General features: G+C 41.9%; 11 protein-coding genes and 2 long non-coding RNA genes across 16 annotated transcripts; 3 read left to right on the plus strand and 10 right to left on the minus strand.

Moving 5' to 3' along the window:
• Nucleotides 1-5,265: 5,265 nt before the first annotated feature.
• LOC5503859 (ADP-ribosyl cyclase/cyclic ADP-ribose hydrolase) lies at nt 5,266-18,149 on the minus strand. The gene is made up of 8 exons (XM_048732960.1): nt 17,722-18,149; nt 14,075-14,166; nt 13,581-13,713; nt 12,999-13,093; nt 12,417-12,515; nt 7,727-7,813; nt 7,264-7,344; nt 5,266-5,530 (listed from the first exon to the last, which is right to left on the minus strand). The coding sequence occupies exons 1-8, from the start codon at nt 18,019-18,021 to the stop codon at nt 5,416-5,418; spliced, it is 1,002 nt and encodes a 333-aa protein (XP_048588917.1). The 5' UTR covers nt 18,022-18,149; the 3' UTR covers nt 5,266-5,415.
• Nucleotides 18,150-24,218: 6,069 nt separating this feature from the next.
• Nucleotides 24,219-30,086, minus strand: LOC5503858 (excitatory amino acid transporter). The gene is made up of 7 exons (XM_032372092.2): nt 29,519-30,086; nt 27,709-27,751; nt 26,829-27,163; nt 25,952-26,185; nt 25,397-25,591; nt 24,995-25,129; nt 24,219-24,712 (listed from the first exon to the last, which is right to left on the minus strand). The coding sequence occupies exons 1-7, from the start codon at nt 29,998-30,000 to the stop codon at nt 24,538-24,540; spliced, it is 1,599 nt and encodes a 532-aa protein (XP_032227983.2). The 5' UTR covers nt 30,001-30,086; the 3' UTR covers nt 24,219-24,537.
• Nucleotides 30,087-46,269: 16,183 nt separating this feature from the next.
• On the minus strand, nt 46,270-50,830 carry LOC5513770. The gene has a single exon (XM_048732351.1). It carries the CDS (start codon nt 49,888-49,890, stop codon nt 46,270-46,272), a length of 3,621 nt encoding a protein of 1,206 aa, XP_048588308.1. The 5' UTR covers nt 49,891-50,830.
• Nucleotides 50,831-51,295: 465 nt separating this feature from the next.
• LOC5503862 (26S proteasome non-ATPase regulatory subunit 1) lies at nt 51,296-64,058 on the plus strand. The gene is made up of 26 exons (XM_048732594.1): nt 51,296-51,446; nt 51,786-51,829; nt 52,158-52,231; nt 52,364-52,427; nt 52,630-52,735; nt 53,079-53,218; nt 53,292-53,354; nt 53,488-53,565; nt 54,010-54,075; nt 54,247-54,315; nt 54,655-54,818; nt 55,397-55,466; nt 56,052-56,278; nt 56,784-56,862; nt 57,178-57,600; nt 58,989-59,144; nt 59,369-59,605; nt 59,932-60,094; nt 60,330-60,499; nt 61,016-61,108; nt 61,524-61,607; nt 61,803-61,835; nt 61,987-62,154; nt 62,393-62,443; nt 63,535-63,610; nt 63,725-64,058. Exons 1-26 carry the CDS (start codon nt 51,422-51,424, stop codon nt 63,808-63,810), a joined length of 3,009 nt encoding a protein of 1,002 aa, XP_048588551.1. The 5' UTR covers nt 51,296-51,421; the 3' UTR covers nt 63,811-64,058.
• Nucleotides 64,059-64,239: 181 nt separating this feature from the next.
• Nucleotides 64,240-71,205, minus strand: LOC116611664 (chordin-like protein 1). Of its 2 annotated transcripts, XM_048732595.1 has the most exons (14): nt 70,952-71,205; nt 69,721-69,806; nt 69,444-69,565; nt 69,112-69,205; nt 68,673-68,815; nt 68,391-68,484; nt 68,091-68,120; nt 67,866-67,907; nt 67,290-67,384; nt 67,025-67,100; nt 66,419-66,588; nt 65,665-65,761; nt 65,229-65,540; nt 64,240-64,736 (listed from the first exon to the last, which is right to left on the minus strand). In XM_048732595.1, the coding sequence occupies exons 1-14, from the start codon at nt 70,960-70,962 to the stop codon at nt 64,588-64,590; spliced, it is 1,521 nt and encodes a 506-aa protein (XP_048588552.1). In that variant the 5' UTR covers nt 70,963-71,205; the 3' UTR covers nt 64,240-64,587. The 2 variants fall into 2 exon arrangements, with proteins under 2 accessions (XP_048588552.1, XP_032227977.1); XM_032372086.2 differs by lacking the exon at nt 67,866-67,907 and having other exon boundaries at nt 70,952-71,187.
• A 536-nt stretch (nt 71,206-71,741) lies between these two features.
• LOC125572270 lies at nt 71,742-76,899 on the plus strand. Its single transcript, XR_007313727.1, has 2 exons — nt 71,742-71,882; nt 76,351-76,899. It is a non-coding gene; the product is annotated as an uncharacterized LOC125572270 (long non-coding RNA).
• On the minus strand, nt 72,029-84,971 carry LOC5503856 (arylsulfatase B). Its single transcript, XM_001624759.3, has 7 exons — nt 84,221-84,971; nt 84,050-84,136; nt 83,437-83,648; nt 78,876-79,087; nt 73,931-74,151; nt 73,023-73,279; nt 72,029-72,694 (listed from the first exon to the last, which is right to left on the minus strand). Exons 1-7 carry the CDS (start codon nt 84,480-84,482, stop codon nt 72,479-72,481), a joined length of 1,467 nt encoding a protein of 488 aa, XP_001624809.1. The 5' UTR covers nt 84,483-84,971; the 3' UTR covers nt 72,029-72,478.
• Nucleotides 84,972-85,915: 944 nt separating this feature from the next.
• Nucleotides 85,916-87,067, minus strand: LOC5503866 (QRFP-like peptide receptor). Its single transcript, XM_001624760.3, has one exon. The coding sequence runs from the start codon at nt 87,065-87,067 to the stop codon at nt 85,916-85,918; it is 1,152 nt and encodes a 383-aa protein (XP_001624810.2).
• A 15-nt stretch (nt 87,068-87,082) lies between these two features.
• Nucleotides 87,083-89,090, minus strand: LOC5496126 (QRFP-like peptide receptor). The gene has a single exon (XM_001617885.3). The coding sequence runs from the start codon at nt 89,076-89,078 to the stop codon at nt 87,930-87,932; it is 1,149 nt and encodes a 382-aa protein (XP_001617935.1). The 5' UTR covers nt 89,079-89,090; the 3' UTR covers nt 87,083-87,929.
• Nucleotides 89,091-89,940: 850 nt separating this feature from the next.
• Nucleotides 89,941-90,708, minus strand: LOC5503865 (substance-K receptor). Its single transcript, XM_048732352.1, has one exon. The coding sequence runs from the start codon at nt 90,706-90,708 to the stop codon at nt 89,941-89,943; it is 768 nt and encodes a 255-aa protein (XP_048588309.1).
• Nucleotides 90,709-94,047: 3,339 nt separating this feature from the next.
• Nucleotides 94,048-112,626, minus strand: LOC116611665. Of its 3 annotated transcripts, none has more exons than XM_048732592.1 (23): nt 112,461-112,626; nt 112,251-112,316; nt 111,884-111,937; nt 111,718-111,813; nt 111,482-111,583; nt 109,709-109,764; nt 109,340-109,373; nt 109,205-109,260; nt 106,164-106,239; nt 106,057-106,084; nt 105,793-105,896; nt 105,295-105,351; nt 105,136-105,219; nt 104,696-104,779; nt 103,762-103,861; nt 103,480-103,613; nt 103,016-103,130; nt 102,550-102,630; nt 99,742-99,799; nt 99,302-99,524; nt 95,577-99,084; nt 95,086-95,225; nt 94,048-94,886 (listed from the first exon to the last, which is right to left on the minus strand). In XM_048732592.1, exons 2-23 carry the CDS (start codon nt 112,305-112,307, stop codon nt 94,311-94,313), a joined length of 5,823 nt encoding a protein of 1,940 aa, XP_048588549.1. In that variant the 5' UTR covers nt 112,308-112,316; nt 112,461-112,626; the 3' UTR covers nt 94,048-94,310. The 3 variants fall into 3 exon arrangements, with proteins under 3 accessions (XP_048588549.1, XP_048588548.1, XP_048588550.1); XM_048732591.1 differs by having other exon boundaries at nt 112,251-112,321; XM_048732593.1 differs by lacking the exons at nt 103,480-103,613; nt 103,762-103,861; nt 104,696-104,779; ... (11 more) ...; nt 112,251-112,316; nt 112,461-112,626 and adding an exon at nt 103,401-103,447.
• Nucleotides 112,627-112,842: 216 nt separating this feature from the next.
• On the plus strand, nt 112,843-120,924 carry LOC5503852 (translationally-controlled tumor protein homolog). The gene is made up of 4 exons (XM_001624752.2): nt 112,843-112,995; nt 113,487-113,554; nt 116,772-117,218; nt 120,768-120,924. The coding sequence occupies exons 1-4, from the start codon at nt 112,968-112,970 to the stop codon at nt 120,768-120,770; spliced, it is 546 nt and encodes a 181-aa protein (XP_001624802.2). The 5' UTR covers nt 112,843-112,967; the 3' UTR covers nt 120,771-120,924.
• LOC125572269 lies at nt 119,199-120,245 on the minus strand. Its single transcript, XR_007313726.1, has 3 exons — nt 120,043-120,245; nt 119,812-119,910; nt 119,199-119,284 (listed from the first exon to the last, which is right to left on the minus strand). It is a non-coding gene; the product is annotated as an uncharacterized LOC125572269 (long non-coding RNA).
• Nucleotides 120,925-121,896: the final 972 nt, after the last annotated feature.

Here is a 121,896-nt window from a genome sequence, read left to right on the forward strand (position 1 = left end):
TGGTTATTGTCCTCCCCATTAATGCGCGGGTTGGGGTATCCTTGCAAGAGTGTTGTACAGCATATTCGCTCGGAAATATCGGTGCTTGGGGCCTTCGGGTTCTTTACAGCCTTCCGTAAAAGCCTTGTGCTGCCATACCGATTGGGTAATCCGTATGTATGGTTTCCGTTTTGTTCTTCAGACCGGGTTCGATCCCAGGCCAATGGGCCTTTTTTTTTAGTTCGTTTTTTTTTCTTTGTGCTGGACCCCCTTAATCCTGATAGGTTTTGCGCAAAAATAATAATAAAAGTGAGTTTGCAAAATAAGCTTGCTAGATTTATTGATTATATGTATTCAATTTGTTCCTAGGAAGTTAACAAAAAACACAAAGCAAAGAGTTTGAGGAAGTAAACAAGTATGTGAACTTTAATGTTCTATTTGAAGGGGTGCATTTTGTACAGGGAAGCATACATAGAATGCTTAACTGGTGGAGAGGGAAGAGGTAAAAGTTTATTGAGCATAATTTCAACAATAGCAGGGGGAAGAGAGGGGCACTCTCTTCATACAATATTGCAGTTGTTACCTATTATTAAATAAGTTTGTAACATGTCTTTGTTTATTGAGCAAGGTCTATTTCTGAGACAAGCAAACTCAAGTAAGGCTGTCTAAATAACAGGTGAGTGTTAAAAGAAAAACAATTATCTGATTAGAAAACTACTGTAGATTCCTTTGCACCAAAATAAGAACAAACTTCATTTTGTTTGTTATTTATGAGGAACGAGATGAGCTCTACAAAGCCATAAAGAAATATGTATTTCTCATCTAAATTATACAAGTAAATAATAATATTAAAAAAGAACTACTGTAAGTAATTAGAGGGGTTTTCATTAACCCGTGAAACAAAGTGTGATAGTTAAACGGTAATAGTTAGTAAAACACAAAAAAGTACAATAGAATCAGATCACCACAAAGTGTAATACACTAAAGCGTAGTTCACGGGTTAATGAAGGTTTTGACATTTCAACCTTACATCCACATGAAAGTAATGCCTAATATCGAGTGCCCTACAGTAAGTGTTTTGCAGTCAAGTTGTTTTCTGTTAGTAGGTAAAAAAATAAAGACTGCAAAAAAAACATCTTTTGTACTAGTTGCTTGAATTGACCCTTGGCTATTTTTAGCTGAATTCCCCTCCCCCTCTAAAAAAGAAAATAATAATAATAATAGAACAAAACTAAAAAGAAAACAAACACAACAGAGACCCCCACCAACAATTTTGATTTTTTTTACTTTCCTTTAAAAGGGGAGTGTCATGGTTAAGAGATTTGCAATAGCTCTAGAGCCCTGACACAATGAACTTCAGTGAAATTCTAATACTGACTTATGAGCTTTTGGTACATGTGGGAGACTTTAAACAAAACAAAAAAAATAACCACAAACTGTCAATTAACATAGTTTTCGATATAATATTGCATATTATTTAATAAGGTATTCACAGCTTTTAAAACGTTCAACTGTTTGTTGACACTTAAAAGCCTACAATAATCACTGACTCCAGACATGCGCAGTACTATGTTGCTGCCCCTTTAAAGTAAAATACAGCTTTACTTAGTCAGCGTAGACAAAATTGCGGATTTTGTCAATATTCTAATATGAATATGTCAATATTCTCCCCCCTTACGTCTTTATTTCTATTTATTTTATGATTTTTACATGATACCAAAACAGCGTCTTTTTTCTTCGCTAATTTGATGTCATGTACACAATAAAAGAGATGCGCCCGTGCGCATGGCGAGTCCCCAAGGGACCCAAGACGCCCAAATAGACCTCTATTTTTTGTCATCCACAATCTCGGCGAGCTGTGCGTGGCGTAACCGTATTACAGGCCTGGGATCCTGGTTATTGTCCTCCCAATTAATGCGCGGGTTGGGGTAACCTTGCAAGAGTGTTGTACAGCATATTCGCTCGGAAATATCGGTGCTTGGGGCCTTCGGGTTCTTTACAGCCTTCCGTAAAAGCCTTGTGCTGCCATACCGATTGGGTAATCCGTATGTATGGTTTCCGTTTTGTTCTTCAGACCGGGTTCGATCCCAGGCCAATGGGCTTTTTTTTTTTAGTTCGTTTTTTTTTCTTTGTGCTGGACCCCCTTAATCCTGATAGGTTTTGCGCAAAAATAAAAAAAAAAGTGAGTTTGCAAAATAAGCTTGCTAGATTTATTGATTATATGTATTCAATTTGTTCCTAGGAAGTTAACAAAAAACACAAAGCAAAGAGTTTGAGGAAGTAAACAAGTATGTGAACTTTAATGTTCTATTTGAAGGGGCGCATTTTGTACAGGGAAGCATACATAGAATGCTTAACTGGTGGAGAGCGAAGAGGTAAAAGTTTATTGAGCATAATTTCAACAATAGCAGGGGGAAGGGAGGGGCACTCTCTTCATACAATATTGCAGTTGTTACCTATTATTAAATAAGTTTGTAAGATATATTTGTTTATTAAGCAAGGTCTATTTCTGAGACGAGGCTAGGTCTATCTACCTGGGGACGAGGCTAGGTCTATCTACATGGGGACGACGATAGGTCTATCTACATTGGGACGAGGCTAGGTTTATCTACCTGGGGACGAGGCTATGTCTATCTACATGGGGACTACGATAGGTCTATCTACATTGGGACGAGGCTAGGTTTATCTACCTGGGGACGAGGCTAGGTCTATCTTCCTGGGGACGAGGCTAGGTCTATCAACTTGGGAACGAGGCTAGGTCTATCCACCTTGGGAACGAGACTAGGTCTGTCTACCTGGGGACGAGGCTAGGTCTATCTACATGGGGACGACGATAGGTCTATCTACATTGGAACGAGGCTAGGGTTTATCTACCTGGGGACGAGGCTAGGTCTATCTTCCTGGGGACGAGGCTAGGTCTATCAACTTGGGAACGAGGCTAGCTCTATCCACCTTGGGAACGAGGCTAGGTCTGTCTACCTGGGGACGAGGCTAGGTTTATCTACTTGGAAACGAGGCTAGGTCTGTCTACCTGGGGACGAGGCTAGGTTTGTCTACCTGGGGACAAATCTAGGTCTATCTACCTGGGGACGAGGCTAGGTCTGTTGTAAAATGTCTAAAACTGAGTCTGAGCGCTATCTCACTGTACTTATGATGCCTTGTATTGGTACAATAGGCGTTAAATGGCGCCGTTTTTAATGAAAATCAAAGAGAAATTCAATTTTTCAATAAACCAAATTTCTTGACTGTCCACAAAAACAGGGAAGCCTCTATACGTGCTTGCCGTGGATTATTCGGCCCTTTGAGTGAAGCTATGTTTTATGACACGGGTGATTATGTTGGCTGTTTCGGAAGGGAGAGACACTACCGTTCTGTTCCCTCTCCGTTCCTTTAGTACATCTGTTCATAAGATCCGAAAATAAATTATTTTATTTCGTTCACACTGATCTGTCATCGCAGGAATACAATCCATCCATCGCCATGCATTCTCTGGGTCAACCAAGCGCTCAGTCAAGAAGCGAAGATGTTGGAGGAGAAAACCACCAGACACTTGGTCAAAATGTTGACCAACCAGAGGACAGATACACAGAGATATACAGGACACTATCCCATACAAGGAACGGCTAAGTAAATTGAACCTGCTACCACTATCCTACTGGCATGAGATGAAGGACATCTTTTATTACAAATGCCGTGAAGACTTTTACAATTTCAACATAGAATCGTTTGTCAAATCTAAGTCAACTAGACTAACCCACCACAGTTCTGCACTCGATCTCTCTGTTCCTAAATGTCGCACTAAACTTTTTCAATCAAGCTACTTCAATCGTATCCCTAAACTGTGGAATAATCTATCTACGTCTACTCGCTCTGCTAGCTCACTTAACCAGTTTAAATCCTGTTTAACCCGCCACTACTTATCTGCGTTTACTAACAGCTACGACACAGATAACACTAACACCTGGAAATCCATTTGCCCCAAGTGCCCCTCTTCCCGCAACCTTACTGTCTCTTCTGCTTCGTAACTGCTGCTACTAATGTCAATTTTATCACAATTTTATATTATTATTGTTACAAACCATATATTGTACATAGTTGTTAATATTTTACCTATCAATATCCTTATTTTATATAATTGCTCACATCATAGTTTAGTTAAATAGTTTTAGATTTAGATTCGATTAGTTATTAATTATAGATATATCTTAGTCGAAAGGGTGCACTTTATGTGGAGCCAAGCTCTGCTGTGTACGATTTAATCTTTTTTTTTAACGGTGAAAGTTTGTAAATAAATAAATAATAAAAGAGAAGGGAGTGGCTCTGGACCACGTGACTACAAGGAGGCATTGCATGAAAACGTGGCGGAGTACCAAGACCTAGATGCCGCAAGGTTTGGTTCGCACTACGCGCATCTCACTACAAGAAATACGGCCTGATCTGGGAGCAAGTCTTGGTTCGCACTACGCGCATATTGCTACAAGTAATACGGCCTGATCTGAGAGTAAGTCTTGGTTCGCACTACGCGCATCTCACTACAAGTGATACGGCCTGATCTGGGAGCAAGCCTTGGTTCGCACTACGCGCATCTTGCTACCGGTAATACGGCTTGATCAGACAGCAACTCTCTACATATGCCATCTAATTGAATTGATAATGGAAGTTTATGATCAATGGTCCCCTAAAAAATAAATTTTCAATAACTGTTATAATGGAGATTATTGAGGTAATGTTGATGATCTATAAGATGATGAGCTATGTTTTTTTTGTAACTTTTACTACGAATATAAAATGAGCAAACTTAGAAAAGGTAGGGCAGTCATCGTAGGCAGCTTGAGATTTTAGCCCAAGCACAACTACAGGCCCGTACCCTGAATTTTTCTTGGGGGGTGCGAAATCCGAAAAAGTGGACCTAATTTTTCTGAGGGGGGGGGGGGGGGAGTGAGTTCTCTGATAAAAATCTTACCACCCCCGAAAAAACAAAAAGGGATTTCTTTATGCCTTTGCAGTATCTCCACGGGACGTTTTGTCGGATTTGGCTACATACCTGAGTGATCTAGCTTATGCTTTATAGTTTTCTACAAATCGCACGTCTATTGAGAACCAAAAGTGGACCTTCGGCCTTTGTGTGTGTGTGTGGGGGGGGATGCGTTCGCACCCCCTACACCCCTCCCCTCCCTGGGTACGGGCCTGAACAACCTGGTGAACTGTGGTACACAAAGCGCATAAAAGGCACATACGCCTATTTCAATAGACGTTGTCAGTACGGATGGGGGGAGGGGAGGGGGGTGAAAAAGTGGCCATTTACATTAGCTTTCTCCCTCCCCTTACAAACGATAAACGATGCCTTCGAAACTGCTGCTTGACATTGTTCCCCACCCCTCCCCCGGTGGGGGTTTCCATATTGCAAGGGATCTGACTATCTAGCTCCCCTCCAGTCTATGCAACAGGCCTGCTTTGACGATGACGCACGCATAACATCAAAAGAAGGACGGTTGCCAATAGCAACAGTGACGTCAGAATAATGAAGATGATACCCACGTATTTCCAAACACTGAAAAAACAGAAAGTACTTTAATCAGTATCACTCTTATATAGCATACTGTCTCTACCTAAGTTAGCGAAACTATATTACTACTCTTATATAGCATACTGTCTCTACGTAAGTTAGCGAAACTAAATTATCACTCTTATATAGCAATGTGGACTTTAAAAGCACACTAGCATACACACATTGGCACCAGCCGGGCCAAGACGGGACGCTAGCACAGTCTATTACCCATGCAGTTCGGCAACCATGGACAGCTGTTTCGTCCTTATTAGGACTCGTCAGCGTGGCATAGCCGGTTTGCCTCAGTTAAACTTCATCGGCAAAAAAACTGCAGGGCGACTTCGACTCGAACGAAGTGCTTTAAACCACAGCTTAGATCCATGTGGGATCTAGAGCTGCGACCGGACTAGCGTGATGCCAATTGTGCGGATCACGCATGCGACCTTTGCTAGTCTAAAACTCCGTCGGATAGCCAAACTATCCTTGCGAGTATTTATACATAAATGTGGACTTTAAAAGCACACTAGAATACACACATTGGCACCAGTCGGGCCAAGACAGGACGCTAGCACAGTCTATTACCCGTGCAGTTCGGCAACCATGGACAGCTGTTTCGTCCTTATTAGGACTCGTCAGCATGGCATAGCCGGTTTGCCTCAGTTAAACTTCATCGGCAAAAAAACTGCAGGGCGACTTCGACTCGAACGAAGTGCTTTAAACCACACCTTAAGTTAGCGAAACTATATTATCACTCTTATATATCATACTGCCTCTATGTAAGTTAGCGAAAGTATATTATCACTCTTATTAGCATACTGTCTCTACGTAATTAGCAAAACTATATTTACGTAACTTAGCGAAACTGTATTATCACTCTTATATAGCATACCGTCTCTATGTAATTTAGCGAAACTATATTATCAGTCTTATATAGCATACTGTTTCTATGTAAGTTAGTGAAACTATAACTTAGTTAGCGAAACTATAACTTAGCTTATATTGCTTATTATGTAGCGAAAAAGCATTCGGAATAAATCGTTATTGTCTGAGTACAGTCTCGTTATCACCCTCGTTCCCATCCTAGCACATTGATCGCAAGCACGAGTATAATGGACTGTAACAACGTTTGAACAAGGTTGGCAATCCAGCGCTTCAGAGAAATCTTAAAAATATTCCGTTATATCCTCCCTCCTGCGTGCGGGGTACAATGCCCTGTGACGTATATACCCCCCATGTACCACACCCTGTGACGTACATACCCCCCATGTACCACACCCTGTGACGAACATACCCTCATGTACCACACCCTTTGACGTACATACCCCCCATGTACAACACCCTGTGACGTACATACCCCCCTACACCACACCCTGTGACGTACATACTCCCCATGTACCACACCCTGTGACGTACATACCCCCCTTGTACCACGCCCTGTGACGTATATACCCCCATGTACCACACCCTGTGACGTACATACCCCCATGTACCACGCCCTGTGACGTATATACCCCCATGTACCACACCCTGTGACGTACATACCCTTCATGTACCACACACCCTGTGACTTACATACCCCCCATGTACCACACCCTGTGACATACATACCCCCCATCTTCCACACCCTGTGACGTACATACCCCCCATGTACCACACCCAGTGACGTACATACCCCCCATGTACCACACCCTGTGACGTACATACCCCCCATGTACCACACCCTGTGACGTACATACCCCCCTTGTTGCTCCTTTTTGGTTGCAAACAAGCATTCAGGTGCCGTCGGATGATCGACGCATAATAAATGTTTCACTTCACTGCGAAGAAATAGAACACGGTAAAACACATGGTACACGAAAGTATCTCAAGACCAACCGAGTGTTACACGGAAGTGTCACGAATACACTCGATGTCTACACGAGATTGTTTATCTCTTAGGTATGAATCAACGAAAAGGTATGTTAAACGCCTCTGTAAACAGAGAGGTTGCGCTGACGTTTCGAGCGTTAGCCCTTCGTCGGAGCAAAAAAAAGGGAATACTGTTTATCTCTTGGTCAAGTTTACGAGTTGAACCGAGTGTCACCCGAATGTTACACGGAAGTGTCACGAATACACTCGAGTTCCACACGAGATTGTTCATCTCTTAGTCAAGCTTACAAGTTGAACCGAGGGTCACCCGAGTGTTACATCATGGCATACCTCGGATCATCGGAACAGCTAACATTAAGCCCATGCCTCGTCGCATCTTCCACCAACGTCTTGACAGAACCGTTTCCACAGCTTTCTCTGTGAGGAAAAGGATTTAGGGTTAGGGTTAGGGCAGTGAATCATACAAATATTATCGCGTAGGCTACCCGGTAGAGTTGAACTTACATGTGATTGATAGGTCACCCGGTAGAGTTGTACTTACATGTGATTGATAGGTCACCCGGTAGAGTTGTACTTACATGTGATTGATAGGTCACCCGGTAGAGTTGTACTTACATGTGATTGATAGGTCACCCGGTAGAGTTGAACTTACATGTGATTGATAGGTCACCCGGTAGAGTTTTACTTACATGTGATTAATAGGTTACCCGGTAGAGTTGTACTTACATGTGATTGATAGGTCACCCAGTAGAGTTGTACTTACATGTGATTGATAGGTCACCCGGTAGAGTTGTACTTACATGTGATTGATAGGTCCCCCGGTAGAGTTGAACTTACATGTGATTGACAGGTCCCCCGGTAGAGTTGAACTTACATGTGATTGGTAGGCTACCCGGTAGAGTTGAACTTACATGTGATTGATAGGTTACCCGGTAGAGTTGTACTTACATGTGATTGATAGGTTACCCGGTAGAGTTGTACTTACATGTGATTGATAGGTTACCCGGTAGAGTTGTACTTACATGTGATTGATAGGTCCCCCGGTAGAGTTGAACTTACATGTGATTGATAGGTCACCCGGTAGAGTTGTACTTACATGTGATTGATAGGTCCCCCGGTAGAGTTGAACTTACATGTGATTGATAGGCTACCCGGTAGAGTTGTACTTACATGTGATTGATAGGTCACCCGGTAGAGTTGTACTTACATGTGATTGATAGGTCACCCGGTAGAGTTGTACTTACATGTGATTGATAAGTTACCCGGTAGAGTTGTACTTACATGTGATTGATAGGTTGCCCGGTAGAGTTGTACTTACATGTGATTGATAGGTCACCCGGTAGAGTTGTACTTACATGTGATTGATAGGTCACCCGGTAGAGTTGTACTTACATGTGATTGATAAGTTACCCGGTAGAGTTGTACTTACATGTGATTGATAGGTTACCCGGTAGAGTTGTACTTACATGTGATTGATAGGTCACCCGGTAGAGTTGTACTTACATGTGATTGATAGGTCACCCGGTAGAGTTGTACTTACATGTGATTGATAGGTTACCCGGTAGAGTTGTACTTACATGTGATTGATAGGTTGCCCGGTAGAGTTGTACTTACATGTGATTGATAGGTCACCCGGTAGAGTTGTACTTACATGTGATTGATAGGTCACCCGGTAGAGTTGTACTTACATGTGATTGATAGGTCACCTGGTAGAGTTGTACTTACATGTGATTGATAGGTCACCCGGTAGAGTTGTACTTACATGTGATTGATAGGTTGCCTGGTAGAGTTGTACTTACATGTGATTGATAGGTCACCTGGTAGAGTTGTACTTACATGTGATTGATAGGTCACCCGGTAGAGTTGTACTTACATGTGATTGATAGGTTACCCGGTAGAGTTGTACTTACATGTGATTGATAGGTTGCCCGGTAGAGTTGTACTTACATGTGATTGATAGGTCACCCAGTAGAGTTGTACTTACATGTGATTGATAAGTTACCCGGTAGAGTTGTACTTACATGTGATTGATAGGTCACCCGGTAGAGTTGTACTTACATGTGATTGATAGGTTACCCGGTAGAGTTGTACTTACATGTGATTGATAGGTCACCCAGTAGAGTTGTACTTACATGTGATTGATAGGTTACCTGGTAGAGTTGTACTTACGTGTGATTGATAGGTCACCCGGTAGAGTTGTACTTACATGTGATTGATAGGTTACCTAGTAGAGTTGTACTTACGTGTGATTGATAGGTCACCCGGTAGAGTTGTACTTACATGTGATTGATAGGTCACCCGGTAGAGTTGTACTTACATGTGATTGATAGGTTAACCGGTAGAGTTGTACTTACATGTGATTGATAGGTCACCCGGTAGAGTTGTACTTACATGTGATTGATAGGTCACCAGGTAGAGTTGTACTTACATGTGATTGATAGGTCACCCGGTAGAGTTGTACTTACATGTGATTGATAGGTCACCCGGTAGAGTTGAACTTACATGTGATTGATAGGTCCCCCGGTAGAGTTGTACTTACATGTGATTGATAGGTCACCCGGTAGAGTTGAACTAACATGTGATTGATAGGTCACCCGGTAGAGTTGTACTTACATGTGATTGATAAGTTACCCGGTAGAGTTGTACTTACATGTGATTGATAGGTTAACCAGTAGAGTTGTACTTACATGTGATTGATAGGTTACCTGGTAGAGTTGTACTTACATGTGATTGATAGGTCACCCGTAGAGTTGTACTTACATGTGATTGATAGGTTACCTGGTAGAGTTGTACTTACATGTGATTGATAGGTTACCTGGTAGAGTTGAACTTACATGTGATTGATAGGTCACCCTGTAGAGTTGAACTTACATGTGATTGATAGGTTACCTGGTAGAGTTGAACTTACATGTGATTGATAGGTCACCCGGTAGAGTTGTACTTACATGTGATTGATAGGTCACCCGGTAGAGTTGTACTTACATGTGATTGATAGGTTACCTGGTAGAGTTGTACTTACATGTGATTGATAGGTCACCCGGTAGAGTTGTACTTACATGTGATTGATAGGTCACCCGGTAGAGTTGTACTTACATGTGATTGATAGGTTACCTGGTAGAGTTGTACTTACATGTGATTGATAGGTCACCCGGTAGAGTTGTACTTACATGTGATTGATAGGTTACCCAGTAGAGTTGTACTTACATGTGATTGATAGGTTAACCGGTAGAGTTGTACTTACATGTGATTGATAGGTTACCCGGTAGAGTTGTACTTACATGTGATTGATAGGTCACCCGGTAGAGTTGTACTTACATGTGATTGATAGGTCACCCGGTAGAGTTGTACTTACATGTGATTGATAGGTCACCCGGTAGAGTTGTACTTACATGTGATTGATAGGTTACCTGGTAGAGTTGTACTTACATGTGATTGATAGGTTACCTGGTAGAGTTGAACTTACATGTGATTGATAGGTCACCTGGTAGAGTTGAACTTACATGTGATTGATAGGTTACCTGGTAGAGTTGAACTTACATGTGATTGATAGGTAACCCGGTAGAGTTGTACTTACATGTGATTGATAGGTTACCCGGTAGAGTTGTACTTAGATGTGATTGATAGGTCACCTGGTAGAGTTGTACTTACATGTGATTGATAGGTCACCCGGTAGAGTTGTACTTACATGTGATTGATAGGTCACCCGGTAGAGTTGTACTTACATGTGATTGATAGGTCACCCGGTAGAGTTGAACTTACATGTGATTGATAGGTCACCCGGTAGAGTTGTACTTACATGTGATTGATAAGTTACCCGGTAGAGTTGTACTTACATGTGATTGATAGGTTAACCAGTAGAGTTGTACTTACATGTGATTGATAGGTTACCCGGTAGAGTTGTACTTAAATGTGATTGATAGGTCACCCGGTAGAGTTGTACTTACATGTGATTGATAGGTCACCCGGTAGAGTTGTACTTACATGTGATTGATAGGTCACCCAGTAGAGTTGTACTTACATGTGATTGATAGGTCACCCGGTAGAGTTGAACTTACATGTGATTGATAGGTCCCCCGGTAGAGTTGTACTTACATGTGATTGATAGGTCACCCGGTAGAGTTGTACTTACAATATGTGATTGATAGGTCACCCGGTAGAGTTGAACTTACATGTGATTGATAGGTCACCCGGTAGAGTTGTACTTACATGTGATTGATAAGTTACCCGGTAGAGTTGTACTTACATGTGATTGATAGGTTAACCAGTAGAGTTGTACTTACATGTGATGGATAGGTTACCCGGTAGAGTTGTACTTACATGTGATTGATAGGTCACCCGGTAGAGTTGTACTTACATGTGATTGATAGGTCACCTGGTAGAGTTGTACTTACATGTGATTGATAGGTCACCCGGTAGAGTTGTACTTACATGTGATTGATAGGTCACCCGGTAGAGTTGAACTTACATGTGATTGATAGGTCCCCCGGTAGAGTTGAACTTACATGTGATTGATAGGTCACCCGGTAGAGTTGCACTTACATGTGATTGGTAGGTCACCCGGTAGAGTTGAACTTACATGTGATTGGTAGGTTACCCGGTAAAGTTGTACTTACATGTGATTGATACGTTACCCAGTAGAGTTGTACTTACATGTGATTGGTAGGTTACCCGGTAAAGTTGTACTTACATGTGATTGATACGTTACCCAGTAGAGATGTACTTACATGTGATTAATACGTTACCCAGTAGAGATGTACTTACATGTGATTGGTAGGTTACCCGGTAAAGTTGTACTTACATGTGATTGATACGTTACCCAGTAGAGATGTACTTACATGTGATTAATACGTTACCCAGTAGAGATGTACTTACATGTGATTTATAGGTCACCCGGTAAAGTTGTACTTACATGTGATTGATACGTTACCCAGTAGAGATGTACTTACATGTGATTAATACGTTACCCAGTAGAGATGTACTTACATGTGATTTATAGGTCACCCGGTAGAGTTGAACTTACATGTGATTGACAGAGGTACCGATGGTGTGCATAACAATTATTCGCAGCTCTGTTACAAAATGGCTCTGGAGATTAGGAAGCTCATATTTTCCGAAGAAGCTGAAACGTAAAGGCTGTTTATATTTTTCATAGCAAGATTATTTCATAAGCAAAGAACCAGTTTTTTTTTGTGTGCATCCATACGCATGAGAGCAAGCTGCGAATCCCACTATTGACGTAATGCGTGGTTCCAGAAACGATTTATACCTCTGGAGGAATATAACATTCTTAATAACAACTGGACATAAATGTTGTCAGAAATTGCTTCGACCACACCTGATGTGCTATTTTTAGGGGTAAGATTTGATGTTGACAACACCCAAAGTGCTATCCATGAGGGTTGAAATATGTTTTTATATGGGATCCCCCCCCCCTCCCGGAGCTAATTAGTTTTTCCAAGATGGCGGATCCCCGACAACCCAGGGACACGACTCGTACCCGGTCTCCCAAGGTCTGCACGCAGCAATCCGCGGCCACACAGTTGATTTTTCACAGACGTGTCTCCACCCTCACCCTCAAAAGTCAAATGGTGCCCCCCTTTACCTGTTTTTGCGATAGGCGGGTACCCATGATCCATTAGTGTCCACGCGCGACCCGTTAACCATGACACGCGCGACACCACGCGTGCGCTCTGCAAACTGATAAACATACAAATCGTCTGCTGAAAAAAACAATAACTGACATACAAACAGCCGCCAATGAAACAAACAAACAAACGGTTAGAGAGAAATGCAGCTGACAGTCTGTGTGAAATGAAATTACAGTTATTTCCCAGTAGGGGTAGGGATGTAAGATCTTGGTAAGGGGAGGGTTTTCGTGACGAGAAAAAAAATCTTCCCCTAAACAATACCTACTAAGTGCAAGGTGCCGTATGATAAACGTTACCAGAAAAAAAAAATAACATAAAACACCCAAGTATTTGTCATGTCGAACCAGAATGCTGGTTAAAAAGGGAAGGAGAATTATGGGACCATACTTTATCACCCCCCTATGCAGTTGTCCTTGATTCAGGACCCAGTCCCTGTAATTTTCTTTAGTTTTCTTTCCCCCAATGTCCCTACGGAACTTGCGCGATGCCAGACTCCGGAATACCCCCTCCCCCAGGGGTCTTGTGTCGCTACGCACCTTGCGCGATGCCAGACCCCAAAATGCGGCGAAGTAATCGCAGTTCGTCGGGCACGACACATAATCGATCCCGTCTGAAGCGTTACGCGGAAGTGTTACGTTACCACACCACGTTAACCCGTTCACCAGCCAACTGCAAATGGATATAAGACGGAGGTAGATTACTATACCCGAGTAAAGGCGCAATAATGACGCGATAACGCATGAGTGCTTACACCAAGCATTGTGTTACGTCAGGCGTTGTGTTCAACCAGGCAATGTGTTAAACCATAAGCGTTGTTTGTTATACAGGCTATGTTTTATGCAGGAGTTGCGTTTTGTAGGCGTGGCGTTACCCCAAGCATTGCGTTACGTAGGCGTTGCGTTACACCAAGCGTTGCGTTTCGTAGTCGTTGCGTTACGTTATACCAAGCGTTGCGTTATGCAGACGTTGCGTTATGCCAGGTGCGTTGCGTTACACCAAGCGTTGCGTTATGCCTGGTGCGTTACGTTACCCGGCCATGGTATCTTCGAGTGTTGTGTATAGTAGGTCGATGTAGCTTGCGTAAGAATGGACAAGTTTCATCGTCCCCGACCAGAACAGTGACTGAAATAACAGATATAAAACAGATGGTTAGTTGAAAATCTAAACAAGAAAAAAATAAATAAATAAAATTAAAATTCAAAAAATGATAATGTAACGAAATTAATTTATATTTTGCTGTAGGTAGTCTTATATCAGATACGGAGGTCGGTTGCTTCTCCTTTGAACTAAAGATTTTGAGCAGACTTGCCACCAACATATTGCCTGCAATTATGAATTGGTGCAATGAAATGAAACACAATAGTCCAATCAATCTACGGTTTAAGATCGGACTAATTGCACCACAAGGTTTTTCAACGTTTTTGTATTAATTTAGTCTCCCTTTACAACATACTAAAAGTCTAAAAAAAATCACGCAAACACCCCGAAAAACCGCATCGAATTTCCCTATACAAGGCTTGTATGAAAAACCACAGGAATCCACCACTATAAATGATAAGAAATATATATTTCTATAAGATCTGGATAAAAATCAACGTTATCTGATATAGCTCATCTATTTTGGGCAAAACCCACAGGTTACTATCTTTACGGGTGTTTAGAAGGAGAATTAAGCACATCATGTAATCATTATCAATTTGTTTAATTTAATGGCGTTGATCTCAAGTTTATTGTAATCTTTAAGCAATCCTGCTTTCAGTTATAATTATTAAGCGTGATTTTAAATGCAGGACTGTACAGGACCCGAAATGATCCCAGGACCCGAAACGATCCCAGGACCCGAAATGATCCCCAAAAGTACCCCAACTGATCCTCGGACCCGAAACGATACCGAGGAGTCCCCGAAATCAACCCCAAGGAATTGCGGTAATGGAAAAAGGGAAAGCAGAAGAAATACTTGCAATTCTTGAAGCATAATTAAGGGTTAACAGCGACTCTATTTCTAAACAACGTGACTTAAAAATATTAAATTTCAACACAATACTTCTATTTATTACATTGCCCGGCGTTAAACCGGGCACACAACTTTTAATTGCTACTGAAAGAAATACAGATGTATAAACATAGTACAGCTTTGCTCAGATCATTCAAACTTTTGACCTTCCATCACACTCTAAACATTTTGCGGTTCCGACACATGACTCTGACACTATAAATCTCATTTCTGGTGAACATCACCCCTAAAAATTAATATTCATTCGACAACCTAAACATGTATTTCACCACGAAATCCTTGTTCACACGAGCGAATATTTACCGACACATTTTAGGCAGCCGGTTTGGCCGAGAAGATGGAATGACAAAAGCACACTGAGTAATACACTCGAACAACCCTTCTACTACCGATGCAAAATATTAAGAGGATGTGGCTTTTGTTGAAAGCAATATTATGTGAGTTTTGAACTTCCTCATGTAGTCGTGCGTACACCCCGGCATGATCTCATGATATGATAGGTCTTTCATTCACCGAAGACAAACATGCCAAAAAAAAACAAACTTTAAAACATTTCGCTTCCTATAAAAAGCAGCATCATGTCCTATCTGTAAAGACTTTCTTTTATGGCTTGTTATGTAAAAATGATTTATCCACGCCGGGTTCTTCAAATTACTATCACAAAGAATTGTTAGTTGACCCCAATTTCTGACTCAACCACTGTATTCCCCCGCAGTCGTATATTAAAATCTTAATACTATAGTTTTAGTTAATGTAAATTCCCTTTTAATAACACAAACAAAGCTAAATGTTTCATATGTTTTTAAAACTGAAAGCCAATCCTTACACATTCCTTTAGTTGTCCATTACTGTAATTCCTTGGGGTTCATTTCGGGGACTCTTGGGGATCGTTTCGGGTCCCGGGATCAGTTGGGGAACTTTTGGGGATCGTTTCGGGTCCTGGGATCATTTCGGGTCCTGTACAGGACCACAGCTGTCGTTTCAGCGCTCAAATCTAGCCACCCCTAGAAGACCTTGAACAACATATATCTCCTTTGAGCTCTGAAACTTTCCTCCAGCATTGTTAGACTTAATGATGAGTGTGGCAGAATTTTCTTTAAATGTTGAGCAAGTACCCGAGGGAAAGCGGTTGTGGCACAATGGAAACGGAAGCTGATGACGAATCGAATATATGATTGCTTATGTGGAAAGCTGCGGTAATTCCGCACGGAAGCCCATGACATCTTCCTGAGCCGAAATCCAAATCTACACGAAGATGTGGGGAATGACGGCCATAAATGAGCTGCTAGGGAAAAGTTTTAATGTTATTTCTATTTCTTATTTTATTTTTTTTGCTTTTATCCATGCGCTTCTTGGTTGTGATACCACCTTCCATGAATACGGGTAGGAAAGGGGGTATCGTTCAAGAAGGTCTCCTTACCCTACATCCGTGCACGTAGGCAGCTGTTAACAGGACAGAGCTAGGAAAGTAACAAAATCTTTCCCTAACTTCAGCATCAGCCATGTTCCACAGTTCCAAGTTCCAGTATTCCATCAAGTCAACCAATGGAAAGGCGATAGAAAGGCGGTCTGAAGTCTGAGCCTAGATGTTGGTCAACGACAGGGTGAACCCTTAACAGATCTTGAGATACCTCCAGGACTGCAGCACGTTTAGTGCTCCTGCCGCATGAACAATCTAGTGTGTTCGCCCTACGGCCAATGCAAAGGGTCATCGTGTACTAATTCCATCTCAACAAGGTCTTAATTTTAAAAAAAATTAAAAAGACTTTCGACATTAAGAAATCTATTTTCACAGAAAAATAAGAATGGTTATATAATATATAATCATTATATACATTATATACCATAATATAATAATATACTATAATTTAATATATAATCATCTTTAATGTGTCCATATACTTTCTTGATTAATACTGAATCAATGACATTATTATTGAGAGGCACTAAGCCCTATTTGTATGAGAACCTGTATTACATCACGTATAGTCATTTAAAAAACGAAATGTCATTTTACCCAAAATAACTGAATCATTAAAAAAAAACTTTAATTTTTTATCCTAATTGTGTAGAAATATATATCTCTAATAATCTCTAGTGTAAAAAAATCCTTTTTTCTAAAGTATGTATTTTTTCGTTATTTCCATGATTTGGGATCCCTGTGGTTTTTCATACAAGCCTTGTATGGGGAAATTCGATCCCGTTTTTCGGGGTGTTTGCGTGCTCCGATTTTTTTAGACTTTTAGTATGTTATAGAGGGATACTTTCTGTGCAAAAAACCGTTAAAAAAACTTGTGTTGCAATTAGTCCGATGTTGACCCCTTTTTTGAAGTAGATTGACTGGACTAAACCACCAAAAGTAGAACAATTCATTATGCATATACAGATTTTGGGATCCCTGTGATTTATTAAAGGCGCGGGACGTTGGTTCTAGTGCAAATCGAAACCGGAAGCCCGCGAGAATCAAGCTACACAAATATTCCATAAATATGTATCATGTCTATGATCATGCCGGATGCCATAAAATCTTTTTTAACTTTTAGGGATGTCCAAAACTTCTCGGGATCCTAAGAATCAATCAGAGTCCAACTTAAACATAATATATTTACGAGTGATTTATAGTTTATGTCCAACCGGATTGTATTTGGATTGTATTTCTCTACCTTGTCTAAAAGATGTCCCTCGACGACAGCCGCGAAGTAAGGCTCGTAGTCTTGAAACGTCAGCGAACACGGATCCTTGAATGCGAAAGCATCATAAAGCGCCAGCCACACGGAGCTGCAGTTAACAGACGAGCGATAAACGTCATCGAGCATAAACTCTTTATAGTAATAACATCGACCGAGAACGATGTCCTTGAAGTTTCTTGTGGTGCCAGTGTTTCTGGTTCCGCTTGAGGAGATACTATACAGGTGGACTGCCACCAGAACTAGAAGTACAGCAGAACTTAGTAGGAAACGCATCTCTGCTCTTCCGATAAGCAATGAGGAATTGGTTTTGTTGTTTTTGGTATCAAGAGACACCCAGCTGATTTGCTACGAGGTGTCATGTTCTGTCACGCAAGTATCCGTGTAGTTCTGTGCGTAGCGGGCGGCGCGGAGGGGGAGGAGCCTGTGACACGTGACACCCGCAGAAGAGTCTATAGATGTTAATCAAGCGGAATCTATTTCATGAGGGGCAAACCGAAAGTAATTATCCATTTCTTCTATAGTAATTGTCCATTTACATAAGAGCGCTTTGTACAAGTTTCTCGTGTTACAGAGGTTAGAAGTTTGTTAAAAAAACCACAGTTCACGAAATATATGAGCATTTAACAAGAAACAAAATATTTACATCCAATACTCTGTAAAGCAGCATAGAATAAGATTTTTTGAAAAATGTATTGGGTAAGCCACTATTATAATTTTTGTTTTGCGTCTCGCAAAAAGCTTAAATGTTTACTTGCCATTCTGACGCAAAGCAAACAAGTGAACATACGATGATAAATTAAAAGGAAAAGAGAAATAGTGTTATCTTACGACCCGTAAGTGTGTTTTGGCCGTATAGCGACAAAAAAGTGCCCACAAATTCAACCTGATTTTCCTGAAATCACGACTTCTATTCACAATTACAATACTAGGTCTACAAAAAATCTTCCTTTTCACAATTCAGTCCTCTACTACAAAATTCGTGCAAACGCTAAACAACTCAGTCCTCTACTAAAAAAAAATCGTACAAACGCTGAACAATTCAGTCCTCTACTACATAATTCGTACAAACGTTAATAAATTCATACCCTGGGTGCCAGAGGCGAACGCTTCGCTTAATTAGTTGGCGCCGCGAAGCTCGGGCCTCTGTACCCAGGGTAATTCATTCAGCCCTCTACCCTATAATCTGAAATTCTCTTCCTCCCTCGTTGGCTTTTTTTTATTTCAAGAATGTTTTTACTAAAAAAAGATTACCAGCGCATGACACTTTTCTCTTATGCCGCCATGCGCCCCCGCACAATACTGAGACACTCAAAGCCTCTCTACCGAGTCACGGAAAGCCTCTCTACCGAGTCACGCAAAGCCTCTATACCGAGTCACGCAAAGCCTCTCTACCGAGTCACGCAAAGCCTCTGATACCGAGTCACACAAAGCCTCTCTACCGAGTCACGCAAAGCCTCTCTACCGAGTCACGCAAAGCCTCTGATACCGAGTCACGCAAAGTCACTCTACCGAGTAACGTAAAGCCTCTCTATCGAGCCACGCAAAGCCTCTCTACCGAGTCACGTAAAGCCTCTGATACCGAGTCACACAAAGCCTCTCTACCGAGTCACGCAAAGCCTCTCCACCGAGTCACGCAAAGCATCTATACAGAGTCACGCAAAGCCTCTCTACCGAGTCACGCAAAGCCTCTCTACCGAGTCACGCAAAGCCTCTCCACCGAGTAACGCAATGCCTCTAGCGAAACACGTAAAAAGCTTCTCTACCGAATCACGCAAAGCCTCTCTACCAAGTCACGCAAAGCATTTATACAGAGTCACGCAAAGCCTCTCTACCGAGTCACGCAAAGCCTCTCCACCGAGTAACGCAAAGCCTCTCTACCGAAACACGTAAAAAGCTTCTCTACCGAGTCACGCAAATCCTCTCTACCGAGTCACGCAAAGCATCTATACATAGTCACGCAAAGCCTCTCTACCGAGTCACGCAAAGCCTCTCTACCGAGTCACGCAAAGCCTCTGATACCGAGTCACGCAGAGCCTCTGATACCGAGTCACGCAAAGTCACTCTACCGAGTAACGTAAAGCCTCTCTATCGAGCCACGCAAAGCCTCTCTACCGAGTCACGTAAAGCCTCTGATACCGAGTCACGCAAAGCCTCTCTACCAAGTCACGCAAAGCCTCTCTACCGAGTCACGCAAAGCCTCTGATACCGAGTCACGCAGAGCCTCTGATACCGAGTCACGCAAAGTCACTCTACCGAGTAACGTAAAGCCACTCTACCGAGTCACGCAAAGCCTCTCTACCAAGTCACGCAAAGCCTCTCTACCGAGTCACGCAAAGCATCAATACCGAGTCACGCAAAGCCTCTATTTCCATGGTGATTCAAGCCGTAACTGAGACACAGTCATCAAATGTCGTTTAAACAAGGCATCAGACTTCAATCGTGAATTGTTATTCTGAAGTTTTCTTTTAAACTACAGTGCTGCACCTAAAAATAAAGCTGTACCATCACCATCAACTGAAGGAAATTCCTCGTTATGGAATGTCGATCAACCAGTCCCTTGTTATGGTTTCATTTTTGAACTTTAAAAATGAAACAATAACAAGGGAGTGGCTAATCGACATTCCTTAAGGAGAATTTCCTTCAGTTAATGGTACAGTTTTATTTTTTGAGATTATTGTTGCAGTTACGCAATTATTTTATGATTCCTTTATAAGAAATGACCATCTTTTGGGCCGCCAGGGGGGATGCACGCGCACCCTACGCACCCCTCCCCCCTCCCTGTGTACGCGCCTGACTTTCGTCACAAGACGCTTGGAATTGAATGAATTTCATAGGATCTGAATTCCTGGTTATCATAGTGGTTTTGTGTTGACTGTCAAGAAATGCACGCAGGAAATCGCCGAATCTGATATGCTATTTATGCTTGTGCCTATCAAATCCTGGCGATGCGAAGAAACCGCTGGTCCCCGTTCAAGTTTACCTTTGAGCCTGTCAAAGTTTCTTGCGACAGCAAGTATTATCCTAAGCTTTACAGGTTCTGGATTCCAAGATATTTCACTTTTTAAAAAAAGGCCTTTTTTATCGTTTGAGAATTGATTAATCGACTTATACATCCTTTTAATACAAAAGAGTATACTGTAGATAATTCATTTTGGCTTAAAAAATGTAAAGCAATATATCGTCTAGGTAATGTTCCCCAGTCTCAGTTTGCATCTCAAAATTCCCAACCTCAATATTCTCAAATGTGCTAATTTATCCCATGCCTAGAATAGGAACGGGGTTGCATTTTCTTTACCCTTGTTCCCAGGAGTAGAGGTAACAACCTTCTTGTGTGTGTACCCGGGTTTAGACGGTAAGCTCTGTGCCCGATACTTCATTTTATTTCTTTAAAATTCTTCATTGCTATCGGGAGTTCCTTTATCTTGAACAAATACAAATTAAAATATCCGAAAAGGCATGAGCAAAGGGGAGCGAGGGTGGGAAAGGACTATGGACTTGGCCGAAAAACTAAGAATGGGGGTGAAAAAATGGGAGAAAGGGTGAGCAAGGAATATTGAATTGTAAATGGTAAACAGTGAAAAAAAAAAACAATTCGAGGACATGGTCGGGAATCGAACCTCGTCCAGATACGGTAAAATGAGGGATTCCTTAAGGAGAATTTCCTTCAGTTAATGGTACAGTTTTATTTTTTGAGATTATTGTTGCAGTTACGCAATTATTTTATGATTCCTTTATAAGAAATGACCATCTTTTGGGCCGCCAGGGGGGATGCACGCGCACCCTACGCACCCCTCCCCCATCAAATGTCGTTTAAACAAGGCATCAGACTTCAATCGTGAATTGTTATTCTGAAGTTTTCTTTTAAACTACAGTGCTGCACCTAAAAATAAAGCTGTACCATCACCATCAACTGAAGGAAATTCCTCGTTATGGAATGTCGATCAACCAGTCCCTTGTTATGGTTTCATTTTTGAACTTTAAAAATGAAACAATAACAAGGGAGTGGCTAATCGACATTCCTTAAGGAGAATTTCCTTCAGTTAATGGTACAGTTTTATTTTTTGAGATTATTGTTGCAGTTACGCAATTATTTTATGATTCCTTTATAAGAAATGACCATCTTTTGGGCCGCCAGGGGGGATGCACGCGCACCCTACGCACCCCTCCCCCCTCCCTGTGTACGCGCCTGACTTTCGTCACAAGACGCTTGGAATTGAATGAATTTCATAGGATCTGAATTCCTGGTTATCATAGTGGTTTTGTGTTGACTGTCAAGAAATGCACGCAGGAAATCGCCGAATCTGATATGCTATTTATGCTTGTGCCTATCAAATCCTGGCGATGCGAAGAAACCGCTGGTCCCCGTTCAAGTTTACCTTTGAGCCTGTCAAAGTTTCTTGCGACAGCAAGTATTATCCTAAGCTTTACAGGTTCTGGATTCCAAGATATTTCACTTTTTAAAAAAAGGCCTTTTTTATCGTTTGAGAATTGATTAATCGACTTATACATCCTTTTAATACAAAAGAGTATACTGTAGATAATTCATTTTGGCTTAAAAAATGTAAAGCAATATATCGTCTAGGTAATGTTCCCCAGTATCAGTTTGCATCTCAAAATTCCCAACCTCAATATTCTCAAATGTGCTAATTTATCCCATGCCTAGAATAGGAACGGGGTTGCATTTTCTTTACCCTTGTTCCCAGGAGTAGAGGTAACAACCTTCTTGTGTGTGTACCCGGGTTTAGACGGTAAGCTCTGTGCCCGATACTTCATTTTATTTCTTTAAAATTCTTCATTGCTATCGGGAGTTCCTTTATCTTGAACAAATACAAATTAAAATATCCGAAAAGGCATGAGCAAAGGGGAGCGAGGGTGAGAAAGGACTATGGACTTGGCCGAAAAACTAAGAATGGGGGTGAAAAAATGGGAGAAAGGGTGAGCAAGGAATATTGAATTGTAAATGGTAAACAGTGAAAAAAAAAACAATTCGAGGACATGGTCGGGAATCGAACCTCGTCCAGATACGGTAAAATGAGGAAAAAATAGACCATACTTCCAGACATGCGCTGAAACACCGTATGGCAGCTGAAGCTTTACGGCTAAGCTAAGATTTCGGTCCCAGCACCGCTATCTAGCGAGCTGTACAACACAAAGGAACCTGAGGTACCCGCGCATTAATGGGGAGGCAATAACCAGGATCCCAGGCCTGTCTTAGTCGGTTACGCCACGCACAGCTCGCTGAGATGTAGACAGAAAAATATCGGGGTCTATTTCAGGCTTGCGCCTCTTGGGAATAGATGTGTTGCTATAGTAATGTAGTGATGTCGTCACCATGTGCACACACTACGACCTAGGTCTACATTACTGCATTAAGCCTTTGTACTTCTTTGTCCAGTCACGCACGTGCATATGATACTTTGTACCCAAAACAACAACAAGCTACACTGAAATACACCGCGCAAGCTAAGATGTTTTGTGTTCTTAGGTTTAATAAAATACTGTTATATAACATCTGACGCATTCAAAGATTTTCATCGTGGTATTTGCCAATAGATAGTTTAACAGACAGTCTTGTGTCACCCTTAGTTGCTATTATTGTTTACAATGAAGATCAACACGTTAAATGTTACCAGATCTTTAATTCAATTATGATTCGCTTTAGAAATAAAATACACAAAATCTATTGAAGACCTTTTACACTCAAGCTTTGATAAAACGGGAATTCTAGTTTACAGTGTGTCAGAGCACAGGCTTCCCACCCGCGTCAGTAAAGGATTTCTAACGGCATACGAATTCACGCAAATAATTATCTATGAGTTATATCTTCATTCTCTAATTAATGAAATAAACTTAGTTGGGATGTAAATGTATCCGTCTGTGCTGGTTTTTCTTCACTAGAAGGTCAAGGTCAATTGTACGGGTTTAGACCCTTGCCTTAGTATGTTTTACTGACGCGGATGGGAGGCCTGTGGAAGGGGGGGGGGGGGAGTTTAAGACCCTTCTCATGAGCACTTGCGAGTAATATTTTGTGCAAGCAGCGAAAACGAAAAATTATCCACGAAAAAAAAGCACCAAGTTGTTAAACAAGCCAAATGAAGTCAAAGTAATGATAAATAAAAACGTAAACAGTTTTTTTTTTGGTATTTCACTTTTTTATGTCAGTTGTTGTATTTTTTAATAAGGTGAAGGCATTAACTGAATGGCCTGCTCGCGGGAGTTTTCTCGGTTCTTTTCATGAGATGCATTCGTACGGCCGCCAGGCAGGCGTCGCCCTTCTCTCCCCTCCCCCCCCCCCCCCAGTTCCCGCGTGTCCAAATAACTCAAGATGCGCTGGAATCAACAAGTAAGCGCCTGTGATCTGTCGAGCAGGCTGTCCTTATCACTAAGGGTTCCATAAGAGCTTCTCGCATCTATATACTACGGAGTGTTAACTTATTCAATGATACACAAGTTATGTATGTAGGAATATATGTTGTTGCCGAAAATACGATTTTATTTCAGTATTCAAAATTAAACAAAAACAGCAGTGCCACACAAGTCTGATACAAAGTCTCTGAGTCTCGGCGTCCATCTTAGTACTGTCTGGTGTGTGTATTAACGCGGTTTCACGCCTAGCCCCTTGTTTTCTTCACGGGTTTCCTGGGGTGTTTTGGGCTTCCTGTGGTGTTTCGAGTTTTCTTTGCTTAATAATGTGACGTCACATAGCCTTATTCTCTAAATCTTAGATGACTCTCCCCAGCCCTCTTGCTTCAAGGCCAACTACAGGAATCCCGAGTAGAAGGACAGGGACTAAGCTGGGTGCCCTCCGCTGGCTACAGTCTCGGTATTGTTCTCGTTAAGGGGTAACCCCTCCTCGGCGTCGTTCAGTGTGTGTGGCTCTGCGAGCTCCTCCTTGGACAAGTGCTGCACGATACCCGCTCCGTATGAGTCCCCCATGATGTTTGGGAGCCCTCGGAAGCGATCACTGGGGAAAAACACACGGATGTTTGTTAAATAATGAAGAAAAGCCGTTTTTTTTTAAACACGCATTACTAAATTAGTCGATAAGGTACAGCTTTATAAGTCTAGGGGCGGCAGGGCCGAGCTGGTCCACGTCAAGTTATTAGTATCAGGTATCGTTGATTAAGTTAAATTTCATGAACGAAGACTAGGAGCATGTTTTTAAACTTTTATAACTTCTACAACTCTAAACTTATGGAAAACAGCTCGTTGATAACCTGTTCACAGCACATATGCTCTTACTCACATAAACCAGTCGACGGCAAAGATAAGTCCGATATCGTCCGGTGGAACATTGATAGCTTGACAGACAATCACCATGGTGATGAGGCCAGCGGACGGTACTGCAGCCGCACCAATAGCAGCAGCTGTAGCTGTAAGGCTGAAGGAATACAAACACGAGAGCGAGTTGAAGTCTTGGTTTGAACCAGGGGGGTGGGGGTGTCACTTTTGGTCATACAATCAAAACACAGTCTGCTTACAACGTGACTGGATTAAGTAGTCCAAATATCGCATCCATTTCCCTTTATGTAAACGTGCAAGCCAGGATTTTTAGCGATAAGAGACGACCCCTCCGGCATAGCGTCCTTGTCCGAGAAGTCCTCGGCTCGTCACATGATATCGGATGATAATATGATGCGCGTCATACCTCGTGGTAACAATCTGTCCTGCTGTCAGCGGTATGTTGTTGATCTGCGCTATCCAGATGGCCCCCACTCCCTCGTACAGAGCTGTGCCGTCCATGTTCACAGTCGCGCCCAGCGGTAGCACGAATCTTGTTATGCGCGAGTCTAATCCATTGTTCTCCTCCGCGCAGCGGATGGTGGTCGGCAGCGTAGCAGCGCTGTGAAAAAAACCCATGTGATTAGTACAAGCTTGGAACGTGGCATTCAAAGAAAGAAATCACGTGATCAGCACATGTTTAGCACGTGCCAGCGCTCGAAAGAAATCACGTGATTATCACATGCTTAGAACGTGGCAGCGCTCAAAAGAAATTACGTGATCAGCACATGCTTAGAACGTGGCAGCGCTCAAAAGAAATCACGTGATCAGTAAATGCTTTGCACGTGGCTCATGTGCTAGAATGAATACTCTGAATGGGTATCTCTGAATATAGTGGCCGTAATTTTATAAAAGGTGGAGGGGGACTGCCCCTAGCCCCCCCTCCTCTTCTGCTACGGCCCTGCCATGATCACCCATGTACCTAGATGCCGTGCCCCACACCGTGACGAGGGCGTCGCTCATCCCCTTCATGAACTTGAATGGGTTCTTCTTGGTCATGACATAATAGATAATGGGAAGAGTGATCATCGTGTGAAGGAGGATTCCCAGGATTGACGTCAACATGAACATGCCGAGTAGCTTGAGCGATAGCGCGATGTCTCCCATTCCTGCCACCTTGGACGCGATTAGACTGCATATGCCGACAGGGGAGTACCTGTGGAACACAAAATGCGATGAGACTGGAGATAACCGATATTTGAGGCGCAACAAACAGCAAACTGCAAACTGATTTCCGATACACGAGACGGAATCAGATACACGACATACGAAACGCGATCTATTTGCAGATACCGATCAAACGCGAAGCATGCAATCAACATAAATACTAGCATTTTATCGATTACTCTGTCTAATATCTATTGCTCGACAAAGCGTTATCAATATCATTACACTGAACATGATAAAAAACGCGAGTGTTCACGAACGACGTGACAATCACGTGACATGATGTGATGGCGCACTACATGCCTAGCGTGACCATTCGCATTATCCTAGGCATGATTATAGTGCGACCCGTGGCCACCAAAACAAAAGTGAGTTAGCCAATCAGCGTGCGAATGAGTCACAATTTTGATTGGCACGAGCCCGAGAGGATTCCTTCGTTCTCGTATCCTTTTTTGTTTGCTTAGCAAAGCTGTCAAGGTGGCCACGGTAGCGCGCGTCGTATCAAATAGTACGTTTCTCGTATCCCTGTTGGTTTACTTCACAAAGTTGTCAAGGTGGTCACGGTAGCGCGCGTCGTACTGTGGTCACAGACGATTGGCGCGACAATCACGTGACGTGACATGATGACTCACCACATGACCAGCGTGACCATTCGCATCACTACGTCATTCAGAGCCTGGAAGAAGCACTTGAGAGGAAGTCCCTTATCTCCCATCTTACTGAGCATGGCCCCCAGTACGATAGAGAACATCACCAGGCCCAGGACGTTCATGGAGCTACCGGGGGTGGGGAACGTCCCACCGGGGATTTGGTCGTATGCCCGATGGACCAATTGCCGTATGGTGGTCAAGTTATGAGTGCCATTGCTGAAGATCTTTATTGTCTCGTTTGGGTTTAGGCTGCTTACATCCACTGTTGTGTTGTAGACAAGATATTCCGCAGGCATTTTTATGTAAACCGTCTGTCTCTGTAGATAGGAGAAGATTATATTATGTTGCTGCGATTCTACGCGCGCTCTCATTTGACTCATTTGCTGATTAAGGGGACATCACTGTATGTCCCGTTCAGACTCAACATGATAAAGAATTATCTTGTAAAAATCATATTGTATACATATCTTTATTGGTCTCGTTTCATGTGACGTACGAATACTTATGGAGCCGATAATTTTTCCAGCTTCGCTCTTGGTATGTCATTTCAAACATGTGAATGCGGTAAAAGTAATATATATCACCAAGAAATACGCAATTAAACATATATTTTTTTCATTTAGTTTCTCTTACAACAACTAGCACTTGTCAAAACAAGGAAAAAAGCACGTGTGCGAAAAGCCTATGCAGAAGGACCATTTACCCCCTTACATTAAAAACATTGTAATGATAGAAACATCTGAAACCGCGCCTTTGGTCATCGGAGACTGGGGAGAGGCACGTTATTTTCCCAGCAGCCTTCGCGACCATTCCCGTCCATAGTGAAGACAAAAAATACCTGTTTGATAGTATTTGTACTTACTTGATTGAACGTAGCCTCTGCGATGTTTGGTGGGAAAACTTGTCTGTGAAGACAAAAAAGAGCGACTACCTTCAAGACAATATAGAATTACGGCTCCAGCGGATATACCTTTATGGCAAACCCCTCTTTCCGCGTGAGGGCCCTCCTTATATTATCACATTTTATAATCACATTTGGACTCTGGGGTATGAGGGGTGGACTCTGGGGTATGAGGGGTGGACCCTGGGGTATGAGGGGTGGACCCTGGGGTATATGATGGGTGGACCCTGGGCTATGAAGGGTGGATCCTGGGGTATGAGGGGTGGACCCTGGGCTATGAGGGGTGGACTCTGGGGTATGAGGGGTGGACTCTGGGGTATGAGGGGTGGATCCTGGGATATGAGGGGTGGACCCTGGGGTATGAGGGGTGGACCCTGGGCTATGAGGGGTGGATCCTGGGATATGAGGGGTGGACCCTGGGGTATGAGGGGTGGACCCTGGGGTATGAATGGTGGATCCTGGGATATGAGGGGTGGACCCTGGGATATGAGGGGTGGACTCTGGGATATGAGGGGTGGACCCTGGGGTATGAATGGTGGACTCTGGGGTATGAGGGTGGACCCTGGGGTATCAGGGGTGGACCCTGGGGTATGAGGGGTGGACCCTGGGGTATGAGGGGTGGACTCTGGGGTATGAGGGGTGGACCCTGGGGTATGAGGGGTGGACCCTGGGGTATGAGGGGTGGACCCTGGGGTATGAGGGGTGGACTCTGGGGTATGAGGGGTGGACCCTGGGGTATGAGGGGTGGACCCTGGGGTATGAGGGGTGGATCCTGGGGTATGAGGGGTGGACCCTGGGGTATGAGGGGTGGATCCTGGGGTATGAGGGGTGGACTCTGGGATATGAGGGGTGGACCCTGGGGTATGAATGGTGGACTCTGGGGTATGAGGGTGGACCCTGGGGTATCAGGGGTGGACCCTGGGGTATGAGGGGTGGACCCTGGGGTATGAGGGGTGGACTCTGGGGTATGAGGGGTGGACCCTGGGGTATGAGGGGTGGACCCTGGGGTATGAGGGGTGGACCCTGGGGTATGATGGGTGGACCCTGGGGTATGAGGGGTGGACTCTGGGGTATGAGGGGTGGACCCTGGGGTATGAGGGGTGGACCCTGGGGTATGAGGGGTGGATCCTGGGGTATGAGGGGTGGACCCTGGGGTATGAGGGGTGGACCCTGGGGTATGAGGGGTGGACCCTGGGGTATGAGGGGTGGACCCTGGGGTATGAGGGGTGGATCCTGGGGTATGAGGGGTGGACCCTGGGGTATGAAGGGTGGTCTCCGGCACACGCGGATTATGTCACACCTAGACCGCAGGCCCAAATCTCCAGAAATTAATACACTTCTATATCATTGTCACAACAACGAGGACTTCTCAGCAGTGCTCGCAGAAATAGGCGAATAAAATCCCACGGATTTGCTTCTTCTTATACTGCATGCATATCGTTGGAAGTAATTTAGAATGAGCCGGTTCCGGTTTCGCAGGTGACTATTTCCCCACGGGCAGGCTCCATTGCCACAGACAAAACGTAACGCAACTATACACGTAACGCAACTATACACGTAACGCAACTATATACGTAACGCATTTATACGTAGACAACTAGCCCCCAACTACACAATGGATATGCCAGAAGGGCCAAATGAACAGTGCAAAGATGTACAAAACGTAGGTATGCTTCATTAGTCTAAATTGTGTGCCATCAATAAAGGTGTGAACTGTGCCATGATGGAGGTGTTCTTTATGTCGAGGATCAATAAATGCTGTGCCACTCACCTGATCAAGTCAAGGAAGGAGTCCACGTTGCGGAACTTGGGAATATCCTTCTGCATGGTGGTATTCGGCTTGCCACCAGCGCCAGGCCTCATACTAGTCACAAGTACAATCCCTAGTATAACCGCTAGAAAGGTCGTACTCAGATAATAGATAACGGTCCTACGACCGATCTTAGCGGTTGCCTTTGCATCCAAAGACGCCACGGCGCAGATCAAACTCGCCATGATTAACGGGAGAATAAGCAGCTTCAACATGTTCATGAAGAGTTCGCCAGGAAAACCCACCAACATGATAATAGTAGTCTGCTTCTCGATATCCGTGACACGGTTGATAGGTCCATTGATGATAGCACCAACGACGAACCCCACAACGACGCCGAACAGAATTAGAGTAAGCATCAAGTCGCTGCTTAACAAGCGATAAAATGCACGCAGACATCGACAAACTATGCCACCTTGGGGTAGCCTTTTGCAACACGCCATAGCGAGAGAGCGAGAGAGGGATTAGCGTGCGAACCCTGCAAGCAGCAAGATAAATCACTCGGGTGCGTTAAACCCCAGGTCTACATTATGCTAATATCTATATGTATCGTGAATCTGCTTGTGTACACGGTCCAGTAACCCTCAGTTAGTGAATCGTATCAAATGGAAATTTTTTATTTAGAACGAACAACTTGAGGGTTTTGTACTTTCCTTGTGCAGCTACAGGTATTTTTTAGTTAACTTTCTTACCATATGTAGTTGCCAGAAAATCCAAGACGCAGTTGGCGTATTGGTGTATTTTTTTTTTAATGGGGGACGGAACTGATGTATCTACAAAAGCCATTGATCTGAAGTACCGCTACTGTTTCTGATTCTCCCAGAGTTGTTATAAACCCATCATGTCCTCTCAGAACATCGTTCAAGTAGACCGTTGAATAAAGGTCAAAATGATAGTTGTGCCAGCGACATTTTTTTATTAAAAAGCTCTTTATCACCTATTCTTAAATTTAACAATTATCCTTGCTATCAAGACAATTTTCTACTTTTTTTTTAGAAACTTTGGATCCACCCATACAGGCTACTAAAAAATGAATGCAATGGAGGCAAATCCTAAAATAATAAAAGTTTCTAATTTTAAATCAAACCATGTTCATTGATCTATGTTGGGGGCAGAGAGGAATAAATTTACAAACAAAAAGTAAATGGGGAGAGTAGAAAGGGAGAAATATGACTCTATTTGAAATTTGTTTACTCCATTCTAAAACATTTATAACAATAATGCGATAATAACTTACTGAGCACTTTCCTAGTATTTTTCCCTTTCCCTATTACCTTTAAGATTGATACAAAACTGTTTTCTTTACAAATTTATTATTGAAAAAGCACATGTTTGTTGTTATCTTTATATAATTTAAGTACTTTGATCTAATAAAAACCTCTTCCCTTTATAGAAGTATAGAACTTGTATCAAAGCTACATTCTGACCAGCTTTGCCCTTGCAAAATAACAAATAATGAATGAAACAGCATTCCAAAGATATAATGATATAGTTATACATTTCAGGTGCCATATGGAAGTTTTGTCTATCACATACTGGTAATACTCCATCACCAAGGATATTACAGTCATGTATTACATATTGGTGCACCCACCCTTTAGCATGGTGGCCTGCTGTTTTATAGAAACCCTGGATCCACACATGCTAATGCTACTCCAAAATTAAATGCAATGGAGAAGAACAAATTTACTTGAGAGGCAAATTCTAAAAAAATCCTTGATATTACTAAAAGTAGTGCTAAATGAAAATGTCTTATTACAAACCTAACATATTTTAATTTATTTAGGGTGCAGAGGGGAAACAGCAAATAATATCAATTGCATACAAAAATAGTCAGCAGAGAGAAAAAAGGAAGAAATGGGAGTATATCTTTGATAAAATAAACAATAATGCAACAATACTCTCCTAACATTTCCCCTTTCCTCATTATTTTTAGGTTGATAGATAAATGTTTTCTTTACAGATTTATCATTGAGAGCAAGTAGCTTGCTCTAAAAAACCTATTACACTTATACTGTTGTATAAAAGTAAGAAATCCCCTACTATATTATCTTAATATTTGCCTATTATTATGCCTTCCAGCCTTTATAATCAATCATGGCCCTTAGGTAGTCCTTGGGTGGTTTTACCTAAATAAAAGTGAAAACAATTAATAATTATTTTTTCAAAACAATATTTTCATCTGCCATTTATAACCTTACTAATTTTCCACAACTATTTTAATAAAAATAAATAAACACATTAGAAAGTATGCAAGGTGCAGACAATATAAAAGCAAAAACAATATAGGTAATAAGGGTTGCATTTTTTTTTTTCGAAGAGAAAATTATTTTGTAATTGTTAAGTTAAAGTAGTTATGATAATGTTGAAACAAACCAAACAGTGAAACAGTTGAAAGCCCTCGCCAAGGAGCGGGGTATCCCTAGATATTCTCGAATGTGTAAAGCCGAACTTATCGAAGCGTTGGGTAAACTCGAAACGCAGACACCACCACCGATCCCAACACCACCACCACTGCTGTCACTGCCGCCACCACCGCCACGTAATATTGTCTCTAACACATCATCGAGTATTCTCGATGAGCCGATACCTGAGATTAATGCCCGGAAATGTCCGCACGGTAAAATAAAATATTTCTGTAAAGATTGTCACGGATCACAAATCTGTCCTCATAACCACCGTAAATCATATTGCAAAGTATGTAACGGTAGTAGCTTCTGTGAGCATAAACGAGTGAGATATCTCTGTAAAGATTGTGGTGGAAAAGGGATATGTATCCACAACAGACAGAAATTCTTTTGTAAGTTGTGTGACGGCTCTCAAATATGCGAGCACAACAGACAAAAGTCTCAGTGTAAAGCTTGTAACGCAACACAAGAGACACGGCAAGATTAATTTAGTAAAACACTAGGTTATGTAACACGGACTTGTGTTACATAACGAAATTTACCTTGTGACTTATCTAGTTGGAATTGTTTTCCGGTCATGAGACATCCATCTGCATGCAGTCTATTGTTTAACACGTGGACAGTTATTGTATGCTAACTAGTACCACGTGAAATGGACATTGTCGTCACGCTCTCGGAGTTATAAGAGAAATTTGATTGGATAATGAAGAGTGTTGCGCAAGATTAACTTCGCATATAACTGCTGATAACATACGACGGATTATTACTACAGACGTATACTCGTTGAGTTTTGAGGATTATTACTACAGCTAGCTGAGCAGCAACATGTCTTACACACTAGCACTTAAGCGTGAAGAAAATCGTTTGACCCACTTTTGTACAACGAATCCTTATGTGAACTTATCTCCATCAGAACAAATCGAAGAGGCCGTAGTAAAAAAGGATGTAGCCGAGTTAAGGTCGATTTGCCAAGATAAAATGAAGAACGATGTAGGACAACTAGGAGAACTAGTGAAGATAAGGAAGGAAACAGTAACGAAAAAAAGGGAAGAGCAAGAAAAAAAGCTAGAAGTTGACCTAAAAGGGATGGAGCATGCTGAGCGCTTTTTTGTATTTTGCGAGAGATATACGGTACAGAGGACAAAACAAGAGGATCTGTTAAAAATATTATTGTCGAAGGATGATTATGTTGTAATCCAAAAACCATGAACTGGACAGACCCATGCTGAACGAACTGAATTTGGACATGTATTCTTGCATTTTGTTTGAAAACTTGATCATTTTGTGTTTGAAATTTATGTAGTACGATTTGACTGTAGGAGCAAAAGCTAGTAGAATCACTGACACGTGTACAACGTTTCATAATCATAGTTGAATCACGTTTTAGCCATCGCAAGGTAAATTAGTCACGTAACAACTTGTCAACACTTGTGTTTGTATATTTTTTTTTTAGCTTCTTCCAACTTGTGTAATTGCAATGAGTAAAATAATTAAACACGATTGAATTATCATTTTGTATTGTTTGTACCCTCATGGGCGACAAAAAAAAATCCATTACGGTGTGACGTCATACATTCCTAATCTCCCTAACAACAAGCAATTCTGAAAATAGATTTCATGTTTACCTCGAGAGTTCGTAGTTGTTAGGGATATCTGGTATGCAGTCTATTGTTTAACACGTGGACAGTTATTGTTTTGATGTAATACGTCACATCCGCCCACGTGGACATCACATGCATCCCACTAACGAAATAGATACCAAGCTAAACCAGCCGTGACGGCCGTGATTACGATTAGGTTAATGTCGTGACGAGCTGTTGTCACGCGCTGGCCTGCTTCGCTAATCTTCACATCCGGTTTCGGTTTTGCTACGCTCGTCTTCACCTCTGGTTGATGTGGTAACACAATCTTTGAATGACCCATATTATGTTTTGGAATCGTTTTTATCTCATTATTTATTGGATTTAGTCCCAATTTCATATCAGTAGTGGCTTTTTGTAATTTGTTATTATAACCGGCGATCGATTTGTTGTTATTTATCACAAGATACGATGGACTCAACCAACAACCGAGGGCGAAAGCCAAGTCTAGTTTTTGCCTCGCCTGTTGTAAAGCAAACTGATACCTTTGTATACTTTTTGATATATCGTTTTCTATCACTGCGCTTTCAAAGAGTTTCAAAAAAACTTGTTTCGTTTCTTGAGCTGAACCGCTATCACCGATGATTGACGACCGAGTTTGAACTTGTGCGCCTAGAATACAATAAAAAAAGGCTTCTATGCTTTGATTTATCCTAGACAACCCAGCTTTACTTAGCCCCATTGATTTTTCTGGAAAGAACCACTCGTACTGAAACTCGGTTCTAGGGTCTTTCAGGTACTCGATCTCGAAGTGATTCATGTGTTCGTCGTCGCTTTTAGCAGCGTCCCATTCGTCATGTAATTGATCGATGGTCTTATAGGGCTTATACGAGTCGTTAGAAGATGACAAGCCGTGATAATCGTAATTATAAACATTTCCTAACCCACGATTTATCGGCCCAAGGAACCGGAAATCACTGCCAGTTCGGAACTCTGTTCTTAGTTTTTGGTAAGCTGCCTCGCTGTAGAAGTTTTTATTCCAACTAAAGAGTTTATCTTTCGGAAGAGGACATTGTAGTTCGTTTAATATTCGTCTGATAGTGAAAATGATATGAAATCTGTAGAATGACCCCACTTGAGAGTCGTCGATCATGTCACGCGTCACACCACATCCAGCAGTAGCGCAAAACATAGCAAAATTTAAAGCTTGACTCCAATAACTGAGGTTTGGAGCGTCGAGCCACCTACTAGCCTCCTTTGCTGTTCTGAATACTAGCTCGCTGTCGGTGAATATGTCCCTAAAAACAAAGTGTGTCTTTTGCTTCGGTGTTATGAAAACATCAAAAGAGACATAATCATTTTTCATGGGGTTTTCGTCCCATGGCGATATTCTGTATTCTGCACGCGCGTCTAATCTATATTGTTTTGGAAATCCAAACAGTTGCTGAATTGTTTCCTTGTATGCCTGTGCGTCATCGGTGACCAGAAAATCCTGGATATTCTCAGGTTTCCAGCTATTACCAGGGAAGCGGTATAACGTTTTGACTAGATTCCCATTCTTGTCGAATGGATCGTATTCGTCCCCATTGAAATTGAATTGCACATCGCCATGCTTATCGGCAGAGAACCTAAACCGCGAATAGTAAGGGTATCTTTTCACAAATTCTGTAAACTTCATCTTATATGTTGTTTCATTTAACATATAAGATTTTTTAAATCAGTTCTTTGCATATCTCAATTCGTAGATCCATCCAAAGGGTGTTCTTTCCAACAGAAATTTTACCGAGCGGGTCGATTCGCCAGGTCTTTCAAAATCTCTTCTCTTACTGTTTCCCTCAGCTTGGTAATGTTTACGTTTTTTTCGTCCTCTTTTCTTGACTTTTGACGAATCTGGAGCTTTAGAGCCTCGAACTTATCCACCTCGTCCAAGATCAAAGAAAACTCTTCGTCTGATATTTTGTTGTCTTTCAAAGCTTTAGAAACCAAGTCACGTATGCTATTTACTTTTGCCCTTGCCACCGCCACCGTTTGGTCGTGCTCAGAGACTTTTTGCGACAGTCGTTTAGAAACCGCTACACAGCCTACAGACGTAAGACCAAAAACACCGGCCAATGCACCTAACGGAACTCCAACTACGATACCCAAACCTGACAGAGAAGTTCCTAAACCACTAGACCCAAGAATGACGGATGCGAGTCCTAAGCCCACGCTTACCTTTGAAAACATGCTCTGTGTTCGTTTATACTTTTTTCTCACGTTCTCATAATGTTTAACTTCTTTTTCCAAACTTCCCAAAGCATCGTAGGTCTTTTGAAGTCTGAAGTTATCACCACGTTGTGGTACATTTGGGTAGATTGAATTGTATTCGTCCATATTTTTATTATGGAGAGAGGTTATTCTTTAAGTAATTTCTAAAATTAGACGTATTGGGTAGAGGCCACTCTCTATTGTATTTCCATCGCCGTCCTTCATACTAAAACGAAGACTACTCACGTAATCGACTGATGTGGTACTAAGCTGTATCGGACTGTGTGGACTAAAGTTTATCTTTCCTTTATCAAGCTCTATACATGCTAAGATTTGTGAGGGAGCTCCTTGTTTGAGGGAGCCAGACGCGCTCACAAGGTCGCAGTGGATAAAAATAGCCTCGAGACCTTTTATCTGTATCTCGTGGTGAGTTTTTGCTTTCAGCTTTTTGTTCTTGAATCCTAACAGGTCGGCAAGCGATTCGTTCAACACGACGTTTCGATGAGCTTCGAGTGACGAGTTTTCAATAGAGATTGACTTTTCACCAAGACGCAAACCCTCATCTATTTGACGTTTTAGCGTTTCGACCGTATACTGCCCCGCAGGGATCCTAGGGATAATGTTTTCGCCATCAGAAACAGTTCCCTCACTTGAAAGATTATTCCAGCGATTATAAAACGTACAACCTCGCAACGTAATAGACCACGGCTTTTCAATAGACGGTGAAGTCACCATCTTTACCTTCAATGTAGAGTAATACCATTTGTTATGATTTTCGTCTCCTTTTAAATCGTTCTACGAAATACAGGACGGCGGCGACGATGAGAAGCCAAGCGTTTTTAGCTAAAAAGCCAACAACTTCACCTGCCGTTCTAAATATGAAACTAGCTATCGCACCAACCATTCCTGGGAGTATTTCTCCTAATTTTTTGCCTATTGTTTTCAGACCATTTCCAACACCTTTTGCAACACTTGTCAAACCCTTCTTCATATTAGAGACAATAACGGCGATGACCACACCCACAGCGGTAACCACAGCAGCGGTGGTAAATCCGTATTTCTTAAAAATCGCCTTTACACTCTCCTTCAGAGACATTCTTTCCTCTATGACCTCATTCTCACGCTCTAGTTGTTCGATCTCACTCTGTGTTTCCGCAATCTGCGTATCTATTCCTTCTCTTTGATTCTCGGGGACTTCCTTTCGCTTGGTCTCTAACTGTCTCAACTTTTCTTCTCTCTTTGTAACCTCCTCTTCATTAGATCGGATTATTTCTTCGGCAGGAGGACCAAGACTATCCTTTATCGTTTTAGGCACGTTTTTATCCAACTTACCCTTTGCATCAAATAATGGTCTAGACCTACCACCCAACCTTTTAAGCTTTACGATGACATTGCCAAATTCGTCGAGAGTAGCTGTAAAGGGTGATTTCCTGGGGTTTATATTTGGGTATTTTTCACGAATTCTATCCCAAGCGTTTTCCATCCTCTCTTCTCTACGTATTAATGGTGTATGTTCATCCACACCATGTATAAACGATGTTTCATCTATACTATGACGGCGGAAAGGATCATGAGTCGATGTGGACGCCATGGGGATTGACTCACCCTCATTATCGTCGCCCGGATCAACGGGTTCGAATAGATTTTCTCTATCTGGAATCTCTGGGTCAATATCCATTTCTTATTTTGTTTGAAAAAAAGAAATCTTTAAGTGATCTTTGAACTGAATGAGCTCAGAGCCATTTACTCGCTACATAGCCAAGAGCTAACATTCCGCCTCCAACATAAGCCATCTCTCCCATCTTTTGGCTGCTACTTGGTCTATAGTAATCTGAGAGCTCAGGCTCTTTCAAATCAAAATCTGGATGTGTTTGAGAATATAATCTGAAAGCCTCATCCGTCTCTTTATCGTTCTCATCTGCACGAACTTTATTGTTGTATTGTTCAGCCAACCAATCCTGATATTTCTGTCGTTTTTTCTTACCCATTGCTTGTTGATACTTTTCAAGTGCTTTATCGTGTCTTATTTTTTCTTTATCAACATGAGTAGCATCGGAAGACAGATATTTTGCGAGGTAACTCCCTCCAACAAATGCCGTCGCATTAAGAATAGCCCCACCAATCATCAATGCTATAGTTGCCATTTATTAATCAATCTATAAAATCTTTAAGTTGCCTACAGCGGTTTTGGCAAAATCTTTTGTGTTTCCAGATAATCTTTCAGATACATACTACCGGACAGGACAGCAACCCATTTAGCATAGTTTGTAACACTCGATGAAGGGTCGCTTATAAATGATTCTTTCATAGCCTTTTTAGCAACATAACCCACACCGGCGGCTAATCCGATAATGACTGCTGAATCGGTAACCGTTTTCACAAGTTTGTTTTCAGTTGACATGATTTTATTATTGATAGAGAAAAGCTTTAAACTATTTTCTTACAGCATGCCTATTTTCGGACCCGTTGAAGCTCGGCTGACGGTCTGTGGGGTGGGAATTGTTGATGGCGGTGGTTCTTTGAATGATTCTGGTACGTGTGATAAATCAACTACTCTGTTTTTGTAATACCTCATAAGCATATCAACTGCGGTAAACCCTATTCCAACTAGAGACAGTACAGTCGTAAAAGATAGCTCTGGAATCCAAGCGTCCGCTTTGCGGTCACTCTCTACCTGTGTAGCTTCTTCTGGACTCGTCTCCGCGTCGCGTTTCATTTCCCTAGCAAGTGCTTCTTTAGCCTTCCTATTGTATTCGGCAAGTTTCTTACCAGCAGCGACTTTTTTAGGATCTTTCTCCTTGCTTTTTGTCGGTTGTGGGTTCTTAGTAATCTGTTCAACCTCTTGATTTTCGTCAGACATTTCTTATTTTGATTGTAAATAAGAAACATAATCTTTAAATGGCGTCTTAGTAGGTGTGCTCAAGAGCTTGCTTAGGTGTGCTCAAGAGCTTGCTCAGTTGTGCTCAAGAGCTTGCTTAGGTGTGCTCAAGAGCTTGCTTAGGCGTGCTCAAGAGCTTGCTTAGGCGTGCTCAAGAGCTTGCTTAGGTGTGCTTGAAAGTTCTTGAATTTTGTTGGAAGTCTCCTGTGAAGGTGTTAGTTTAACATGCTTAGCGACCCGAAAGAGGGCACTAGCAAGTGCCACCATCCTTCCTCCCTTCAATACCAAGAGACCTGCAAAGTTTGACAATTCACGTTTAACCAACTCATCGTTCTGTAAGTCTTTGCTAAGCGCTTCGGTGTCATCTACAGGAACCACGTAGGAGATGGCTCGAGACTCTGCTTGAAGTGCTGATTCTACTAATCCATCGGTAACTTGCTTGCCTAAGACAGTCTGATAGCGGACAAAGTATTTCTCGACGTCTTTTGCTGAGAGCTTCTTGATATCACCAAGACTCATATCGATACCAAGAAATTCCTTTGTAGTCCCAAGAGATGCGAGAATAGCCAGTGATTCTCGTTTGACTTCAACATCATCTTCGAGAGGCTCGCCCCTCGAGCTCCCCTTAGACTCAGGTTCCTCTTCCATATAATCCTCAATGCTTGCCATCTTATTTTGTAAGTAGACTGAGATGTTTTTAAATCACTGCGTGGCAGGAATCTCCAAATAACTTTGGAATGGATATCGTAGACAGAAACAGAGTCTAGAATACTTTTCAGTTTTCAGCAGTTCTACGAACTTTTTACGAGTCTCGACGTCTAAATCACCTCCATAATCTTCAAACAGCGCCAGTTGAATAAGACCACAAACTAGGACACAACTTGGAAACGCTTTAATCAACAGAGAACCAAAGCCAGTATCGTAACACAGCAAAAACAAGATGGCGGAGAGAAGGCAGGATTTTGGTGAACGTAACATAACTAAGTACCGCTGACCGGTACTGGCGTGACTTCCTTTCTTTCTCTCTTATACTATCTACTGTAGAGAAATCACACAACTAATGTCTTTCACGGCGTACAATGTAAATACGATGGACTGATTAAAGGATAGGACTATAACAGTAAGCCTAATTGCTAGCATAGTTTATACATTAAGCCCTATTTAAAGTCAGGGAGCCGCTCGTTGCCATCAATGACGTCCTGAATTGATGAGCGCCTGACAACAGAGTCCCCGAGCTGTTTGACAAAGGAACAGATCTGACAGGCTTCATCTTCGCACGGTGGAGCGTTTCGACTTGCGAAATCTGAGGGGAGAATGGAGGACCCTGATACGTGTCTGACTGTGGCTTGGTACTGACTGACTGCAGAGAGGAAGGTCGAAATTCGTGGGCTTGCGGAAAACTCGCCGCGGCATAATTTCTCGTACGCCTGTACGCAGGGTTTGCTGTCAGTCAAGATGGACGCTCGGTGATGAGATTGTATTAAGTAGGGGCTGAAATGTCTGGTAGCAGAGGCTATAGACAGTGCTTCAACTTCGCAGGGCAACCAAGACGACTGTGAACCTTTTAGCTTGGCGCTGTAGAACCCAGCGAGGTGTAGGTTGCCGTTACGTGTGATGTAAAGTGTGGCGCCGATTCCTGGGTCACGCAGGGCGCCATCCGTGACAATCCATAGGAAATCCTCAGGTCTTGGCAGGGTGATGACGCGGGTGGAAGAGAGGGCCTTCTGGGCATTATATAAAGCCGTATGTAGATTGTCAGTCCACTCAATAGTATCTCGTGACTCCCGGCCAGCGACAATTTCGTCGAGGGGTGATAGAAATGTGGAGCACTGTGGTACAACTCGTGAAAGTACCTTGTATGCGCCAATAAAAGAACGCATGCGACCAACGGTAGTTGGGGTTGGACATTGGGCTAGCGTAGCAACTCGGTGGGGGCTAGCCTTCAAGGTGCCTGCACTCCAGATCCATCCAAGAATAGTAGTGGTCTTGGGGTTGATGATTGTTTTGGAGGCAGACAAGCGAAGATTGCATTCGTGAAGAGCCTGGAGGGTTCTTTTCCAGTTGCTGAAGAGTTCATGTGGGGTGTTTCCTCCACAGTAGAGATCATCGGCAAGCTTGACAACAACGCCTTCAGCAAGAAGATCTCCAAGGACGCGGCACATTAGTTCTTCTAACGCAGTTTCAGAACCAGGCATACCCATTGCACAACGGGTGTAAACTCTGACGCCGCGAAAGGGAGTTGCGACTCCGCAGTATTTCAGAGAGTCTCTTGACAGAGGGATCTGATAAAATGCACTGGTTAGGTCAGTCGCAATGAGGTGATTCCATTGGGCGATTTGGCGTAATGTTGAATCGACGTTTGGCATTAACGACGGTTGAGGTTTGCTGTATCTTCCAACATCAGCAAAGGCTGTTACAAGGCGTGAACCTCCATTCGGCTTGCGGACTAGAAATGATGGATTTAGATATTCCACGGAGATGCCTACGTCTTCTGGGCGTTTAAAGACCCCCTGATTCTCCAGTTCATCAAATTTATCTTGTAACTCGAGAAGTTTTTCACGTGCATATTGGGGAAGGCGCCCTTTCCGTTGGGGGGGTTCAACAGGCCCCATGTTGACTCTGGCTTCGAAGGGGCCTACGTGGCCGTTGTAGCCTTCGATATTAGCGTCAAACACCTGGTCGTATTCATGGTGGAGGGCTTTGAACTTGGCTTTGATATCTGATGGTAGCAAACTGTCAGGATCTAGAGAAACGTTTGCTGAATGAAGGGTGTCTGTAGAAGGGAACGCACGGGCTGGGCTGGTCGTTGTGACGTTCGATGGTTCGAAAAGTTGGCGGACTTGACAGAAGTGCTCGTTACGTTTGAGTGAGCGTGGCTCCGATGTAAGGTTGGGAATACGTATTCTTCCGGCTATGCTGGTAACGATGCCAGGGGGAGGCCAGACAGCAGATGGTTTTACTCTACGAGCGCTCGGCGCGTCGGTACGAGGTTCAAGTGCATACTCGGCATCAGTGGGTGTGTCGTCCGGTAGTGTGATTTCAAGAAACTCGCCTGGCCAGACTGTTGCGTTGCGTGGTGGTGCACGGAGGACGGTTACAAGGCGTGCCGTGGTCAAGGTGAGGGTGGAGTGGTGGGCTCCATAAGTGTAGATGGTGTTGTCTCCAAGGATAATCTGCCCTTTTGCAGGTCGGACCGCAATGTCATTTTTCTCCATAAAGGGCGTGCCGGCTAACACTTCTACGTCTAGGTTTTCCACAACGAGACCTTCAAATGAGAAAGACTTATCTGCCCGGGTAAGAGAAAGGCGCGTTTCACCAACAACACGTAACTGGGATGAGCCGTCGGCCTGGCTTACGGACTGAGAGCTGGTTGTAATATTGCAACCGAGGCGTGTCGCGGTGGAGAGTCTTATCATGTTGCCTGTGGCACCGCTGTCGACGGTCATTCGTACGGTATGGTGATTGTAGAAGACGTCTAGATATGGTGACTGGCGGGTCTGTATTCTGAGGACGACCGCGTCATGGGCAGTGTGTGCAGGGGGGTCGATGGACTCAGTCGAGGGCATTTGGGCGTGTGTCTCTAACTCAGAGTCATTGTCGTCGAAGATGTCAGCGATTTGTCTTGCTTTAATCATATAGCGCCGATCGCTATCTGGGAGAAATTTGCATTCGCTTAGGAAGTGATGAGTATCCGACCGATTAGCCTGACTGCAGAGTGGGCATACCTTCGAGGAGCGGGGCTTTCTTGATGTGGTCTTGCTATTTGGTGCCGGTTTCCACTGATTGTTGTGGCTTGCGGCAGGTTTCCACTGATAAGTGTTGCTGACGGCTGAGCGAAGGATCTTTGCATCATCGGACGTGCGAATTTCCTCTAGCAGGGAGCTCAATGCCTGAGAGATTTCTGGTTTGATCGATGCGAGAGTCCTAGAACGTAGCTCTGTCCCGTACCGTTGCTTAACAAGGCGAGGTAGTGATGGGTGAATAAGCCTCAGCCAAGTCAACACTATGAGGTTTTCTAGTGTTGGGGAAAGTTCCTCTTCTTCTGTTACTTGTTCGCCATGGTGAGTTAGGTTATTGGGTTTGAGGAGGGAATCCTCGGCGAAAGCCATAAGTCTTTGAAACAGGTCTTCCGGGCGCTCGTCGGGCTCTAGATGGATGTCGACGAAATCTATGAAGTGTGCACCAGTTACTTGAAATCCAAAATGTTGTCGGATCGCCTGCCAGATAAACTCTAGAGATGTAGAGTTCTTAACTAAAGTGTTTCTCGAAATAATAGGACAGTAGTTTGCGATTTGTCCTAGCATAAGTTCTAAAAAGTTCACCTTCTGTTGGGCAGTGAGGCGTTTTGATTGTTGAACGGTTTCATCATCATCGGTATAGCCACGGAGAGGTTCGGTCTTTGTTTTCTTTTTCCATGTAGCTCCATCGGCAAGATAAGTTGAGAAATTTGTATCGAGAGACAGCGTATACATCAGGTTTTGCTTCCAGTTTTCAAAACTGGTGATAGTTTCGGTTTTAGATAGGCTCCATTGTTTTGGTGCTCTGTGAGTAGCAGCCATTTCTTCGGTAAATAAGTTGTGCTGTCACAGCGGCGTTTGCTGTTCTATTCTGTGATTTTTTTGGCGAAAGAGACGAAGGGACGAAATCCAGCTGCCACCACGCCAGTTGAATAAGACCACAAACTAGGACACAACTTGGAAACGCTTTAATCAACAGAGAACCAAAGCCAGTATCGTAACACAGCAAAAACAAGATGGCGGAGAGAAGGCAGGATTTTGGTGAACGTAACATAACTAAGTACCGCTGACCGGTACTGGCGCAGTGTTTTGGTGCCAATTTGAGATGGATTATGGAATGTAACCACACAGGCGGCGTTATCACGAAAGGGCTTTGCTATGGATGTTAATTGTTGCGTCAATACCCACACTGATAATCCATCGTGTCTCCCTGAGAATGCTAGATCGATAAACTTGTTCGAGCGTTGCTTTAGATCTTTCGATACAGCACAGTCATCCAAAACGAGTAACGTATTTGTACCAGAAAATAGCGCCGCACAATCTGTTAATAACTCGTTAATCTTATCGCTGTTACTAGCATCCGGCGATAATACCAAGAAACGTTTATCTCCGTGAGCAAATCTACGATAGGACTTATTTTTCGCATAAGTCGGACAAATCAACACAATGTATTCAAACACATTGCGGAACGGCCCTCGAAGCTGTTCCGTGAGATACTTAGTCTTCCCACAATTTGTCGGGCCAGTTATAATACAATGAAAAGGAACTTTTTCTCGTAATTCTTCCATTCTTTTGTATTGGCAGCAGTGGTCCTTTTAATACATAATTGACCGTAAGTTTGAGTTCATACCCTCCATCAACGCGTCGGCCACTACAAACATGTAGCAGGTGATATTTCCTGTTCCTCCAACTTTCCGTCTAATTTCTAGTTTTACTCCGTCTCGCGTGTTGTTCAAGACCAGACCTCCTCCGTGAATGCTGTTATCTGGGTGTGCCCTCAAGTCGATCCACAGAGCAAACTTGTTGTTGGTGTAAAAATCTTTTTGATTAAGCGAACTCGTGAACCCGAAACGTTTCTTTACCGACTCCCACAAATCGGCTGGTATCATTCCTTTCGAATAGAGTCGATTTGGCATTCCGTCGATGTTAACATGAACTGATTTTATATCTGGGCTGACAAATTTCTCAGAGTCTCGTGTTCCCCCTGTGTGGTTCTCTGTAAATAAACAAAGCACTCCTGTCATTGACTTTCTCGGTAGATTGATATGTTCGTTAATAACCGAGTCATTTGGCTTGGAGATGGTGAAAGTCTTGTGAAGAATGACGTTCTCGTAAAAAAAGCCTTTCCCAACTTGATAGGAGACCGCTGCCTCCCTAGCAAGGTATTCACTGGAGATGCAAGCATATTCCAACTCAAGGTTTGCGATGGTGTAATTAGGTGTTGGTGTGGTGCTTGAATACACAACAATGTCTGATACGGGAGCGAGTGTAATCTCAAATGTAAGTGGGTGTGGTAGGGCCTTTGGGTAGAAAACACCATGGTCATTCAAAATAGGATGGTCTAGCGGGATTTTGTATTTTGTATTATGTACTGCTGCGAGAGCCACCTCTTTTGCATCTGAGGTAGACTTGTCTCCTGCGTTTGTTCTGAGTTTTCTCATATTCTCTGATGAGATACCCTGTTTCAATAGATCCTCTCGTTCCTCCTTGGGGATGAATAGGCCGTGATACGTTTGAAATAGATCGTATCGTTGGGTATCTTGCAGTGTTTCTCCGCCGAAAAGAATCTTGAGCCTTGACACTAGGTTTCGACCAACGTTGTTGACGAGAGTATTATTTGCATGCCCTGTGACGCCTAAGTCGAATAGTAAGGATACACTACCTGGAACGATAACCACATTTTCGGCAAGTTTTGGTATGTTTACATACAGAGTCTCACCAGGATTTGCGGATGAAGGGTTCAGTGTGATTCGATTTAGGCTCGCATCGGCCTTCAAACCGAAAGGTTCTCGTGGGATCCTGTTTGGATTAATTTTTTCTGAAATTGCTTGCGACATCTTTGATTTTAAGAAAAGGAGAGATAATCTTTAAATGAGTAACGAAAGCAGGTTATCAAAAATATACTACAGTACCAGGGGGTACTGGAAAGGCTATGAAGCTATCAATAAATTGGCAGACGCTGCCAAAGTGAGCCAATCTACATCTAAGAAGTGGCTTGAGAAACAGGCATTGTGGCAAATCTATTTACCACCTCCAAAACATATCCCCAGACCTCACTGGGTTGTGGATAAGCCTAATCAGATTCACCAAGCAGATCTATTGTTCATGCCTCACGATAAAGTGGGTAGAAAAACCTATCTTTACGCGTTGGTCGTGATTGATATTGCCTCGAGATACAAAGATGCTGAAGCACTAACTACAAAAGATTCGAGCGGAATCGCTAAGGGGTTTGAAAAAATATACTCCAGAAAGTTACGTTGGCCTCATACAGTGATTGTCGATCCAGGGACTGAATTTATGGGGGAGGTAACAAAGATTATGAAAAAGAAGGGTGTTACCATCCAGCGAAGTGAAGCTGGGAACCATCGCGCACAGGCTTTTGTCGAACGCGCTAACAGGACACTGGCAGAGAGGTTGTTTTCTCATCAGTATGCTCAAGAAATGATTAGTGATGATCGCTCTAGAGTTTGGGTGAAGCGTTTACCAGATGTTTTGAGAAATTTGAACAGTCAGCCTATAAGAATCACCGGCAAAGAGCCTGTAAAAGCTATAAGATTGAAAGAGGTTGATATCAAGCCTCGAAGGTACAAGCGTGTTGTTGGACTTGATGAGGTGAGACTACCCCTAGGGGTTAGAGTTAGATACCTCCTTAATCCTGGGGAGGATGAAGGGGGCGAACGTAGGCGTGCCACAGATCCGATCTGGAGTTTGGAAGTCTTTGATATATCACGTAGTGTGGTGTCACCTAATCAACCTGTGTTGTATTATCTAGAGGGTGGACCTAGACGCGGATTTACTAGGGAAGAGCTTCGGGTTGTGCCAGAAGATACTGAGCTGCCGCCTAATTTTGTGTTGAAATGAGCTAATACAAAGGTTTTGTGTGAATTCTGTCGTCTGCCACTATGCGTTTATCGTAATATGCGCTCAAGCCAAGTTTATTCTGAGTGTATGTCACAATTTGGTTATGGTGAACTCTAAAACCGGTATTTTGCGCCTTATCTTTGACCCCGTTCAAAGCTTCGTAGTATCTATTCCAGGACATATTATTTTGTCTTTTGGAAACGCCCTTACAACTAAACTTTGCTTTCATTGCCGTGTCTTCGGCGTAATAGCATTTGGAGGTAAGAGCTATCATTCGCGTCCCCTTAAACTCGAGTTTAAAGAGCCCTGGAGTTCTGTCGTGATATTTCGAGGTTGACAGAAATTCAGCTTTTCCGTTTTGGGAATATTCATCTTGGAGTTTAGGTTTGATAATCTCATCCAAGTTTTCATTCGAAAGAGCCATGTAGAGGCTGTCGGTGTCCATTTGTATGAGTTCGAAGTCCTTTCGATCGACATATTTGTCAAGAAAATCGTAGTAAAATTCCAACATTCGTAGTTTAGCCAATTGGTATACAGCTATACCACACTGATAAGGTCGGTTTATAGTGACCTGCCGCTTTCTTTCTTTCAGCTCGTACGTGTCATTGATGACTTCTAAATCGTCAAAGAAAGGACTTCTAAAAGCCTTATCAACCTCCGCCTCGTCTTGAGTATAGCTAGTCTTGGTATGTTTTTCGAGATCTTCGATCATCTTACCATAAAAAGAGTTACCTTTTAGTTTGTAAGTATCTCCTAGCTGCTTCAAGGCGGGGTTAGAATCCCCATCTCTTCGAGCGTTGCTGACTTCGTCTGGAAACCATTTGAAAGGTCTTCCCGATACATATTTTATAATTTTGTGGATAGCTGTTACCTCTAAACCATGGGTAAGATACCATTTCAGTAGGGGTGTATATAGCAAGATCTTCTTTGCCTTGGTCACCCCAAGCAATTTTTTAGTACCTTTTAGAGTTTTTCTGTCAGTGTCTTTTTGGTACTGTTTCATATGTTCAGGGACTAGCTCCTCTGGAACACTGTCTACAACAAACAACGGTGAAAACTCTTCAAATTTCTTTCTGAGATTTTCGGGGGCATGGATATCCACCTGGCAAAAACCAAACAAATTGTCGGCAAGAATGTCTTCACAAACGTTGTTAACATATTCGGGATCCGTTGGGTTTTCGACCTCAATGTATTTTTCTTTACCACAAGGCATTTCTTGACCGGAGCAGTATAGATTCAAACTGTTTGCATCAAAACCAACGACAGACTTGCATGTTTTTGGGTCTTTGTATTTATAAGGCCGAATCTTTGACTTGACCTTTTCAGCATACCGCGTAAACACAATACTGGGCCCTCCCACCATTCCTGTTTTTAGTAATTCATAAGCTTTGTTTTTCGGGCATTCAGAGCACTCTTTTCTAGTCTTGGTACATTCTTTACAGACCTTTTTATGACAATTATCAGAATACTTGTGGGTGCAAAGTTGCCCGGGAGCGTATAAGGAAGGCTCGTGTCTCTTCTTCAATTTCAAAGCTTTGTTCAAAACATAAGTCATTGAGATCCCTGGGATGGAGACCGCGTCCTTTAGCATGTCGATTTCATCGGGGTAATATTGTGCCCGGGTCTTTTCCGAAGCTTCTACGAAAGGTACAACGTCGGCCAGGTTATACTCTCGCAACCAATCCAGCATGGTAACACAACCCCGCTTATGGAATTCGAGCTTAAAGTTTTCATATTCTTGAGGCGACACTGTGATTTTCTGTTGGAGGCTTGAGTAAAAGTCCTTATATTCCACAGGGCCTACGTGAGAAAGCTTCTCATAACTATCCAGCCACTCGTACGGAAAGACAAGTTTTTGCGCTTCACAGTTGTTTGCTTTGCACCACTTATCAAAAGAGAGTCCTGGAGCCAAGTAGGACATCACATCCAGGAATTTAAATCGGTCAGTGGTCAGGAACATATAATTGCTTTCTTTCTTCGCCGCAAAAATCTCTCCAGCTTGCTCGGTCATGTGCTTTACGAAATATTCTTTGACCATATTAATATCGTACTTCCTGCTGTTAAAACCTAAAACAGGAACTTGTTCACACCACTTCTTATATTGTTCATACACACTTTCGGGTATGGACTCTTTGTCTGGCAACGGGTATTCTCTTGCTACTTTTTCGACAATGGCTTTCCGACGATGTTCTAAATCTGCTATAAAGCCTTTTATAAGCTCTTCGGGGCTTGCGTCTACAAGAAAGGTAGGGTCGTTTGTGAAATTATCGGCGTTAGCAACACTAACTGGAATATGTTTGGTGTTGAAAGTCAGGTCGTCAGTCATCTCTCGGGAAAGTTTGCGGAGCAATGCTTCAAAATCAAAAACAATAAAATATGGGTATGGGGTAAATTTCTTTTCAAGTGTCATATCACTTAATTTGGGGTTATCATGCTCCCAAACCGAGACAACCTTGTATCCCAAGTCTCTAATCTTCTTTTCCATTACAAGAGCTTCATTGTATCTCTTCTCATCGTCACTTGAACAGGGGCAGCCGTGCCATTTACAGCCATGGAACTGGAAAACGGTCTTAGACTGTGGTTCGTATCCATCAATCAAAATCTCCTTTTTTCCGTCCAAAACACACCGCTCTCCTCCATGCCCGCAGAGAGCATGATGAATGTGTTTGCCTATATGCTTAGACTGTTCTTCGATCCAGCGACAACCAACATAGCTGAACTGGGTGTTACCTCCATAAAACACCTTTTCAGAGCTGCTCATGATGTGTTTGAACTTTTCCCCTTTGCATATCAATTGTGTCTTTCCTCCTGAACATCTTTTTTCTGAGACGTGTCTATTGTAATTATCGTGTCTGTTGAATCTTTGCTCACACCCAGAACATTCCCAGTGTTCTGTTAGAAGCTCTATATTCTTGATGCAGAAACAGTGTCCTTTATAGAGGCCGATGTCTACACAGGGTAAGCTCTTTTTGAACTGGTCTTTACCGAACACTAATTTCCAGATCTTTTGGTTTTTTGGTTCATACAAGCGGATGTTAATAGAATGTCTCTTAGCAATACCTTCAAAATCAACAAGTTTCGTCGCCCTCACATCTGCAACTTTCAATGCAGGGTTACTATAAAAATCTCGGGCCAGTTTTAGCGCTTTTCGAGTTGTGTCCTCGGCTGGTCTAGGGTTTTTATCACGATAGCCCATGAAAATAGCAAGACATCGCCATATACAGAGGTTGTCGTTCTTATCATCGATGGCGTGAATACATTTCTTGTTGCGTAACCAATCGGGTAAGGGACCACACCCCATTAAGGGTTCATTGCTGTGAATGACTTTTACCGTTATCTTAGTAAACCCAACCCTGCCTTCATAGACGCCTGGGGTGTCAACAACCTCTGTTGCTGGTAGATACGCTCCACTCCACACTTCGGAGTCCTCAAGATCTAACCTTTTGGTCTCACACCTTTTGATATATTTCTCAATTGCAGATAAACTTGCAAAAGTCCCCTCCCTACGAAGGGTTTTCTCATACACGACTATTTCTCCACCCCCACGATAAATTCTAGCCGTAAAACCGTAAACAATCCTTGAACGCATCTCTATGTCTGGTTTGAGTTTGTTAAAAATCATGTTTGATAAGTCATTATTCAGATCAGCATTAACCTCGTGGCGATTTGGGTTTGGTGGGGTTTGAGCAGTGTTGCTCTGTGCTTTCCTTTCTTCTAATTCAGCTCTCACACTCTCAGATATACTTACCCCTCTTCTAGGTTGGAGTGGCCTGTTATTAGTAAATGCAGAGATATTTTGGTTGATGAGATCCGCAAGAGCTTCACCAGCAGACTTAACTCGGTCCACTAATTCCGATGTCTTATTTTTTATCCAACTGAACGCGTTGTTCGTTGTTTGTGGGATAGCTTTCACTAGCCGATTACCACTATCTATGAAACTAGATACGATATTTCTTCTAGGGGCTGGGATTGGTTTTTGCGGCTGGTTGGGGATATTTTTTCTAGGGGTTGGAATGGGTTTGGGCTGAGGGTAAGGAATATTTCTTCTATGGGCTGGGATTGGAAGGCTTCGCTCTTGGTCGGGAATATTTTTTTCTAGGTGTAGTACCTGTTTTGAGAGGTCTGACTATAAGGACTGTTGGGGGTCGCAGTTTGGTTGGTGGTGCTCCGATAGGTTCAGCTTTTTTAGTACGCGGTGTTGGGATCGGTGGTGGTGTCTGCGCTTCGAGTTTACCCAACGCTTCGATAAGTTCGGCTTTACACATTCGAGAATATCTAGGGATACCCCGCTCCTTGGCGAGGGCTTTCAACTGTTTCACTGTTTGGTTCTCCATGTTATTGAATTATATCTATGTTTTTAAATCTTTTTTTCAATTTTTTTAGATGGGTGGGGAGGGGTGGTTAATGAGCTGTGTATGGCTGCTAAGACATTTTTTAAGGGGAGGGGTGGGTCCAAAAAATATTTTAAATCATTTTTTATGTAGTAGTATATGAAGGTATTGTACCCGGATTTACAGGGGTTTGAGGGGGTAAAAAAATCCCGGGTACAATACCTCCAACCTACTACTCCAAGGAAGTCATTTTTATGCATGTGCAACACAATTCTTGTTTTAGTTTTGGATTCTCTGTTGTATAATTAAAAATGTCTTTTGAATGAACTAGGTTTATTAAAAATCCGCTCTGCATTCTTTCGACCCTCTTGTTAAATCCGTTACTTCTTTTGGCATCTTTAGCCTCACCGTCGTTTTCCTTCTCCATTTTACAGCTTTCTTCTACTGCGATAATAGAGGGAGAGTTGAACCTCGGTAACTCGAGGGGGGTGCTCCACGCGAATGACAAGATCTTTTGGAGGCCTTTTTTTAAAGAATGACCCCATGCGCCTCAAAAGTGCAAGGTTCATTACAAACCCAAGTTGGTGTGTCTTCATATGAAAAACAAATAGGTTTTAGCTTATAGCCGAAAATGGTCAGTTTATCATGTGACGGGGGCCCTGTGTTGTTAGCGATGAGGCCTGGTGGCGCATGACAGCGAAAGGCCAGGCTACGTAGCTACTCCCGGCTTTGAAGAAAAAAGGACAAGATTTCTGTCCATGAGGGTGTGAATTTTCCACTTTAAACCCCTTTATACTATCCTAGAGCCAGTATTACCCAACTATGAAGATGAGTCTAACATCAGCAGGTACGATGATAGGGATTTTTAAGGGTTGTTTGACATGGTTTCCTGAATTTTATCCATCGTGACTAAGCAATATCTTACGGGACAAAACGTCAGAAATTCTTGTCTATCTTTGTGATTGTGGTTATGGAAAAACAACTTTTCCCTAAAAGATATTCAGTTATGATCCCGCATCTACAAATGTATTACTTTGTTAAGCTATTCTCTGTGGATATATCGTTTCCTATGTAAAATATGTATGGAATAGTTGTACAATAGGTTTTCATCTCCAAACGAAGTTCTATGAAGAATTATTGTCTTTTCGTTCGTTTCGTTGACTAACTGTGCGTTTTTGTTATTTAGCTGGGATACTGGCTTTACTGGATGAGTCTGAATCAGATCTCAAGGTATGTTTATATCATTTATGTCATTATGTTGGATTATTATTACACAGTTTATGTCTTATTTCACTTGGAGTATTAGTGTCACAGTTTAATTTTTTTCTGAAAAATGGAGAACCACATTCGATTGCTATGTAACAATGTTAAGAAGTCATCCCGATCTATGCCAAGCGTCATAATAGAATCTTCACAGTAGCTATCATGAATCAAGGTCATAAAGCAGAATGTCAGAAATGATATAAAATCTAAAAAGATGTAGAGAAACGACTATGTTGTTGAGATGTGAGATCATCTTTTGAATTACTCATATAATGGTTTCCTTTCTTTTTTTCAGGTTTTTGCACTTAGTAAACTTAACAGCATAGTGGATGATTTCTGGGCTGAGATTTCAGAATCTGTGGACAAAATGTAAGAACAAATACAGATTATACATGCTTTTTATAATTCATTGTGCATTGTTCATTGCCTTATTCATAGACAGATAAAGATTTATCTGTGTTCTTGAAACAATGCCATGATGTGTTTTTTCTTGTTTTTTAGTGAAGTACTTTATGAAGATGAATCATTCAAACACAGACAGCTCTCGGCACTTGTTGCTTCCAAGGTAATCTCCTATACACTGGTTCTAGTTTTCAAACATTGCTTTGCTGATATTCAAAGCCAGGTTAGATAATTTGCTCAGCAAATGATCTAAAATTTCCCTAAATACTAACAGCATAATTCTAGTACTCCTGTCCTTTTTTGCATGTTGTACTGAATGTCTTTTTTTTCAGTAGTGAGTAGTAAGAATTGTTTTTTTTTTGTAGGTGTACTATCATCTGGGCGCATTTGAAGACTCTCTCACATACGCACTTGGTGCAGGTGACCTCTTTGATGTCAATGGCCACTCCGAATATGTAGAAACTACTATTGGTAAGTTAACAACAAAGGAAACCAGAAAGACATTTACAGCACAAAATGATAATGTTGTAAGTACCCAATGTACTGTAGAAGGCAGTTCTAAAATTGCATTTTTTTCATAACAAAAATGAATACTTGAAAATGTGGATGAATCATGTGATTAGTTTAAGTATCATCTTGACTCTCACAAATAATTAATGAAATAGGCAGTGGTCAGCCTTAAGGCTACCATTTTATATTTGCCATCCACCATTTGCACTGACATGGCTACTTGAAAGATGTATATAGTTGTCCACAGTTTTCCTGCCTTTTTGTACCTTTCTGAACTTAATGCAATTCCTATTCCTTATCTTAGCTAAATGCATAGACCACTACACCATGCAGCGACAGAAACAGGCAGATAATTCAGATGAGAAAATCAATATTGATGCAAGACTAGAGGCTATTGTCAATAGGATGTTCAGACGATGCTTTGACGACTGCAAATATAAACAGGTACTGAATACCAGTTGGTAAAAGAGACATAGATTCTATGTACTGACAATTGAATGGTTTTTATGCTGATTAGGCTGTAGGAATTGCTATAGAGACAAGACGGCTGGATATATTCAAACAAGCTATACTCAAATCTGTAAGTAACATAATGTATCTGATGTTCTTGAATCTTGAATCTGTTGCAATCACACATTTTTAATAGGAATTCCTTGTCCTCCTGACCAACCAATAATAGTGGTTTAAGAAATTTATATCCATTTTTTTCACAGGATGACATTCCTTTCATGCTGCAGTACAGCCTCAAGGTCTGCATGTCTTTAGTACAAAGCAGACAGTTCAGGAATCAGGTATTTGTCATCTACTGTATGCACAGGTTTCAACAATTACATGTAGCAGTCAGGTGGTGAAAATGTGTGTAAATGCAACCAAGTGCAGAGAGACTTAAAGTGACTTGTTAAACACCTGCACAGGATTTGCTAGGGCGGGTGCACAGCCATGGTGCCATATAGAAGTAGGGAAATATTGGATGATCCTTCAATAAGAAACGATCCACTTCATGGTGTCTAAGGGGGTTCCTGTGGACTTGTTTGTTTCACGTGCCTGTATGTATGTGCCGCCCAGTGTTTGCATGCAGTATGGTTTATTTATTTTTTGCTCAGCATTTTATGGTTTGTTGTTTTATTGTTTAGGTAGATGAAGTGCAAACCATATTGATGTAAATTGTTTCTAGCCTTTCCTATCTAGTCCTTCCTTGTTAACTGGAATGTCTTATGTGTCATATTCTTTTCCAGATACTCAAAGTGCTAGTGGAGCTCTATCTGCACCTGGCCACACCTGACTATATAAGTGTATGCCAGGTACGTATGACTTGCCAGGAATAAACCTACGTAAATGTACTGAGTTCATGATGTATGAAACTCATGTAACAAAATACGTTTTTGTTGGGATGTCTGCTCACAGAGCATCAGTAATATGTTTTTGGTTGTTGTTGTTTGTTTTTACTTACCTTCTTTGTTGTTTGCTTTTAGTGTTTTATTTTCCTGGATTACCCTCAAGGTGTAGCGGACATTCTTGAAAAGCTAGTCAAGGATAATGAGGTGAACATGACTTTACGCTTACAGTACATCTTATGATGTGCCGCACACTACCATGGGCACTAATTCAAAGCTTTTACAAAGTTAGCCAATTACACCAGCTTCTGAAAATCACAGCTATTTGCTGACACAAACTTGATAACTAGGATTCTTTTGTGCTTTAATGTGCACTCAAGTATATCTAGTATACTTAATTTCGTGTCATACAGTGTTTTTTAATTGGCCCAGATAACTACAACCAGTTACATGAATATTAGTTTTCCTCCTATGGTCACGCTTGCATGGTTCTACTGGACAATGTGATTAATACAGTATTTTTTATGTCCTTATTGCCGTCCACAGAAGGATCAGACCCTGATGGCATACCAGATAGCCTTTGACCTTTATGAGAATGCCACACAACAGTTCCTGTCAGTTGTCATAGCAGCCTTACAAGCAACAGTGCCTTTCAGCTCAAGCTCATCTGCTGAGACTAAGACTGAGAAGAATGACACAGAGAAAAATGGGTGAGTTGACAGTTGTGATGAGCTAGTGTAGTACATGGTGATGGTGCCGATTATGATAGTAGGGATTGGCGTGATGATTTTGATAGTAGTGATGATTTAAAAGGTGATGATGATGATTATGATGGTTATGAAGATGTAGTGATGATCTAAAGCAGATGATGATAATGATTATTATAATAATTATTATTATTTTGAGTGATGATCTAAAGCGGATGATAAGATTATGATAACAAAGATGGTGGTGATAATCATGGTATTAGTGATGATCTATAGATAATGGAAATGGTTGGGATGATAGTGATGGCGGTAATGATGGTGATGGCGGTAATGATGGTGATGGCGGTAATGATGGTGATGGCGGTAATGATGGTTATGGCGGTAATGATGGTGATGGTGGTCATAATGGTGATGGTGGTAATGATGGTGATGTTGATGGTGGTCATGGTGGTGGTGGTGACTATTATGATGATTGATAGCCATGGTGATAGCGATGATGTTAAGATATTTAGGTAATAATAGCAAATGGTTCATTTAAATATTATATCACAGTATATTGATTATTGTGTTTTGATTATTAGGGATGTGGCCATGGATACAGACGAGGAAAAGAATACTGCGGTGGAGAAACCAAAGCATGAGGCTCAACTTGTAAGCAGTATTTACTATTATACGTACATCTTTTCCTTGTAGCTGACTGGATTTGTTTGACTAAAATAAAGTATAGATTTTAAAAAATGTCAGTAAGTAGAGATGTGGTCAGTACAAAAGTGGAAATGAAGTCACCTTGCTAGGTATTACAGGAAAACCATGCAAATGTGCACTGTGCAGAACCAGTGTACTCTTGAAACAACAAGTTCAGATAGTGGCTGTGCTGTACAGTAGGTCTGTTGCAGTTCTGGACTGATTTTTTGAGAGATTAACTCTAATAATGAGTACAGTATTCCTCTAAAATTTGACAAACAGGAATTTTAACTAATAATTTTTGTGTCATCTGTTCAAACAACGTAAAAATAGTATCCCTACCACGACACTTTGCAAAAACTTCAAATTCTTAAAAAGCTGCATTTGATATTTTGCCTTTTATTATTACTCAAGTACTTACAGAAAGGAATCCTCTGCCTTATTTGATGTAAAATGGGCTTATTTGGATCATTTTTCATCATGTTCTACCTGACCTCAGTATAAGGTTGATTCTTTATTCTGCTATTAGACAATTGTACTCTACACCAACAGAGTGAGAGTGACAAGGCACTACAAGACAAAGTCTCAAAACTGGCTGCTATACTGCGCGGCGACACCTCCATCGCCCTGCACCTTGAGTTTCTCATCAGAAATAACCATGCAGACTTACTGATCCTGAAGAACACCAAGGACTCCGCTAGAAACTCTGTCTGTCACACTGCTACCGTTATCGCCAACTCTTACATGCACTGTGGGACAACAAGTGACACATTTTTAAGGTCAGTAAAGCACTTATTGTTATTTTTTTAAGGTCAGTAAAGCACTTATTGTTATTATTTTAAGGTCAGTAAAGCACTTATTGTTATTATTTTAAGGTCAGTAAAGCACTTATTGTGCATGCATCTCAAAAAGGTTTATTTGATATAGTTTTTAGTAAAAAGTGGAACATAAAAGGTAAACATACAGTATTGAGTCACAGTAGCAGGAAGTTCAAATTACTGTATCTTGAGTAAAAATAACTAAAAATTGGTCTCTCTAATTATTGGGGAATTTGAGGTATTGGGGTTCCTCTGTATTAAATATTTCGACCACTTGTACCACAGGTTGGGTGATAAATCTTTGAAGAATTGATGGTGATAAATCTTTGAAGAATTGATGCTTGGATGCTTTAATCTCCGGTCCATATTTGCAGAGCTTTCGTTGTACAGTAGCTTCACCAGTAGCCTATACTCTAAAATGACTGAATTCTGCTAGACTTTGCTGACCTTGAGTTTTTTTATGTAGAAATAACCTGGAGTGGCTTGCAAGGGCAACTAACTGGGCCAAATTCACAGCAACAGCCAGTCTTGGTGTCATTCATAAGGTGAGATTATCCCTATTAAATCATATGTCAAAAGAACTTCAGTAAATTATGAGGTAGCACATGTACCTCTTTATATTTCAGTACATAACTTAGTGATATGCCTTTTGCAGTTGCAGCTGTAGAATCATTTGACTGTCCTGGAGAGCAGGTTTTTCTCAATAGTATATTTTCTATAAATTACTTGCCCCTTGCAATTTTCCATTGCAAACCAAAATTTTGGCTCATTTGCTGCTTGCAAAACTGACAAGCATGTTAACACCTACATGAAAATATAGCACCTTTTCAGTATAACACCTCTGTGCTGTATTTCCACAGGGACATGAGCAAGATGCTCTAAAGCTGATGTCCTCCTACCTCCCCAAGGATGGGACAGGTGGTAGTGCCTACCAGGAGGGCGGCGGCTTATACGCCCTGGGCCTCATCCACGTCAACCACGGTGGCAACATCACAGAGTACCTTCTTCAGCAGCTAAAGGAGGCTACGACAGACATGGTGCGGCATGGTGGCTGCCTGGGCCTCGGATTGGCCTCCATGGGCACAGCAAAGCAAGATGTGTATGAGCAGCTCAAGTTTAATCTGTACCAGGATGATGCCATCACGGGCGAGGCAGCAGGGCTGGCCATGGGTTTGGTTATGCTTGGCTCCAAGTCTGCGGCGGCAATCGAGGACATGGTGGGATATGCGCAGGAGACACAACACGAGAAGATACTCAGAGGGCTGGCATTAGGCATCTCATTGGTTAGCATCCAATATTTTGTGTGTATTGTACAGTGGAATCTTGATATTACAATACTCTTGATCCATTTAAACATCTTGATTTCTGGTCTTACCATCCATTATATGGGAGATTATGATTAGGTATGATTTTCTGATATGACAATGTTTTATTTATTAATCAATATGTATATGTATGTAATATGTGCATGTATTGATAGTGTGCTAAGTGTACTCTAGTGTACTGAAAGGGTTTTGCTACTTCAGGTCATATTTGTGCATGTATTGATAGTGTACTAAGTATACTAGTGTACTGAAAGGGTTTTGCTACTTCAGGTCATATATGTGCATGTATTGATAGTGTACTAAGTATACTAGTGTACTGAAAGGGTTTTGCTACTTCAGGTCATATATGTGCATGTATTGATAGTGTACTAAGTATACTAGTGTACTAAAAGGGTTTTGCTACTTTAGGTCATATATGTGCATGTATTGATAGTTTACCAAGTGTACTAGTGTACTGAAAGGGTTTTGCTACTTCAGGTCATATATGTGCATGTATTGATAGTGTACTAAGTGTACTAGTGTACTGAAAGGGTTTTGCTACTTCAGGTCATATATGTGCATGTATTGATAGTGTACTAAGTATACTAGTGTACTGAAAGGGTTTTGCTACTTCAGGTCATATATGTGCATGTATTGATAGTGTGCTAAGTGTACTAGTGTACTGAAAGGGTTTTGCTACTTCAGGTCATATATGTGCATGTATTGATAGTGTACTAAGTATACTAGTGTACTGAAAGGGTTTGCTACTTCAGGTCATATATGTGCATGTATTGATAGTGTGCTAAGTATACTAGTGTACTGAAAGGGTTTTGCTACTTCAGGTCATATATGTGCATGTATTGATAGTGTGCTAAGTGTACTAGTGTACTGAAAGGGTTTTGCTACTTCAGGTCATATTTGTGCATGTATTGATAGTGTACTAAGTATACTAGTGTACTGAAAGGGTTTTGCTACTTCAGGTCATATATGTGCATGTATTGATAGTGTACTAAGTATACTAGTGTACTGAAAGGGTTTTGCTACTTCAGGTCATATATGTGCATGTATTGATAGTGTACTAAGTATACTAGTGTACTGAAAGGGTTTTGCTACTTCAGGTCATATATGTGCATGTATTGATAGTGTACTAAGTATACTAGTGTACTGAAAGGGTTTTGCTACTTCAGGTCATATATGTGCATGTATTGATAGTTTACCAAGTGTACTAGTTGTTTATCTAAAGTGAAAGATACGAATGATTATAAAAGGCTCTGCCTATTTCAGGTCATGAATGTATTATTATACTGATAGTGTACCTATAATGGAATACGAATGTGTGGATATTGAAAAGGTTTTGCCTATTTTAGGTCATGTATGCCCGCATGGAAGAGGCAGATGCACTTATTGAGAGCCTGTCACGTGACAAGGATTCCAACCTGAGGCGTAGTGCCATGTACACAGTAGCTATGGCGTACTGTGGAACAGGAAACAACAAGGCTATCAAGCGGCTACTACATGTCGCAGTGAGTGGTTTACTTAATACTACAAGCGATAGTAAGATATCTGAATTCAGCAAAAACTAGAGCTGTATTACTTCTGACTGATATCTTGGTTCACTTGCTACATGTACAGTATGTACTGTATGTCAGCCCCATTGCTAGTCTCAAACACAGTAGCCATTCCATTTTATTGATCCTCTTCTACAGGCTGTGTTTACGGCTAACCTTTGATTTCTCTTGATTGACAGGTCAGCGATGTCAGTGATGATGTCAGACGTGCAGCGGTGACAGCGCTTGGTTTTATTCTGTTCCGTACCCCTGAGCAGTGTCCAAGTGTTGTCTCATTACTCTCTGAGAGCTACAACCCACACGTGCGTTATGGGGCCGCCCTGGCACTGGGAATCGCATGCGCAGGGACAGGGTTGAAGGAAGCAATCAACCTGCTAGAGCCCATGACCAATGACCCTGTTAACTACGTCAGACAGGTACAGTACTAACACAACAGGCCTTAAGGTCTTTTGGTCAAGCTTGCATGACACAGTTGTTTTGTTGTGTTTTGAATTATCGACACCCCCATTATTTCAAAAAATGTACACTGTCTTCCTTGTTTGGTGGACAGCTTTGGCCACATTTTTATCCCTTATTGCTTTGAGCTTGAAGACCTTGTGTTTTGGATTCCTGTCTTCTCTTCCTACTAACTGTCTTTTCAGGGTAGACCACAGATCATAATGACATGTTTCTAGTAGCCTGTAGTGAACAGGATTTGAAATCTAAAACCCTTTATTTAACCCTGACCCGATTTGTTTTGCAGGGCGCCCTGGTGGCTAGTGCACTCATCCTGATCCAGCAGACGGAGCACACCTGCTCCAAGGTAGCCAAGTTCCGCGAGATATACGCCAAAGTCATCTCAGACAAACACGAAGACGTCATGGCCAAGTTTGGCGCCACTCTTGCACAGGGCATTATTGACGCAGGTGGGGAATCCAACTGTCTCTCACGTAAAACCATGTCGCTCCAGTCACGTGCTTGCGTTGATAATGTATCGCTTGTTTCAGGTGGTCTTAGCGTGACCGTGTTGCTTCAGTCACGTGCCGGTCACATGCTTGTGTTGATAATGTATCGCTTGTTTCAGGTGGTCGTAACGTGACAGTGTCGCTCCAGTCACGTGCCGGTCACATGCTTGTGTTGATAATGTATCGCTTGTTTCAGGTGGTCGTAACGTGACAGTGTCGCTCCAGTCACGTGCCGGTCACATGCACATGGCCAGTGTGGTGGGACTTCTCGTGTTCACTCATTACTGGTTCTGGTTCCCACTTGCTCACTTCCTCTCCCTCGCGTTCACACCCACATCCATCATTGGACTCAACTCGGACCTGAAGGTATGAGGACCATGTGGATGATTGTGTTGCCTGCTGATTTCCTAGGGTCTGTTTTATTAATACAATATGTAAACACCTTCTAAACAAATAAAATTGTTTAGCGAGTGAGCTGAGCCCAGCCTAGCATGTATGATCTACTATATGAAAACCCACTTGTAAGAACCTAGTTCTCCTGTAAGTCTGACAAAATGGTTGTGGGAACATTTGGGTACTTCCTAACAATTGAGTCAAATTAGGTATTGGATTTGTTTTACAGGCCTTGACTCACAACAGCTATTTTGCAATTGCGGTCAATATTCATGTATGTCCGTTATACTGTATCTGTAATTTTATATGTCAAGCCCTACATTTTCGTTTCATTTTGCCGTGATTGAATCTTATAATAACATTTTGATTTTTCGAGCTAAGGAATCTTATTATCCTTATTGTATAGCTCTTTAAGAACTAGGTTTTTACACTGGTTTATTAATTCATCACATAGATCACACATAGTTAATGTATTTTCTTGTTTTTCAGATGCCCAAGATGCAGTTCAGATCTAACGCCAAGCCATCTGTATACGCCTACCCAGAGCCTCTCAAACCCCCCAAGAAGGAGGAGAAGGAGAAGGTATGTACAGTCACACTGGTCATTGCGCAATTTAACAGTATAGCCAGTCACACTGGTCATTGCGCAATTTAACAGTATAGCCAGTCACACTGGTCATTACGCAATTTAACAGTATAGCCAGTCACACTGGTCATTGCGCAATTTAACAGTATAGCCAGTCACACTGGTCATTGCGCAATTTAACAGTATAGCCAGTCACACTGATCACTACATCTCGTTTGTACAGGTCACTTTCTATGGCTTATTTGTGCGTTTAAAGCAACGTGAATTGATCGTCTGCTTTGTACAGGCCACTTTCTATGGCTTATTTGTGCGTTATTAGCAACGTGAATTGATTGTCTGCTTTATACAGGTCACTTTCAATGGCTTATTTGTGCGTTTATAGCAACGTGAGCTGATCGTCTGCTTTATACAGGTCACCACCGCCATCCTATCAGTCACGGCCAAGGCCAAGGCACGCGCCAAGAAGCAAGAGTCCACAGAAGAGAAGATGGATGTGGTAAGAATAGCTAAACGCTGACAGTATACTCGCTCCTCGTGACCAGACCAAGTGTGAGGTAGCCCCGTATGTGTGAAATGCATGTCCTTCTACTTCTTTTGGGTGTTTATTCCTCGTCTCCTTGGCATTAGCCTGCTACCTGGCTCCCAGTGGGTTTATCCCTTTTTTGTTTTTGACATTTGACTCTTTCTCCAGGAGCAGGAAGTTACTAAGACCGAGACATCAAAGGTGAGATTACTTTTTTGCGAAAATTACTTGCTCGTCCTTCTCGCAAGGCAACACTAGGGTAGAAAAAAAAACATTAATGCGTCGCCAAACAAGAGGCACAGTTTGTGTATAGGGATCGCTCGCATGCTAAAAAACAAATTTTATTATGTAGGAAAAAGATGGCAAAGGAGGCGAGAAAGCGAAGGAGAGCGAGAAAGAAGAAGACGTTGCCACTGAGAAGAGCGAGCAGGAAAAGAACGAGAAAGTCGAGAGCGACAAGCCTGAACCCGAGCCAGACTTCCAGATGCTGGAAAACCCCGCGCGGGTACTGCCGCTACAGGTACCGTTCAGTAACCAACCCTGCTTTCACATAGGCGTAAAGTGCGCCACTTCAACCATATGTTTGTTTTCCCCTGATTGCTCCACACCTACGCCGAGCACCCAGTTATTCTACAGCTTGTCTGTCGTTTTCAGGCATAAACCTTTATTTCCAATCAAGATTTATAATTTCAATTTTCCATCGTTGTGAATAATGGTGATTTGTCAGCATGGAATACTACCTTGTGCCTCATCCACAGCTGAAAGTCATCTCGCTCCCTGACGACAATCGCTACCAACCACTCAAATCGGTACGTCTTGATTCCGTTGAAGGCATTAGGGGCGTTAAGCAACGATGGCCAGTACACAGTGTTATTAGTGTGAGAAATGTTATCAAAACATGTGAATGTGCGTGCCTTATCCGACTTTTCTAAATAGAGCGTGAAGTTGTCTCTCCTTAGCCGTGTGCTTCGTATCCCTCTTGCTCTAATCTGAGCGTGTGATGGCGCTCCGTTGTTGGTTGTACTCATCTAAGCGTGTTGTGCGTTCCTCGTCTTGTCTTGATCTGAGCCTGTAAATGTTCCGTGTTGTTCTTACATGAGCGTGTGATTGTGCCGTGTTGTTCTCATATTAGCGTGTGATTGTACCGTGTTATTCTCATTTGAGTGTGTGATTTTGCCGTGTTGTTATCATATTAGCGTGTGATTGTACCGTGTTATTCTCATTTGAGCGTGTAATGGTGCCGTGTTGTTCTCATATCAGCGTGTGATTGTGCCGTGTTGTTCTCGTACGAGCGTGTAGTGTAATTGTACCATGTTATTCTGATTTGAGCGTGTAATTGTCCTGTGTTATTCACATTTGAGCGTGTAATTGTGCTGTGTTATTCACATTTGAACGTGTAATGTGCAGTGTTGTTCTCATATCAGCGTGTAATTGTGCCGTGTTCTCATATGAGCGTGTAATTGTACCGTGTTATTCTCATTTGAGCGTGCAATTGTACCGTGTTGTTCTCATTCGAGCGTGTAATTGTGCTGTGCTATTCTCATATCGGCGTGTAATTGTGCCGTGCTGTTCTCATATGAGCGTGTAATTGTACCGTGTTATTCTCATTTGAGCGTGTAATTGTACCGTGTTAGTACTCGGGCTACCTGTGGTAGCACGAGTCTAGGTTTACCTTTCCTATAAGTCTATCTATCCATGTCGAAAACGTGTAAGCCTGCGATGCTCAGAGGTCTGCGGTACTCTGCCTGAAAGCGAGGCGGCTTTTGGGGAAGACTCATTCTCATTTGAGCGTGTAATTGTGCCGTCTTGTTCTCATATCAGCGTGTAATTGTACCGTGTTATTCTCATCCGAGCGTGTAATTGTGCCGTGTTGTTCTCACCTGAGCGTGTATTTTTAAAGTGTAATATCGGCGGTATCATCATGATGACTGACTCGAAGTCAGACGAGCCCGAGGATCTGATTGAACCACTTCCAGGTAAGCCCCCCAAACACATCTGAACATTTGCGATACTCCAACAGCTTCTTTCAGTGCAACCTTGGAATCGAATAGAGATATAAGCCAAACTGACGTTAATCATTTTGTATTCAGCATCGTCGACGGTTGGCATCGGCGCAGAGGAGGAAGAAGACGAACCCGAACCACCGGAACCGTTCGAATACGTGGATGAGGACTAAACACATCCCCACCCCACCCCTGTAGGGACATACACAGAATCGCGCGCGCGGTGCCCACCTCGCGTGTCATCAGATACTCCCCTCGCGTGTCATCCGATGTGTTTTGTGATAAATTATAGAGCAGTATCGTGGATTCTGTGGTAGCGCCGTTGCGTCGCGCCTGGACGTGGTACACCAGTGGTTGTAGTCAGCGTTCTATGTTTACATTTGCAGATTGTACCACCACATAATAAAACAATGATAAATTACCGGATGTGTGTGTACTATAGGGGACAGGGCCTTTTATAGACGCAAACGCTTACGGCGACTGCTTATTGTCTCGGCTTTCCGAGGAAGAATGAGAGCCGGCTAAATGGACGCAGGAGGCCACGATGTATACGTAAAATTATAAAATACACACATTAGAATTCAATACAACCAAAACCTTGATCACAGGAATAAATTTTGTAATCTGTGAAATACAAATATCTCAACTAGGATAAATACTACTTTAAACACATAATTTAAGAATGACACTTTTTCGTGAATAATCTACATGAAAGTACAGCCAATACCAATAGTTTTTACTTGCACCACTGTTGCTAGGATACTGACAACTACAAAAGACGCGAGACAGGCTTGTACTCTATCTACATTCGGAGTCCCAAACTCTCAGCTTTTCGGTGCGTGTGAGCTAAGCTATGACAAGCCCCATTCACCACAGTTTGTCTTTCAGCAACACTCTTTAGGTCAATAGTCTTTCTGCAACACTCTTTGAGTCCATAAATTGCTTGGCCATCAGAGACCCTCTTTGAGCGCCGTGAGAGTGACTGGGGGCCGACACGACCTACTGCGCTTGCCTAGTACATCCATGAGCTGGCGCACGCGCAGGTGGCAGTTGAGGACGCACTTAGCTTGCTCTTTCTCCTTGATCTTCTTCCGTCGCCCTGGAAAAATAGAAACAGAGATATGAGCATTTTTTACCGTCCAATCATCATTATGATCCCTATTCCGTGATCGGCGTGTCCAGAAAAAGGGTGGTAATTCCCAAATAGAAAGTCACTCATTGGTCAATAGCTCATTAATACTATATCGAGCACACACCGACAACCAGTAAAAAGGCGTATCCCTCCCGTAGTGGGGAATTTCACCTAGTCATGATTTCACCTGCACATGAGCAGGTTAAGATCCGGACGCCTCATACCCCCTCCACACACACCTGCCATCATCGCCGTCGTCAAATTTATAAGCGACATCGTCATTACCACAAAAAACATCATCGTCCCTTGCCGAATTCTCAAGGATTCGGGAAGGGACGGATGGATCCGGGTTTGTTCGATTGAGAGGTGGCGCCCTCTACATCTCATACATTTTTTTTCTAAAATTTCAGTCTGAAGGGGTCCTCCAGGCATCCCTGGAGCTGCCACTGACTTCCTTACCTTCTCGTAACACTCCGATAGGTCTCTGACTTTTTCTTGCCTCGCTCTCGTTCACCCATTTTTCGAACCTTGTTCTGTCCATCACATCGATCACCACACTCAAGTGTGTGCGATTACCCGCCAGCAGGTGCAGCTCCACCCTCGGGGAAATAGGCGCGATTTCTTCCAAAGCAAACTGACCGCTCGCTTGATTTGGATCTGAATTTGGCTCGAGCGTCGATGTGAAATTGTACACAAGCCACCTCGTCTTCCCTAATCCGCAAAGTCTTCGCCTCCTCCCCAACCGAACAGACTGGACCCTGTTTGCCATTCCTGGCGATATGTAAAACAGGAAAATTGTACAAATCAACCTACACTGCTGCGTAATATAAGTGGGGGTATCAATTTTTGCTATCGAGTATTTTTTCGAAGCGGAATAAAATGAAACTATTCTCACCTCTGCAAACTTTGCAACATTTTCCCGGGATGTTGACGGGGTCTTGGCACGAATAGGACTTGGGACAGATGATCTTTTCGCAGCGGACTTCCGAGTTCTACACACAATACTTGTAAGTAAATCTTGCAAGAATTGGTTGAGGATTACACTTTTCATGTGATACCACTACTAAAATAAGATTCATTCAGGAACAAGTTTACACCACTCCTCCATATATCGCTATATAAATCAGGAGCGGATATAGCATTTCGCTAACGGGGAGGTTTGGCTCAGTGTCAAAGGGGGTAGGGGGTAATATTTTGGTTACATATGGCTTTCGTGGCAGCCCAAAAAGGGGGGGGGGTTAAACCCACTAGACCCCCCTAAATTCACTACACAGTATTTTCTATGTATTTACATTTCATTCTATTTATACCAAGACTGAATCGCAAGTCATAATGAATGTAACTCATCCCGGCATCTTGTGAACGTGATGCAAAAGTCGTTACTAAATGAAACTTGTCCCGAACTGAAACTTTATCAAATACCAAAAGGTGGACATGCGACATTCGCTTTGGTCCCCCTCCCCCTTAGTATAGAAGTGTACAAATCGACGCATATTACTCGCAATCATTACAAATAACATTTAAGTTTTTTGCCATTTTTTTCTGCATATCCTGCTTGAAAAACGGATAATCCTGTATCTGAGCAAGTTCGAAAAATCGCAGATCGTGTGACGTGATGATAAAAATTACAAGTGCAAACAGGCCTTTACCAGACATGTGCACTCGAAGCAATTCGATGAGATGCCCGCGATGGTTGGTATCCAGCTTGAATTGTGACGTCGAACCCCGTGACCGCTGAAGTAACAATCAGGAAACTCGGCCAGGGGAGGGGTGGGGGGAAGGGTCGCAAGGGCCGGCGTCTGTTTTGATATAGTTGGCGCTGAATAATGAGAAAAAAAAAAAAGACTGTCAAGCAAATTGTTGTTATAAAGACAAGGCGAGGTGGAGCCTCAGTCACTTTATATTTTCTGGGGAGCAGACGACATTTTCTGCCATGCGTCCTTTTACCAATGCGACTCTACTGGGGCGGCAGTTGGTACCTTCCCCCCCCCCCCCCCCCCCCCGTTCCCCCGCTTACTAAGGCCCTGTGAAGATGGTTACTAAGGCCCTGTGAAGATGGTTACTAAGGCCCTGTGAAGATGGTTACTAAGGCCCTGTGAAGATGGTTACTAAGGCCCTGTGAAGATGGCTACTAAGGCCCTGTGAAGATGGCTACTAAGGCCCTGTGAAGATGGTTACTAAGGCCCTGTGAAGATGTTTATGATGGGGATATTATTATGATGCTAAAGATGATGATTGGGAAGTGTTTCTCTCACCCGTGCATGTACAACATCGTGGATTACAGTTCGCCCCATCTTCGCATTTGACTTTGTCACAGCGGACAACAGAGTTCTGGAGAAAAATACGTCACGTTTGTAACGAATCCTACTCTCACTAGAACTACATGTTTTCAATAATTATTACATTGTTTCATTCAATCTGGAAAGATAAATCATGGTGAAGAAGTCTCGAAATAACGATGTAAAAACAAAGGTTTACATTTCATGTACGCGCCTGAGGTCGGAGGTATAAGTGCCATACCTTGCAGGTGCAGAGAATGCATTTAGTTCTGTAGGGCTGAAGCATTGGATGCCAAGTTTCGCCTTCCTTGTACCCCCGGCCGAGCGACGAACAGCCTGGTCACAAGAAAAATAATCAATATACGCACGACAAGCCGACGGCATGCCGAGAGGGCCGAGCGACGAACGGCCTGATCACAAAAAAAAAAAAATAATCATTATACGCACGACAAGCCGACGGCATGCCGAGAGGGCCGAGCGACGAACAGCCTGGTCATAAGAAAAACAGTCAACACACGCACGACAAGCCGACGGCATGCCGAAAGGGCCAAACGACGAACGGCCTGATCACAAAAAAAATAATCATTATACGCACGACAAGCCGACGGCATGCCGAGAGGGCCGAGCGACGAACAGCCTGGTCATAAGAAAAACAGTCAACACACGCACGACAAGCCGACGGCATGCCGAGAGGGCCGAGCGACGAACGGCCTGATCACAAAAAAAATAATCATTATACGCACGACAAGCCGACGGCATGCCGAGAGGGCCGAGCGACGAACGGCCTGGTCATAAGAAAAATTGTCAATACACGCACGACAAGCCGACGGCATGCCGAGAGGGCCGAGCGACGAACAGCCTGGTCATAAGAAAAACAGTCAACACACGCACGGAAATTCGATGTAAAATCGACTGTCCTATACAACGGGAGCATACTGATATACGTGCAACAGAAGCAATTTCATGGTCAACTGGGTACTGCACAAGGAGAGAGTCATCAGCAAGTGCACGAAGGACATGAATGATATCGGATGCTTCTTACCTGCTGTCTTTGGCTGAGCCATCGGTCGCTCTAGAACAGACAAGAGATAAAATACGTAATCCCTTGGGTGATGAACTCGAAGAAACGGTGGGGGATGGGGCGATGCAATGGTAGAGAGATGGCAATGGGGCAGCATAATAAAACTAATTATGAAATGGATGATGATGATGACGACGACGATGATGATGATGAAAATGATGATGACGATGACGACGATGATGATGATGAATGCCAAATATGATAATGACGTTGATGATGATGATAATGATGGCACTAATGACGATGAACGGCGACACTTACCTGGACAGACCGGACAGCAAGATGTCAGTGACGACACTGGGTTACTACACACAGGTTTTGGACATGTCCGGATTGCACACGATACGAATCCGTCCTACAAAATAAGTGAAAACTTTCAGTAGATTTCCCACTACTACACTAAATATACTCTACCTCCTGTGGTTAACCAAAATAATCCTCTTTCCAAAATAGGTGACAAATAATTCATGAAAAGAACGCTGGAGTATTTAAAATGGAAACCGTTTATGTGTGTCCCTCCGAGTTCCTCTCTTTGTCTCTTACCCAGCAGCTACATTCCGTGCACTGATTGGGGTCTAGGTCAGCGGCGTTGCTAGGGTCAACCTTCCAGACACTTCCGTGCGAATGTTCTCTGTTTTTCAAGGTGCAGGATCTGTCTGTTGAACGCTTGACCGGCCGCGATAATCCTAAAGCGTTTTATGAGCAAACAGGAAACAAGGATAGAGCGTAAATGGAAAATAAGAAGTCATGAAAATGTAACCAATCTTGGTGCACTTTGAAAGATACAGGCAACTTTCAGATAACGCGAACCAACACCTTTGTTATCAATTTCTTTTTAAAATAAAACCATCCATAAATAAAGTCCGATCTTTCAGATTCGTGATACTGATATTTGGTTTGAAAGCTTTAAATTAGCCGCTGGAACTAGATGCTTTACGTGACTCAAAAGGGAGTGTAAAATAGCGCCTTTTTTAAGCAATACCTGGGCAGGTTCTACAGCAGTCCCCTGGCTTGAGGTAGCCGCCCGGACAAGAGCCATATAAGTTGTTACATACCACCTTGGCAGCATTTCCTTCCTGAAACCAATAACGAGCCAGTAACATAGCCTCTATAACATACCCACTACTGAGGCCCAGAACCCAGAATGCAAAAGCACAAGAAAGCACTTGAACTCGATATATCTTCCCCACTGGGGAGGGGTAAAGGATGTTAGAGTCTCACTAGGGGGAGGAGGGAAGTACGTACCAGAATGCAAGGGTACTTGAATTTGCCAAATCATCCCCACAGGGGAGGGGTGAAGGGGAAAGTGCTTACCAGTTTGCAGGAGCACTTGATGCACTCGACATATCCGCATGGGATGAGGACTGGGTACCAGGACTGGGAGATGCTGTACTTCACTTTACCCGACATGCAGTGTGTGGCGGGAGGAATGGAAGCTAAGGGAATACGTAAAACGAGAGAGGTAAGGTGCATGCAAATTTGGAAACAAAATGAAGGATGCACAGACGGGTGGATGGGCCGGAACACGAATAGACGGACATAGGACAAACAAAGGGACAGAAAGACGGACGGACGATAGGAGACTACTTACGTTTTCTTGGCCTTCGTGGTGCGCCGAGTAAGAGTGGTTGAGACACACTGGTCAGCAGAAATATACAAAATATGTGCGCGAAGCATCTGCGCAGAGTAGATAGCAGGTTTAAGAGTTAATCGTTCCAAGGCATCTCCGCACGCAGGATAAGCATTAATGCATAGCAAAATTGTGTGATTATAGGAGTGTGATTGCGTGACGTTGTTTTTTGAAGTTGGATTATTTGGAAATATCTTTTAAAATATTACGTACTGTTAGAAAATTTTAAAAGCCGTCCGAGCAGTTTTAGGCCCCTACTGAAATGCACATTAAATGCATAGTTATTTTCGTCATAAAGAAATTATCAGACAAGGTTTTTTTCCGAACAGCTAGTACAAAGTACTATAGTAATCAAAGAAAACACTTGCTTTGTTTTGTCTTATTTAGAATACCACTTGCTACTACAATCAAAACACTGTATATAAGAGTAGCTAGTTCATGGACTGTCTAGGAACTACAGGAAAAGAAAGAGCTTGAAAAACATCGAGAGATGGGCTTGATATATCGTAAGGAAAGAAACCAGAGAATTTTAAATACATAAAACACTTTTGCCAGATGCACACGCCTAGGTATACCACTGTTTTGTGTTCAAGTGCGTTGTTGTTGACTTCGTGATGCGCGACAAAGAAGAAGAATGTAATGATGATGCGGACAACTAACGTGAAAAAGTGTGTTTAATAGTAAAACCATCATTATACCTAGTCCTTAAGAAAATCTGAGTGAAAAATAAAAAAGTAAGGGGTTCTATTTCAAGTTTGTACGCGACTTAGCGTTGGTAGCGAATATACAGGAATTCAAACTATATGGAACTATTCGTGACAAACGGTATTTGATGCGACCTGTGGAGGTGGAATTGCGGTTATTAGACCGTCCCTTCCCCCAAGGGGAGCGCTCCCGTGCTGGATTAAACTCTTCTAAATGCCCTTTCTGATACTGAAGAAACCAATTAGTTTCCCCAGGACCCCACGACACAAAGGAACTCTCATAGATCGGCCTTTTGCCAAGCAACGCTGCGATGTGTACGTGTATTGATCGCTCATGGCAATGCTGCTGTTTTAGGTTTAGCTTATCACGGATTTCGATCAGGCATTTTCCTTTGACACGTTTTTAGTTATGTAACCAAGTTTTAGTCTAGGATATTCAACTAACGGGCCAGTATATTCTCGCGAGCTTTGGGATATATTCTACTTACCTAAGAATCATGTTGAAATTCTAAAAAAAAACGCGTTTTTGGCCGCAAAATCTGCGTTTCGATGCGCCTTCACCCGACTACACAACTGCTCAGGAAAGAGCTGTGATTCTGTGGTCTTCTACTGTGTTCCTGTTTCCAAACCCTTGAAGCTCAGATGAGCATAATTGTTTGAGTGGCTTTGAGTAGGGCTTTTGGCTTATTGTAACGCACGAGGACGTTTGAGACAGTTGACCCCTCGGCAGGTCCAAGCGTGGGAGATCAGACCTCTTGCTACTAAGCTGCAGTGAGTCTCTGCCAGGGACCACAAGCGACTGAAATTAAATCTTATACACTATTGAATCTCACATCTTTCCTTAGTTTTTGTTTTGTTTATTTTCCCTTTAAAATAAAACATAGTCGGGATGCGGAAGAAAGAAAACGGAAAGAGTAAAGAAAAGCCCTGCTACTTAGAGAATTCAGTTCAAGAAGATTAATGGACGAAAAAGAATGCTAAAAGTTGTCAAACTCAGAGACGATTTGAATGAAATACGTTTTCAACAAGATAGAACAGAAATGGATTCTTGTATGTTGTTTTTATACTGTTTCTTCAGAAAATAATAAATTCTTGGCAAAAAGGCGTTCTTAGAAAGCTTTCTGCCAAAACAATTCGAAAGCTATTGTCTTTGTCGGCTTGAGATTTCAACTCGTTTTGTTGAGTTCCAGTCGCGCTCTCAGTTGGTAAGGTTTTCAAGGTGTAAGGCATGCCCATAGCCCACTGCTAAGCCTATTATTCTCAATGCTAGATGGACAGATGGGTAAATGGAGCGGTGTGCTTTGAATTGGAACGGTGCAGTTAGACCAACATGGCGTAGCAGGGTTCTATGCGCCTTGGAAATGTTGTGTCTACTATACTTCTGGAAAAAAAAATCAAGCGCATTGACTAAGCAAAAAGGTATGCGATTTAGCATTCGACAGATTGAAAGTGTTAAAAGATGGTTAGATGGTGGTGATTGGCAACTGTTTGAAAATGATTAATTGATCGCCTTAAATAGCCCTCGGGGAGTTAATAACTATAATGTAACTCACTAAACACTAACGTTTAAAGGTGTTTTGGTTTTTTTTGTCTTCGTAGGTCAGACTTTGTTATGTAATCATTTTGTATGAGTAATGAACTAAAACTTTCACAATTGTTTTTAAGTGTATAATTATTAATTGTTTGTAATTTCGGTTGACTTTGGATAACTCTAGCCTTTTTGGATAACTTCAACTTATTGATTGACTTACCAGAGTGATCTACAATGCCTCTTTATCAAATTCGCTTATGCTTTATAGTTTTGTTTACAAATAGCATTTCTACTGCATGACTTTCGGTCGTTGTGGGGGGGGGGGGGGGGTGGGTGCGATCCCTTGCACCCCCTGGATACAGGCCTAAAACTTCAAATCAATCCTCATTATATGACAATTGAAGCAAGAGACGTGTTGGCTGCACCCTTAAAAATAAATCCTCTCAATTATGTATTTACAAAAATAATTATGGAAAATAGCAGTTCACGTTTCCCAGGGTGACCAGGCTCCGTTTTTGATGGCGGTTAAAACCGCTTTTGGATCGTTTTTCTTGATTATAGGCGGTACTAGGCCCCCACGGTAAAAGTCCACCCTTTTCTTCATCTCATTTACGATATCCGGAAACTTGCCACTTAGGTCGTGCCGTTCAGTGGGGTCAGCGGTAATATTGTAAAGCGCAACCTCAATGACCTCTTGCATCTGTAGAAAGGAAAAGAGGAACATTTCCATTTGAACCATGGCATGAAGTCCTAGATAAACACATCCTTGCTAGTTTCATTTCGAAGTTTTATAGTTTATTTACAAAACTCAATAAAACAAAATTCACAAACCCTTTTCCAATTCAGCTGATGGAAATAGGATGCATTTCAATGAGTGCGTCTATCAATTTCTAGTGCTTAACTGACAGCGATGGCTGTCCAAGAAAATGCCTCAAAGGAACAAGAATAAACATTCCAAAACCTTTATGTTTAGTGAAGAATCCCAGCCCCTGATAGTCACACTTTCTCTTGCCCTTCTCTCTTCTTACCTTGGCACTTCCTAAGCCTTCGTTCGCAGTTATCCCTGGCTCTCGTAGCTCGGGCGGTACAAGCCACGTGGCATTAGGTACCTTCAGCAATAGCTTCATGTCACGTGACCGCAAGGCCACACCCTCAAACACGAAAGCCGTAGGTACGTCTATCTTGAGGTCTATGTTATGGAGGATCTCTTTGCGAGGCGAGGCAGTGTCTTGTTTTAGGGCGTCCCATAGATCAACACCATCAAGGGAATCCTGCATGCTTCCTCCTAGTGAAATACCCAGAAAATGCGTAAGAAGCCACCCCCTAAAATATCGGGCAAGCCAAACTTGGTCCAAATATATTATTTCCATTCGTTCTTTGTAACTCAGCCTCCTTCAGTCAATATTCTCATTTTGACTTATTAGCCCGAATACACGTCAAGACACCAACGTATAAACATGTCTGTAAAACAATATGAGTACGAAAAACTAGGAAGCAAAAAAAAACATAGAAAAGGCATTTTGTAAAGAAAAGATGTTAGGGGCAATTCATCATTCGTTCTCTTAAATATGGATAGAATATTTTTTCTCGTTAGGCTTCATTTTTTGGGGGCAAGACAAAATGGATGGCCCTATCCCTGGTCGTCTTGCTTTAGAGACTAGTTCTGCATTCACACCAAAACCATGTTTAGTTACACATCAAGGTTTTTTTTTGCCTGATAACTTGCCAAGTTTCTCATTGTGTTGAATTCTTACTAGCTAAATGTACAGCACAGTCTATTCAGTTTTGTTCTTGGTTCTGTCCACTCTTGGGAGATTGAGATTTAAACCAGGTAAATTAAACCACCTTTAAACTGGTTTAAGTGCTGGTGTGAAAAAGGCCACACCACTAAGTACACCACTCTCTTAAAATAATGTCAGTAAATGTCATAACATACCTGCAAGATGGACCAAGGTGGGGTACCAGTCAGTGACATGCATTAAGCCATTGTATATCATGCCGTGTCTTGGAGCCATAGGGCCACTAACAAACCCTGCACCTCTAACCCCACCCTCCCACAGGGTGTTCTTCTCCCCCCGCAAAGGGTAGTTGTAACCTCCTGCTGTGTGAATACCGCCATTGTCAGTACTGAAAACGAGCAAGGTGTTTTCCCATAATCTGGAATATCAAAGGTAAAAGATTACTTTTGGGTAAAGAAAGGCTCACATATTAAACATTACCTGTTCTTTCATGCATTTAATATTCTTACAGGGTCACAGCAGGAGGTGAAGAACTGGGAACACAACCCCCCCAATAATTTAAACAATTAAAAGTAAATGATCAATAGGGGCGTGGCTGTGCCCCAAAATATTTTTTAATGTTTCTGAATTGTGCTCCCCCCAATACTTCAAGGCCTGCTATGGCACCGATCATTGTCATTAGTTGGATAATGCAGGGAAAATGAGAGCAGCCAAAAAAAAGTGATTCTAATGGTGGGGAATTGAGGGTCACAATAGGCTCTTCAGGAAATGGGGTTCACTGTTACAGATTACAGGAAATCTAGAACAATTCAAGCTCAAGGGATTTATGTAACTTGTTTATAGCGGAGCTAGCGCGGCCGCAGGCCGCACGCGGAGCTCCATAGGTATAGAAATATGGTATAGCTACGCGACTTGGTTTTGTGGTCATCGCGCGGGTATCCTGTGGTGTCACAATCCATCCATCCAGTCAATCGTGCAACTCCCAGGCCCCCTCGGTCTTACGTTTTTACGTATTTTTATTTTTTTACCGCCATCAAAGATCGTATGTTCACAGCAAAAAAGGCAGATTGAAAATAGTATGTAATGAGAAAAAATGCGGATTCAAATGGGCTGAAACCTTTGAGGAACCGTTTTGTCTGAAGTACGAGCCGATAGTAAAATCTCACTTAGCTTGTTCGATTTATACATTTGTTTATAGAGTTTGCTTTGAGAATTCGTGGTCTAAATCAAACAATTTGAGCATAACAACATCCTTTGATATTCTTCGTTCTCTCTATACTTTATTGACTGCGTAGGCTTATTTATAGGCTGACAAATATCATTCTGTCATTTATTGCTAAAGAAGACCTTTCTTGTCTTTATATTCTGTGTATTTAGTCTTCTCGAAGATACAGCAACTTTTTCAACATTATCATAACTACAAATAACTTATATATACTATATATACTTACTATATATTAACATACACCAAAAACTGGAAATCGACTCTGCCAAATTTTCGTCTTTAATAAGAATTCTTCAGGGCAGACTGAAGAAGGTGAATCGTTACAAGCTTATTTACATCAGAATAGTGGCGCGAGACGCAAAAACATTACAACTGACAAAAACGCGCATTTTCTAGAATAGCGCGCGCTATGGATAAAAAGAATTTACACATCTCTACGTGGGTTCCTACTACAAAAAAGTCATCACTATTAAGACCCCGCGGGTAGATAGACTTAAGCCGATAAGCCCACTGGCCTTCCCTTTCCCTAAGCTGAGCCTCAGAGTTACACTTATCTATAAGTTGTACCATAACATTATTAAGACCTAAATGATTGTCGCAATGAAAATGTTGATAGATAAGGTCATCCTTAACTCTTTCACTAACCGGTAAACTAGGGTGCTTATCTAACCTACTTTTATGATTATTAAAACGCTTCCTAAAACTATTGATAGTAGACCCTACGTATTGCTTGCTACACATAGAGCAAGTAATTAGATAAACAACAAAATCTGAGTTACAGTCCAAGTCAAAATTAATGACATATTTCTTGTTAGTAACTGTACTGCGAAACTCCCGCCCTGTCTTAAGAAAGTTACACACCCTACACCTTTTACTGCCACACTTACCACAACCTCTAACCTGAGTACTATCCTCTTTAAGAGAGGAGTGCACCAACATATCCTTTAAACTCCTAGGTTTCCTATAAGCCACCATAGGTACCCTACCAATAGCACCCCTACATCTACTAGAAGATTCTAGAACTGGCTGTAAATTACGAAGAATACCAGGTAAATTAGGTAAAGCTGGATGAAAAGTGACTACAAAAGGTACACGATCATTCTCACCTTTACGCCTGTCTTTCAATGTGTCGTCCCTAGGAATACGTCTAACCCGATCAACTTCCCTCCCCACAAACCTGCTGTCATAACCCCTATCAACTAAATAACCTTGTAACTCTAATACCCTCTTTTCGAAAGAAGAGTCTTCCGAACATATCCTACGAATACGTAGTGCCTGCCCAAAAGGAATGCCTTTCTTACAAGCTATATATTAACCTTACAGTTACAAGTTATTATTTAAATGTTGTTTTGAAAGAAAAAAATACTAATAATTGTTTTCACTTTTATTTAGGAAAAACCAACAAAGGACTACTCGAGGGCCATGATTGATGCTGAAGGCTGGGAGGCATGAGAATAGGCAAATGTCTTAAAGATAATAAAGTAGGGGATTTCTTACTTTGATACAGCAGTAAATGTGAAATAGGCTTTTTTAAAGCACTTGCCCTCAATGATAAATCTGAAAACATTTTTCTATCAACCTAAAGATAATGAGGAAAGGGGAAATGTTAGGAGAGTGCTCAACCAAGTTGTTGCATTACTGATTAGTTTTTTTTATTAAAGCTATAGTCCAATTTCTTCCTTTTCTCTCTCTCTCTCTCATTTTCTCAACATTTTCAATCAATTTGCATATGTGGATCCATGGTTTCTATATATAAAAAAAAAAAACAAACAAACAGCAGGCCACCATCCTACAGGGTGGGTGCACCAATGTCTAATGCATGACTGGAGGTATATTTGTGGATAATTTCCTTGGTGATGGAGTATCACCAGTAATAAGTGATATATTAATCTTCCATATGGCACCTGAAGTGTATCTAACTATATCATTCTATCTTTGGAATGCTGTTGCATCTATCATTTGTTTTTTGCAAGGGCAAAGCTGGTCAGAATGTAGCTTTGATACAAGTGTACATTAATGAAACTTCTATCAAGGGAAGGGTTTTTTTATTAGAGCAAGGTCCAGGGGGGGGGGGGGGGGGGGAACTCTCCAGAAAGATAGACGGGGGTGCTCGGTCTATCTTTTAAGGTATAAAATTCTTACCAACTTCTATCTCTTAGGGTGTGTTTTAGGATTTTTCCAATTCTGCTATCTTTTAGGGGTTTTCACGCCCGGGGAGGAGGATTTTTCCGATTCTGCTATCTTTGAGGGTGTCTTACGCTAAGTGGTGGCCCAATCGCTTGAAATGTATTTTACAATAAACCACAAGTCAACTGGTCAACTTTCGACTTTATTGTCGTAACATAACATATTTTGTTATGTCGTAACATAACAATATAGGATCCGTCAGCAAATTAAAACCAGCATTGTTTTTTTAATGCTATCTCTCAGGGTTAAAAATTCCTCTGACCATACCCAATGTGCTATCTTTTTGGGGTACGAATTGGTGTTGACCATATGCCCTCAGTTAAAATTGATTATGCTGTCAAGCACCCCCGTCTCTCAAACTCCCGTTTCTCAAAGTCCCCCCCCTACCCCCCCTGGGAGCAAGGTACCTAAATTATATAAAGACAACATCAAACTTGTGCTTTTTCAATAATAAATCTGTAAAGAAAACAGTTTTATATCAAACCTGTAGGTAAAGAGAAAGGGGAAAATGTTAGGAATACGCTCATTTAAGCTATTATTGCATTATTGTTATATATTTTTTCAAGTAGAGTCACAATTTGTCAAATAGAGTCATTAATTTCTCCCTTTTTCTTCTCCTCATTGACTTTTTGTTATGTTTATTTCTCTCTGACATAGGTCAATGAACATGGTTTGGTTTGAAATTAGAAATTTGAATTAAGCACTTTCAGTAATAATTTAGGATTTGCCTTCATAGCATTCATTTTTGAGTAGCCAGTATGGTTGGATCCAGGGTTTCTAAAACCAACAGGCCAATGGGTGGGTGAACCAAGATTTTATGCATGACAGGAGATATATTTGTGGAGTTTTCAATATTGACACAAATTTTTGGGCGAAATCCCCCCTTGGCAAAAGCTAGATCCACCCCTGAACTTTAGTATGGCATCTAAATCTTTGGAATGCTGTTACATCCTTGATGTATTCTTCACAAGGTCAAAGCTTGTTAGAATTGTGTTTTGATAAAAATATACATAGTGGAACTTCTATAAAGGGAAATAAGAATTGACCATTAGACTCTTAAAAAAAACATTCTCGTCAACTAAGACACCTTGGACTTTGACAGCCTTTTTCACACCAAGTTTTAGTATTTTGTTAACTTTCGTACTGCATATTTAATATTATCGAATAAGTGCTTGCTTGATCCATTTGGAGGGGCCAATACAATTCATAATTACATGGCAGTAAAATTTGACTTATTTTTAATCACATTAAAAAAAAATACTAGAGACACCAAGATCCCCTCTAGAACTACCTCTATCAGTCAACACAAAAAGGTGTTAAATGCTGGCTCCGCTTTTAGGCAGTGCCTAAATTTATATATTATATAGCCTTTGTATGTAAAAGCAATCAAAATCTTCTTATTTCTCTGGGTGTTGTTAGACATGTCACACCGGCTCTCGAATGGTTAATTGTGTGAGGTGTGCTATAACCCATTGTTAGAATTGACATATTGAAGATTGAAAACACAAATCTAGCCAACACTGGTGCACTCATGCCGAGTGTGCCAAATACACAAAATGGTACAAGCACAGCAGTTTTACACTAGATTTTGCATGACTTCAAATGATTTTGATAAACACTCCTGGGATTGGGAAGTTAACAGAGAATGTGTGACCTTTCTTTCCTCATAAACTAATAATCTATACAGTAAGAAAACAGTCACATAATCAACCATCATGTGAGCAACTCACCCTGCAGACTTGAGAGCAGAGGTGACATTACCAATGGCCTCATCCATGATATCTACCATTGCTGCATGAGTGCGCCGCGTCTTGTCTTTGATGAAGGAATACTTGTCAATGTATTCTGGTGGGGCCTGCACAGGCCCATGGACGTTTTGGAATGGAAGGTACAAAAACAATGGAGATGAAGAGTTGTGACGATGAATAGTGTCAACTGCACGCTGGAAAGGAAAAAAACCCAAGAAACTAATAAGCTGTTGACATTTTTTCATTGGAGGCTTAGGGAGCTGTGTGCTTGAAAATAGGGATGGACATGAAATTTAGACACACTTTTATTTAATAATGAAATTTATCATCAACGCTATGGGCCCAGGTATAAATAATTAACAGCTACAATTGACCAATTCTCTCAGCTATTAGCTATTTTTCTCCATTCTCTGTTAAGCAAAAGTTGATAATTTATTTTATAATAACTAAAAAAATACAAAAGGTTATTTCTAAACTTTTTACCTTCCTTAATTGACATGGAGAAAACTAATTGTATCATAACCAATAGTAGACAAGTTATATTTAAAAAGAAAAATATATCAGGTTACAATTATTTTTAGGAACTTGAACATATGTAGCAAGAAAATTTAATAATTTTGTGAGCCATTTAATGAAAGGAACCCATTTCCCACAAGATGGATTAAGTAATCATTCATGCAAGAAGGAACCAAGGTCCCATTGTTATGTGGCAAAGAGCTTTTCCCATATAGGTTTTTCTTTATACAAAACATACTGGTAAGAACATATAGTAAGATCTAAATTATGTGGAAAATGTGCTCCCTAATACTGTATATCTTATTGGTGATTTTCTGTTTTGAACCAATCGGATGGAGCAGGGACAATAGTTTTTTTTTTCTCTTCTAATTTTAACAAGGTTCCCCACATCAACTTTCTCTTATAAGCCATGTTACAAAAAAATATAATCCCTTACAATAAATATTAAAAAAACATTAGGTAAAATCTTGTTTTAAGTGTAACTTATGCTTGAATTCTGTGCCTCGGCCAATCAAATTTCTTGTATTAACCCATTGACTCCTGGCTTTTTTTGAGCTGAATTTACAAAAAACAGACTGAAAACAGATACCTCCCCCCCTATTCTGAGTTTTATACAGCCCGTCAAAGTCAAACACAGCTGCACCTAGTCAGTGGTATCCAAGCTTTCCAACAGTGCTTTGTGGTCCCCACTTTTAATCCCTCGTAGTTGTGCTGAAGCCAGCACAAGTTGATGGTTGCTTGTATTTTTCATAAAAAATACAGCTATGACCATATTAGGAGAGTGTCTCAGGACATCATGAAGTCTTTTTGGGCATAATTGAGTGCTTTGCATATGGATATTTGCAAGCAAAGGTGGATTCCTGATTATTTTTTCTTGTTTGGCTTTGCCTGGATAAGAAAAATAATTTTCTAATGAATCACCACAGCTCTCCTAAATACTGTCTTTTATGAAACCAAATTGATTCCAAAATTGTTTACACTGCTATTCTGGGTCTGTATGACCTGGATTGATTTGTTTGGCTTTGGGGTGAAAAGACTTATAAAAAACCATCTGACTTTGGGAAGAGGAGTGTTGATTGGCCCTCCCCTCATGAATTTTCCCCTGGATCTCCCAGAATGTTCTGCAATACGTAAAGACATCTTCGTGGTTGTACAATCCTTCAAGGAGTGGACATTGTGTTTTGAGGCCATGGAAATGTACCTGGATGATCAGAATAAAGGTATCTATTTGTGTCTTGAGCTGTGTTTGCTGATCTCTCTCCCTTGTGTGGTATTTTGAGCGTTTTATTGAGAGGGGTGATTCTGCTTTTCTCTCCTTGTTCGATTTGAGATTTGTCAAAGAACCTGTGCTATTATTTGGTTTAAGAGTAGATGCCAACACCTTGGTTGGATGCATATCTGCAAGACCATTTATCCCTTAGACTGATGCCTGAGTATCTTCATCTTGTTGTGTTTATTTTGCATTTATGAATTTTTTGGGTTGTGGGTACTTCCCAAAGCCGGTACAGGCCGGTTGAGGGGTCAATGTGTTTACCAACACATCCTAAAAATCATGCTTGCCTCACTGCCTAAGAACAATGCCTTTTTCGCAAGCTTAGGTGCATACAACAGTGTAAGGAAATTCTGCTTGATAGACAAACAAGCCTCCTTTAAGTTATGTCTGATATTCTAACAGATAATTCTTATTTTAAAACCATTGAGGAAACCACAGGGAGCCCAAATTCTATAAAAATATTTGCCTTTATAAATTTAAAGCAGCAGTGTCAACCCACTTTTGGTACTTTTCCTGTATATTCATCATCAAAGTAATCTTATAACAAAACCTTGCCTGAATCTGATGTTTTCTTGGGCATTTTTTTCTAAAGAAGCTATGCATATCATCCCTATCAATGAGTCCAGTCATGTCCAAGTAAAAAAAATTCTATTTTCTAGGTTAAAGATTTTCACTTGCTAGAAATGGCATATATGTGATCCAATCCACTGGTGTATGTCACAGCACAAGTCTAAAAAGGTCTAGTTATTTTGATTAAAATCTAGGGGTGGTTGATTAACCCATTGACTCCTGGCTTTTTTGAGCTGAATTTACAAAAAAACAGACTGAAAACAGATACCTCCCCCCCTATTCTGAGTTTTATACAGCCCGTCAGAGTCAAACACAGTTGCACCTAGTCAGCGGTATCCAAGCTTTCCAACAGTGCTTTGCGGTCCCCACTTTTAATCCCTCGTCGTTGTGCTGAAGCCAGCACAAGTTGATGGTTGCTTGTATATGACCATATTAGGAGAGTGTCTCAGGACATCATGAAGTCTTTTTGGGCATAATTGAGTGCTTTGCTTATGGATATTTGTAAGCAAAGGTGGATTCCTGATGATTTTTTCTTGTTTGGCTTTGCCCGGATGAGAAAATAATTTTCTAATAAATCACCACAGCTCTCCTAAATGGTGTCTTTTCTGAAACCAAATTGATTCCAAAATTGTTTACACTGCTATTCTGGGTCTGTATGACCTGGAATTGATTCTTTTGGCTTCGAGGTGAAAAGACTTATAAAAAACCATCTGACTTAGGGGAGAGGAGTGTTGACTGGTCCTCCCCTCGTGAATTTTCCCCTGGATCTCCCAGAATGTTCTGCAATACGTAAAGACATCTTCGTGGTTGTACAATCCTTCAAGGAGTGGACATTGTGTTTTGAGGCCATGGAAATGTACCAGGAGGATCAGAATAAAGGTATCTATTTGTGTCTTGAGCTGTGTTTGCTGATCTCTCTCCCTTGTGTGGTATTTTGAGCGTTCTCTCCTTGTTCGATTTGAGATTTGTCAAAGAACCTGTGCTATTATTTGGTTTAAGAGTAGATGCCAACACCTTGGTTGGATGCATATCTGCAAGACCATTTATCCCTTAGACTGATGCCTGAGTATCTTCATCTTGTTGTGTTTATTTTGCATTTTTGAATTTTTTGGGTTGTGGGTACTTCCCAAAGCCGGTACAGGCTGGTTGAGGGGTCAATGTGTTTACCAACACACCCTAAAAATCATGCTTGCCTCACTGCCTAAGAACAATGCCTTTTTCGAAGCTTAGGTGCATACAACAGTGTAAGCAAATTCTGCTTGATAGACAAACAAGCCCCCTTTAAGTTATGTCTGATATTCTAACAGATAATTCTTATTTTAAAACCATTGACGAAACCACAGGGAGCCCAAATTCTATGAAAATATTTGCCTTTATACATTCAAAGCAGAAGTGTCAACCCACTTTTGGTACTTTTCCTGTATATTCACCGGCAAAGTAATCTTATCACAAAACCTTGCCTGAATCTGATGTTTTCTTGGGCATTTTTTTCTAAAAAAGCTATGCATATCATCCCTATCAATGAGTCCAGTCATGTCCAAGTAAAAAAAATTCTATTTTCTAGGTTAAAGATTTTCACTTGCTAGAAATGGCATATATGTGATCCAATCCACTGGTGTATGTCACAGCACAAGTCTAAAAAGGTCTAGTTATTTTGATTAAAATCTAGGGGTGTTTGATTAACCCATTGACTCCTGGCTTTTTTTGAGCTGAATTTACAAAAAACAGACTGAAAACAGATACCTCCCCCCCTATTCTGAGACTGATGCCTGAGTATCTTCATCTTGTTGTGTTTATTTTGCATTTATGAATTTTTTGGGTTGTGGGTACTTCCCAAAGCCGGTACAGGCCGGTTGAGGGGTCAATGTGTTAACAAAGACATTTTTACATGCCAGTGGGCATTTTGCATTCCATGCATTTTTCTCAGTTACCTCTTAGCTGGACCGTTACTTTAAATGCAGAGGATTGAGTTGGTTTATACTAGAATTGGTGGGGGGGGGGGGGGGGTGCATTACATAGGCTCATTCCTACTTTCACATTTCCACATAGAAAAAAGACTGGGGGGGGGGGCTTTTACACTTGGTAGTGGTCCTTTAAACAGCTACAAAATAAGTTCAGTTATCAGTTAGCCCTACCCAGACCCAAGATTAATATCATCATTATCATCATTTGTTATATAAATACCTTTGTGAAAGCCCTTGTGCCATAAGTTCCCTTTTGGTCTTTGACAATCAAATCATTATCACGAAAATCCAAAAAGCCTAAAACATTGTGAGTAAAGTGGTCTTCCGCTCCACAATAGTAGCCATAGAAACTGTCAAAGCCTCTCTTGGTAGGCACAAAGTCCTCCTTGTAAAAGCCAAGGTGCCACTTGCCAACGATGTGAGTAGCATACCCTGATAAAAAATATGCTAATGTATAATGTATTTTATAAAGCATTATTTACTGGTGCCCATCTGGCAAATTTCAATATTTGTTTTCATTGTGTTGACTAACCACAATGTGCTTAAACTAGTTGCCCCATTCACCGATTAGGCTACACCTTCACAAAATCCCATGTCTAGCAATCATATGTGCCACAGAAATAGATGTTTTGGCGAGGATTGCTGTGGGGTAGGGATGGTTGATCTAGCACCCCCCACCCCTCCCATGGGACAACACTGGATTTCTCCCCCGTTTTCTGGCAGCCGCTTTTAGTTTCGGTCACGCAACGTTTTTGTGACGAGGGAAACGTTGCGTGACCGAAACTAAAAGCGGCTGCGAGGAGACTAGATCCTTCCCTGTTACCTGTACATACCTTGTTGTTTTAGTTGCTCTGGTAAAGTGCTTGAGTCAAGTGGTAGTCCCATGGGCTGCCCGGGCAGAATAACACCGTGCTGGGTCCCTGTGAAGAGAACATGTTATCAAAGTTATCAACTTTGGACCGAAAGTTAACAACAAACATGAGTAAACGAGTGGCGAACTTTACCTAAGTGGATGGGGTATTTTCCCGTCATCAGTGCTGAGCGTGTAGGCGTACATAAGGGCTGTACGTAGTAATTATCGAGAATTATTCCATCTCCTGCCAACTGGTTTATATTTGGTGTCCGGATAACCGATCCGTGGTAGCCCAAGTCGAACCAACCGAGATCGTCAACAAGTATGAATACAATATGAGGCGGAATGGCGTTTGCCTCAGACAAGATCTGAGCGCTAAGCAAGACAAGCGAGAGGGCATTTATGTGCCACATTTTAGGAGATAAGACAAGGCAGAAGATACAATATTGCAGGTTTTCAGTCTGGGGGAATATTTTGACGTCGAAAGTCTAAAAGCCAATATGCTTGGGGGACTGGGGACGTTAGCTCATATACCAAAGGTAACCCAAGCTACACGATTTTCTGTACCGGATATTTTACTTTAGAAAAAAATACTAAGGAAATTACCAGTAGCCTCTTTTTATCTAAGAAAACAAAATACTTTAACTGAAAAGATGAAACATTTATTAAAGTTACTTATGCGATAACCAGGTGTTTTAAAATGTTCATTATCATTCCTCGTCATCTTCAGATAGGACAGCGACACTAAATTGACCAACGTTAACTTTATTGCCTGCTTCTTTGTACACAGCAAGTACAACGGGTTGACAAGAGTGTCAAATTCTTCTCAAAATCAAGATCTTAGATAGATCTATTTACATTACTCTCGGGGAGTTGTGGCGCGTCTTTTAGTACTACAAAAAAATAAAGCGAATAAAATGTAGCAAACGAAATCAATTTGTATCACAGTGGAATACAGTAAAAATGAGCGGCAGGCGTGTTGCCAGGATTGGGTGAGGGGGGGGGGGGGGGGTGGCAGTCATAGTCATCATATGGTAAAAAGCACAGTATTTGAATATTCCTTTATAAGAATAGACCGCAAAAGGGAGGGGGGGGGGGGTGGCAGTCATAGTCATCATATGGGAAAAAGCACAGTATTTGAATATTCCTTTATAAGAATAGACCGCAAAAGGGAGGGGGGGGGGGTGTGTCATAGTCATCATATGGGAAAAAGCACAGTATTTGAATATTCCTTTATAAGAATAGACCGCAAAAGGGAGGGGGGGGTGTGTCATAGTCATCATATGGGAAAAAGCACAGTATTTGAATATTCCTTTATAAGAATAGACCGCAAAAGGGAGGGGGGGTGTGGCAGTCATAGCCATCATATGGGAAAAAGCACAGTATTTGAATAAGAATAGACCGCAAAGGGGGGGGGGGGGGATGTGTACGCGCCGGGCGGAGTCATTTATCAGTGTCTGTAAGGTATTTATTTACTATTATTTTATTATACTCATGTCAACTACGTGGTAGCATAGTCAAAGACCCAATGTCATTCAAAATATGGCTCCGATTCAGGATGGGGCGCTCATTTCTCTCTGCTTGGGTGACATCCAGGGGAGGATACAGGGGGGTGGATTGGGTGGATATCCACCCCCCTTTTTGAGTAAAAAATGCAAAGTCTCCTTGTTTGAAGGAAATAAATGTCTGAGGGACGGGAGGTAATGTGCTTTCGCCTGCTTGACTTTGCTGACGCGACAGATTGTTAGATCTATGTGACCTACCAAAAACCACTGGATCAGTTATAAGCCGTCTATCCGGCCATTATCCACCCCACATTTTGAAATCCTGGGTCCGCCCCTGACCTCTAAGACGTGATGACATACGGGACACACCTCCTCCCTGGGTGGACGTCCTTGTTAACAGACTCGACGCTCATAGAAATGGTCTCGAACGAGGATGCCATGGTCATGCTATGTTGTATGCGTGTTCGGTTCGTGTTGTTTGCTTGTAGGCTGCGTGCTTGGCACGACATGAGCTCTTTAAGCGCCTGCCTAAAGTTGGTGCTGAATGCCAAGCAAATCATTGGGTTGGTGACGATGCTGGTGTACGTCAGGGCCTCGAAGATGTCCGCCAGTACAAGTATCAAGGCAGAGATCTCAATTGACTCGTCTCCAAGGCGGATGTTAAAGGTAAGTGTGAGTAAGAGGACATAATAAGGCACCCAGCATATGAAGAAAGCGGTTGTGATGGCGATGGAGAGGCGAATTATTTTGTTATTCCCGCGGACGCGGTGGGAATTCACTGCTGCTCCGGTCGCTCCAGGGATGCTTCGATTCATCATTTTGACGGCGATGAGAGAGTAGACAAAGACAAGAGCCACCAAGGGAAGAGCTACGAAGAGTACAAATGTAATCAAGAGGAACAACTCTTCTGCTTCCTTTTCAGGCAACGGATGCCATCTGTAACTGCAATAGAAAGCGCCTTCTTTTTTCGTCGCTTTGTAGGTGTAAAGGTTTGTGGAGTAGGCCAACGCAGAAATGAGCCAAATAGCAGGAATTGTCACTTTTGGGGATAGAACTCGCGGCTTTTGCTCCATGGGACAGATGACGGCATAGTAGCGATCGATACCGATCATAACAGCACTGAGGGAAGATACCGAATAGCTCAGCTCTCGAGTAAAGGGCAGTATTTTACACAAGACCTTGACCACATCGAAACTTGGCACCTCGTAAGCGTAGGACATGGTTATGGCAATCTGCAGCTTTCTCGGCACATCTATCACAGACACCACAAGATCTGAAACTGCCATGTTTAGTATGAAGACATTTGCCATTGTCCGCATGCGCTTGACTTTTATAACGATAGCGATGATACACCAGTTGCCGAATACGCCAAGGAAGAGTGTTACCGCGTAGAACAAAATCAAGGCGATCCTTTTGACATCTTCTGTTCCTGTTCGAAGGTCTGTAGCGTTTCGCGAGTGATTACCGTTTTTGCTGCTACTGTGTGAATCCATGTTTTTTTTTTTTTGGCGCAAATAGCTTGGCAAACCAGAGAAGACGACGTTATCAAGGGCTTGAGAGGGAACTGAAGGTTCTTCAGCTACTTGTCTGACTCACAATGTGTTCATGTGATCATTGTCTAGATCATGTGCTGAGACGCGCGTTCGATCAGAAACAAACCATATACGTTTCGCAGAGTATCTTTAAACACTATGCTCTATTTGCACAGAGTATTGAAAACAAGGCCGAGATCAGATAGTCCTCAAACGTAGTTCGGATCATCATATATGATATAAACGGGTGACGGAACTTAAAGTAAATGTACGGTAGGATGACTAACAGTCTCAACAATATCATGAGATCCTCAACAAACACCCTTATCCGGACATCTCGTAGCGTGACACTTGTCGTCACTGAAAAGTTCACGATTACTTTATTTAAAAACGACATCCATACGGGAATTGGTTTAGTAATCGCTACCGGCTTGGAATCCCTTCTATGATCTTTTAACAGAATTTCTTAATAAGGGTTTGCTTTGTAAATAAGTGAAGCACGGGTATAATTTATTATTTTTTGTTCTCTCCACTGCTTCTAGTTTAAAGAATTTTCAAAAGAATCGACGCCGACTAAGCAAAGTAAAATACGTTGATAAACCCCATGGTGAATGCTTGATTATACCATCTTCAGAACTTACGCACCAACTAACCTCCACACAGACCAGTACGGATTTCGTGTATAATAAAGTGCATGTACTGATCTAATTGAAAAAAGTCTACCGAATAAGCCTTTTGTCAAATCAGGTCAGCGGGTAAATAACTGAGAAGGTATCGAAGTCAAGCTAGGTTACTGGATAAATATGAAACAGTGTCGCTTATCCTAAGGAGTAACGATGTACACACCACGCCTCCGTGGATGGACGTCCTTGTTCACAGACTCGACGCTCATAGAAATGGTCTCGAACGAGTATGCCATGGTCATGCTCTGTTGTATGCGTGTTCGGTTCGTGTTGTTTGCTTGTAGGTTGCGTGCTTGGCACAACATGAGCTCTTTAAGCGCCTGCCTAAAGTTGGTGCTGAATGCCAAGCAAATCATTGGGTTGGTGACGATGCTGGTGTACGTCAGGGCCTCGAAGACGTCCGCCAGTACAAGTATCAAGGCAGAGATCTCAATTGACTCGTCTCCAAGGCGGATGTTAAAGGTAAGTGTGAGTAAGAGGACATAATAAGGCACCCAGCATATGAAGAAAGCGGTTGTGATGGCGATGGAGAGGCGAATGATTTTGTTATTCCCGCGGACGCGGTGGGAATTCACTGCTGCTCCGGTCGCTCCAGGGATGCTTCGATTCATCATTTTGACGGCAATGAGAGCGTAGACAAAGACAAGAGCCACCAAGGGAAGAGCTACGAAGAGTACAAATGTAATCAAGAGGAACAACTCTTCTGTTTCCTTTTCAGGCAACGGATGCCATCTGTAACTGCAATAGAAAGCGCCTTCTTTTTTCGTCGCTTTGTAGGTGTAAAGGTTTGTGGAGTAGGCCAACGCAGAAATGAGCCAAATAGCAGGAATTGTCACTTTTGGGGATAGAACTCGCGGCTTTTGCTCCATGGGACAGATGACGGCATAGTAGCGATCGATACCGATCATAACAGCACTGAGGGAAGATACCGAATAGCTCAGCTCTCGAGTAAAGGGCAGTATTTTACACAAGACCTTGACCACATCGAAACTTGGCACCTCGTAAGCGTAGGACATGGTTATGGCAATCTGCAGCTTTCTCGGCACATCTATCACAGACACCACAAGATCTGAAACTGCCATGTTTAGTATGAAGACATTTGCCATTGTCCGCATGCGCTTGACTTTTATAACGATAGCGATGATACACCAGTTGCCGAATACGCCAAGGAAGAGTGTTACCGCGTAGAACAAAATCAAGGCGATCCTTTTGACATCTTCTGTTCCTGTTCGAAGGTCTGTAGCGTTTCGCGAGTGATTACCGTTTTTGCTGCTACTGTGTGAATCCATGTTTTTTTTTTTTTGGCGCAAATAGCTTGGCAAACCAGAGAAGACGACGTTATCAAGGGCTTGAGAGGGAACTGAAGGTTCTTCAGCTACTTGTCTGACTCACAATGTGTTCATGTGATCATTGTCTAGATCATGTGCTGAGACGCGCGTTCGATCAGAAACAAACCATATACGTTTCGCAGAGTATCTTTAAACACTATGCTCTATTTGCACAGAGTATTGAAAACAAGGCCGAGATCAGATAGTCCTCAAACGTAGTTCGGATCATCATATATGATATAAACGGGTGACGGAACTTAAAGTAAATGTACGGTAGGATGACTAACAGTCTCAACAATATCATGAGATCCTCAACAAACACCCTTATCCGGACATCTCGTAGCGTGACACTTGTCGTCACTGAAAAGTTCACGATTACTTTATTTAAAAACGACATCCATACGGGAATTGGTTTAGTAATCGCTACCGGCTTGGAATCCCTTCTATGATCTTTTAACAGAATTTCTTAATAAGGGTTTGCTTTGTAAATAAGTGAAGCACGGGTATAATTTATTATTTTTTGTTCTCTCCACTGCTTCTAGTTTAAAGAATTTTCAAAAGAATCGACGCCGACTAAGCAAAGTAAAATACGTTGATAAACCCCATGGTGAATGCTTGATTATACCATCTTCAGAACTTACGCACCAACTAACCTCCACACAGACCAGTACGGATTTCGTGTATAATAAAGTGCATGTACTGATCTAATTGAAAAAAGTCTACCGAATAAGCCTTTTGTCAAATCAGGTCAGCGGGTAAATAACTGAGAAGGTATCGAAGTCAAGCTAGGTTACTGGATAAATATGAAACAGTGTCGCTTATCCTAAGGAGTAACGATGTACACACCACGCCTCCGTGGATGGACGTCCTTGTTCACAGACTCGACGCTCATAGAAATGGTCTCGAACGAGTATGCCATGGTCATGCTCTGTTGTATGCGTGTTCGGTTCGTGTTGTTTGCTTGTAGGTTGCGTGCTTGGCACAACATGAGCTCTTTAAGCGCCTGCCTAAAGTTGGTGCTGAATGCCAAGCAAATCATTGGGTTGGTGACGATGCTGGTGTACGTCAGGGCCTCGAAGACGTCCGCCAGTACAAGTATCAAGGCAGAGATCTCAATTGACTCGTCTCCAAGGCGGATGTTAAAGGTAAGTGTGAGTAAGAGGACATAATAAGGCACCCAGCATATGAAGAAAGCGGTTGTGATGGCGATGGAGAGGCGAATGATTTTGTTATTCCCGCGGACGCGGTGGGAATTCACTGCTGCTCCGGTCGCTCCAGGGATGCTTCGATTCATCATTTTGACGGCAATGAGAGCGTAGACAAAGACAAGAGCCACCAAGGGAAGAGCTACGAAGAGTACAAATGTAATCAAGAGGAACAACTCTTCTGTTTCCTTTTCAGGCAACGGATGCCATCTGTAACTGCAATAGAAAGCGCCTTCATTTTTCGTCGCTTTGTAGGTGTAAAGGTTTGTGGAGTAGGCCAACGCAGAAATGAGCCAAATAGCAGGAATTGTCACTTTTGGGGATAGAACTCGCGGCTTTTGCTCCATGGGACAGATGACGGCATAGTAGCGATCGATACCGATCATAACAGCACTGAGGGAAGATACCGAATAGCTCAGCTCTCGAGTAAAGGGCAGTATTTTACACAAGACCTTGACCACATCGAGACTTGGCACCTCGTAAGCGTAGGACATGGTTATGGCAATCTGCAGCTTTCTCGGCACATCTATCACAGACACCACAAGATCTGAAACTGCCATGTTTAGTATGAAGACATTTGCCATTGTTCGCATGCGCTTGACTTTTATAACGATAGCGATGATACACGAGTTGCCGAATACGCCAAGGAAGAGTGTTACCGCGTAGAACGAAATCAAGACGATCCTTTTCAGGTCATCTGTTCCTCTTGGATGGATGTAGGTAGCGTTTTGTAATTGAGTCACATTTTGGCTGCTGTTGCGTAAAGCCATGTCTTTTCTCTTATTGCGAGATTACCAACTGGAGATAAGAACAGGTCCTCACCTTAAGAAAGTAAAATGTTTGGTAGCAGCTGCTGTGCTGCGCTCATGTGATTGTCGTGCACTTAGCGCTAGTTTACTCAGAAACACATCCTCATTTCTCACGTTTGTGCCTTTTAATCGCCACTTGTGTTTGCACAGAGTTCTTCAGAAACCACCGCAATCAGACAGTTGCTCAAAATCTAGGTCTGATAACGAATGTAATATAAGCTCTGAGATCTTAATCATTGTACAGAAAACTCAATATCACAGTAGTTACGCAAAAAGGTGGTCAGTGCTAAACAATAACTTCTCCAAACATTTTTTGGTAGATCTTTTGGATTGAAATTTGTTTTATTAAGAATATCGTCTTACTTCACAATATGCTGGAAGTATTCTAAAATTCGTAAGATTCCCGTCCGAAAACGTTTCCGGGTGTTGATTCTTTGAAGCAATTAAAGCACCATAAGATTTATCGTTCTAAGGAAGTCGTATAATAGTTGAGGTAGTCAAGCTGTCTTAAAAGCAATATTCGGAAACAGATCTTCATGATTTCATCTGTTCAAGCTGCAGAATCAAGAACATCACAAGGACATAATTATTGTTATGATAAATTTACTAAGAAGACTGACAAATTTACGGCTTCAATATGATCGAGGACAGGATGAAAAAATCACCAAAATATGACTGTTGCCATGGTAATAGTTACCGAGGTAACATGTACACATTTACACTGTATGGTAAGATGTTCAAGATACAATGTCAAATGCGACAGTCTGCCTACTAGAAAACGAGGTTAGGATACTTTAAAAAATAAGGATAGAATGATGATTTTTTTTATTGCAAAAAAAAACAAAACAAAACAAGTCAAAATACCAATCAAAAGCCTATTCTATTATGTATGTATATAAAATGATTATGTTAATGCAATGTGGATAACACTTTTAATCAATCTTGCATCACGAAAAAGAATAGTAGCGAAATATCACGAAAAAGAATAGTAGCGAAATATCACGAAAAAGAATATTATACATAACTTTGATATGACGTTGAATGTAGCGCAGTGTGCAAAACCTATATTACTCGCAAGAGCTGGTCTTCGATAATCATCTGAGAGTTTAAGGTTTTGAAAGTTTACTTAAGGTGACATGGACTCGAATCTCGACAGTTTAGATTATTTTCAAAATGACATGTCATCGTGACAAGAACAACGTTTAAGCCCAGTATTTGGTCCCGTAAAAAAATCTGCAGAATAAAAGCAGCCATATATTGTTCTAAAGAAATTATGCTTATTAGACAACCATTAGCTATTTCATTGGCAAATTTTTCTTTTTATTTGGATACATGGAATAACATATCTCTGACTATACCCATCTTGTGGCCTAAGGGCAGCAGATCAATTTCTTCTTTAGAAAGTAAAAAATCAAGCAAGACTAAGGGTGAAGGTTCAACTCTGAATATTATAAAATCAATTTCAAAGACCCACACTTTCAGATAAAAGTGATTTTTAGAACTCATTTTATCATTTCTACCATTACTATCGCCGTAAGCATCTAACAGTTTTTATTTTATCTTAACCAATGATAGGTTTTGTAAATTAGTATTTCTCATTCGAAAGTTATATTGGGTTTGTAGAATGCCCCTAAAACTATACATCTGTTCCTGGATCATGTGACATTAAAGACGGACTTACGTGTTTAAATTTGTTCAAATAAACAAATGCATGTGGCTACCATTGGTTACCCGAATTTCAAACCCGCTTCGAGGGTACAGCTAGCCCGGCTCTTTTTTTGGGAAAAAAAGATCAAAGAAATGGATTTTGAGAAGGGGAATGCAGTGTAAGCACATTTATGCTATTGCTGCAAGAAGAAAAAAAAAACTAAGATTACTATTTCATTAGAAATCTGAGCGGATCACGTCCTGTTTCGCTCGTACATTTGACTCACACCTCCTTTTTCTCCGTCCGATTTATCTCAGTCTAATCATAAAATGTCACTAGAAACTATGGTATTTTCGCGCATTCTTTTCGCCCGAGCGAGCATGCAACACGACTGACGGCCGATCGCCAGCGAATTTGATCGCCAGTATCTGACATTTCTAGATATCGGTGATTTCGATCGCTAAGTCTCTGCGATAAAAATCGTTAGAAAAATTCGCCGTCTCCGAAGTAGACAGACCGGGGTCTTTTTCAGCCGGCGATTGAAACTCGTTCGTACGCGTATGCAAAATCGCCTAGTGTGTCGTAGGCACCGATCAGACGCTCTACTGCATTTTTAAGTCAGAAAAAAGGCGGTGAAAATGTCAGGAATATGGTGAGATCAGGTATCAGGAGGCCCAGTGTCAGGAATATGGTAAGATCAGGTATCAGGAGACCCAGTGTCAGGAATATGGTAAAATCAGGTATCAGGAGGCCCAGTGTCAGGAATATGGTAAGATCAGGTATCAGGAGACCCAGTGTCAGGAATATGGTAAGATCAGGTATCAGGAGAGACAGTGTCAGGAATATGGCAAGATCAGGTATCATGAGAGACAGTGACAGGAATATGGTAAGGTCAGGTATCAGGAGACCCAGTGTCAGGAATATGGTAAGATCAGATATCAGGAGACCCAGTGTCAGGAATATGGTAAGATCAGATATCAGGAGACCCAGTGTCAGGAATATGGTAAGGTCAGGTATCAGGAGACCCAGTGTCAGGAATATGGTAAGATCAGGTATCAGGAGAGACAGTGTCAGGAATATGGTAAGATTCACTGCTGCAGACTAAAATTTCCCTGTGATTGTTTCGCTGCCGAAGAAAAGCGCAAAAATATAATATAGCAAATCCCCAACCATGGAATGGCCAAATGGGTTATTTATAGAAGAGCTCCTGCATTTTCTGATTTATTCACCAAGACCGCAAAAAAAAAAAAAAACAAAAACAAACAAAGGCCGTGGTGCACTCTATATTACAATATTATGAAACCTCTAACCAAACGCTTGACAGGTAAATGTTAGGTGAATACAAGTCTCTTCTTATAGGCCCTGTTTCATTGGCAAACTATTTACACACCGAAAACATAGACAACACGACCTGAAGCATCATACATAGCGTCAGCCATTATACTGCGTAGGGTACATCGGCTAAAAGATCATCGAAATATCGTGCCTCTCGCACACAGTCATCAATATTTAAATGGAATATTTGCCTTCGTCAAGGTCCAGCTATTGAGCTCCTTGACATCTTGCTAGTCCTTCTGGGTTTCGCCGGTTTCGAGGGCTTGCTAGTTTTAGCAGATTTGCCACCTCTAATTGGTTTTGCAGGTTTACTAACCTGTTTCACAGGTTTACTCCGTTGTTTGACGTGCACTTGAGGCTGCGACTCGTAGCGCTTCGCTTTGGCCTGGTCCACTCTTGCAAGGGACCTCTTGATGAAGTCCTGCTTCCGCTGAAGGAAGGCGGCTTGTAGAGGGATGCTGTGACTGTCTGGCGGCAAGGATAGGGTATCACTCTCAGTCTCCTCGCGCGTGTCACGCGTTCCATCGCGCGCTTCAAGTGGTCCCTCATGAATCTGTGCGTCTTCGCGCGGGTAACGTGCTTCCTCACGCGGCGAGTGATGTATATTCTCCGCTTCCAAGCCCTTCATAGTAACAGAAGCTCCGCTTCTTGACAACATCTCACCTTGATCGCTGAATCTGCTTGACATGCTTGCCGAGTGGGCACTTTGTGATAGAAGGCTCCCATGATTTGATATGTCGGACGTATGGATGGAGCTTATCCTATCCTGCTCCTGAGACAACAGATTTGAAACACTATAGATAAAATCTACCTCAATAGGGGCTTCTACCAACAGTGTTCTATACTTGAATCACAAGACAAGTGATCTAGATAAAACTTAAAATGCGATGCCATAATTACTAAAGACGATGGAAATAATGCAGTTATAAATTCTTCGAACAAAACAATCAAGTTTGTAAAGTATTTCGTACCTTGCTCCCGCCTGATTGTTCCTCGTCATTAACGGTCGTAAGTCTTTCGGAATTTTCAGATGATTCATGCCTGAAGTCGGACATGGAAACCTCGGACACAAGGCTACCGGAAATGAGCGAAGCGGTGTTACTGGGGCGATCTGAGGAGAGAAAAAATAACTTTGCTCGATTATGTTGGATATTGTACAGTAAATCCTAAAGTTCATAGGCTCGGGCACTTGAAGTTCACAGACGTTTCGAGGTTACTAGTTACGAGGACTACTAGTACATGGCGTTCTTTTCGATTTTCCTGTGGTGGATGATTTGACGTCACAGGAAACCCTTACCTCTCTTCTGTAGGCTGGCTATTCCCAGCCCCCTTTTGCATCAAGGCCAACCACAGGAACTCCGAAGAGAACGAAAGGGACTAGCCTGGCTTGCTACATCTTCATCAGTTAGGAGTGGCAATTTCCTGACGCATATATTTCACTTGAGAATCAAAAGCAACGTACCTGAAAGTTGTCGAGACGAGAGATCGTATTTACGATCATCGCTGCCAGTATCCAAATCAGCACCATAATCGCGGGTCTCGCTATACGCCGTACTTGCCGAATATCCTGGGATTGTAGAATGGTCTAAGTCGGCGGAATGCCCGGGACTGGTAGAAAACCGTGGGTTTTCAGCAGAACGACTTCCTGAATGCCCAGGGACGGCAAAATCACTCTCTGGATACCTTTGATCGGCAGACTGTCCTCGACTGATAAAATAGCGGGGGCTAGCTAAATGCCCGGGGCTAGCTTCATACCTGGGACTTCCTACATGCCCAGGGCTGGCTAAATGCCCGGGGCTAGATCGATCACCTGGTGTGGTAGACTGTGAAGCAGTTGATGGTGGGACATACAGCCACTCATGTTCCCCGGGGCTGAAGGCGGACTGTTCGCGCAAGACAGGACCAAGGAAATCAGAAGAAGAGTTTTCCAACTGCCATCTAGAGTCTTCCGCTAATGAGTTGTCTTGTGTATCATAGCGCATTGGGCTGGAGTGCTCTCTTGAGAATTTCGGATGAAATGGGGTGGCTGACGGAGCAGGTCCCAAAGCGCTGATTGATGAGGCGCTAGCACGTACGGGGACATGACCTTCGTCTTGTTTGTCTTGCGGGTGTGGTCTACCATGAGACGTTACAGGTCCAATAGCACTGGATGATGACCCGCTTGCACGCACGGGGACATGCCATGTCCCTTGTTCGCCGCCAGTATATGCTTCGTCTTGTCTATCTTGCGCGTTTGGTCTATCATAAGATGGTACAGGCACAAAAACACTCGAGGACGAGGCATCTGCACGGGGAGGGAAACGCCAGTCGCCTTGGCCACCATTGGCCGTACTCGCGATGGGTGGCCAAAGACTTGTGGTGGAGCTCCCAGCGCGCATGGGGACTTGCCATACCCTTGGCGTCTTCCCAGGGTAACTTAATTCTTGTCCAAAACCAGGTCTTCTCGAGAAATCCTCTTCACCTTGTGTCTCAGTCTCCACCCTAGCTCTCATAGTCTCCATTGGGGGCCAGGGACTAGTAGTAGAGCTCCCAGCGCGCATAGGGACCTGCCAATCCCTTGGTGTTTTTTCGGTGAAGGGCAGATCTTGCCGAAAGTGGGAGTGCAGGAAGTCGACAGAGCTTGTGCTCGCTTTTTGGGGGATAAACCACTGTTGTGTTTGAGGACTAGAGCTTGTACCGCTGCTTTGAGAGTCCGAATGAGGACCGGTAGAGATCACGCGATTGTACACATCTCTGCCAGGCGAAAAAGGATCACTGTAGAAAGGCGTGGCTTGGTTGGGTGTTTCACTTGAGCGTTGAGACGTCCCAGATCGGGATGGAATGAACCAGCGCTGATCCTCCTCAGAAAAAACCCCAGGTTCGCCGATGCCAACCTGACTTGAAAAGCCTTCACTACTTTCCTCAGACACTAAAATTTCATGAGAAATCTCCACGGCCCTGCTACCTTCTTGAATCCTAGACGAGGGGTCAATCGAACGACCAGTTGGGCCTGGTTCTTTGGTGTCGATGTTGGCATGTTGGGGCGTGGCTCTGGAACATACTTCATCATGTTTAGACTGCCCAAGATAATTTGGTAAAGGACTGTAGACAGTGTCAGACGATGTTATAGTAGAGGACTGTGAATAGGTTAGGGCACTAGAGCTTGAACCTTGTGAATCAGTAATAACATTACGGACACTGATTCTAGTAATAGTAGAGTGTGTATCACCGGTACTTGATCTTGCCTGCCATACAGGGGTTGGGACTTGTGCTCTGTTGGGATCTTTTGGGCTCATGTTGGTATCTTTGGTATGAGCATTCAGATCTAAACTTTGTCTATACCGTCCAAGGAAATCCCCAAGAGTATCAGGCGTGGACCTCCCACTGCTGCTGTTCTTGGTGTCAATAAACTGTTTTGGCAGGTCTACAAGGGATTTAGTCGATGTTGAACTGTCTTTACCTCCTGCCTGTGGACTGTCCGTTTGGTGTAACCCCAACTCTCCAAGAGGACTGTCCATTCGTGGTACTCCTGACTCTGCCTGTGGACTAATGTATCCATGGCGCTCAATGATATTCTGGTAGTACCTCATGCGTCGTGTCTGTTTCTCTTGTCTTTGTCGGATCTCCGCCCTTTGTGCCTTGATCAATTTGCGCTCTTCCTCCCACTTTTTCCGGTACACGTCCAGATAACCAGGAGACTGACCAGTGCTAAGACCGGTCTCATTACTCACTGAGGGTCCACCAGGGCTAGGCCTGAGTACTGGATCTGCTCGCTTTGAAACCGCAACACCTTGCCTGACACTTGCCAGGACATCAGAAAGGTTTGTACTAGTGGGAGAGGTACGATCCCAGTTAAACTTCTGTACATTCGTAGGGACAAAAGAGGGTTGAAGATGGTCTACCATTTGAGGCGACTGCTCTTGAATGCGAACTCTGTCTGACTCTGTACTATGGCTATAAGAGCTCAAAGACTGAGAGAGCAGCTCCTCCTGATCTTGACCACTACTTCCCGACGACCTTGGCGACTGTAGCATCGGGGAGACAGCCAAAGTGTAACGGGCTGCAGAACTTGGAATCCAGGGTGTTGGCCCGGAGTACATACTGCTGGGTACGCTAGAAGCAATACTGGAAGAGGAACTAGCTGACACGACCTTCAAACCCCAACCAGGTTCCAAGGGAAAAGGGTACTCATAGCCTGGTTTTCTGGTGGAGCTGTTATCAGCAGAGGTGCCTGATACTATCTGGAATCGTCCAGGTGATTGGGCACTTGAGGGCTGTTGCCCTGATGCAGAGCTTGGTGGACTTGAAGACGCCCCACTCTCTCCTTCATCAAGACTTCTCCGGATATCACTTCGAGCGCCTGTAGACATACCACTAGTAGTGTCTGAAGGCTCCTCCTCAGTTTGCTCCAGCAATCTTAGAGACCCGGATTCCAGAGTACTAGTGTCGCTAGCCTGCCCCACCAGTGATCTAGAATGATCAGAAGGATATTGCGTAGAGGGGAAGTTCCCAGTTGATCGTTCCTGGGATGAAATATGCTTTGCATCGTGAGCTGGATAAACTTCCTCAACAGGGGCCACTGGTACCCCAGAGGACGTGTTCGGATCCTGCATTCGAGCTATCCTTGCATTAGAAGAGCGTTGATCTTCTGTAAAAGGACGTAACCTTTCATCGGGTAAGCTGTACTGATGTTGGGGTAGTGGCACACTTTCACTAGGAGCATCACACGCATGTTGGGTGGATAGTATTCCTGTACTAGATGTTGGGGTGGGCCCGTCTGGACCCCCAATCACCCCTTGTTGAGGTAGAAACCACCCTGTACCCCTGCCAGAGTCTTTCATAGAGCCGGTAACATCCATTAACTTGTTGTGGTATTCCTTCAACTGTTCCTCGAGCCTCTCTTGGATCAACTTCTGCTCTTGTAACTGCATTTTTAGCTTTTGCTGCTCCAGGAGATGCTGCTCTTGCGACAGAGCGGAGGTCGATACGGGCTACAAACAAATCAAGAAATCTTGGTTACGGCTTGCAGCAACGCCAACAAAGAGGGGTTGCGGACAAGAGGGTATCATACACGCTACGTATCCCATCATTAATAAGTTCAGAAATCAATAAGTAAGGGGGGTAATGAATTCAGTTAGTCACAGAACGCCATCACTAGCCGATTAATACAAATGTTATCTCCACGCGACTGACAGGACAACAGCATACCTGTTTGTCCTCGGTCTCATCAGTGGTTGGCGTGACAGCTCTTGCTTGCTTTGCCACCTCAAAAGGATGAAGCAATGCGCGCCCCTTATACGGCGAGGCTGCGTCATCTTGGTCTGTGATGTCCCGCGTCGAGGGGCCCTGAGGCCGGTCTAGCATTGCAGGGGCTGATGGGGTGTCATGAAGGGGTTCTTCTTCTTCTGCGAGCGGGGTTAGCACTTTTGCACTGAGAAAGATATCGAAAAATAAACATATCGGAAGAATGCTTTGCTATATTTTTAAAAACATTGTCTATCAATTGTCTATTAGCAGTGTTCTTATATATCATTATATAGTGCTGGTATTTTTCAACGTTTTAACATGGTTTTCCCAGCATATAATGTGGCATCGCCTAACCTGCCTAATTCTGGCAACTTCTCCTATAAAAACCTTTATTTGTTTACCTCCTTTGTGCCTTTTTTCCAGCAGGTCTCGCAGCTGACATCTTTTGGTCGGCGATGTCTGATAGCACAATACAATAATTCATATCAATACCGAAATTTGGACACGTGGAAATTTGTGTTAGGCTGTCATCTTTTCTATTATCTGCTTTGTATTTTCGCGTAATAAAAACTTCAGAGCGTAAATTGCCACTTTTAACGACTGTTCCTTGACAGATGTTACCCACAGGGGAGGGCAAGGAATGTTACCCACAGGGGAGGGCAAGGGCAGGTTTTTTGTTCGGCCTTCGTCATCACCGTTTGCGCAACTACGCGACCACCCCTGGACAAAGGATCGAAGTTCAAATTTATTCCGTCAGTATGCGTATTTGTTTACAAGCATTATTTGATATTTTTAAAAGTATTGAGAATTATTAACCCAACTGATAAACAGCGCGGTCTTCAGCCAGTTCAGTAGGAACGCGAATACAATAGCCTGACGTCATTGATCAAAACATTGAGGCCCAGTCTCCCTCGCTCTCAACCAAATTCACACCAGATTTCAAGATGGCAGATTAGAGAGCGTTTTGTCCATTCGACTCGATTCTGTTTATCGCAGAATTATGTAGGGCAACGAGCAAACGTGTTGACATTGTTTATTAGTTAAGCGATTTGAACAACTTATACGCACTACTACATTCCGAGACGATCGGATAAAGTATACTGGGGAGAAGTTGGAATCGTGCAAAGATTTGTCATATGGGACTAATTTAAGTTACCAGTAGAAGAGGTAACTACATGGAGTAACTTTGAACATTATTTGTTTTTTGGTTAGTATTTTGTATAGTGGATGGAACGGCAACTGCGATGAGGCTTTTGTTTAGGTTGTTTACTTCGCAAAGTCAACATGTGGTCCGAATTCGACCTCGATGGTAGTACTCTGCGATTTTCTGTTTTATTACATTGATGGAATTAGAGCCTTCACGATAAATTTGCTTGGTTCAGCATTTTATTGGATATTTCGCTATCTAAAACCCATACAAGCGCTCAACCAAAACGAGAAAGGATTTGTGTTTTTATTGTTTACTCTACAAAATCAACACACTAAAGAGTAAATTTTGCTTTCTTGTTCTTTGTGTTGTCTTGAACCTGCAGATCAAATCAAACAGTGAAAGTCACATAGTTGGAATTCGCAAGACCCTTATATTTTAGTAGAGGCATATAAGATGTATCAATGATCAAATAAATAAAAGTTACAATTGTAATATTTCCTTGGTATCATCGACCGATCATCGTCGACCATTCCGATGCTCTGTCTTTGGCAATTCTTGGCACATTTTAACCCTTATAACACTTTTAGAACTATAAAAGGACTATAAGGACTATATTTCAAATTACACACACGATAGGTAAGGCGAAACACAGGCTTCATCTCACTTCATACAACTGCTCTGATAACTCTATCGCGTAGATGAATAACAGAGATGTTACTTCTCAGAGATGTGCACTTTTTACTAGAGATGTGCACCTCACGAAATTTGGCGAGGGCATAGATTATTCATCACACAACCGGGGAAAAATAGTCTCATCACTTAAAAAAATACATAAGCAAGCTAAAATCAAGGTCCAATATGTGTACCTACCACATTCCTCTTCCAATATGGCGGACAAGACACTCGGTGCGCTATCGTCGCACTTCGATAAATAGATATTAATTTGAGAACTCTGGCCGTATTTCACGTCGATCTACTCCTCTAACCTTCTTCTAGCTTATGCAACAATCAGCTCCCGTATATAGAGCGCGGGCGCGAAAAAAAACCCCAGCTTTTCCGGCCTGCTGCAGTTTTCCAGTACGACTGATGCGTGACCTCGGTTAGACAATAGAAATGATTGCGTTACGCGTTCCTCCTGAACTGACTGAAGACCGCACTGATAAAAGGGCCGAAATGCTAACAAAAGATCCGTGAAATGTGACAAACTTTAGGCGCCCAAAAATCTAATCCAGTTTGTCAGGTTTGAAGCCGGCTGCAAATAAACATATTTCGTTAAGGAAGATTATTATTCTGAAGTTTTTACGTCGAGACTTCTTCTAGGGTGGCCGTGTAGTAATTGGAACAAACGGTAAAAAAGGCAATTTAAATACACACTTTTTATTAAATATTCTTGAATTCATAATAGGGGCGGACCACCGTGACTTTGTGTGCCCCTAGTGTGGCCACACAGTCTTCTTTATTGTGTGCCCCTAGTGTGGCCACACAGTCTTCTTTATTGTGTGTCCCTAGTGTGGCCACACAGTCTTCTTTATTGTGTGCCCCTAGTGTGGCCACACAGTCTTCTTTATTGTGTGCCCCTAGTGTGGCCACACATTCTTCTTTATTGTGTGCCCCTAGTGTGGCCACACAGTCTTCTTTATTGTGTGCCCCTAGTGTGGCCACAGTCTTCTTTGTGTGCCCCTAGTGTGGCCACACAGTCTTCTTTATTGTGTGCCCCTAGTGTGGCCACACAGTCTTCTTTATTGTGTGCCCCTAGTGTGGCCACACAGTCTTCTTTATTGTGTGCCCCTAGTGTGGCCACACAGTCTTCTTTATTGTGTGCCCCTAGTGTGGCCACACAGTCTTCTTTATTGTGCGCCCCTAGTGAGGCCACACAGTCTTCTTTATTGTGTGCCCCTAGTGTGGCCACACAGTCTTCTTTATTGTGTGCCCCTAGTGTGGCCACACAGTCTTCTTTATTGTGTGCCACTAGTGTGGCCACACGGTCTTCTTTATTGTGCGCCCCTAGTGAGGCCACACAGTCTTCTTTATTGACGAATGGGAGTGTAACCATACGTACCTTCTTCTTCATCAGTTGTTTGCCGTCTCTTCCAATCGTCTCGCTGTTTTTGGATCCTTCCAAGAAGGCGTCGTACAGGGTCTGAAATAAACGTTGCACCTTATCATAAACCCAAGCCGTATAGTTGTGGCTACTATACCATTGAATGTCACTAACTGAACAAGGCTGGCCACGCAGCCATTATATTATTCCGCTAAGTATCGAGTCGAACAAAGCATCCATTTTCATCGGCTAATTCAAGCGGGTAACAGAGATACAAATACCATCAATAAAGTATTTGTCTTTAATCGTAGGTGATTATCGTTATTTGATTTTAATCGTAGGTGATTATCGCTATTTGTCGTAGGTTATTATTGAAGTTTTCTTGCAAACATTTCCAAATGTAAAAAGCATAATAAAAGAGCATAATATAAAGCATAATAAAATAGTGTTTGATCGACACTCATTCGCCCATGACCACGCTCACCCTGCCGGGTAGGAATATCTTCTTTCTCCACAATGCTCTCCTCGTCTTCGCTTCTCGAGTCATCCCTCTCGCGGCTGTCTTCAACAGGTATCACAGTGACCTCTTGTGTCTTAGGCTAAAAATCCACCAGAAGAAAAAATGTACGTCACTCTACGTGTTGCATAGTATACATTATCGTATACTTAATGGTGTGGATCCCACCTAATCCACCTTTCCCATACTCCCCTCCACTACCTTACACTCATTTCTAGTTCTATAGCTTTACCATATCCCGTGGATCCCTTGCATACCCTCCCGTCCACTACCTTACACTCGTCCCTAGTTCTATAGCTTTCCCATGCCCCGTGGATCCTAATGGACTCAAACCCTTCCCAACCCTCCCTACCTTGGAGTTGTCCTGTAGGTCAACAACTATCTCATGCGCCATGTTGGATCCCACAGGACACAACCCTTTCCCCCCCTACCTTGGAGTTGTCCTGTAGGTCAACAACTATCTCATGCGCCATGGTGGATCCCTTTGGACTTTCAGATGACGCTGGAGGCTGCAAGGGGGAACTCTCTGCTCTCTCGAGTGCTATCGTCAAATCTCCTGTGTAACCTGAAAGAGGCCGTGTAGAAATATGTTACACCATAAATTGTTATAAAACAATTGGCGGGAGGTAAGTCCTGCATGTACAAAAACATGTGCTTTGGTTGAGCCTCTTTTGTTTTGTAAAGATCCATGTTGTATTGTCAGACTAAAGTACCTGTTTGTATCATGTACATGTCCTCGAAAGCTTGCTCCAAGTCTTTCTGCCGCTCTTCAGCGTCCTCCACGCGTTTATGAGGGGGCTGAAATATCCGTACCTACCAAAAGAATACAAAAGTGAAAAAACAGGTACACATCGTAGTCAGTGTTGGGGCAATACAGCCCACTGATATAAGGTTGTTGCAGACAAAAGTACATAAGATTATGTGTAAAAATTACTACATAGCTTTATCGGGCTTGATAGACAGATACATTTCAATGTATGTTTCTGTGTCTCGAAGTCTTTTGATATTATTTTTTCAAGCAACTTGCAACACAATTTTGGTTGCATTCATTGGGAATATTGCAGAAACTTGTGTAAAAATTGTAAAAATGTGTAAAAATTACTACATAGCTTTATCGGGCTTGATAGACAGATACATTTCAATGTATGTTTCTGTGTCTCGAAGTCTTTTGTTATTATTTTTTCAAGCAACTTGTAACACAATTTTGGTTGCATTCATTGGGAATATTGCAGAAACTTGAAAATCGCTGTAACAGGTTATTAGAAACTGCAGTTTTTAATTGCACGTGAACTCTCCACAAATATTTTCAAATTCTTCCTTCCTTTGGGGATTCTTGATTGTTTTACATTCCTATTGGCTTCTATAGAATTCATTGTCAAGCGCAGGTCAATGAGATAGATTGCTTGTCAAATGCTTTATCATTGAAAAAAAAAAAAAAAAAAACGAATGCAAAGGTCAGAAGCTATTTAGTGGAATCGTTGGTCAGAGTTCGCAGTATAATGAAAACTGCAGGAAGACATTGACAGTATGGTCCACGCCGCTTGAGATAGCAAGGAGAGCTTATAACAAAAAGAGAAAGAGAAATAAAATATATATCTGCTGTAGAGTGAGCTGCATTAGAAAACACCCAAAGATTGTTCGAATTACCGGTATTCTCGCGACAGCCTCTTGTCTTCTCTGCCGGTCGAGCCGCTCAAGTCCGCTCAGCTCAGTCATCAATGCCTTGTGATCCTACCAGTATAGAAACACCACATGGAATAAAGAACAGCACAGTAAGTAAGGGTGTCATTGCCTTGTGATCCTACCAGTATAGAAACACCACATGGAATAAAGAACAGCACAGGGTGAGGGTGGAAAAGGATGGGGTGCAAAGGTGGGCGGAGAGAAAAGTGCCTCTCTTAAAGACGAAGTTGCTATTAGTTTTTAAGAAAAGACGGGGTGCAAAGGTGGATGGAGAAAAAAGAGTACCTCTCTTAAAGACGAAGTGGCCATTTTTTAAGTTGCCAGTTTTTAAGAAAAGACAGGGAAATGCAGTAAAAGGCATAAAGTCATAATCCTTTACCAAGTCTTATCAAGTAGCATCTTACCTCTGCTAGCTGGTGCTGGGCCAGAGCGTGTTTGTGCCTCAACCATGCTTTCTCTGTCTGCTCTGCTTGACTGCGCTTAGATGCCTAGATGGGTTATATAACAAATGGAAAATCGTGACTTAAGGGTTTGTCTTGAGGCATGACTGAAAGCGCAATCACCTCAATAACATTGTCGATGATTTCTCCCACTTCTTCTGCAGCCTCATTTGCATTGACCTGTGGATGAAACTCATATCATTCAACCTGAGGTTTAATGTGAAGGTAACATCCTGGTCTTTGTGGTCTTTGTGGTTCCTTGACACAACATTTAAGAATCTTACATGTCATCTCTTAATGGTATTTTGTTCACCTTAGGCTGCTGGCCTGTATTTAGGCCTGTAGTTAGGCTGCTGGCCTGTATGTCCCTACCTGGTCATTCCACTAAACTTTCTGCCTAACTCTAACAGGATGCTGGCCTGTATGCCCCTACCTGGTCATTCCATTATACTTTCTGCTTAACTCTACCAGGCTGCTGGCCTGTGTGTCCCTACCTGGTCATTCCATTATACTTTCTGCTTAACTCTACCAGGCTGCTGACCTGTACTGTATGTCCCTACCTGGTCATTCCATTATACTTTCTGCTTAACTCTACCAGGCTGCTGGCCTGTGTGTCCCTACCTGGTCATTCAGAGCTGGCTCTCTTGTAACTTGAACCACTGGTTGCAAGTGGTAGTGAGTGGATTTGAAATGCTCTGCATTCTGTGGCTGTACCTTCTGTTCACCTGGGGAGATGGATTGATTTTTTTCCAAGTGCAGACAAGAAAGAGAAGAACAAATTGGTAAAGATGCATTTTTATTATTATAAAATTTGAAGTTTGTAGACACACCAAAGAGAACATATCTGCATATCTGCTCAAACAGATTCTAGATGCGTGTACTAACCATGTGTTAGCCTTGACAAGTCAAAGTTCTGAAATAAGGACAACACGAGTCAGAAATCAATGGCCATCTCTCAAATGGGCCCAGAAGTGCCTTCAAGTGGAGCATACCAGTATGGCATCCTTGGGCCTGGGAAGAGAAGCCATATGGGCTGCCCTTGCTCTTTCAGTTTCCATTGCACGCATCCTAACAAGAGAAATTATTGTGTACAGCAGTGGATAGTAGCATATAAGATTTTTTTTTTAAAAGTCTGTGATGACAGGCAAATTTACAGCTGAAATAGGATAGTGATATTTAGAATTCAGCAACTAGAGGTCTATCGCATTCTGAATTGGTTGAGCTTCTAATGGTCTATTAGTGATAGACAGTGAGTAGCGATATGCTCAACGAGTTAGTGACAATTTTTTACAGACTTAGATAATGCTATCCCCCCCCCCCCGAAAAAAACAACAACAACAACAAAGGCAACATCGATAAATTTACCATTTCATATTTTCAAGTTTTTCAAATTTCAGCTGGAAATTCCTGAGAGATGCTAGATGTATATAACATTTTTTTTTTGCAATAAGTTCACATTTTGCTGTAGTCAAACAGTATTTTATGCTTCAGTTCAACAACACATGGCACTGAATTCAAAGTCAACTCGATGCAATAAATGCAAGCGGCCATTGTCCGGCACTAAATTCAATTAGAACAATAAGACCTCTCAGCAGGACTCTTGGACTATGCTTTGGAATATACCCTACAGCCTCATGGTCTGTTGAATCATAGTCCAATCAGCCTCATGGTCTGTTGAATCATAGTCTAATCAGTCTCATGGTCTGTTGAATCATAGTCCAATAAGCCTCATGGTCTGTTGAATCATAGTCCAATCAGTCTCATGGTCTGTTGAATCATAGTCCAATCAGCCTCATGGTCTGTTGAATCATAGTCCAATCAGCCTCATGGTCTGTTGAATCATAGTCCAATCAGCCTCATGGTCTGTTGAATCATAGTCCAATCAGCCTCATGGTCTGTTGAATCATAGTCCAATCAGCCTCAAGGTCTGTTGAATCATAGTCCAATCAGCCTCATGGTCTGTTGAATCATAGTCCAATCAGCCTCAAGGTCTGTTGAATCATAGTCCAATCAGCCTCATGGTCTGTTGAATCATAGTCCAATCAGCCTCATGGTCTGTTGAATCATAGTCCAATCAGCCTCAAGGTCTGTTGAATCATAGTCCAATCAGCCTCATGGTCTGTTGAATCATAGTCCAATCAGCCTCAAGGTCTAATTGCTAGTACACTGAACAAAAAAGCTTGGGGAAATCATCTATTTGAACACCTTATTTATTACTATTAATCATTCTTGGAGAAATATTTTGTATAACTACTGAATCCACAGTTCAATAACCAAACCCTGACATTCCTAATCCCTCTATACCGGCCCGTCTTCTAAAGGAGACTGCTCCGGAAATCACACCATCTCTGTGCAAGCTCTTCAACAAGTCTCTGAGCTTGGGGGCTATACCACAAGAGTGGAAGGAGGCAAACGTGGTGCCTGTGTTAAAGAAGGGCGAAGCAGAACTCACGGAAAACTACAGACCGATTTCACTGTTGTCCCTGGTGTCAAAAGTCCTTTAAAGGTCTGTGCTTATTAGCTTCAGTGATGGACTAAGCTAGATGGTTAAGGCGTGTCAACACGGATTCCTCAAAGGAAAATCTTGCACATCCAACCTCATAGAAGTCCTAGACTTCTTAGGGGCTCAGTTGGACAATGGGGGGCAGGTTGATATGGTATATATGGACATGTCAAAAGCATTTGACAAAGTTTGTCACACACGTCTATTGCAAAAGTTGCGTGACTTTGGATTTGGTGGCAACCTGCTCCAGTGGTTCGCTTCTTATCTGACAGGTCGCCAACAGCGCGTAACTGTTCCAGGTGCTATATCCAAACCTCTGCCCATCTGCTCCGGCGTCTCACAAGGTTCCATCTTAGGGCCGGCTCTCTTCCTAATCTACGTGAATGACCTACCAGACGTAGTCAAGAGTAGCCACAAGAGTAGCCATGTTTGCGGACGACGCAAAGATCTACAAGCAGATCAAGACACCTGCTGACGCTGCATGTATTCAGTCAGACCTAGACCGTATGGACAACCGCCGCTGGACTTGTCTTCAACGAGACCAAGTGTAAAGCTCAAAGGTTTACAAGGAAGATGAAGCTGGTCGTGATGAACTACACTATAAAGACCAAAGTAGTTGAGGAAGTGAAGACAGAGCGTGATCTGGGGGTGCTCGTGTCAGACGACTTAACATGGAACAATCACGTCCACAGCCAAACATCTCGCGCAAATAGACTGATCGGCTACATAAGAAGGAACACAAGATTTTTAAAAAACACAAATGTTAGGCGTCTTCTATACTTAACCTTAGTAAGACCGCTCTTGGGTTATGCCACCCAGGTGTGGGCCCCTCAGGCAATAGGCCTTATTCAAAATATGGAGAGAACTCAGAGGCGTGCCACTAAGTACATAATGGGACTTTCATTTTTGACAGAAATATCATACAGCTCTAGGCTCAGATCTCTGCATCTTCTCCCTCTAATGTACTGGCACGAGTATCTGGACTTAGTATTCTTTTTTAAAATGACCAATGAACTTCTAAATCTAAATCCGTCACTTCTCCCTACTATACGTCGCACAAGGCAAACAAGATCCTCCCTAAACTGTGTAAAGTACATGAACCCAAGTGTAAAACTACAACATATCAGAAATCTTTTTTTACCCGTACAACTAGGATATGGAACTCTCTCTCCAGTGAACTGAACTTGATTAACTGCTCTTCTTTAAGCTCTTTCAAATCTGCCATTCTAGACGACTACTTTGCCGCCTTAGATTTCTACGACGCGGAAGACCCGCGTACGTACAAAACTGTCTGTATTAAGTGTAATTCGTGCCGTAGTCTCGCTCGTCCTGCAACTTGTTGTAAATAGTCTTTTTACATCTTCTATCATCTGTTGTAATTATGTAGTTTTTAAAGGGTCCGCAGTAAATGGCCATGCTGTTGCGGCTACCCTGCTTATTGTGGCGAAGCTAATAAAATAAATACTGGCCCCCGACAACAAAATGAAATTACTGTAGCCCCTATTATGCTGACCAACTGGATGCGCTTACCTCGCTTCTGCTTTGTCAAAGTCAGACTGCTGATCTTGAGCCCGATCAATCATAAGCTAAAAGCAAAAATCAAGAAAGACATTAAATTTACAAATAAAGCCATTCTTTAGCACTTAAGTTAAGCAGTATACTTGCCTTAATCATTGCTTTATTGTGTCGCTCCAATGCTCTGTAGGATAAAAAATACTTTTTGTCAAATGGTGTAACAGTGCAACCCTTACATTGCAAGGCATGTTACCATTGGACAGTTTTGTGAAGTAAGCCAATAAGGTTTCACTACCTCTCACTACCAAACCAGTGTGGAAATAATGCTTCTTATTTGCTGATGCACATCAGAACATGATGAAATCCTCCTAATTGTAAAGTCTGTGCCAATCAATGCATTGAATGTAGGCAGCTTTAAAAAAACTTTGTCTTAGTGACCACAGTTAGTACATGTTGCACTATCATTTGTTCCTCCATGGCTGGCAGCTAAAAGTGCTAACTGGGAGGCAGATATCTTACTTTTTCTTTTCTTCCTTTGTGAGCTCTCTGTGGTCTGGCTTCTCTGCATCCTCATCCTTAAACAAGTTATCAATTTTTGTCAAATAGAAACAAAATCTACAGGCCTCTCTGCATCCTCATCTTTAAACAAGTTATCAATTTTTGTCAAATAGAAACAAAATCTACAGGCCTCTCTGCATACTCATCCTTAAACAAGTTATCAATTTTTGTCAAATAGAAACAAAATCTACAGGCCTCTCTGCATCCTCATCCTTAAACAAGTTATCAATTTTTGTCAAATAGAAACAAAATCTACAGGCCTCTCTGCATACTCATCCTTGAACAAGTTATCAATTTTTGTCAAATAGAAACAAAATCTACAGGCCTCTCTGCATACTCATCCTTGAACAAGTTATCAATTTTTGTCAAATAGAAACAAAATCTACAGGCCTCTCTGCATACTCATCCTTGAACAAGTTATCAATTTTTGTCAAATAGAAACAAAATCTACAGGCCTCTCTGCATCCTCATCTTTAAACAAGTTATCAATTTTTGTCAAATAGAAACAAAATCTACAGGCCTCTCTGCATACTCATCCTTGAACAAGTTATCAATTTTTGTCAAATAGAAACAAAATCTACAGGCCTCTCTGCATACTCATCCTTGAACAAGTTATCAATTTTTGTCAAATAGAAACAAAATCTACAGGCCTCTCTGCATACTCATCCTTAAACAAGTTATCAATTTTTGTCAAATAGAAACAAAATCTACAGGCCTCTCTGCATACTCATCTTTAAACAAGTTATCAATTTTTGTCAAATAGAAACAAAATCTACAGGCCTCTCTGCATACTCATCCTTGAACAAGTTATCAATTTTTGTCAAATAGAAACAAAATCTACAGGCCTCTCTGCATACTCATCCTTGAACAAGTTATCAATTTTTGTCAAATAGAAACAAAATCTACAGGCCTCTCTGCATACTCATCCTTGAACAAGTTATCAATTTTTGTCAAATAGAAACAAAATCTACAGGCCTCTCTGCATACTCATCTTTAAACAAGTTATCAATTTTTGTCAAATAGAAACAAAATCTGCATTGTATATATGCAATTTAGATACAGTATACAGTAGATAGTGTAGAGCAAGATCACAACAGGGGATTACATGTTACTACTTCTACAGCAACAAAAAAAAAAACAATTTAGATAGCCCATACTTGCACTTGAAATACATTTTTGAGAATTTTAGACTAGGGCTGCACGACTTTTTCAAATATTCTTTGTCATTGAGCTTCCCTTCATAGTAATACATTTTTACTTTCATCCCCCTATACCAAAATAAATTGCAAAGGCAAATGCAATGCTCACTATAAAAAGGATATGAGAGGGGTAATACATATGCGCTAGATTTTGGTGAGTGACTTTATTGTGTGTTAGGTTAAAAACTACGTCCTATACTCCATCAGTATTTTCAGACATTATTCTCACTCTTAGCTTCTGTGCTTCTTGCAATGGAGGCCTGCACATAACTTTAGTGACTTTATTGTGTGTTAAATTAAAAACTCCATCTGTATTTTCAGACATTATTCTCACTCTTAGCTTCTGTGCTTCTTGCAATGGAGGCCTGCACATAACAAAGTCTAGCATGGGTAATGGCTTTCAGTGGGCACATCTCTTTTATTATTTAGCAAGCACACATCACGCATTTCTAAGAACATTTGCATACTCCTCCATTGAAAACGTTTCAGGGGGAAATCAATCAACATAAAAAATAAAATCCTTTTGTGAGAATACCTTGAAGGCGGCATGATGACCTTCTCCAAACCCTTCAAGATTTTCATGGTACTTTTTCTCTAGACTTGCTTGCTGCACCAATTGCTTCTCCTTCCATTGTTGCTGTAGATTAGAGAATTTTCAACGTCAAGTACCGAAATCTCGGAACTTCCATTTCAAGTAGATTTAATTGCCTAAAATTGCCTACCTGGCACACTACCTGTTTAGTCAACAATAACATATTTTGTATTAATTACCTTGAGCTGTTGTGAAAGAAGTTCTAATTCATTTTCCCGCTTGTTTTTCACATTCCTTCTCAACTTGAGTGCAAATGCTTTTTCTTGCTCTCGCACCTAAACATAAACAAATAAATGAACAAAAAAACAGGTTGTTGCAAGTTGTATAATAAGTAAATAACCATACCTGTTTAATACGAAGTTTGCGACGTCTCTCTATTTCAGCCTGTATAAGATTATTCTGAAATTAAGGGAGAGAGTAAATCATCTAAAGCTTCTGAAGACAAACAAGCCTAGATATTAGGATGTTCTTGCAGTGTAGTTACAGGTAGTGTGTTTTTATTGAGGTTAAGTTTAAATGGAACTTTGTGAGGATTGCTAAAAATGTATTAACTGTATTGGGACTCCACGCCGGTAACAAAATTAATACTGCCCATATTTTTTAAGTTCAATGAGAAAATACGGTAAATTTTGATGATAGAAACGAGGACTACAAAACAATCACTTGGTGTAAAATTTGAGAGCATTACTTATAACTGTACACTACTATTTACCGCCTCATTCGGGCTTGGTCTCAAGCCTGGCTTTGGGGCACTTCTATTCTTGATCATCGCTCACTCCTGAACTGAAAAGAACCCATCAAACGTATTCTAGAGTGGAAGACGTTTGCTTAAAAGTTATGATCTAACATATCAACCATCAACATGCTCAAAACACTTGCAATCTACGAGCTACTAGAATTTGATTTATAACCAGTACTATACCTGTGCTAAAATGCAATGTAAACGTATCGCTCTCATGTTTTTTACTGTTTTTGTCTTCCAGTTGACCAGATACCTTTTAAATTTTGACTTTTTTGTAGTTTCAGTTCAGTTCAGTTTTCGCGCTTGAAATATTGTGTCTCGTTTCCAGACCTTCCAAGTTAACCACAGGAGCCCCAGAACTATTAAAACGCCGCGAGAGAAAAAAGAAGAAGAAGAAAAAACATGCTGCTGGGAGAGGGGTATGAAACAAAATAAAAATAATTTTCGTAAAAAGAAAAAAAAAACCTGTGGCATGTTTTATTTAAATTGCTGGAGGTTGCAGGATACAACCCGCGTATCTCGCCGTGCATTAGGCTGTTGCAGCCTTGGGATGCCTGTTGGAAGAGCAATAACTTGGAGACTTGGGCCCACATATTTAGATCCATAATTTCCGAAGGCCGTCCTTTTTACCCTTGCTGTTGGAGACATTCTAAGTATTGTCGAAGACAATCCATTTCCATCCACAAGATGCTACTCTTTTTAGACTTTCTTACCGGTAGGGTTTAACGACTACGTATCTTTCTTACCAGTGATCATAAAAATAAGTAGAATTTTGTTACCATCCCCGGCACCAAGCTTCATTTTATTGAATCGTTCGCTGATGTTTTCATGACGATGTGATCGCGAAATCGAATGGAACAGTTTTGAAAGATGTTTTAATCGTGCGTACAATTAGTCATACAGACATTTGCTATTAAATTGTGTGGAAAATTCAAGACCAGCAGGCCAGTTTAATAGAAGATCCTGGCTTACAATACCGTCATATTGTAGTTATTCGTTCGCTGGGCTAGTTCACGGAAGGTCAAACAAACACTAATTATCTTGAAGAAGAACAGTAAAAAATCAACGAGTGTTTGACGTCCCGTGATCTAGCCCCTATGGCGAATAACAACAATAGCATGGTTAGCCTGTAGCATGATAACAGTGATTTGAGATGTCCACTGTGGTTGAATCTAGCCATAATTCTATTTATTTTTGTTCATTTAGAAAAAGACCTGTTCACCGATTGTGATTATATTAAAGTCAGTGACTACTTCTTTGAGATCCAAGGAAAGGTGAGGACGATACTATTAGTAAGGTTGCTTTTGAGGAAACACATACTAAATAAGGCAGGTTTCATGTTTGAGTAATGCAGGCAACTAAACATTATGTTTATAATAACTCATGAATAAAGGTTATAAAGCATTTAAAGCATTTATTACAGATATCTTTGGAACATGATATTCGATACACAAACATTTTGTCTGGTTTGCCTGTGATTTGACATTCTTTGAAAAGGCTTTTCTCAAATAATGCAATGCAAATAGTATCATAACTAATTTTAGTCAAACACATGGTGGTTCAGTGGTTCAGGAATTTGTTTTGGACCTCATCCAGGGTTTGAACCCAACTATTTCCACAATTTTGTTTTCATCACTTTTGTTTGTGCTATACTGCGCCATCCAGTATGGCTATAGTTATTTAGCTGAGCCTGTAGTCTTGGCCAGCTGTTTCATGTCTGGTAGTTGTTCACGGTCCGAGCACCATGGCCGTCCCACATGCAATAAAGATTGTGGTGACCTCAAACCGACTCCAATGCTCTTCTTCAGTACAGACTGAATGTATTTTAACATTTACCAACATGGATTTGGCGTGAATTCTGAGTGGGTTCTGCGTGGAAAACTAGTGTGTGGAGTCCACTCACTGCGTGGAATTTTCCTTTGTTATGCAGTTTATTGTGATGATAGTAATTGAAGTGTACAGTGGTGTCACCAGAACGCATAATAACAAAACTCAACCCAATGCTTGATTACTGGCTTAGCCATATCCATAACCACATCGTAGCCGAGTCCATGGACACGCTGTCTGTTTTCTTGCCCAAGGTAAACTTTGTAGTTGCACACGTAGCCGTTGTTCGCGTCAGCCGCCATCCACACTTTTATGCCGTATTTCGTCGGCTTTGCAGGCATATATTGGCGAAAGCCAAGTCTACCCTTGAAGGCAATCGTTCCCTCATCGACTGATATGTCCTTTGAGGGCTCGTAAGCTTGCTGGATACTTTTTAAGACATCGCTCAGTACCGGGCGAACTTTAAAGAGACGGTCGTAATCGGCGTCCCCACGTTGTGGCTCGTTGTTCGGATCGCTGAAGTGCAGGAATTGGGCGATCTCTTCAAACCTTGTCTTGGGAATCACGTCCTGAATCCCAAGGTTTCCAAATAGGGGGTTTTGAGACCAATAAAGGGCTTGCTGTGGCAAGGAATTAATCCCCATCACGAGCGCTACCCCAAGGAACATGCGGAGTTCGTCGGGAGTGACGTCCTTCCACTTCGCCAGCCGTGCCTCTCTATCGGCCTCCTGCCCGATAATAAATTGTGCATATCGGTTAGTTTCATCAGAAATTGAAACCAATAAGTTCATCCGAAAACATCAAGCTAAAAAAGTCTTCAGCTTTTGCATCTTCTGATACCGTTTTCCTCAACCGTTGTTGCCCGGTGAAGTCCTCGAGGTCGAAATGCGTGAGTTGCTCCGACCAATTTTTAACACTATCTTCCTCGCTCTCGTATTCGCTTTCTTCCTCAGAAGAACTGCTTTCTTCCTCAGAAGAAAGTTCAAAACCCTGAAACTCATTTTCAGAATTGTTTACATCATCATTCTTGTCAGGATTAACACCAAAAATCGCTCTAAATTCGCTCGCATCGATCTTTAAAGATTCCGCCATGTTTGCAGTACAGGGGTGACTGATAAGTTTTCGGTCGGCGCTCACGCACCTTATACAATAAAAAATTATGCGCAGTTGGTAGGATTTGATTGGCTAATGTCGTATAAACAATAGTCCTCTTGTTTTCCTGCAGCATGAATTCCCTAGGGAGGAAGGGGACGATTGTCTTTAGTTGTATGCAAATTGGCCGCTTTTGGCCGCTCCAGGAAAAACGTCACATTTGCGTTTGGCCGCTTTTGGCCGTTTTAATAGTGAAAAGGTTAAAAAACTCTAAAGTTCAGTTTTAAAGAATTTTTAATTTCGACGTCGCCATGTTTAATTCCCCTCGATCTAATTCGTCTTCTTCTTCACTAATTCTTCGCTAAAAGTCCTTGCTAAATCATCAGTCTCCATCTGCGATGTCTTCCATCGGCAATGTCTATAGAGGCTAACGAAAACATTTGAGCGGAATTTTATGTGTCTTCAAAGTATTTAATACCAGTCAATGAAACCGCGTAAAATTTAATGTTCTCAACGTGAACTTCAAAAACACTTCGGCAGAGGAACGTATTACTGTGTATTGTTTTGAAATCATCATCATCCGACAAAAAGGTACATTCAATCTTTTAATGAGCAAAACTAGTGCGCCGAATCTGCACGAGGAATGTTAAAACACATTCAGTCTGTACTGTACATGTTATGGCGCTGCAGCATGTAGGAAAATAAAAGAAGTTTTTAATATGTCAGCACCTTTGATGTTTTTATTATGTCAGCACCTTTGATGTGTTAATCTTTTACTTTGTTAGTATCCTATTTATATTTCATGCCAATGTTTAGTATATTTATATTTTGTACCATGTGGTGGTACATTAACCCCTTAAAGCTCCATTGGCACCAGTTTACTGCCGGTCATTTACGTAACAATCTCTGATGATTTTAAACAGAAAACCAAAAAAATATTTCAAAATTGTAAAATCAGTGTGTCTATTAGAAGTTTCTTAGAGGCTGTGACAATAATTTAAAGCGGATAGAGATAGATAGATAGGGGTTTTATTCAATTGCCATGGCAGTATTACAGACTGAATTAAGGCAAAGGGCCAGCACATATAGCGTTATACTATTACAGAAATCGATAAGTAACAAAGTCACCAAAGCGTTTAGTTACAGAAATATGTTTGTAGGTATTCATACTGTCGGATCTTAGTGAGTATCCATGCACATTATTAATTACGCCTCCAGTAATTACAGATCGAAGGGGTTCTAGCTCCTTAGCGGAGGTCATGAGACTGATACAAAGCTCGCGCCTGAGGTCAGCAAGACTTTGGAGCCCGCTGGCTTGCTGGCTGCTGGCCTGTTTAATAGGACGGATTCTAATAGATTCTTTTGTCTCTTGTCGGTTGAGGTTTCCGTCGGCCATCCAAAAGTAAGCTGGTGACAATGTGGCTTTAATGTGACCCCTAAATATATGGGGAGACTGTATGTGAGCATTTCTTGGATGGATTTGTCTATTTATATTACAGTCCCATGTTTAACCTCATCAAATAGGGGGGAATCTTAAATGTATTAAAATACCATACTTTTTTTAACATTCAGATTGTTTCGGAAAAACAAGGAATTGATGAAAACTTGATTGGTGGCAACAAGTCTGCCGAGGATGCATGCGATGATGTTGAAGATGGCTGTACGACTGGTTGCAATGTTGTTATGGCTAACAGGCTAGTAGAGATCCCATATAAAACCTTCAAGGAGCTTTTGGCTGAGTTCAAGCCGTACATTAAGAAAGTAAAAGAACACATGAAAGAAGAAGGTTGCCCGGATGAGGAAGTCAAAGGGTTTGAGAAAGCTGCCATGGATTATATCTTGTCGATTAAAAAGAATTTTAAAGAGTACCAGTTCTTCCAACCAGATTGTGACCTTGGTGGTGGTGCACATTGTATAGTCTTCATGTGGTATCCAGAAAAGGACCTCAGGGGAGTTGATCAAGATGGATTCTCTCCAGTCCTTACTGTCTTCAAGCATGCAGTTAAACAAGTGAAAGTGGTAGGGTTTTTAAGCTATCTTTCTTGACCCTTTTTCGTATAATTGCCTTTCGCTTAATCTTCCTAGATTAGATCTAGATTTTTTACCAAAGACTACCCAATGTATGGAGTGCACACTTTTAAAAGAATGTATTTGTGTTAAGTAATGCTTCGTGTAAGAACTACGGTGAATCGATAGGTCCTGCGGCAATAGGGGTTTGTTATCTTTTTAACTAATCTAATTAATATTGCTATGCTTATTGGTTCAATACGCTCTGCCCGCCAAATTTGAACTTTGGAGTCACATCTGAAATACTCCCTCTGAAATAAGTGCTCTTGCAGTCATTTTCATTAGGGGGCTTAGGTTCGAAGTAAGAAAGCTTTCAACCTTTGCATTTTTGTTAAAATCGTATGTTCGGAGCATGGAGAAATCCCTTTCGGATATCTGCTAATAACTTTTTATACTTCACTTATTACAATTTTGCGCTTTGTCTCTTGCCAAAGCAAACATTCCGCTGGCTAAACGTGTGAAAATACAGTCTCACATTTCCAAAAGCCTGTTCGTGCGGTAGAATTTAGCTTTCCAATGAAAGTCACTTTTTCTTTCAAAGATTTTTGACAACGATTTTCAAGTTAAGATTGACAACCAAAACGATTCATGCCTTTAAATAAAGTTACCAATTTTGCTTTATTCGATCCTCAATACAACTATTATCGCATACAAGCCACAGCAATAAAGTTTACTGGAATTCATAGTAGTAGCAGTCCTCTAATTATTATTTTATCGACACAGACAGAACGCACAATATTTTCTTAAAACAACCTACAAGCAAGGTTTATTCCATAAGCTCATTGATGAAGTCGAGAGTGTCCAGCTTATAATCGGGGTCTCCGTCTTCCATACATAGTAGGCCATGAGGACTCACAGAAAATTTCTGCGAAGAAATTGTAATTCTTCTGGCTCCAGACGGGCTGCATTTATATTCACTATTTCTTTCAGCTTTTTGCATCCGCATAAGCATTCCACTGCTCTTACTGACAATTGCGGGTTATTGCTGATATTTATATTTTCCAATTTTCTAAAAAAAATATCTTCGCTTCACCAAACGCCGTATCTACTACTTCAATGCATCGTTCTATGTCCTTTAGTTCTATGTCCCTTAGGTTAGTTGATGCTTTCATGAGTCGTACAAAATGCTCCGAGGAAATAGTTTTCTGGGAAATGTGTATATATGTATGTCCTCTTTACCCCATTTGGGTTCTCTAGCATGTACTGGGTCACCACATCCTTTATTGAGGCCTTCCAATAGCGCACAGCGGTTTCCGTGCCATTAACCAACACTCTTCGACATGAAGATGCTCTTGATATATCGTTGCTGTTGAGGAACTGAATTAGCTCTCTCAATACGTCAGGGCTCACACGTTGCCTGAGAAATTTCAAATTTGGTGGTGGAACTCCTCCTCTGCCAAACAGAGTGGCATGCACTTTGGCTGCTGTTATCGTCTTATCACTACATTCAAAATAATCTTCCAGTACACTATAGGGGAAGTCAAATGCAACCATAGATAAGATTCGCCTACGGTTGTCCCCATAGTAATGTACTGTAGCTATCCAACATCAGAAGCTGCTCCTACTCTAGTTATCCCTGCTACCACTGGAAGTCCAGAGTCTCTTGATGAATTTCCAATGACAACTTTCTTGCCCTGTTGCTTCAGGTTTGTTATTGCCCGCATCCTGCGCTCTTTAGAAACTGATGATTTATATTCTCGAGAGAGACTTTGGAGAATCTTGTCATCATACTTGTGTTGGACTGTCGGGGGAGCCCCAAATTCCCCTCTCCATCTCTTGCTGTGAAGTAAATCCCCCACAAGCTCCCTCACATCTTCATCAGCTGTGCCAGCAACTTCTTCTACGTGATTTTTCAGCTGGCCAATTACCTCAGCACGGACCGCTCTTTTTGTTCTAATTTCTAAATCTTTGTAAAGTTTTTTGTGCTTTAATTTTGCACAATTAACATTTTCTGTCTGGACCTCAGCATCAACTGATGACGGCAAAATTTGCCCTAGTGCAGAAGTTTCCTCAATGTCCTGTTAAAAAAGTACACAGAAACTTAAGATTCCCTCTCAACTTCATTTCTTGAATATCAGAACTTATAAAAAATACAAGGCAACTACAGTCAACTCCCTCAGAAGCAGACACGTCAGGAACTAAAAACAGTGTTACAAGGGCTGTCAGCTAATGAAAATGAAGAAAGACATTGTTTGAATGGAAAGGAAGACAAAACCCTGCATTTTGTTAAGTTATCCGCTTACAATTCTTTCACTTAGACGGGAGTTTGCTGTACCTCAATTTCAGGGTGTCAAACCCCAGGATGTTTCGCTACATTCAAGGAATACATTCGGGCTTGTTGGTATTTACATTTCACCCAGCTTATAAATCAGGCTCACATAACTTACACATAACACATCACATAATTTACATATTCACATCGTAAACTCAAATGACAACTTCCCGTAATAAAACTCTTTTAGTAAAATAGAACGATGAAATATTTCGTTCCCTGTTGAACCAATTATTTGTCTCTTAAGTACTTATTGACCTATGAATTTTTTACCTGGAATGGTTCTAACGCGGCTTCAGCAGCGGCGCTGGTCTCAGAGGTTTCCAGCTGGAAAAACACGCTGGAACTTGAGGCAGTTTCATCTCTACAGCTCTGCAATTTTGATTTTCGAAATAAATAACAAATTGAAAAGGAGGATCAAGACTGGTCAAGACAGTATAGAAACAGCAGAATCTATATGGCAAGCGACAGAACATTGACTTTGAGAAAGATCATTTTTCTCACCTCGTGTGAAGTTTTCATGCGTTTGTTTCCAAGCTCCAAATCGACTCGCTGTCGACAGTATATACAAATGCTTCTAGACCAGCCCTTTTTGCCTTTGTCATCTAGCTCCAAGAAAACTTTCTCTACTCTGTTCGCCTTTCTCAGGGACCTCTGTTCCACATCTGAAGGCTTACTGCCACACCAAGCCTCTTGATTTGGGCAGCAACATGCCTGTCTTTTGAACACCATACCAAGCTTTTCTAACTTCTCGGACAAAGTTTGCAAGCAAACAGAACTCCGAAGCGTTTCTTTAAAGTATATACAATAGATTTTCAAACTATTTTCGAAGAGATAATGAATAGCGAGAGACTTGTCTTAATATATCGAGGAGGAAGCATGTAGAATTCAAAATGGCGACGTGAGCGCTAGGTCGGAAATGTAACTTCCGAACATACGATTCGGACAAAACTCGGGGATAAGTCGTAACAATGCAACCTTTGTTTTATTCTTAATTTAAATGTTTGTCAATCAATGGATAAGATACGAAAAACACCCGAAGATGTATTTTAGCCAATCAGAGGGCAGGATTTTACTGAAGTTTTTTAGCTTCTTCTGCGCATGCGTTGCCGCAGGGTACAGTAGTTCTATAATGTTAAAGCACATAAAAAGTAAACAACATGTTTTGCACTGATTTGAGACTGGAGACATAATCAATGATTTATACTAATTCTGCCTTTATTTTGCAGTAAATTGATGCCTACACCATCTGCATTAAATGGATTTTAGTCTTCAATTGAATCTTTTACAGCTAATAATGACGTCGCCCCAAACAAGGAATTGCTGAGAGTTGTAGTTGCTCATTGACCTGGCCATACCAAATTAATAAATATTACCTGACTTGTGTTTTTAGTGTTATTATTGACATTTTTAGGAGCTATCAATTCTGTACGATTGCTAAGAAATCATCCTATCCCTGAGAATGCTGCAATTATTGTCAGTGATTTATTTTTTTACTTTTCAAAATTAAAGATACATATCTCAGGCAGTCCAGAAACCCTTGCCTTACACTATTACCCTGCCAAACCCTTGCTTTACACTATTACCCTTCTAAACCCCTACCTTACACTATTACCCTGCCAAACCCTTGCTTTACACTATTACCCTTCTAAATGCTTGCCTTACGGTATTACCCAATTTTAAAAACTCTTTCCTTCCCTTTTAACCCTTGGGATTGTTCCACTGGGAAATTCTGCTTCATGACTCGTACCACTTGTATTTTGTGTATATCAGACAGGTCCAACACCAGTGGTGGTATGGTGAGCCATTAAGCGAAATATGGGGAGCATACTGCAAGGGAAAGTTAGAAAAATATCCAATAGAAATGGTCCACACTACAAGGCCGTAGCAAAGGGTGGGATACGTGCCCCAATTTTAAGTAGTTGAAATTGATGTTCTTGACATCGAACATTAGTCCAGTCAATCTAGTGTTTTACCAAAAAGTAATTTCGAAAGGGAACATCATATTTTATCAAATAGATATAAACTGCGATTGTACAAGCATAACATCGATTGCATATATTATTCAGAATATTGTGTTGAATGAATTTCTGGAGACTTATTCTACTCATCATTTTTTCTTTCGCTTCACCACTGGGTACCCAACAACAATAAGAGAACAAAAGAACACACACATCGAGCAAAACTCTAGTGATTTGCTAATCCACCCATCCCCCTCCCTCATCCTGTACCCCCTCCCCTCCCCCCTAAAATAATCTCCCGGTTTTTCAAGTCTGGGGGTTGGCAGGTATGTGCTTAGTATGCCAGACAGGTAAAATGGAGGATGAAGAGCATTTTCTGTTATACTCCGGCCTATAA

This window comes from Nematostella vectensis, chromosome 9, assembly GCF_932526225.1.
Source record: "Nematostella vectensis chromosome 9, jaNemVect1.1, whole genome shotgun sequence".
Lineage (NCBI taxonomy): Eukaryota > Metazoa > Cnidaria > Anthozoa > Actiniaria > Edwardsiidae > Nematostella > Nematostella vectensis.

Excerpts from the sequence above, each read along its gene's own strand:
- LOC5503859 (XM_048732960.1), bottom strand. The coding sequence starts at position 18,021 with ATGCGTTTCCTACTAAGTTCTGCTGTACTTCTAGTTCTGGTGGCAGTC. Across the intron at positions 13,714-14,074 it reads CTCGAAGATACCATGGCCGG|TTGGCTGGTGAACGGGTTAA; the intron begins GTAACGTAACGC and ends ATCCATTTGCAG. Across the intron at positions 12,516-12,998 it reads CCCGCCTATCGCAAAAACAG|CTTCTTCGGAAAATATGAGC; the intron begins GTAAAGGGGGGC and ends TTTACGTTTCAG.
- LOC5503858 (XM_032372092.2), bottom strand. The coding sequence starts at position 30,000 with ATGGCGTGTTGCAAAAGGCTACCCCAAGGTGGCATAGTTTGTCGATGT. Across the intron at positions 27,164-27,708 it reads CAGAGGCTACGTTCAATCAA|AGACAGACGGTTTACATAAA; the intron begins GTAAGTACAAAT and ends TCCTATCTACAG. Across the intron at positions 25,592-25,951 it reads GTGTGGGGCACGGCATCTAG|CGCTGCTACGCTGCCGACCA; the intron begins GTACATGGGTGA and ends TTTTTTTCACAG.
- LOC5513770 (XM_048732351.1), bottom strand. The coding sequence starts at position 49,890 with ATGATTTTTAACAAACTCAAACCAGACATAGAGATGCGTTCAAGGATT.
- LOC5503862 (XM_048732594.1), top strand. The coding sequence starts at position 51,422 with ATGAAGATGAGTCTAACATCAGCAG. Across the intron at positions 51,447-51,785 it reads GATGAGTCTAACATCAGCAG|CTGGGATACTGGCTTTACTG; the intron begins GTACGATGATAG and ends TTTGTTATTTAG. Across the intron at positions 53,355-53,487 it reads AACAAGCTATACTCAAATCT|GATGACATTCCTTTCATGCT; the intron begins GTAAGTAACATA and ends TTTTTTTCACAG.
- LOC116611664 (XM_048732595.1), bottom strand. Across the intron at positions 68,485-68,672 it reads GCACGGAATGTAGCTGCTGG|GACGGATTCGTATCGTGTGC; the intron begins GTAAGAGACAAA and ends CTTATTTTGTAG. Across the intron at positions 66,589-67,024 it reads ACGATGTTGTACATGCACGG|CGCCAACTATATCAAAACAG; the intron begins GTGAGAGAAACA and ends CTCATTATTCAG.
- LOC5503856 (XM_001624759.3), bottom strand. The coding sequence starts at position 84,482 with ATGTGGCACATAAATGCCCTCTCGCTTGTCTTGCTTAGCGCTCAGATC. Across the intron at positions 73,280-73,930 it reads CACCTTGGTCCATCTTGCAG|GAGGAAGCATGCAGGATTCC; the intron begins GTATGTTATGAC and ends GTATTTCACTAG. Across the intron at positions 72,695-73,022 it reads AAGGCTTAGGAAGTGCCAAG|ATGCAAGAGGTCATTGAGGT; the intron begins GTAAGAAGAGAG and ends TCCTTTCTACAG.
- LOC5503866 (XM_001624760.3), bottom strand. The coding sequence starts at position 87,067 with ATGGATTCACACAGTAGCAGCAAAAACGGTAATCACTCGCGAAACGCT.
- LOC5496126 (XM_001617885.3), bottom strand. The coding sequence starts at position 89,078 with ATGGATTCACACAGTAGCAGCAAAAACGGTAATCACTCGCGAAACGCT.
- LOC5503865 (XM_048732352.1), bottom strand. The coding sequence starts at position 90,708 with ATGATCGGTATCGATCGCTACTATGCCGTCATCTGTCCCATGGAGCAA.
- LOC116611665 (XM_048732592.1), bottom strand. The coding sequence starts at position 112,307 with ATGATCAAGAATAGAAGTGCCCCAAAGCCAGGCTTGAGACCAAGCCCG. Across the intron at positions 111,938-112,250 it reads GACCAAGCCCGAATGAGGCG|AATAATCTTATACAGGCTGA; the intron begins GTAAATAGTAGT and ends CCTTAATTTCAG. Across the intron at positions 103,862-104,695 it reads AGGCTGTCGCGAGAATACCG|GTACGGATATTTCAGCCCCC; the intron begins GTAATTCGAACA and ends TTCTTTTGGTAG.
- LOC5503852 (XM_001624752.2), top strand. The coding sequence starts at position 112,968 with ATGCTACTCTTTTTAGACTTTCTTACCG. Across the intron at positions 112,996-113,486 it reads CTTTTTAGACTTTCTTACCG|AAAAAGACCTGTTCACCGAT; the intron begins GTAGGGTTTAAC and ends TTGTTCATTTAG. Across the intron at positions 113,555-116,771 it reads TCTTTGAGATCCAAGGAAAG|ATTGTTTCGGAAAAACAAGG; the intron begins GTGAGGACGATA and ends TTTAACATTCAG.